This window comes from Uloborus diversus, chromosome 3 (assembly GCF_026930045.1).
Source record: "Uloborus diversus isolate 005 chromosome 3, Udiv.v.3.1, whole genome shotgun sequence".
NCBI lineage: Eukaryota > Metazoa > Arthropoda > Arachnida > Araneae > Uloboridae > Uloborus > Uloborus diversus.
Window position 1 is genome coordinate 164,189,877 of NC_072733.1, and position 118,640 is coordinate 164,308,516.

Here is a 118,640-nt window from a genome sequence, read left to right on the forward strand (position 1 = left end):
CATTGTTCACCAGGAATATTAAATCAAGTTATTGCAATGATGAAGGAGCAAGCTAAAAATCTTTCGCAACTGCAGAAATTAACTGTTCTTTCATTTGACGAAATGAATATCATGAGTGACATTTTTTACGATCATGCAGCGGACAAAATTTTAGGTCCCCATAAAAATGCCCAAGTTGTTTTAGCGCGTGGACTGACGCATAATTGGAAGCAGCCTATTTTTTATGACTTTGATGAAAAAATGACCGTTGATTGTTTGAATAACATAATATTGATGCTACATGAAGTAGGATACACCATCGTTGCAATTGTATCGGATTTAGGTGCTGGAAATCAAAGCTTGTGGAAACAAATGGGCATAAGTATGGAGAAAACATATTTTGAAAATCCTGCTGACAACAAAAGAAAAGTGGGTATTCGCTGATGTACTACACTTAATAAAACTACTGCGCAATCACTTTCTTGACCAAGGATTTTATTTAGAAAATACCTTTATCAGTAAGGGAATTATTGAAGACATTTTGAAAAAAGACAATAATGAATTTCGACTCTGCCCAAAGTTAAGTTCAAAGCATCTAGAAGTTAAAGGCTGTGAGAGACGAAGAGTATGTTATGCTGTGCAGTTATTTTCACACCATACAGCATGCGCAATTAAGACCATATGCTCCAATGAAAATGTTGCAGCAGACTTGTTTGAGACGGTTAATGACTCTTTTGATATTCTGAATTCTAGAACAAGAATAAATACAGTAAAAAACCGATCGGCTTTCAGAGGTGATGCAGAGCAATTATCCGTTCTAAACAAAATGGAAAACATGATTACTAATTTAAGAATTGGAAACGAAAAACATCTTCTTCCATTTCAAAAAGGCTACATTGTATCAATTCGGAGTCTTAAAGGACTTTATGATGATTTGTCAAAAGAAGGAGTATCCTACGTGATGACTAGTCGTCTAAATCAAGATGCACTAGAAAATCTTTTTTCACAAATTCGTGGATTAGGATTGTTTCACTTACATTTATCTCCTGTCGACTTTAAAAAACCGGTTGAAAATGCTCTTAATAGGGTCAAAACTTCCTTCTCCAGTAAATACAAATATCTCTGCGGAAGATGAAGATAAAATTTTAAGTGCTAAACTTTTTTTTGACCTGTCCCAAAATTTAGAAGAAAATAAGAAACAAAACGTTGATGATGACAGTGATATTCCTGACGAAAGTTGTTCTGCAGTAAATTTTGAAAATGAAGAATCTTTGGAAGCTGTACGCTACTTTGCTGGATATTTAGCAGCACGTTACAAACATTTAAATTTAGCAGAATCTAATTCTTCAACGTCAAGTGGCTGGATTGAAACACTTTCTAGAGGTGGATTGTTAGTTCCAACAAAGAACTAAGAAGAAATGATTAAACAGGTTTGAACTTTGCTTTGTCAACATTCACGGAAAAGAAAATATTTCAAAATCCAACCATGTAATTTTTAAACTTCAAAATATGCTAGAAGATAAATTTCCCTCCTTTGATAAGAAACTCCTTCGGACTTATTCCAGAGCTAGAACATTTTTTCGCATCAAATATTTAAATAAAAAGCGCAATGCAGAAAAGAAAAATTCAACTCATTCCCGGGAGCAAAAAAAGTTAAAGCAATTTTTGAAGGCCTAATCCGAAGTATAAAGGTAAGAATCTTTTCTTTCTCCCCTTTTTTTAAAAATAAATTAATGGTACGGGTTTTCATTTTACATCTGAGAGGATGTTTGCACTTTGTTCTGACAATAACTGATTTCTTGCTCCGCATAAATTGCATCAATTCTTCAGAAAACTAAAAAATACATGCCTAAGAGAGAAATTATCATGCTGGCTACGCAATCACTAAGCAATGAGCTGCCTGGTCCCAGTCAAAAGGGGACCAGTCTACGTCACAGCTTTTACCACACGGAGACCGCCCGCTGTTTGTTTACATTCTCTGACCTAGAGTCCCTATATGAAAACGTAGTTTTCAGAGTTGCGACAACAGCTACGCTCGGAAAGCGCAACCGGTTACAGGGGATGATAGGGTTGCCGCCGAGCTGCAAGACTGGCTCCTTGTTCGCTTTCGAGTTTCATTTAAAAAAATAGTCACAAGCGGGAGCGGGAAGAGCGGCTGAAACGGGTTCTGAAGGATGTAAGCACGCGCCCCGCGGATTCGAAAATGCATACTGTCAATAAATGAAACGCTCGATTTTGATTTAAACATTAAAAAAAGACAAAATGGGCCTGTGTCAGCAGAATTAAAAGCAGATTTTTTTCTTAAACCTTATTCTCTTTAATACGATTAATTTTAAACTAATCAAAAGATTCCGAGACAACGAAAATTATATTATAGTTTTAATTGATTCAAAATGAATAAAGAAATAAAAACTGATTAAGAATATGAAAAAAAATTAAATAAACAACAAATAACGAACATAAAAAATTGCTTGTTTTTGCTACATTGAATTAAGCTTTATAAAGATTTTTGAACATAGAAATATTTCTTGTATTGATATCAAAAGCATTACTTCTTTATTTTTATTTTTTATTAAAGGAAAAAAATACAATTTTCTGATTTAAATGGAACAAAGTCTAGCATTAGTTTAAAAATTCCGAAAGGAAATATATGCCTGGGATTCCCACCTACGGGGGGGGGGGCTGTTAGGAGTGTGGCACATATGTATATGTAAAGGAAAGTTTGAAAGAGTAATACTAGAAATATGTAGAAGCTTAAAACAAGGTATCCTATCCAGGCCCAGATCTACTGGGCTTCCCTGCAACAAAATCTGTATAACCCCTCCCCAGAGACCATCAGTGTATATTTGTAACGTTAAATAAGTCTTAGTGCTAGGTTTTTTTTTTCAATTTTTTTTCATAGGCCGTTGGACCCCTTAAGACGTGGGGCACCCCCACACTGCGGGGATCCTATCTCGCTCCCCCTTCCAAAAAAAGAGATTAAGAACCTCAGAATATTTCAATGGTTTAGTGGGTACACCTAGTTAATAGATTAATTTGTATAAAGATGAAAACTGAAATTATATTAATCAGAGGTCATTTTTATTTGAAACTAGATGCAGATAGAAATATACAGAAATAAATTGGGAAGTTAAGGGGGGGGGCGTGTATTTTGACACATTATATTTTTTCAACATTCGTATATGCATAAGAAACAGATGTCTCCATTGTTTTACATTTATTTCTTGAAAGTACACTATCTTTTATTTAAAAGTTTCAACATTTTTATACCAAAACAATACTAGAATGAAAGGAGTTAGGTAGTAGACATTTTTTTTAATGAAACAAAATTAAAGCATTTCAGAGCACAAAAAAAGGACTTGGTACTTTGAATTTTTATGGGAAAGCAAAAACTAAAAATTAAAAACTATTTAGCATGAGGAAAACTCATTTATTCGAAGATGAGCGTGCTAAGTTTTCAGTTCAATAGCATGATATTATTGTTGTAATCTTGTTGTTGTTGTAAACAACATAGATCTCTGCTGTTCAATTGTACTAGAGAGCGTTCTTCAATGGTGTTATCAGAAAAGGTTCAGAGGTTCCTTCTCCTTATTTTTTCGAAATTATAATCTCTAAAAAACGCGACTGCGGATGATATTTGTGTCCCTGATTTTGTGGGCCAAAGAACTACACATTATATTTTTTCTATGCATATTTTTTTCAGTAATTTGGGTCCCCTTAGGCCTGGCCAACATAATCAAGCCCTTGTTAAGGGCCGAGTCGTATATGCATAAGAAACAGATGTCTCCATTGTTTTATGGTGGAGAAACATTTATTTCTTGAAAGTACACTATCTTTTATTTAAAAGTTTCAACATTTTTATACCAAAACAATACTAGAATGAAAGGAGTTAGGTAGTAGACATTTTTTTTAATGATGAAACAAAATTAAAGCATTTCAGAGCACAAAAAAAGGACTTGTACGTACTTTGAATTTTTATGGGAAAGCAAAAACTAAAAATTAAAAACTATTTAGCATGAGGAAAACTCATTTATTTCGTGCTAAGTTTTCAGTTCAATAGCATGATATTATTGTTGTAATCTTGTTGTTGTTGTAAACAACATAGATCTCTGCTGTTCAATTTATTTTTTGGTGTTATTGTATCTATAAACTTTTTTTAAAACACAAAATTTCCAGCATTTTCATCCGAAAAAGAAAATATTAGTTTAATTAAAAACTTCAGTCACTAATATGCTAATTTTCAAAAAGTGCAACTTTGCTGTCACATACCTTTTATAGTTAAATCTAAGGAATAATTTATTATTTTTTAATTTCAGCAAAAATATATCCATTTAAATCTGCCAACAGTTTTTTTTTTTTTTTTTTTGTAACAATTTTTATTTTTTTTTTACTTTTTTGGTTCGCGGTATGTGAATTCTCACCTCCATGTATTAGAATTTAATTAATTCAAAATAAATGAAGTGATAAAAAAAGGGTAAGAAAATGAAAATAAATAAATGAACGACAGATAATGCACATTAGAAATTGCTTGTTTTTGTTTCGGAAAGGCAAGCATTATAAAGAGTTTTAAATCTAAAAATATTTCCTGTAACCATCTAAAAAGCAATATTACTAATAAAAATGGTTTGCTATTAAAAAAAACTGCATGTTTAAGTTTACCCTGTACAATTTTCTGATTTAATTGTGATTAAGTTAAACATTAAATTAAAATTTTGAAAGGTAAATATGCAAAGGAAAATTTGAAAGCATAATACTAGAAATAGGTAGATGGTTAAAACGAGGTAACCCCTCCCCCCTCCCCCCCAAAAAAAGAAAGAAAAAATACCAAGAACCTCTAAATATTTTAGTTGTTCAGTAGGTAATCATGGTTAAAATATTAATTTGAATAAAATTTAAAATTACTTTAATTTGATGTAGATAGAAATATTCAGAAATAAATTGAGGAGTTGAGGGTGTGTAATTTTAAACATTACTTATTTTCAACTCATATGAATAAGAAACAAATGTATCTATTGTTATTTATTTATTTCTCTGCATCATACATCTATTACTTAAATTTTGAACAATATTTTCACATCAAAACAATATTACAAAGAAAAAATCATTCACAGCACCAGTAGAGGACTTGTACTTATTTTCAATTTTCGTGGAAAAGCAATGTTTACATTTAATTTTGACAGATATTTTAAATACAACTTAGCATGAAGAAAACTCATTAATTCCATAATAAGTCTTCAGGTCATTACCACATAAAAATTACAACCAAAGTCTCTAATGTTCAATTTATTTTTTGGTGTTGTTACATCTGTAAACTTTATTTCAAACACAGAATTTCCAACATTTTTACACGAGGAAAAAAAAAAAGGAAACAAAGACATTTTTCTCAACTAGGCAATCAAACTCAAATTCAGGGTACCGAAACAGGATTTGTAGTTTTTATAGATTTTGGGACAAACTATTATTATCAATAACTGCTTAAGTAACAAAATAGGCAAAGATTAATCTTTGTTTTCTGAAATGCAACGTAACGTCAAAATATTTAGATGTTCAAAATGTAGTTGTTATTACCAAATTTTAAAAAATTCCTTACTCCAAAGTATTATTTTCTAAAATTAATAATTATGGACAAAACATTAGTTTAATCAAAATTTTCAGTCACTTATAAACATAAAGAAAATAAATTTTGTTATAGGCTTTATTCCCATGTACTCAATCAGGGAGTTTCGATTAGACAGGGCAAAATATACTGATGCTTGTAATTTATTTTCTCTTATACTATTCGTGAAGTGAATTTTTATGAAAAAAAACTCCCTTGATTGAAATAAATTGAATTTTTTGTTCAGATTTTTTCATATAGATTGTTATTCCATTCATCACCCCATATCATGGATGGATGAACACAACGTATGTTCTAATATCCTGAAAAATGCTTCCAGAACTCAGTCAGAAACAGAACAGGTACACTGACAGTCAGAAGTGGACTAAGATAACAGTTGCTACCAATCCCTTCCAAAATTGGAGCTATTTGCAGTTATTCAAATTCTGTCCTGTAGTTTAAGTGGGGAGAAAAATCTCTTTTTGAGAGGGGGGGGGGTTCTGGATAATTACAGGAACAGAATAAGCAGAAATGAACTGTTCATTTAATGCTGAAATAAGATATAACAATAAACAAACCTAAATACATTTTTCATGATTTTATGTATACCTAAATTTTTTAGCCTTGCCTTAAATACCAAAAAATGTATTATAAATCTGAATTGAAAACAATATTTTTACATGACAAACAAGCATAAACCTAAAGAAAGCACTTGATTTACAAAACAAATTCAAAACTCTAAATTTAGAGAATCAAAACAGAATTCCAGCTACTATTTCAAAATTTATGTTGCCAAAGTATTGTTTGTTTAATCTCTTTACATTTCAATATTATTATACAAATGAATGATAATAAATTTGATAATAAGCGTAACAAATCAGAAATACAGCATTGTCTGTATGAAGAAGATCAAAATTTCATTTAATTACACTATTTAGCATTTAAACACAAAATTTTCGTTAATTTGTATGTCGTAGTTGAAAGTGATTTCTGGACATCCTTGTAAACTTAATACTGGAGATCATTCTATTATACAATTTTTTAAGCAAACAGTACAATATTATCATGAGTTTTCTAGAACATCTGCATCAGGACTACAATTCAATTAGTAGTTGAGCTTTCTTTAAGTTGCAGAATATCTGGAAGAACCTTAAAAAACATTAAGGGCAAATAAATTTAAAAGCTGAAGTAAAACTCTTCAAATGTGCTAAATCATCAATACGGCTGATGTTTTGAATTGGCAGGAATGTTTTTTAAAGTAGTTCATAAAATTATAAATGGAAAATAAATAAACACACTTTAATTGAAATAGAGCTGTATTTCAACTACTTTGCATTAAGTGTGTTGTAAAGTTTAATTTCAAATAACAGGGTGTTCTAAAAACACATGAAAAAGTAAAACACATATTACAGGGAATATTTTAATTCATTAATCTCTTTTGACTAGCATAGATTGTGTTTTTCATTCATTTATGTACATAATATTATGTACATATTTTTTAGTGTGCATCATCTTTGCTCTTAAGAAGAGAAATCATCAGTTTATGATGACTAAAATAAGTAATGATTGTTCGTGATTCCAAATTTTATAGGAACCGTGAGAAAACTTGCTTGTTTTTCCTGCATTTCACTTAGGAATATCCACAGCAAAATTGTAAGGGTAGGAGGGGTATGTTGGACAGCGGGGCACGTTGTTCAAGTCCCAATTATTTTAATAATATTAATATTTTTTATTTTATTTTCTGACCAAGAAATAGCTCCTATGGTCCTACAAATCCTATCACGAAATCACATGGCACAGTTATATTGAACAAATTTTTTTCCAGAAAGTGTTATTTCAGCAGTCCTGAGTAATTTTCAGAAAACTATAAATTAATTTTTTTAATGGTTTTAGTCAAGATTGAGGAGAAAAAAAATTAAACTCCTGTCTTAAACTTTTACGTGAATGCTACTACCTCATCAAAGAGCTCACTTGTGCTTGTGATTGAAAAAATGTGAGTGCATACTGTAGAAACTATTTATAAACTGTTCTTGTTTGGCTTTAACATATAAATTTAAGTGAAGTAAAAATATAGAGAATGCAATATAACTGATGCTTAAATTTAGATTCTTTAAAATAAAGCCACATTTTTCAGTAAATTCATTTATCTATACCAGATATTTCAGCTGGCCACATGAATCAGTTTTGAAAGCCGTATGTTGGGCACCATTGTCTTAGAGCATTTGAATTCCCCTTTATTTCAATGTTCTATTTCCTGACAAAAGTATTGATTTTCTAAAGCCTTTAACAAATTAAGATAATCTCTGATAAATTGAATATTTGTTTATTTATACATTTATTTTTATGAGTGGTTCAAATGAACTCAGATGCAATTGAATTACCTTTTGAGTGGGTGAGGCAAAATCACGAACATGTAATAAATGAATATAAATAATGAAAGAAACATTACTTTTAAAGTGGATGCATTATAACAATAATAATATAAGAAAAATAAACAACTCTGATTTAAGGAAGCAGTTATTAAAGACTTTATTTTGCATTGATTGAAAACATCGGATAAATATCAAAATATCCAATATATATCAAAATATCGGATATTTTCGAACCCTGATCTTTACGGAAATCTCAAAAACCCATTATGACAGCCTTTATTTTAAAATGCCACACTAGTTAAAATTTAACTCCACATTAATCGAGATAGGATTATTTAAAAATCATTTTTCCACCAAATATCGAAATTTTTACGAAATTGATGTGCGGTGAGAGCTTCATGTACTTTATTTTTCTGCTGATCTAGAAGAGTAGAATTCTTCTAAAGTTTGATTCCAAGAAACGGGTTGTGTCATAATGACACATGATAGACGCAAAACATGTTAATTGTTCATCAAACACTTTTGAATAGATTGTATTTCTTATTCATTTTCTTACATAAAATTATATACATGTGTCCACTTATAATGATCATCTTCTTCCTTTTTAAGAAGAGAAATGATCTGTTTACAATAACTAAAGTAAGTAATTACAAATGTACATATTGATCTCCGCGCTGCCTAAACGTAGTACATGCAACCATACGAAATGAGAAAGAAAGCGAGAAGAGCGCAAGGTCTCACTTTCCTCCAATATCTGAAGGCAAGCAAGCCACTATTTTCCTTCTAACCGACATTGCTTATCCCCACCACTTTTCATCACACAAAAAGGTTGGATATAACTTCAAAGCCCTTGCATAAAAAGTTTCACTTAAAAAATCCTTGATTCAGCATTTTATTATAAAAGTATTGATATTTCAACCCGCAAAACTTTAAATGTACCTAATTTCTGACAAACAAGAGCTTTGTGGATGGGAGAACTTTTACAATCTCAAAAACCCATGATAACAGTCCTTACCTCAAAGGTAATTCAAAACTTGTTAAAACTTAACTATGTATCAATCATGGCATAATTATTTAAAAATTATTTTCTCAATAAAAATAGAAATTTTTACGAACCTGAAGTGGGGTGATAGCATGCACTTGGTTCTTCAGGTGATAAAGAAATAGCAGGTATAGGAAATAACAAGGCAACCTAAAAATTAGTAAACCCTAATTAGAGCATAATAAAATGTACCAATACACTATTTGAACCGAACTTAGAACACCTCAGTTTTCTGTTTATGATGGAACACACAGCGACTGGCATGCTTGTTGAATAAAAAGGAGTAAATTACCAAAATAACCAAAACTACCTACATTAAATTTTTCATAAAATAATACATTTTAAATTGTCTCGCTCAACCTAAAAAATCGATAAAAACTGTACTGTGTGTCAAGCAAGTGTTGTACTTCATATCCACCTCAAACGCTTTGGCAAATTCATGTGGTCACATTAATTTCATAATCGAACTGACATTTTTTTAAACAAATTTTAACTAATAAACATTTAGCAGAATATCATAACAAAACGTTTCCATAAATCAAAATGTTATTAAAAGATACTGCCAGCAAGCACTGAAAGTCCTATAATTTATAAGCATTTTATTTCCTCTGCATCTCCTTTCAAAAAACAAAAATTTGACACTGTAAATACTTACGTTGCATAAAGTGAAGATTGCTTGAAGGAACATGAAAAACGATACATTAGTCAATTTTTGTCTAAGAAATGATCAGGAAAAATAAAAACCTTAACATTAAAACATAAGTTAAAATGGGTTTTAATATCAAGTCACATTCATTTAAAATAAAAATTTCCGCAGCATAAAGCATTTATAATACAAATCACAAGTTACGATCTCTTCACATCACAAGTGTATGTTTTGTTTACTTCCACTCCTCGCCAAGCACGAAATTGATCGTGCCAAACCGAATACAGAGATCTATCGTTAAAAAAATTTAATTTACACAATTTAAACATTTGCATTGTCTTAAAGTGTTGTTTTTCAATAACGTTGTGATTGGAATCATCGATTTAACAGAAAAAATAACTATAAAAGACCCAAATACAGTATCAGGATGGAATTTTAGCACACCGGAACACATGTTCTTGATATAATTACGCAATAGTTAAAGAAATAGGAATGGACTCACTCAAGTAAAACTACACACGTATAATTTGAACATTGTAGAACATAAATATGAGCGTTAAAATCCTGGACTCACCTTTAATTTTTCAGATTCTGGGTTTTTCCACAGCACTGTCATACGCTCCATGTTAATCCTACGGGAGAAGAAGAAACCTTGCCTCAGGCGGTCTTCGACCAATAGGAAAATGATACCGCGTTGTCGCAACTCTGAAAACTACGTTTTCATATAGGGACTCTAGATTCCCCCGGCTAAGGGGAAGTGAGCTATCCAGAAATTCCAGTTCAGATCAGTGGGCGCACCGGGCAAATGCCCAAATGCCCACGTTGCCAGTCCAACACTGCCTCTACTTTAACTGTAGCATTTCATTAACAAAATAAGTATTACGAGGTGCTCTTAGAAGAGCGAGTGTAAAGAATAATTTTTTAGTCATATTAACATAAAATGATAAAATGGCTGAATTTGACATACAATTTATCATTTCCCTATCATTTACAAACGTTTCAATAAAATATGAACAAAAATAAGATATTGATAATTTTTACCTTTTTATTTTTCCGAATAATTACTCGAAAATTATCTTCATAAGCAGACATTAGTTTCTTTTTTTCTTTTTCAGCAAATATTAATTACTAGCAAGGTTATTCTTAAGACAGAATAAAATTTTTGACTTTAAAATTCTGCCATGAAAAATAACCTAGCTTGTTTGAAGGTTCAATTTTGCTTTGACCTGAAATAAGAATTTAAAAAGAAAAGAAAAAAAACATACGCATACACATTCAGTTAGTAAATCTTCATAAGAATTAAAATGACGTGGGTTAAACTTGAATATCATGAAAAGTACTTATTTTATTGTTTTGCCGAACTATTATTCTCTCCCATTTCATTCCAAAGTTCATGTTCATTGATTTTTTTTTTTTTTTTTCAATTCATTATTAGGGAAAGAATTTTAATGTATTTTATCCATCAAAGAGAAAAGTTCATTCAAAGACACAATTTTATTTCTATGGTAAATTGCACGTGTAATTTGTATGATTAGCAAACTATTTTTAAATATTGTGCGTTTAAAATTACCGAAGTTAAACAAAGGAACAACGCGAAATTTTGAAACGATTTCAAAAAGCATTCACAAAATTCTCTAGAAAACTAGTTAAAGCATCTATCAGGAAAAAAAATCAGTTGGAATGCGCAAAAATTTTAAGAATTTCGATTCATCGGAGACCGCCCCCCCCCCCCAAAAAAAGAGAAAATACCCCTAGAAACAACCTCCCCCTAAAAACCCCTGCCAAAACGAATTTGTAGAAAAAATTCAAGCAGTTTAAAACGAAAAAGTCTGGGCCTGCACAGTACACAGCCACAATTATTTGTCGTAGAGAAAAATAGTTGAAAAATGAATTGATTTACTTTGGAAGACTTTTGAGTACTTGCGAGGATTGAACACTCGCCGTGAGCAAGTACGACACGTGTGAATATGTATGTGACCCTGGAATGAAAAAGAAAATGGCTATGCCCCGGCACACTCCTCCCTCACCCCTTTCAAGTCCTGGGTCTCAACAAGACTGCAGAGACGGGGGAGGGGGAGGTTATGGGATGCATTACGCACGCTTCGCAGATCGCGCAAATCAGCAACGAGTTTGCAATAAACGGACGTAAATGTGAAACAGGTTTGAAGGTCAGAAATAAGTTGGGAATGCGTTTAGTCGGATATAGGTTGGTTTTAACCATCCTCCGATGCTTCGAATGATCGGATGAGCGTATGAAAAAAACTAATATCTAACGAAAACGTATTTCCAACCATTGCGATGCATTTTCAACCTTTCTCCAACGTAAATCCGATGGTTTGTGCTACCTGGGCTCTACACACAAACACACATACCCCCCACACACAAACACACACGCCTACATACACACACTCATGATTGCGAAAAACATAATTTGAATTCAAGATGTCAATATTCAAATTAATTTCTTTTTTTTATGAAAAAATATGTATGCCTATAAATATATGTAAAAAAAGATATACACCTGAAAAAGAAATATATTAGACGGTATGGAACTCGGAACCTCAGTAAACTTTGCGTAGGCAACTGCTGGAGGAGGCACTTAGGGTTTGGCCCAACCTTATATATTATCATCTGTTAAACAAGAACTTAGCAACGATATTGAGCAAAAATTACTGATAACGCGGTCGTTGCGGTTAAATTTAGCCGTGCTTCCTTCTCTGCGACGTCATCCGACGTAAATCTTTCCTATTTAGAAGTGGCAACATTTGTTAACTTTCCCAGAGAACGCTGTCGGCGAACGTACGTCGGGTTAATTTTGCGGACGTGGAAACACTTGCGCTCGGAAGTGGTGATACATACGGTTAGTACCTGTGGAGTTTTTCGGTCTAGTTACATCTCTTTATTACTTTATCTTTTATCTCCTTCTCAATGGTTTCTCCCCTATCGGAAGAGCGCATGACGTCACTTCCTATGCCATTTGACGTCACAAGAGCTTGAACTTTAAAAATTAATTAAAAAAAAGACTACTTATCGTATCGCAAAATTTTTTTCACCTATGATGTTCATACATGTTACTCTACCATATAAAAATGAAATTGAAAAATCGAAAACTTCCCTATTCGCAACTCCAGCGCTCGAATACGCTACCTTGCGGAGATTTACAAAACTGCCGACAAAACTAAAACATTGCGTTCCATGTGTTCATTTTGGGCAAAACAAATAGTTTGTTATGTGTATTTTTTTTTTATTTGCGTAATTCATCATTTGGAATCGTCATCCGCAACAGCGTAACATCAAAAATATCTGATATAAACTGTGAGTACACATTTTATTTATCTTGTTCTGAGTGAATTTGAATAAATATCAGTTTTTCAATTCGATGAAAAAAAAAACCTAACTTAACAACATTAACTGGACACTTTTCCTTAACCTAATTCCAAATAAATGATTTAAATAACCTTTGTTACTGCAGTATCCTACTGAAATAGACAGTATGCAAATAAATTTTCTTGAAAATATTTATCGCAGAACAGATTGAAAAATCCAGAAAGAACGTTAAGAATTTGAACAATAAAAAATAAAAGTTCGCCAAAAGTCTGTTTATAAGGTTATGGTTTTAAAATTGTGTGAAAGAATAATGTATCTTGATAAGATTTCGCATATCAGTTAAATCATTTCCATGACGAATGAATTAAATGCATGATGATTTCTTTTGATATCAATCATATATTCATAGAAATAAATTATCTAGTTTTAAACGTTACTCTTGACAGTCTGTCACGTATGTGCACTATGTGAAAAAAATGTCAACAAATGCCGGCAATGTCACGAAACTGAACTTAATATGTACTAATGTATAGAAAAAACGGTACAAAATGAAAATGCCGTTCGAAGCGAACCAAAAATTTATGAATTCCGAATTTAACATCGTGAAAATGGCTGCTTCAGAACAACTTACTGTGTGTTCTGCATAATTTTTTACTTTCGTAATACTTTTTGATTTCTAATCTCTTTCTACATGGGTCAGAATAACCAAAAGACTTTGAAAAATCTTTTCAAATGAATAAAGAACAAAAAATCATACATGCGAACAAAAATATCTATCATTTCCTAAGTTTAGAAGCAATTTATATGTTACAGCGTGCGTTTGTTTTAGTTTTTTCATCGGCCATTAGACAGTGGCTGCAGCGCCCTCTATAGTTTGTTGGAGTTCCGAATATCCGCAGTGTCGTAGCCTACGAGGATGCAACGCTTCTCTGTTTGAGGAGCCTGTCATTTTCTACCGATTTCCGAAGCTGAAAGGGGACCAGAAATATAGTTCAGTTTGAGCCGATAGATGGAGCTTTTAGCGTTGCCAACAAACCGCACGATTGCATGTGTTTGCGTGCTAAAAAGCGGTTTTGCTTTCGCTTTGAATAGCAAATAATTGATAAAATTGAAGATGAAAGGAAATATTATTGGATACTTTAAAGTTCAGTTTCTAAGGTACTTCAATGAAAGAAAGTCCCTCCGAATAATGTTCATAATAAGTTTTAAATAGTGCTTTTAAGGAAATGTTTTATCGGACCCAACCCCGTTTCACATTTTTAAATTAAGTAAAATAAAAAACATATTTTAAATCGAATTGCATTATTACTATGGACGTATCTAGAGGGCGGCAAGGGAGGGCAGCCGTCTCTTTAAATTGGGAAAACATATTTTAAAATAAAGCATGACATTTCAAAAAATTGATATTTAACATTTGTTTCAATTTCTCAATTTATTAATAATTTGGCTCTAGTGACCTGACTTTTAAAGTATAAATTTTTTCTTTGGGAGCTAAAGCGAATATAGATAATTTCAACTGCGTATTTTAGTCATATAAATTGTAATTGGCATTCGGGGTGGGGGGGGGGGTAATTATTTTTTATTTATTTATTACTCTATTTTATTTTTTTAATTTATTTTATTTTATTGTTTACATTTTATTTCATTTAACTTTTTAGTTTGCGTGTGTGTGCGGGTATATGGGGTATGTCATTGGCACTTTTAGAATAAAGTAATAATTATAATAATAATTAAAAATAAATAAGTAAGTAAATAAAAATATTCAAATAAATAAATCTTTACTAATAATAAAGTTGAAAGTTTCTGTTCGGAGGATGTCAGGATATCTGTAGGATGTCTGAATGTCTGGATCTCTGTGACGCGCATAGCGCCTAGACCGTTCGGCCGATTTTCATGAAATTTGTCACAAAGTTAGTTTGTAGCATGGGGGTGTGCACCTCGAAGCAATTTTTCGAAAATTCGATTTTGTTATATTTCTATTCCAATTTTAAGCACATTTTTCACAGAAATTTAATAAAATGGGAAAGAATTTGTTCTGAAAATTATCTTTCTTTATCTTTTTTTTCTTTACTTCTTTATCTTTATTCTTTTCTTTTCTTTTTAAATAACAAACCTGAAAGTCTCTCTGTATGGATGTTTGGATCTCTGTGACGCGCATAGCGCCTAGACTGTTCGGACGATTTTTATGAAATTTGGCCCAAAGTTAGTTTGTATCATGAGGGTGTGCACCTCGAAGCGATTTTTCGAAAATTCGATTCTGTTTTTTTTCTATTCCAATTTTAAGCCCATTTTTCACAGAAATTTAATAAAATGGGAAAGAATTTGTTCTAAAAATTATCTTTCTTTATCTTTCTTTTCTTTATTTCTTTATCTTTCTTCTTTTCTTTTCTTTTTAAATAAGAAACCTGAAAGTTTCTCTGTATGGATGTTTGGATCTCTGTGACGCGCATAGTGCCTAGACCGTTCGGCCGATTTTCATGAAATTTGGCACCAAGTTAGTTTGTAGCATGGGGGTGTTCACCTCGAAGCGATTTTTCGAAAATTCGATTTTGTTCTTTTTCTATTCCAATTTTAAGCCCATTTTTCACAGAAATTTAATAAAATAGTAAAGAATTTGTTCTGAAAATTATCTTTCTTTTCTTTACTTCTTTATCTTTCCTCTTTTCTTTTCTTTTTAAATAACAAACATGAAAGTCTCTCTGTATGTATGTTTGGATCTCTGTGACGCGCATAGCGCCTAAGACCGTTCGGCCGATTTTCATGAAATTTGGCACAAAGTTAGTTTGTAGCATGGGGGTGTGCACCTCGAAGCGATTTTTTGAAAATTCGTTTTTGTTCTTTTTCTGATCGAATTTTAAGAACAAAAATATCATAAGATGGACGAGTAAATTACGAAATTATCATAACGTGGAACCGTAACATGGGCACAAGCCAATTAGCGAGATGCGAAAATATCATAACGTGGAACCGTAACATGGGTACAAGCCAATTGGCGAGAAAATTCACCATACATTATTTGTAAATATACAGGCGAACCAAAAGACCTTTTAATTTTTCTATTACGGGCAAAGCCGCGTGCGGGTACCACTAGTAAATAAATAAACAGAAAAAAACATGAGCTACAAAAAAGGAACAGAGAGTTGAGATTTTTTTTCAGTAGTAAGGGGGGGGGGGCACCCCTGATTGGCTTGGATTCTCAGTAAAAAATGAAAATTTTTTGATTATCTAGATAGGTCCGCTGTTTCAGAGGGTAGGAGAAACTGAAAATCAACTATAAAATCTCTCTACTAAATTAGCTGAATTATCGTCCCCCTCCTGCTCCCCCCTTAAAATTTAATGTTTTTAAAGAGGTGCAAATATTTTTTATTTTAAATACATTTTAATTTTTGGAGCTTAAAGGAAAGCCTATGCCAAAGCATAAGATGTGATGTTATTTAGCAATTTTATTCAGGACATATACATGGCCACATGGCCTCCTTCAAAATTAGAATGGCGGAACTGGCACTATGAGTGCCCCTTCATAGGCACTTCTGACACAAAGAGACCGCACCGCTGTTTCTTTCTTTTTGGAGTGTGCGTGGGGGGAGGGGGAATATTAGAAGGTTTTCAATCTTATTTTATTGCTACTACAAAGCCCATCCGCCCTATACAGACCTCTCAACTGCTATGAAACACTCCCAAAGAACGAAGCTGTCCAAACCCTCTAAAATGACCCTCCTAAAGCAAGAGGGTTATTAACGCTGACTGCCTCATTGATCCTATTTTTTTCTCCGGAGGAGGGGATGTGGGTAATTTTTGAAGGCTTTTTATAGTGCAATCTCAGTTATGAGCCCCAGTAGGTTCAACTAACATATCCCACACTATATATATCCCGCACTATCCAAAAATTTTATCCTTTTTAAACAGTGCAAGATGAGCGGCTCTGATAAAAAGATGTATGACCTTGAGATAGTTCATTTCTGTGTGGAAAAAGATAGGAGTGCCATGATGGGGACTCCTGGCAGAAATTGCTCGGGAGGGGGGTGGTTAAATTTTTAAAAATCTCATTTTGGGGGGGGGGGCTTATTACCGGGTCGTGCTCCATAGCATTTGAGAGTCATCCTGGGGAAATACTTCTGATTTGGGTGCACACGGGGTACAAGTGCAGTCTTTTCCCCTGAAATTAACAGGGGGTAATTTGGGTAGTCTTGTCATTGGGGGCCGCTCCATAGCATTCGAATGGGCGATTCAATACATAGCGCATGATCTCAGTGGCGGATCCAGACGATCCTGTTGGAGGGGCGAATGAGTCATGGATTATAGAGGGGGGAATCGATTTACGAAAATAAAAATTTCCCAAACTTTATTAACTGAAGCATGACATGTTTTTTCTTTTTTTTTTATTTCAAAATATGTAATGATTCAAAGGGTTTGAAGAAAGTTGTAAGTGTTTCAAGCACGAAGAATAAAAAACTGAAAGAAGAAAAAAGGAAGATTTCTCCTACTAATATTCTAGATCCTGGTCTGGATCAGGATCCATTATCCAAATTAAACCTTTTAACTCTTAATTTGTTTGAGGACTCGTGAAGTATTTTCAGTAGCCATTTAGATCCTCAATCGTACTTTTTTCCTTATGAACGAAAGGTTGCAGTGTCAAGATGACTACTTTTTTACCAGTCTTCGTACCGAACACAATGAAATACAAATATTGCATTTGTAAATAAAATTTGAAGATAGTATTGGATTTTTTTGTTTGGAGCTGTTTAACATTCGCACATAAGTAGGAGAGTAGTAGAAGAGTTGTCGGGCATTCCCTGAAATATTTTGTTAGGAACGCATTTTTAGACTATTTGTTGGTTAATATGAAGATTATTTCAGTATAAATGTGAATATGTGTTTGACATCTCATTACGTCAGAATATATGTTGTTTTACTTTTCCTTCAGAAAATTTAACAACTTTCAAGCTTTTTTTTTTTGGTTTTGCTCATGCCCCTTTTAGAATTATCATGTTCCCGGAAGGAAGGACGCACCCCATATCTTATTGACTTTTTTTGCTCAAACGTTATTTACAGGCGTTTTGTTGAAGTTTACAAATCGAAAAAGGAGCTATTTTATAGTCCTCATTAATCACTGTTCTTATGGTTTTACTTTTACACTGTTTCGATTCATTAGGGTTCTTTGTGAAACATTTAGCGTAAACAAAAAATCTGAAAAGAAAACCTGAAATTTATTCAAAACTATTATACTTTTAAAAACATAGATAAATCCGCTGTATTACGAATAAATTAAAAAAAAAAAAAAAGATTACAAAAACTTTGTTTGAAACAAATTAAATTTTTGTTTTCGAATGCTTTGCTAATTCTAAAATTTATTCTGAATATTTATTTTTATTCTTCAATGAATTATGAAATCAGCATATTTTAAGTCCGAATAATACGTTTCCTGATAATTTCATTGCCGTATCGATAAGGGGGGGGGGGAGGGGGAGAGTGATCTGTAATTTACTTTATCAACCCTGTGTCTGCTTCTGATTTTCTGAATGATAATGTTAATGTTGCATTTAGCGCGAAAACAAAATGTTAATGAACTTACTGCATATCCTTCTTGCATAAAAAGTAGACTGTGAGAGCATTTTAATAAATAAAATTTAGAAAACAAACAACGAACATAATGATTAACAAAATTTCAAGTTGCAGTACATAAAGAAAGTTATGCTGCCCACTGCCAATAAATTTTGAGCATAGACAATGAGCAGCCCTGGGTGCACAGTGCCCGATTAAGTTATCTGGAACCTAGGTCAAACGCTCTTTCGAGGCCCTTTTGTATTTAAGTCTAAACCTCACAATTTTTGTCGTTGGCTGAAACAGTTTAAGGCATTTGGAGGCCCCTAAAAAGTGGGGCTCTATAGTTAGTCAGTCTATTCAGTAATCAGGCTCTGCGTGCGACCGGCATGCTAGCATGTGCCCTTTGGTATAGAAAGGTTGGGGACCGCTGGTATCGGAGCCCGATCATTCTGATATTGGACATAGGGCACATTTCTATTTCAGGGCCCCCTAGAGCCCGTCTAAGATTTTTGAAGACACTGGGCGTGAAAGTCATTTCGTGCCCCCTCTCCCTATTTCCGCTGATTCTGAAGCCACTAAATATTTCGATACTTGCGTATTAACACAACCATTCTAAATTTGGTGGTACCTCATATCACAACATTTAAAAAGTAGAAGAGATATAGTATACGATAATTCGACAAGATGTGTTAAACTTTGCCTGTTACAGTTTATCGTAAATATCAAAGTTATCTACGATATAACTTTTAATAGCAAATACAGATCAAGCTGGGAATGGTTTTGGGATTTGCAAAGAGATCAACATTTTAAGAGGAATTTTTATAAGATATTTTTTCTTTGTCTTGGCATTTGCAAAAATATCAATGATATTATTGCACTCTATAGATTCTGAGTGAAATCATTATTTATTTTTATTTAGCATAATAAATTAAGGGAATTTTAGGCCCCCTGAAATCTAAGAGGAGGGGCCTGTGCCCACATGCCCCTGCGGGAATCACGCTCTAGTTGGTATAGAATATGGTTAAAAATATCTGAAACTCAAAAATGCTACTTAAATTATGAATTATAGTGTATTCAACTGTTTTGTATGTCCTCGCAATCTTCGACCATAGAAAGCGATGAATGACTGTCGAAAGCCAAATTTAATACAATCGGATGTTTTTTTTTTAAATTTTATTAGATTTCTGAGCTGAATGGAGGATAAGGAAAATCAAACTGCTTTCTTGTATCCCTTCCAAATTGGGCAATCGAATACTCGGATAAAAGAAAAGTTGATAACAAGTGTCTTCCCCCCAACCTTCTTGTCGTTCATTGGGTGGTGTGTCATTGAAAAAATTTCCCCGAAAACCCCATTGGCAATCGCTTTGCACTCTACTAGGCGTTGTGTCTCTGCTATAACCTTCAGAAAGGAGAAAGGAAAACAAAAAGAGGTTTGCGTTTGCAGTTGGAGAAACATGTGTTGTCTTTTAACAACTGAAATGTCTTTGAAGATTGCAGCTCATGAGAGTTCGAATGTTTTTCGATATGTTTGGTTAGTTTTATTTAATCAGTACACAATTTTAAAATATCGATTAAAAATTACGTTACTTCATATTCACAAGTAATCCTTCAAAAGTGTGAATTACCGTTTGGAATAAAACTTTGCATATCCTTCGGTACAACATTTAAATATATTGAACACGTGTTTTTTTTTATCGGCAACAAACAGCTTTAACGGGATGAAATTACCCCTAAATATTGGATAATTGGGATAATAAAGGGTACAATATATTCTTTCACTTGTAATTTTGAATGCTAAAATTCAAATAATGATTGGCAGTTTGAAAAAAACTAAACAAACTAAAATTGACGTGTTTTTGGATTTTTCTTGTTGCCTATGAACAATTCCATGTCAGAAAAATCGCCTTCTTGACTAGTGGAGGATTTACAGGAGGGGCGGTGGGGGGCGACCGCCCCCTCCGTGACCGTCGTTTTCTAAAACTAATAATATAGAATTGAAGGAATTATTAGCAATCGCTGCTAATTTTTATCCAGTACGTTCTACAAATTTGCTTTAAATTAAAAGTAGACAGTTAGTGTAGTCGAGGATGAACAGCGTTACCCACTTTTTTTGTTTGAACCTAAGCTTGCCCCTCCCTCCTTTTTTTATTATATTTCTATTTCTTTTTATATTTCTATATGTGTCTTCCAACCAATTTTCAATCATGATTTGAATTTTTGTAGTTAAAATTTGAAAAAAAAAAAAAAAAAAGAATATATTGTACTCTCTAATATCCCAATTATTCAGTACTGTCGGCCCTGCTGTCGAATATCTTCGGTTCTAAGAATTTTATTCGATTAAGCGGGGCATTTATGATTAAGGGGGGAAATGTTCTTTACCTTTCTAAATTGATAACATTTGTCTTAAACATAACAATAATAAATCAATAGCTATATAAAGGGAATAATTTATGTTTTTGGTAAAACGTTTTTGAAATAAGATAAATAAAGGACAAAATAGTTTCATAATTAATCTCAAGTCCGTATGAGAAAAAAAAAGTAACTAACAACTTGGGTTATGAAAATTTTGGCATCTTTTCTCACTTCATTATTTTTTGAATTAAGTCCATAATAGTGGATAGCTTGTTCAAGATCTTTTGGGAACGCATTTTCTGACTCTTTTTCCCCTACTTGTCGTCTACCGTGCTTTGCATTTAATTTTCATTAATCTTAATTGTTGTTGAAAATGTGTATTTTTTTTTTTTTTTTTTTACTCACTTTAATTTTCGAATGCGCTTCTTTTTTTTTGTAATGACAAAGACAAAAGAAATTTGATAGAATAGTGGACATGTTTCGATGTAATATGCAAGTTGTTTTTCTCGCCCGTTTTGTCGGCGAAAACTATTGCTTCATATTTTTAAGTCAATAATTTTCCTTACTTAATTTATTTCTAATTTATTTTTAAAAAATGTCAGCAAGAATATTTTCGAAAGCTGATCAATATTATTCGATAATCCGGTGAAAATATTCGATTAAGCGGGGATCTTTAACATTGCGTCTATGGGGAAGTATTCGATTCCGGAAGGTTTTATTCGAAAAGCGGCGTATTCGTTTATCCGTTTCCCGATTAAGTGGAGCTGACAGCATTTAGAGATTAATTTCATCCCATTAAAAGTATTTATTGACGATAAAAAAGTACGTGTTTAATATTCCTAAGTGTTCTGTCGATGTGCAAAGTTTTAATTCAAATCGGCATGCGACGCTAGGTCAATGTTACTTGTCAGCTTATTTCGTCTTTCATAGAATCCCTCATTTCGGGGGCAGGAGCCTCTAACTGCGCCCTTATGTGTATGGGCCCCTTTAGTTACAATAAAAGAAATTAGTGAGGAAGATAACTGTGCCCACGACATTTCCTTTCTCTGGCATAGGCAGGATTCTGCTTCGGGAGGGCCCAAATGTTTGCATTAAAAGCACTACCAGATTATCCACTTTTCATTAAATATGTTGAGCTATGCCATGAACATTTAAACTTTTACCAAATCATCAATAAATTGAGAAATTAAAGCCAACGTCAATTAATCAATTTCTTTAAATTCCATACTTATTTTTTTTTCTTTTTAATATTTTCCAATTTAAGGGTGGGGGCAGCTGCTCTTCCTTGCTCCCTCCCCCCTCTTGGCATGCCCGTGGTAAAAATGCAGTTCGATTTAAAATTATGTTTTTTATTCTAAGTAATTTAAAATATGTCACATATGGTTGGATCCGTAAAACATTTCGTTTAAAACTTCTTTTATCTTCTCGGTGCATTTACCAAATGGCAATGGCATTGTTTTTGCTAAATGTATTTTTGAGCTGTTAAGAGGACTCATCCGACAGAAATTTTCTAGCTTTCGGGAAGAGAGAGAGAGAGAGAGAGATGCAGTGTTTTTCTACCCTCTCTAAGCGGATCTGCTGACAGGTTTTGGATGAATTCTTCCCCCTCTAAACGACTGTCTATCTACCCCCTCTAAGAGTAAGGGCACCCCCCCTAAATATCACAAAGATCCTTCCCCCCAAAAGCAAGAGCCCCTTCCCAAATGAGAAAAATATCTATCAGAGCACCCCCCGTAAAAATTTTAGTGGTGCAGTCTGCGCCTTGACCCCCCCTTTTCTAGGTGGGCACCCCTGGGGGTAAACTTTCTCAAATGCCTTTCGAAAAAATTCTTACATGTAAAATAAGTTTATACTAAATAATGAAAGCAAACTATACGAAGTCGTAGCAGGAAAATGAATTGCAGTTCAAAGTCAATATAAGTTTCGGAACTTCATTTTATTGGTCATCATGGACGCAGCTAGATGGGGTAAGGGCAAGGGAAGGGAGGGCAGCTGCCCCCCTCCCATCCAAAATAAAAATTGTTTAAGGCTACAATAGAGTTTTAAAATGAGAAAAATCGACCAAAATTTGGATTTTTCATTTTTTCCCTTACATTAATCTTTGAACTGTGGCAATAGCTCAGCCAGAAATACCTTCTAGAGGTTTTTTTTTTTTTTGATCAAAATACTTTCTGGAGGGTTTTTTTTTAAAAATGACTATCTGAAAAGGCATAAGCAAGTGCTTGTATTTTATGGCTCTGATAAAAAGACGCATGACCTTGAGAGAGTTCATTTCTGTGTGGAAAGAAAATAGGAGTCGTGGAGAATGGGGGCTCCTGGCAGAGACTGCGCCATCGGTATAAAAAGGGGGAGGGGATTTTAGGAGATTTTAAAATCGTATTTGGGGAGGGGGAGTCTCGTTAACGGGGCGTGCTTTTTGCATTTGAAGGTGTGTGCCTTCCTCCTAAGGGAGGGGGGATATTTCTCGTTTTTGTGCAAACGGGCGTAAAAGGGTAGTCTTTTTTACTTAAATTAATAGGGGGTAATTTTAGAGTTTTTTTAAATTTCATTTTGAGGAGTCTTGTCATTGGAGGGCGCTCCTTAGCGTCCAAAGGAGAGATACGTTGTCCATCTACCCAAGAACGATGATACACCTTTTCATTGCACAGAGCTCCCCCCCCCCCCAAAGGGGACTGCATGAAACAAGATCGAAAACCTTCTTCAATTACTCCCCCCTTTAAAATTTCAATGTTCTAGGTGCTACACCTACCCCCTTTCCTCACTAGGCACCCAGACGTAACTATCTGAAAAATTATAAGCAAAAGCTTGTATTTTATGGCTCTGATAAAAAGATGCATGACCTTGAGAGAATTCATTTCAGTGTGAAACAAAGCAGACAGCGTAACTCAAAGCGGGGCGGGATGAATCCGGGTTAAGACAGAATCATTAAATCATGTGCCATGAGGTCAAATAAAATTCTTAAACTACCTCCTAAAAATTTCAGCACTGTCTGCACCAGGACCCCACTCCCCCCCCCTCACCCGCCTGTTTCCTTCTACATTGAAATCAATTCTCTGAAAGGTCATACATATTTTTTATCACAGTCTTACAATTATGCTTCTTCGGATTGCTATATACGTCAGGAGTGACCACAGGGGGGGGGGGTCATAACGTAGCCTGTACCATCAACAATTTCTGGGGGGGGGGTAAAAAAGGTTTTTGATCTCATTTTGTTGAATCTCACAATTGTAAGAAAATGCCATCTAAATGGGGCCGGGGGGGAATCAAAAGTTTTAAAAGTTTTTTTTGTTTTAATTTATTTATTTTTGATTAAAAATTTTTTTTGAAAACTGTTTATACTTTTTTTTATTTAGTTAGTTTGTGTGTCTGTGTATGTCATTTGCGTAGCACAGAACTTTTCTAATAAAATAATAATAATAATTAAAAATAAATAATCATAAAATATTTTTTTAAAACAAATTTATTTAAAAAAAAGAGCAAAAATACGAAAGGAAAAAGGGTCGAGAAATTTTTTTTAGGGGAGGGGGTGATTTTTGTTAGTAAGCTTGGGGGGGGGGGACACCCCTGGATTTCATATGTTTAAAGAAAACTGCTTTCAGAAAGTTGGGTTTTAGCATCTAATGAAACAAAAAAAAAAAAAAAAAAAAGTATTAAAAGTAAAAAAATACATTTGGCAAAAACAAAATGTTATCTGGTAAATGCACCGAGAAGAGTAAAAGAAGTTTTTAACGAAAATTTACGAAAAACAAGGACATTCTTTGTGTTTGAAATTATTACTTTAATTCTCTGACCGGAATTTATCTCATTTTCGAGGCTTGTTTTCCTGGCGCTATTGTGACTCAAAGGATAATATTTTGCACTTCCAGGTGTTAAGGGAGAGTATCCTGGGTTGCCTTAGATGCTTGAAAGTTGAAAAAGTATGCATATTATAGCAAGATATCTAATAAGTTTCACAGTCCAAAACACATTGTGTTTGCATGTCAGAGAGCTTTGTTGGCCTCGCTATAGGCGCCATCTAGGGGCAAAATTCTCTGCCCCTGTCCCTCGCTTTCGAAGGGAAAATAACAGGCTCTTCAAGCAACAGCACAGATTCTCGTAGGCTACGGCAGTGTTCCATGGGAACACGAGGGACTACGTTCGGACAAGTTGGTTTCGTTTTTATCTGATTTATAGCGCCACCTATTATTTACTTCCCGTTCCCAATAGCAGACAAGGCTGATTTTAACAGTTCGTAAAATCCGTAATGTTGATGGTGCCTGTTGAAGCGTGTTGGTTATTGTCGCGTTGTTCCTTGGTGTTTTTCCGTCAATCTGAGTTATTTGTAAACGAAAGAAACATCTTGTAAGCATATATTCTTGAAACTTTTCATAGAAATATTTTCATTTCCTACAAAACTTTTTTTTTCTAGGATTATCATGTTGATCACAATGTACGTAGATAATTCTATTTGTTTTCTCTAAATTTCATTATGAACCTGAATGACTATCGATTTAATATGCTTATTAATGTTTTTTCTGCTTCAAAAATATGTTATTGTGAATTTTTTTCTCTTTATTTCTTTTATTCATTTTCATTTTTGGTATATTGTTTGGACACACTCATGCTTTTTATTTGATGATGCAATTTTAATTATTCTGGCCACGGTGTTACCAGAAAGAACGAGTTCTCAAGTATCCCAGACAGGAAATCCAGCTCATTTTTTCATTCTTTATCTGAAATAACACAATCGAAAATAAAACCTTAACGAAAAGAAAATGCAAGGTGACAAACAGGCTATTTTTAATGTGAAGGATTTCGATATCTAATTTTGATGACAATACCTCGTACAAAATTAACATTAATGTTTTGCAACTGTAGCACATTAGAAAAAAGTATTTTGCGGTTAGAAGTTTTATTCGCATTTTGCTATTGTTGATTGGTTGGATCTTAGATCATGAAATGGCACAATAGTCGAGAGAAGAAAATCTTCACTAAGCTGTAAAAAGTCTGAAATGTATTTCTCCTTCAGTTGAAAAACTGGCATTTATTGCATTTAAGTCTATTATAGCACTATTTTTGAACAGTGCACACATGCATAAATATAGGAAAATTTGGTTACTATTATTTCTAAAAAAATATTTAAACTCATGCATACAAATTGAAACTTTTAATGAAGAATTCAACTTCTATGTAACTAGACTAGCATCAGCTGCATAAAAGGGTTATATTTTTTTGATATACTTCTACACATTGAATAAATGTTCAATATAAAATATTACCTTGTTTCTTTTTATTTTGTTTTTGATATTTTCTTTCAAAATACAATTTCTCTAAGAAATATAGTTTTGGAAGGGTTGTAGTTTTGGGCGAACAAAAACGTTTTGGCCATGCCACAGGCAAAAACTGGATTTAACCACCATTCAGCTGGCAAAAACTATATTGTATAAAAGCACACTAATATGTGTACGCAAACCATTTATATGCATAATATTGCACATTTTAATGCATGATTAATAGAAATAGGATGTGTATTTATCATGATTGAAATAGTTTTAAAATCCGACTTATTGATTAAATGCATTTTTTCCTTAACACAAAAAAATATTCAGAACAGTGACAAAGGACACTCGTTTATTAGGAATACTAAACAACCTACAATATAAACAAATTGCTGTTTTTCACAAAACTTGTATCATGTTTTCAATGTATTTAAAATTAATAAAATTCTTTTGATTAAATTTAAAATTCATTTTGTGTGCTTAATTGAAATATATTTTTTAAAAAAATATCGTAATTTTCCTATGATCTCACTAATCTTTTGGAACATGCCACACATCGATTACTTGCCTAGGATGTAAAAGGAACTGTTTACTTAAATAATGAATTGTAACTGATTATGGAATTGATGTTTCAAATTTCTTTTAGTTGTGTACTCATTAATTTTGATTTTAAACTTTATTATTTTGTATATCCATGTCTAATGGCCAAAACTGATTCTATCCAAGCCGGTTTTATCCATGGTTAAAACCACCACTGGCCAAAATTCTAACAAACCTGTCAGGACACTTTCAGAGTTTTTGACAGAAGGGTAAAAACCATGGTTTTTACTATTGTTTTTACCATAGTGTCCAAAACCTTGCCCACTCATTTACTGGGGCTCTACCCCATGGAATTCTCCTCTTAACTCTCACCAACCCCTGAAGATTCTTGCACAATCTAGTTTTGTTATTAGGTAACCCTTTGAGGTCCTTTTTTTAAAAAAGTTTTTTCCTCCTGATAAATTCCTGGTAAAATATTTTATATGTCATACAAAGAAATTCTATATTCAGTCCTTTTATTTACTTAAACATTATTTTTTGTTTCGGACATGCCCCTTTTTGTTTTTAATTTTGCAGTCGAGAATATTTACAACTTTTGCCCTGTAGCATCTGTACCCTTTTCAAATCCCTTTTAGGGACTTGAAGCAATTTTGTCCTGTTTTGGATAGGTTAATCAGTAATGATTGCTAACATGGAAACACATCAAAGCTTTTGCTGGTAATCTTTCCCTCGTTCAGATGTAAATTGTTTGGACTGATTATAATGAACTGTAACTTCAAATTTCAGATTGGAATTGTCTGCTTTTTGAATTTATCATGCTCAAGTTGGTCTAAATGCCAAATTTAATTGCATTCTTACCGTTAGAAGAGACATTCGCAAGAGAGCCATCATCGTCTTAACTTCTTTGCTTGTGGAACAGTAAAAAAGAACATCAAGATGTTTTTTAAAAGAGTGGACAGATCATATTCATTATAATACGTAAGTTTTCAGTAAATTCTCATAAAAAAAATCTTTTGTTAAAATTATTAACTTTTAGCAAAGCTATAGAACTTTAAAAAAAGTTGTACAATTGTTATTAGTATTGTAGTGTCAAATTTTGAGGCACTAAAACTTACGATATTTTATGTTTTTTTAATTTTTTTTTTTGGAAATAATCTGTAGAATTGTTCTGAGAACTCTCCTGTTTCTGACTGCATGAAAATTTTAAATCATATCCAATTTTAGAACTTTCCCATTTAATTAAAATTTTTTGTTTAATTTAGTCGCTAAATAAAAAAAAAAATATGCAAAATGCAAGCATTATATGGATGTATTCATGTTATTGCTGCTTATTTTTTAATATCAATACTTAATTAGTGTCCGAAATTGTATAAAACGCTTGGTATATCAAAGGAAAATTAAGGTCATCATTTTTAGAAAACTTGGTACTTTTATTTTCAATGAACACTTAAGGCATTGGCTTTAAATTTAAATGTTTAATTGCAAATAATGTTTAAATGTATTAAAAATTAAAACTGATATTGGCATCGATAGGTTTATCGTATAATAATGAGGCCAAAGGATTATCCACTGAAAATCCAGATTATGTGCCAAAAACTCAGCAGATGTTTGCCATGTGGATTATAAATTAAATAATACCAGTGGAAAGGATATTCATCACACAGAAAAGAAAGTGACTGGATGTTATTTTTCTTTCTTCCCAGTTCTCTCTCTCTCTCTCTCTTTGAGCAATCACAAATTGCTTATTGTTTTCACTTTACCATTGAATGACATCTCTCCTTTGATTTTTGACCGGTGCCTCTGCAGCACCACACACCCTCATGATTGCAAAAAACAATTCGAATTCACGATGTCAAAAATTCAAATTTTAATTTCTTTCTTTTTTTTTTTTTATGCGCTTGCAGCATAGTGCTTGGGTGTAGAATATTTTTAAGTCTCTTAGGACGAATATTCTGGATGCTGCTACAAATCTCAATGTAACTAGAGAAGTAGCTACTGTTTCAAGGCATGAAAGTTTTGCCCCTTTTCTTTGAAATATACTTTTTTGTAGTTTTTCTGGGTATTTTTTAGATTGCTGTAAATCTGGAGAAAAGGGGCGGGGAGCTGCACTAGTTTTTAATTCTACAATTTTTTTTTTTTTTTTTTTTTTTTTGCAGTTTGCAACAATTTTACTGTATAATTTTAACTAGACGATCCTTATATTTTAAAAGCATAATATAAATATACATTTGTGTATGTATGTTTTATTTTTCCTGCAATATGTATTGAGTATGTATTCTGTACTCTTAAAATTTTTGAAATGAGATCTGCATCTGAGTAGGCTTTTGTTTCTCTATCTTCACCAGTCTACATTAATCAGGTTCACATACCTGCTAAATCTACTATTTTTGTGCCCCCCCCCCCACTTATTTTATCTGTCTTCTAATTTTACACTTGAGTATGATTTTCCTTCATTTTTAAACCAATTTAGTCAAAAATCATTTTAAAAACTGCTACAATCCTTCAAAATATCAAACTTGACAAAAAATGATAAAATTTGTAAAAATTACCCAAATCAGATGTTTTTTCTGCTATTTTTTCAATTAATTCATTGGTTTCAACAATGATGTTGGTAATTATTAAGATTGTTCACCATGGTCAGATTTAAATGCAATTCTGAAATTATTTGATTCATTAAAAAGTTATATTTTCTGCTTTGATTTTTCAAATGCAATCTGTATCGGGAAGATTTTTTTAAAAATCTTAATTATTGTTTAGATTTATTACAAGGCTAGTAAATGAAATTATTGTTTGTTTTCATTTAAACTTAGATTTGGAAATGTTTGAATTAAATTTTATCATTTGTTTGAGAGTTTTCAAGTTTCAGTTTGATAACTTCAAGTTAAATGCTGAATTGAAAGAGGGGGGATTTAATTAAAAGGGTGGGGGGGAACTGTCTTTTAAAATATTTTCAATATAAAATCTGCGGTACCCTCGCCCCCCTTGCACCTGTTTTTTGATGTAAAAATCAACTGGTCTTTGAAGTAAAATCTACTGTACTGTTTTGAAATAAAATCTATTATTTCTTTCAAAAATAACAGATCTGGGTTCATCATTCCTAACACTTTCAGGTCTGAGCTATTTCTATCGCATATCTCCCTCCAGACTGGGTTTTTCTTGGCGCTTTGCATGATTTTTTAAAACATACTTGGAAGATGTGTATTTTAGTAATTTTTATTGTATTACATACTTTTTAGGATGTTTTCTTTTGTAATAAAGAAACAATTTGAATGAAATAAAAATAAATTTTTAGTTAGAAATTGTCGAAAAAAGCATGTTTGAAACTAGAAAAAATGTTCTGCATAGGAAAACATAATTTTTAACCATAAAAGTTTACCCAGACTAAATTAAAGACAAATATCTGAAAATGGGTTTAATTTGAAATTTAACATTATTTAATGAAATTTGCAAACATTTCAAAGCACAAACTTGAATTTGTACCCCTATTCTATCACGATTCATGTTGTTATTTCTGCCTGGTGCTGCCATCTATGTGTATTTTTTTTTTGGAAAGTACAGTGAAACCTGTGTAAGTTGACTACTTGCGGAGCAGTACTTTAGTGGTCAACTTAAACAGGTGGTCAACTTAAAAAAAAAGGGTTTGCTATATGATTCTCAGCCAAATTTGGTGTATATTGGAAGTCACAACATAGACAGGTAATCAATTTACAGGAGTGGTCAACTTTACAGGTTTTACTGTAAAAGGTTCGTAGCTAGTATCTAAAAAGATTAGAAACCTATAAAACTCGTACTTTTATAGCTAAGCGAGTAAAAATTTGACCCCGAGATAATCTCAGGCTTAGTTCCCTTCACCGAAAATGGCAACCCGAGTGACGCTCTGGCGTAGACCTAAAAGTGTTAATTTTACATCAGAAAATCAGTCTCTAAGTCAGTAGACAGAAAGAATCGATACCAGAGATGCAGCTACTTTTTTTTTTTTTTAAGTGTGAAAATACTCCAGGACCTTATTACCTGCAAAAACTGAAGACCATAATGGTGATCAATTTCATACAAAAATAACTTTCTAAAGATGAAATGGAAAACAGAAAGGACAGAAGAGATGCATTTAGTTTTGATTTTTTATGTTTCAAATTCTTGCTCGACACTTTGTATTTAAAAAACAAAACAAAACAAAAGAACATTTAAACGAAATATTTTTTTAGATTCCAACTCCTTCTCCCAGCACCACGAATTTTTATTTACAATATGAAGCATGAAAATGCTCTTGAATGCATTTTGGAGGAGTATTCCTGATTTAAATGCACTTGTAGTGACGGTAAAATTATCCCTGATTGATGCTTATTTAAAAACCTTTTGTTTTCTGTTTTCTTTACTTATTAAACCATTCAGTAGTAAAACAAATTCACTCAGAAACTATTAATAAATAACTGGCAACTCTCCCCTACATTCTCTTGATTTTCAAGGCAATCTCTTGCAACATGGAGATCTCCTGATTTCCATTCTAAATTTTGCAGAGAAAAAAAAAGCATGATTCTCAAATCAGGCATTGTTAAGTTTTAAATGTATCAAGCCTTTGTACCAAGTCTTCGTTGTAGTGCCTTATACATTACTCTTGAAAAAATTATTTCATAAAGTTGATGTATTGTATATTTATATAATGTTTTTGGTCAGATGTTTGAGTGTTTCTCCAAAAGTGTTCTCATTTTTTGTTTTTAAAAAAGAAAAATGCTTATTCATGACATTTATTGATATTTAGGTGTGACAATCAGAAGAAAATTGAAAATGGCGTCATCAACGGTATGAATAAAAGTTTAGTTCTTGATTTACATTTACGGAATTGAATTTAATTACAGACATTGTAATGCCGGTGGTTTTCTTACTCTAGTATGTACTACTGACGTGGGCAGAAGAGCAGTAATTGAAAATTTTTTATTTAATTTTTTTTCATTTTAATCATCTATTGTATGTTAGCTTTAGTGTACAAGCTTGCTTAAGCCCTAGTTTCCTAGAAGCGAAAGCGCCGATTCTCGGTGTCGCTTCTCGTCGAGGGAAAAACTTGATTCTTCTGCGCATGCGCGCCCGAGCTACATTGCCGTTGTGAATTGCCACACCGGAATCAACTTGACTTTGATTTCAGCATCAAACGTGAGACCAACGCCATTTAAACTTTCTCTTTTATCGCATTAGAAAAAGTTAAAACATTATTAATGATTGATTTTTCACTTAGCATTCCACCCAAGTCGTTTATTATTTCCTTAATAAAAATTAAATAGAATGAATTTTTTAGCTGAAATAAAATATATGGAAAAATAACAAATAAAACTTTAAAAATATTTTACCTGTCTTAAAACTCATGAGTTCAGTTGTTTTATGTTTATTTTTAAAAGAGGAATATTTTAAGGGTGTTTCATTAAGTACATTGTAGTTATTTTAAAATTGAATAAAATGTCAGTTACCACATTAAGTCAGTCACCAAGAAATTTTCTGTGTTCCCAATGCAAATTTCAAACTCTACTCATTCAGTTTTTACATACTCTTAATGTAGGCAAAGAGTCTGAACTTTCTTAAGTGTCCACTAAAAATGTTCATGCACAGTAGAAAAAGTTGCTTTCTTATGGTTACTGACTGGCATTCATAAAATGAATTTAATACTGTGTCTAAACGGAGAATCATAAGAATATTTATAACAATTAGGTTGTAGTAAGAAACTTAATAATGTGCATTACAAAACACGTAACTTTTTTTTTTTGGGCTAGGAAATATTTAAAAAAAAACATTGATTACTGTGTAACAAATTATCAAACTAAATTCTCTAGAAAAGTCTGTCGAATCTGTTATGGCCTATTTTTAATAACACAGTTTCTAATATAAAATTAAAGTGATACAGTATTAAAATAGATAGTTTAAGCTTTCAAATAATATGTATTACTTTGTATTTTGATAACATTGAAATTTTGATGCTCAAGTTGATATTTTTGTGAAATTGCCCTGTACAGAAACAACAATTTGAATAAATAAATTTACAGTAAATAAATAACAATAATAAAAACATCAGTTTCATCTATTTAAGTGTATCTTGCCATGGCACTCTCCCATGTTTAATTAAAATAAGATGCAAATTTTTCCCTGATATTTGTAGGAGAAAACCTGCGGTGTCTCTGATTTGTAGATGCAATTGGAACCCATGCTGTCTTCTGGCATTTCTAATTTATCACCATCATTTATGACAGTGATATTATGAGTCCTTAGCATATTGTGCAGTATGCAGCATGCTACAACAAGAAGATTTACTGTTTCTTCTTTCAATGCTATGGGGCTCTACAAACCCAATAATTGAATGTTGCTTTTTTCTTATTCTTAGTGGCTAAATCAAGAGGGTAAGGTTTCATCATATTGCCTGCAAACTGTCTTATTCTTCAAAAAATTTGTCCGTAAAAAAGGATACATCAACGTAAATAACTCCCAAAATAGTGTTCATGTCTGTACTTGAGGGTGTCCATACGAGAGAGGTTTTTAATACATAAGACTTAATGCCTTGGAATTTGAAACTGTCCGTATAAAAGGGGTGTCGGTTAGGAGGGGTTTTACTACTGGCGGCCCTCCCCAGCCTTGTCAGGTTGAAAAATTATCCAGTTTAATTAAGGGCCACTAGCCTTTATATTGGTGGAGAATATGTCATACATGGTGGGGGGACAAAATACATATTCAAATAATTTAACTGCACTTAGTTTGTTAAGGCCGAAAAGGGGGAAGGGTGGTCAATCGCCCCTTTTGGAACCTGATTTAAGTGAAAAATTTGAAATTATGACAAAAAAGTGCTTCCTGAGGGTCACAGCAAGTTTTCACCTGGTGAAATGAGCTCCTTATTTCTGTTGTATGCAACTCTTTTAATTTCTGAAGCTATTTCATCTAAAACAAACTGAAACAGTTCTGGAGACAACCTAAAATATTCCCGAAATTTGGCACTGTTTTTGGAAAGGTGCCTATTAATAGGCTTGACAGATTTCTGAAATGTTCGACCGGGACACGGAAATGCCCCCCCCCCCCCCGGCCGAGTTTTAAGTATTAAAAAGGGTTACACACCTGTGGCTGATTTTTGGAGTGTAGGGCAGTTTATTCTCGATGCTATGAATAAATGGTAGCTAACTATGAACACAAAACAGATGTAATAAAAAATGACATAAGCAGATACAATTTGAACATTTCACTTCTTAGAAGAAAATATTTATAATTTATTTTAGTTAGAAAAAACACTTTGAATGAGGAAAAAAGTGTTACACTATTGAGAAATACTTTTCATTTTATCAGACTTTTTTAGACAGTCTTTTTTGGTTTAAATCTTATAAAATTCCACACAAACTAACCCGGTTTTAATTTTATAAGTCAGTGTTACAAATTATAAAGTAGTTACCCTAAATAATCCTTCACATTTGATTATTTTTGAGCCTTTTTGATCATTTGTAATCAAATTAATTTTTTTCCCGGACGTGGAGTAAACTGGCCTGGATGCTGGGATTTTTGTCTGAAAACCTGGATTGTCCCGGTCGAACCGGGACGTCTGACAAGCCTACCTATTAACCAAAATTTTATATTCTCCCTCTGTTCCACAATCTGCAAAAAGGAGACGGAAGTTTTTTCGAGGAAGTACCTCATTAAATGATATTAGTTCTTCATTTTCTTCCTCCTCCAGCAGCAATGCTGTATAATAAGATGGTTTTTAGTTGCAAAATCCATATCTCGTCTGCATCTGGATTTGTTTCAGTTTTGCAATGCAACTGCTCTCTCTGGAAAAAAACTCGTTAAGATTTCCCCCGCGTGATTGGGTTGCCTAGGGGGGGGGGGGGGATCCACTTTGGCGTAGTTGCTTGCTGCTCTTCAACTTGCCGCACGCTGAGTCGGCGATGGGTGCGTGTACGCCACCTATGAAACCAGTGCTTTACTTGGTTTCGGCTGAAAAAACCGCTGTCTGAATCCAACATTTCCCCATTAGTATTGAATCTAAAAGAATCAGCTTGTAAGCTTGTAAGAATCAGAATTCCGATTAATATTCATGCAATTTCAAAATATATGTATATATATATTTATATCTTGGCTTTTAGAATTTTACTGAATGGAGTAGAGAGGAGAAAGATGCTTTTGCTCGGAAGCGCATGCAAGAAATGAAATTGAAAAATGAAATGTTAATGCAAAGACATGCTGTAAGTTGAAAGGTTTCTATCTTCCTTGTCATTATAGTTGATTTATTCACTTCTTGTTTTTTAATTTCATGTGTTTAAACTCAGGGATAAACTTATGTTTTATCTATTTTTATGCATATTGCCCTTGTTATAAAGATAAGCAGAACTAATTATTTCATTAGGCTTATTATCTGTATATGAACCCTGAACTTTAGTTAGGTTGCTTCTGTCCTGTTTAATATGCACGTGACAAATGTAATATGATTCTTCTTTAATTAATGTGAATTTATACATTGAACTAATTGTTGTGCTAACTATACTAACCCATCTGATTTCAACCCCCTCACTCATTTTCTCAATAAGAACATTCATATAATAAATCAAAGGAAAGATGTTTATATTTTGCTAATATTTCTTCATTTATCCCTTGCCTTTAAAATATTCAAATGAACAACAATATAAATATTGTGTGTTGATCCTAAAAAATCATTTTAATGTTCCTTTAAGAAGAAAAAGAGTAATTAAGGTGCTTGTAAATAAGGATTAAAATAGTTGATGACATTTGTTGCATATTGTATTCATAATCTTGCATAAAAGTACCTTAAAGAAAATGTTTCATCTTAAAAAGTTTGCACATAAATTATTTATGTATCTGCAACTTGACAACTTCGTAGTAGCTTTCATGTTAAATCTTCAAACTCCCTTCCCCCCTCCCCACATTACAGAAACAAAGTGTTGATGCAAGAGGAGTAATTTAAATTTTGGGTCCTAAGCCCAAGAAAATATACATCCCAGTAAAATTGGATTTTGACCAGGAAGACTTCTAGCATAGCAATTATGAGATATTAAGGTAAGGCTGCATTAAATCCTTAAGTATGAACCAGAAAGATTTTACAAGCTGTGTGGCAAGTTTAACTTGCATTAGCCATGAACACTTAAGCTGTTGGTCTTCGAAAATGAAATGCTATATGAAGGTTCAAAAGGGGAAAAAAATTAAGGGGTTATCTTTTTTAGCATTGCAGTGGTCCTGGACCATGAGTAAGATCATCAATGCTCATCCCCCAAGATGCATGGTGCATGCCTTTGACATGCTGTGAAGTATCCCCCCAACCCTCAAATGAGAGCTCCCGGAAGATGAAAAGGACTCCTTTAACCACCCCCTAAACATTTCAGTGGTGCAGTCTGCACCATAGATCTCACCACCATAAGCACCCTTGGTATTCGGCTCCTATTTTGAACCTTTTCTAGCCATGAAATCCATTCTTGAATTTATTGGCAAAGAACTTTGTTTTTATTCCTGGTTCATTTTATAGTATTTGAATGTTTCAGAGTCTACATTTCACAAAGTTTGAAGATCAATATTTATTACCTAAAGACATAGAAATTAATTCTATTTTTGCTGGTCTAGAATCCCTACTAATACACAAACTAGAAACAAAATAAAGTGCTAGTTAAACAGCAAATTAAGTAGTTAAAGCTAAAAAAGTGTCATGTTACAAATTCTACACATAAAAGTTCGTTAAAAAAGTTGATCAAAATTGAGCTCCATTTCCTCTGAATCTATTTATCCCATATTATCAATGCTTTGTTCTTTTAGACACTGATACACTACATATATTAAAAATATAAAAAGTTAATTTTTAAAATGAAAATTCAAAAAATTAAATGAAAGAAACTTCACTTACACAGAGTGAAGTACTTAAAGTTGCAAACTCTACAAATTGTACCAACTGACTGTTTCCAGTGTTTTTTTTTTTTCAATTGTTTTACAAAAAAAGAATACTCAAAGATGTAGATTTACATTTGTTTTACAAGAAAAAACAAAAAATAAATGGCTTAGATATTTTTTTTTACAAGAAGTAGTAATTAAAGTCCGCCAATAAAGGAAGAAGTACTGTCTGCTATTTCTTTACTTTAAGCAAAAAATATCTCAGAATCAATAGGTACTAGATCCTCTGGAAGTTTCATTAAGTATCTTGTAGCAGGAATTGTTTCCTTTCCTGATTTTTTTTAATGGTTTGTATTTGTTATTACTTACTATCTTAAACACAAGTTTGATTTCAATAGATTTCTTTAAATCTGCATCAACTATTTCTCCTGCCCACTATTGGTCATTAAACAGGACAGCAATCCACTAACTTTTTGAAGAGACTGCTTGTTTCATGATAGAGTGTTTTTATCTTTATTAAGTTCCTTATTTAGTAGAAGACATATCAATTTGTTTTTAGTCAGCATATAAAGAGTCAACACTGCAAATCACTTTTTACTCATGAGTGCTAAAGTGGTGCATTTTTCTAGTTTGCGAAATGCTCTCGTGTATCCCTACTCTAAGTGACCCGAACTTGCAATTTCATCAATGCTTTCAGTGTTGACTTACAATATTGTTATTGACTTTGCTTCTCCTCTAGCAATATTTGAAAAACCATACAGCATCATTAGAACATCTTTTCCTTGCACAGTGCATGACAAATTGCTTCTCCTCTAGCAATATTTGAAAAACCATACAGCATCATTAGAACATCTTTTCCATGCACAGTGACCATACAAATTGCTTTACCTCTGCACCAATTTCATCCACTGGCTCCTTTCCATATGCTGTGGGAAAGAAATCCCAAAAAAACCTGTGATCTATTTGTATTTTTATATTCATTTTAAGATTAAATTTATTTTTAAACTGTCCCCAGCATTCAATAGTTAACATGTCATATTGAAGATATATAGTTTAGATTTTACATCTTCCAAACTTTTAGAGTCAAATGCAGAAGTGGACTTTTTATTGTGTAATAACATTGATTTTGTGATTTCTTAAAAGCACATTCTAATTTTTATTAAAGAGAAATAGAGCAGCTTAAACGCTAGTTTGAAAAGTGCAAGTGTCATCTACTATTATTTATAGCAGTTTTTCTTTTTTTTTTTTTTTTTGAGGGGGAGCTAAAACCCAAGAGATAGGAAAAATACGATTGTATCTCCACTCAATAGGCTTTGTTCTGTGTACAATTCGGGAAATCATCAGAAAAACGGCTCCCCAAAACTGTTGTAAAAGATTGTGTAAATGTAGGCGAAAAACAGCTAAAAATGACTTGAAATACTATGAAAAAGTTGTTACCTAAGCCATTGTTCATACAAATCATCTTTGCATTTTATTTTATAAGTAAACTATTTTAAACAGAAAAACAAGTTTTCTATTTAAAATGCAGATTTTGGTGAAACTTTCGATTTTTTTAAATATTGTTTTGTGACTGTGCAGATTTTCAAAGTTAGTTTTGTAAAGCTGCTGATTTTATTACTTGATTTCTGTGAAATTACCGAATTTAAAGTAAGATTTTTGTGAAGGTACACAAAAATGGTAGTAAAATTAGCCTGTATTGGGCCCTGATGTTTCAACTCATTGTCACTCTTAAAATATATTACGGCTGTATATGGGTGATTTTCAAATGCATTGACACATTAGGTTTGACACAATTTGAAAATTTTTGTTGTTAAAAACATTAAAACTTCCTAGGTATAAGTTCTTCACAATTTACAGCTTTGTAACCAGGTGATTATTTGTGGGTGAGTGCTTAGATTTTAGAAATTCCAAAAAAAACGTCTTGGCAAGTCACCCTTTTTCTAATGAGTGTTACCTGTATAAACCAATCTGTAATTTATATTCTGAAAATAAATAATCTAACAAATCTTGGTTAAACTATCTTAAATACTCAGTTTTAAGTCAAAATGGTATAAATATTTATTCGCTTAAGCAATTTTAAGTATTTGTAAAAATTGTATTGTTTTTTCTCATTAGTGTTACTTTATTTCCAAAATAAAGGGTAAAGTTTATGATAAAAACGTATTAAATTAAACATTAATTTACTCTTTAAATACCAAACGGACAACAAAACAAAACCATTTTGTTGCCAAAATTAAAATGCTTGAGATAAAACAAAACCTTCTGCTAAAAGAAACCACTATGTAAAATAAAGTAGAATACCTTTATAATGCGACCTATATAACATAATGCATAACTGCAGAACTTCTTCAGAAGTAAACAATAGGTTTTGCAGTTTAAAAAAAAGCCATCTGTTCTGCCTTGCAAGCATAAAAACTGTTAAGCAAATTAAATTTTGAAACAGTTTTCCATTTTTCCATCTTAAATCAAAGCTGTTAAATGAAAATTTGTATTCACTGTTAAAAAAAATTTCTCTTGAAAATGCAGCTGTTATGCAAGCCATAAAAAGCTAGCAGAAGTGAAGGGAAATTCACTTTTTTTAAATCATGATATTTATTTTTGAATGAATATAGTAATAATAATAAAAATCACACACACACACACACACACACATATATATATATATATATATGTATATATATGTTGTATTATAAATGTTTTAATACTCATTGCAGTAAAACTTATTCTGAAGTGCAAATATACAAATATATTCTGAATACTTGTTTCCCAAATTTGTGAAATAATCTATATAACGCCAAAACCTGTATGATGCAAAAGCTCTGATCCCAAGATGTGCATTATACGTCTTCTATTGTAAAAGCAAAAAGAAAGTTAAAACAAAAAGTAAAATGAATGAATAACTGAAGTCAAGTGTAGAGTTCAGCACGTTTTTTGTAGAGCCCAGCACACTTTTTGAATTGTTATAAATAAGAATATACTTAATTTATATGCAATGTTTTTGCATAACTTTGTTGAATGGTGTATAAAATTAGAAAAGGAACATATTTATTCTTGTGTGCTAATTTCAAGCCATAAAAGCAAAACTTTATTATGTTTTTTCGTGCTAGACTCCACAGGTACATATTTCTGAATTCAAAACGCAAACAAAATTTCATATTTTCTTCTGAAACTATCATCAAAACTTATTCTTGCGAAGTTGTTCCATGTTCAATGTGTTGTTGTCTGAAACTAACTTTTTTCACCAAGTGTTGTACGTATATATACATGTATATAATAGATACAAAAGTATTAATAAAGTAACGAAAAACCAAACCCAAAGCTTAAAGATGCAATAAAGCAGCTAACCAATTAAGCTAAGTAAATAGCATTTTAAGGAAACAAGCATTTTTTAATTGAACCAAAAATAGGATAGCAAAACAAAGTAAAATAGAAAACTAAAGTTGAAGTGATGGAGCTAGTAATCATCAGCAGTGGAAATTCCACCTTATGGTTGAAAAACCAAAAAATTTTAAAACTACAGACTAAAGAAGAATGTAAGTCCCGAGAATTCACCACCCTGGGCAAATGTACCAGCTGCTGCAATGCAAACGAGTAAACGGCTTATCCTAAAAATAAAGTTGGGGTTTCATCTTTGTCATTAGACGCCAAGAGGCTATCAATAATAACACTTCACTGGACCAATCCAGCACATGCAAATCATAGTCATTCGTTTGAATAGAAAAAGTGTTGCATCCATAAAAGTGATCCATGTGCGGGGTTTCTCGTGGTTATATCATAGTCTTGAACAGTTAAACGGTTGCAGAGAAGCATAATGTTTCCTAAAGGAGATATTTGATAAAATATTTTTGATGAAATTAACTAGAAAACTTTTAATGAGTTTGTTTTTAAGCAAAGAAATTTCTTGGTTGAATGCTGGGATTTTATTGCAAATTCTTTTATCTCTAACAGCTTGGGAGATAATAATACAATAAAAACCTTTTTACTTAGGCAAAAATCTTGAAGGCAGTTAACTTCAAATTGAAATTCACGTCTCATGTTCTAAATTGTAATTTCATATACAGAGCCAATTGTAATTTTAATATCCAAGAAATTAAAAATGTTGAGATTGATACTGGTTTTTTTCAAGTGCTAAGGAACTGATTAGGGATCATATGCTAGCCATAATTAGAATCTATACTAATAATATGAAGCTGAAGAGTTTGTTTGTTTAAACGCGCTAATCTCAGGAACTACTGGTTCGAATTGAAAAATTCTTTTTGTGTTGCATAGTCCATTTATTGAGAAAGACTTTAGGCTATATATTTTAAAAATCAGATTGACCAAAAAATTTTAACTGCAAATTAAATGTTTAATTAATTGTTTAGTTCAATGAATTCCTATGGATTTTTTTATTCAACCGACTTCCTTTACATTCTTCACACGGGCATCGCCGTGCATGTACTGCTAGTGTAAGTAAATACTGAGGTTTATATTTCAGGTATAAAAATAAATGCATTATTACCTTTATACTGATATGCAAGTAATGAGCTTCTATTATTATTAAAGGTGGAAATTAATATCATTCCCATGTTTGGATGATGTTTTTGCTTTCAGGTGGAGGAAGCTAAGGATTGGTATGAGGGTTGAACCCTTGGTATTTTAGCTGTACTGCCAATCTTTGTATATTAATACATATACATGTAAAAAACTGTTATGACCCTCGGAAAAGAAAATTTTCTTTAGTTATGAATACCCACTTCTCCCACACTGGAGGAAATTCTGTCTGCTCTAGTGTGTTCAGCCATTCAATATGAAGACTCTCACCAAATTAAGCAATTTTCTTGAATATACGCAGCAAAGTTCATAGTACACGAGTCTTCAGTAAATGTGATGTTGTCAACATCAGACAGATAAAACTGTCAAACCTACATATGGTCTGTCAATGTAAAACGATAATGAAGGAATTCTCTCTTATGTGAAATACAAGCACTTTAATGGCAAGCATCTTTTCTTATCTTCTTGGCGTACCTAACATCATTTTTCAGCAAAGTAACGTCATGGCATTCAATGCCATATTATTTTTTTGAATTTTTGAATAAAATTTGACTTAACACTAGAACCGCGGAAATTTCCGTATACCTAAAACCCCGGGCAGGGGTCAATTTGACTCAAAGCTTAAAATGGGTTCTTTGATGTTTAGAAAGAGGAAAAAAAATTTTTTTTGATGAACAAGAGTAATACTAAGATTATACAATATAATAGTAAGATATAAAATTCTCTCCCATTAACTTTAATCATTTATTCATTTCACTTTGTAGTGTAAATTTCCTCCCAGAAGTTGTTTTTCTGCTATTACATTTTCCAGAAAAATTAGATACGGTATCTTCATTCGAGGAAATATTTTCTTCATCTGGGGGCACATATTCATCATCGCTGACAACAACTTGTTGGCAAAAGCCATTTATTTTGGTTCTTGGAGAGATTCATAAAAAAACTAGAATGTATTTAAATTGTTTAAAACTTACTTGTACACTCAAACTATCCTAGAAATACATTCCTGTTTTAAATGTCGTTGAATACCCGGCGTGCGTAAACCCCGAGCGTGAGAAATCCCCAAGTGACTAAACACCCAACATGGCAATCACATGTTTCGCCCATCGGCGGACCTGACGTCAGGCCTCAAGAGTTGAGGATCTTTCTGCTGGTAGCAGTCAAAAAAAGATAATTTTAAATAGCAACAGTTAAAAGGATTAACTGTGAGTTGCTTTCAGATGCAACAGATGTAAATTTTGACGACGTCACGTCATTGCTAGGTGGTAACTGAGATGGTTTAAATAGAAAGTAAATCGATCAATCGTCCCTCTTATGATTTTGTTCTGTTCTTTAGACGGTGTGTTTTGATTTGAGCATGTGAGCTCAATAGATTGATTTATCCACGCAGAGGACGTGGAGGTTTTGAGATATGTAGTAACAAGATTCAATAGCCTGCTAAAAGTGCAGGATGTTCTAAAACAGCGCCCTACACGTAACGAAGGAGTTTTTTAAGAAATATAAATTTGAAGAGTTGATGTTTTTTTTAAGTATTAGGCCTAACAGGGCCGGAAGGTTCGTCTGGCATATTCTCGATTACGGAGCCCGCCGAACTGGATTGAATCCACTATATGGTGCCTCTGCTAGTGGAAGGTTCCTGTTTTGCTTGAAGCTGGTCAAATAATTTCCTGTGCTGCCTCTTCTGTGGCATGGGTGTGCCTGGAATTGATTGACCATGGATTTTGGTCTGCCGTCCACGAGTGGACGTTTTCAACTCGTCTGAACATTCGACAGATGGATGTTGCCTTCGTTGTTATGTGTGCCAAGTTTAAAGTATGGACTTCCAGTGGTATGATTATTTAAATAGTTTTCTGGACAGCTACCATCGTAGTGGCATGGCGTAGGGTAAATTTTTAAAAATATTAGGAACGTTTTAGAACTGTTGATAGTTTTTTTTAAGTAACTGAATCTTGTGATATTTCTCTGTGGTATTTGTTTGTTGGGGGGGGGGGGTATTATTATGTTTGAATTATTAATAGGGGATGTGCTTTTTTATAAATGTTTGATTGTTTTTGCCTATTTACATTTTACACATGTTTTGAATAAAATGTTATTTAAATTGAAATTCAGTTTCCATTGCTTCATTTCTCCCGAACTTGCCATTCCACATCGGTTGGTCTACCTGAAAGGCCAACACAACTTCTTCATCATTATCGTTTTTGAATTAATTTTCCGATAATTGTTGCATATAATAGGGGGCCTCGCAATTTGTAACAAAAGTTCCAGATTTTATTTCATCTGGATTTGAATTTGACAACTTTTTTCGTTTATGTACATATTGTCTTTTTCTCCCAGAAGTAGTTTTTCTGCTAGTACATTGTCCAGAAAAATTAGATACGGTATCTTCATCCGAGGAAATATTTTCCTCATCTGGGGGCACATATTCATCATCGCTGAAAACAATTTCTTCACCATTATTGTTTTCGGATTCATTTTCCGATAATTGTCGCATATATTCGAGGGCCTCGCTAACTGTTAATATACGCTTATTTTTTTCAGCCATTTTCACATCAGATCAATTTTATCTCCGTGTAAACAAGGCACCAAAAAATCGAACAGACTGGTACAATCAAACTATCCAAGGCAATGAGAACAACCAGTTGTGACGTCATAAAGAACCAGATGTGCACCAGTTCACCACTTTCCCTTCTAGGCTGAAACAAAAAGCATCAGAAAGAAAACATTCCTTGAATACACTAACCAGGCGCATTTTTCCCACAAGCAACAATAATGTTGGGGAGGGGGGGGGAGGTGTCTGCAACACTTGTTACTACTACTGCAGACACCCCCCTCCCCACCTCTTATACCTAAATGATCTAAGCCCCACCTGCACTTCTGTTATCAGTAACAATTTACTGACCTTGAAGTATTGTTCTGCCTTCATCTGGGAAATGGAGAGAGGACTGAAAAAGCTTTTCCTATTCTAGGAAACGTTGAACTGCAGCTTTAGTGCTTGTGATTATAATGGGGTCAAAATGACCCCTTCCGCGGTTTTAGGTATAAGTATCAAAAAAAAAAAAAGTGGTAAGTATTTAACGTATCGTAATTTCACAGATTATTATTGGTATAAAAATAGGAAAAGTCACGAATTTTTTTTCAATTTCGTTCGTAACTTTTTGAGGAAATCAGAAACAAAATTGCTTTTGGGTCAAAACGACCCCATCCGCGGTTCTAGTGTTAAGATGAGTTGTGTAGATGTTCTCTTAGCCAGTGACCTCTTGCATGAAAGGAAAATAAACTAGAATCTTTCCTAAAGGGTTTAGTCTAAGGAATCTCTAGACAAATTTTCAATTGTTATTGTTCCTTGTGTTAGTGCAACAATGTGTTAAAGAATTTATTACCTAAAGTTAAGTGTAACCTCTACTGTAACTTTTTTTTTTTTTTGAAACTGTTTTACTGTTGTATATCTTGGACATTAATTAAAATATAATTCGTTGAGTATAATTACATTTTTAATTGCAATTTTTCAGGAAGTTTTAGAAGATAAGCATAAAGCAGAGGGTCAGAATTCATCAATTAAGGTAAATATAAATTAGTATTCATGCTTAAAATAAAATAAATTGGAGTAGCTAATTAAATCTGTAAGAGCTTTTCTTAAATATTTCAATGATAAAAAACATTGGAATGAAGTTTTTAAGAAAAAATAATTTTTTGCTGAAAATTTTGAAACTTGCATGTGTATCATCATATTACAAATTCTGCCCTTCATATCAAGTACAGTGGTCGCTGCTTATTGGAATCACGTTTGTTCTAAACAGTTTTGATTCCATAAAGTGGCTGATTCAATGAAGGGGCTAATTCAATTAAGTCAGGTTTCATTGACATTGGAAGGGAAGAGGAAGAAATAAATATAAATATTTAAAAATAGACTTTGCACTTGTTAACCAGTCAAACGTGGTGGGTCGCCGTCTAAAATGCATCGCTTAGCGGGGAGAGAATAGCAGAGGAAAAGTTGTTTTTCCTGTATTGCTCTTTCTTTTCCCCCTGTCGGTACATAAAGGAATTCGCTGGCAGAATGCTCTTTTGAATACACAGCAGCCAGGTGACTAACGAGAAGACGTGGTAATGATCACCTTTGATGACCACTGAATGTTATCTCTTCAAAGATAAACTTTTTTTGCTTTCAGAATGTGTGAGTTTTGGCATTCATTTACACTTTATATTTTCATTTCTCTTCTTTTTTTCTTTTTGAAGTGCTCTTATTTCCTTTAAATATGCTTTATTAATTTATTAAATGAATTTAAAATTACAAACTATAGTTTCATTACATTAAACTCCTTGAAACAAATAAAATATTTTTGATTCTCACTTTTCTTTTAATAAATTAAATATTTCATAAAGTACTTTATAAATCTTAGTATTTTATTCAATTATTTAGGCCATTTTCCAGAAAGGTTGTTTCAATTGCCTTCTTGCACATTACTGCGTTATAATCCAAGAGAAAAAGTAAAAATGCAGAAAAAAAAACCAAAATCGTATAATGAAATAAATTATTCTAGTGATGAACTAAGCATATTACTGCGTTATACTTCCAAAAAAAAAGTAAAAAGCCAAAAAAAAAAAAAAGCAAAACCGTAGTCTGAAATATAATTGTTGTAGTGGATAAACTAAGTTCATCATTAAAATAGATTGAGATAAAGAGCGGAAAAATTGATCCCTCTGTTCGAAAGTACAGCCAAATTCGGATACATGTTCTTTCAAGTTTTAAGTAAAATTCTTGAGTCAAAAATATGCAAATACATGATTTTTTTCTAGTTCATGCAAACACAATTTAACTTTGTTTTTTATTTATTTATTTATTTTTGAAGAGGGTTTAGAATATGAAACATTTATACATTCTTTATTGCATATATATAGTCACCACGATGGTAGGTCACAGCGACCGCCCAGAAAATCCTTATTCAGCCAATTTTGTTTGATTCAGCAAATTTGGAGACGAAATTGCAATATCGGAATTTTTCAAATGCCCAAATATCTTTTCTCCTTAGATGTACTTGTGTTCATACTTGAATTTAATCTGCGGCAAAAATTGGAGTTCTATTTGATAATTTGAGAATTTCTAACTTCCTAAAAAATATCTTCGGAGTTCCCATGTGTATAGTTATTTTATGGTTATCATATTTTTGGTGAATAACTGAGGCACTCCCTTTCGACACGCAAATCAAACATATTCTAAGAGTAAAAAATATCTCACTTGAGTTATGTTTAACAGTAAAAATGACGAGCTTCGTAACGCCCCCCCCCCCCCCGCCTCCAGTAACAAATAGTTCAAGTTGTCTTTTATTTTAAAGTTTAGGTATGAAAGCAGACTGCTTCTGTAAATCCGAAATGTTTCTTTTTTTCTTTTTTTTAAGTTAGGACAAAATTAAAACACAAAATCAAAAGCCTAATTTTGAAATAAATGACAAAATCAGCGTTATAAACACGCAAATAGTAAAATATGTGTTTTGGGAAACAAGAGAACCCTTTTCTCTGCAAAAAGTTATGCCAAAAAGTTATCTTTGGCACGTAAAAAACTCGTAAACAAACATGATAAATGCACAATTAGAATGAAATTGTAAGCATTTGATCACATTGTAACTGATTTCTTATCTACCAAAGATCACAACTTTTTACATCGATAAAGTGAGTCCTAATTAACTTCCAAAGACGCATCTGAATTTTTTTTTTTTTTTTTTGATACTTGTGCATAAATTGCATCGAAGTTATCATTTTTGTCGTTGATCTTCATTTTATTGAAGTTATTTTATTGAACGATTTCTTGATAGATTTTACTCAGCTCACTAAGTAAATTCTAATTTACATTATTAAATATGCTAACTCATTTCCTTTCGAACACGAAACAATTTTCTTTAAAATTTTGAAGGCACAAGAAGCCATTTAAATTTGTTACATTTTCAGTGTTTTTTTTTTTTTTAACTTCGTCTTGTTTTTAACTATTGTTTAGTTTATTATCTGGTATTTATCTATGTATTATTATGCAGTTTCAATAACAGAAAACATGTCGTTGAGATGTACTTTACTTTTAAAATATTACTCTAAGGCACCATAGCATCCAATTAAAACACATTACTTTGATAAATAACATGGTTTTCGTGGCAAAGCTTGATAAAAATGTATTAAGGTTTTGAAATATATGCCTTTTTTTTTTGCTGATGGGGAGAAAATAAAAGATTTGCTAGTTAACCTGGTGTCGTTTTCAATTCATAAAGATTGTATGAATATATTTTTTGCAACAATATAATTTTAGTAGAATCTGTATGTGATATGTGACACGCCGTAAATGTTTCACCACATTTTTTTTTTCAACATCATACAAGGCAAAAATGAATTATCGTTATAATTACTGTCGTATTGCGTACTATAATTTTTGTACTATCTTTGAGTTATAAGTAGAATATTATTATTTTGTGCATACATTATCAACTTTATTAATTAATTAACTAATTTATTGAATTTTCTTTCTTTTTTTTTTTTTTGAACTTATTAATCTTGTTTTATTGTTCATTCTTTACTTGTGCAGAATTTTTATTCTAGACTGCACCTAGTATATGATAATAGAAAAAACATGGATGAATATATACGTATGTAGTTGAATTTCATTGAATGCCTTTTCTTTGCTTGAACAATTAAAGCATAGCCATGGAGATCCACGATTTTCAACGAAGCAAATAGAGGTATTTGACCTCTAGAACAACTGTTGAAGGACGAATGTTTACTATGTTAGGATAGGGCACGAAATGTTGAAAATCAAGTCCAAGCGCATGTATTTATGGGTAGACAATGTAAGATTTGTCCCCACCTGTATTCACTGGGGAATCAATTTCCACTCAAAGGCGTTTGCTTCCAATATAGAAAGGCTTCTTGCTAATGCCAGCTGCTTTACATGCATGATTGCTCCAGAGTTGCTCCATAAAAGTGAATTTTGAAAATCAACTTCTTTTAACTAGAGATTTTTTTGAAGGTTCATGCATAACGTTAAATTTTTGACACATTCGAATGAAAATTACATAATTTAAATGATGCTGCACAAATATATATAAGTACATGCAATAACTTTTACAAAACCCATTAGTAAAATGCGAATAAGTTTTCGTGGAGAAGAAAAGGAAATTCTATTATGAGGTTCCTCAATAAAATCTAAATCATGTATGCACTTCATGTAGTTACTTCGCAAATAAAGTAAGCTATAAAGTTGTGAACATAGTTCAGTCTTTACCAAATAAAATCATACAGATAAATTCACCTACTGTGTTGTGGGAGGTGGGGGGGGGACGTGTCTGTGCCCTAACTACCCCCTGCCTCTCTTTGCGAATAAAGAGACGTAGGGACGTTTTTCTGACAATACGGATAACAATGACAAAACTTCAACCCCTCCTCCCTTGTGAATTTCTGGTATCCCCTGTATAAACAACAGTACCAGAATCTACCGTGCTGTATGCTGCAAACACGAAGGTCAGCGAGAGCCACCTGTAAATATTATTTCTTTTACAAAATGGTTTTCGTCTTTGGTAAGGAAATTTTGCGAGAACTATTGATCGGTTGAGAGTGATCTGTAAAGTAATTTAAAGAAAAAAAAAAAAAGCTTAGTGTGTAAATGTGAAAATCAATAAAAAACTGAATTCAACATATATTGTGTTGGAAATGAAATGATTTCACAGAAAATCAATGTAGAAACCGCGTTCTGGCACCGATTCACACTTTGTACCTATGCATATAATATACATGTGTGTTACAGTACCCTACAGTGACTTTTGCAGAAACTAGGCAGATTCATGATTCCCCCCCCCCCCCCCAAACTCACACTGAATAGTGAAGTAACAAAATAGTTTGTTAGTTTGTTACTTATGCACAGGGGCTGACTAACCCGGGTGCCAGGTCGTCGCCCAGGCGTAGAAGTTTATGGCCCTCATTTATTTTCAAAATAATATTTTATGTAACGGAAAATAAATGAAGAACAAAATGCTACAAGAATATTATTGGTTTCATGTTTAAAGCTTATGTAAAATATGCCCTTTAAATGCAAAAACTGATAAGGTAAAGACGTTAAGTTGAACCACTTTATGGTTCATTGCCTTTTATTATTTTTATTATACACATTAAGTTCATTAGTCCATTCCTTGTTGCGTCGAAGTTTAATAAAATAACTAAGAAAATAGCAGACAATGTTTTTTTCATTTTCCTGTATTTTTCAGTCATTTGTGGTTTTAATTGCACATTTGTATAATGAACTATCTTGAAGCAAAAATTAAAATTGCATTTCAGAATTGTACGGAGCACTTTTTGTTGCATTCATACCGGATATCTTTACAACTTTTGCCATAGATTTTCTAATTGAAATTAGAGGTAGGAACACAAATTAAGTGAAAATCAAGGAAACAAAAATGAGTATAAACGTAAATGTGTATTTATAGGTTCTTATAATACATACCAAAATACAAGAACTGCTTAAAATATTGAAATGATGATTGGAACAATTGTGTGTTGTGTAGAGGAGGCAGGATCTGGCCTGCATGAACTCCGGGTCTTGGGCTTTACTATGGCTTAATCGAGCTCTGGTTTATCGCTTTCAATTATCCTTAATTAACATTGAAGCTCAGAAAACATGAGAATTCAGCTCAGAACTTGAGAAATTACAAAGAATAAGTACATTGGCCAAGAAATACCGGCAGATAACTTTATCATATAAATGTAATCAACAGAAACGTCAAAATGCAACTGAGTCATTCCACGTCAACTGACCTAATTTTTCAAATCGTCCAGACTCGACCATCTCCAATTTGGATAAAATTTTATAGAGGCGTAGAGAAGTCCTTGAAACTAATCTATGCAAATTTTCAGCCTCCTAGATCCAAATCCTGAAGATCTAGGATCTTCGAAAAATGTGATTCAAGATGGCGGATTAGCTTTTTGTGCCGAATTGCCATGTTTGCACCAAGTTTACAGGAAATTTTATTACACTGGAAGCCTGAAATTTTAGGCACTTAAAGTATGTTTGACCATTAGTATATTCAAGTATTTTTGTGAATTTGAGCTCATTAGATTTTGTGTAGCATGCGCGTGAACTTGTGAAAAAGCGCGATGGGAAAATTTTTTCCTGGATTTTAGGTTGTCATAAAATCTGAACAAAAATAATTCAAAAGCTCCTACTGCGTGATTAGATTGTAAAAATGCTTGTTTTTAATGGGTTACAGTTACAAAGCTTAAATATCTATTTTCTAAAAGATATTGTGATTCAAAGTGGTTATCAAAACCGTTCTAGTGAAAAATAGCCTATTTTCAAAGCGCTATACCTCAAGTTTGTCACCTCGCATCTTCTTTTCATTTATACCTTTAGAAAGAACGCATTTTTTCCTTTAAAAATAAGTTTTTTCTTCAATGGTGTTCTTTTGAATAAGGATAAAAAAAACGAGCTTGAAATTATATCTGTCGTAACGAATTGCCATGTTCAATCTCAGATTTTGAAACGTTTTATAAGGCTGGGAGCCTGAAATTTTAGGAGCTTAAAGTACTTTTGGTTGTCAATACATTCTAGTATTTTGATATTGAGTTCATTAACTTTTGTGTCGCAGGTATGCAAAATCTTGACAAAACGCAGCAGAGAAACTTTTTTCTGGATTTTTGAATGTCATAAATTCTGAACAAAAATTATTCAAATGCTTGAACTTTGTAATTCTATTGTCGATATGCATGTTTTTGATGGGTTATAGTTGCAGAGTGTAAATATTGATTTCCTAAAAGTCCCAAGTGGCTATCAAAATAGTTCACATGAAGATTAGCCTGTTTTAATGCCCTGTAACTCAAGTTTGTCACCTTGCATCTTGTTTTCATTGGCACCATGACAGAGAACATATTTTTTCCTATAAAAATATCTTTTCTTTCCCATGGTGTTCTTTCAGACAAGCTGGAAAAATGAGCCTGAAATACTATTTGTCGTTCCTCAATAAATAAAGAATGGTGAATGCCGTGACAACCGACTTATAGGGATTTTGCAACTGTTACTAGTCAGAAATAGTTTTTTATCGATCATTTAAAAAGTTCTTTTGCAGATTAAATATGTTAGAATCAGAAAAGTATTTTGTTCAGGAAGCAGACTGATACACTAGACAGAACAAGATATTATTTTTTATCATATTTCATTTGCGAAGTATCTTTTTAAATGATTAATAAAAAGCTATTTCTGACTTATAACAGTTGCATAATCCCTATAAGCCGGTTGTCACGGCATTCACCATTCTTTATTTATTGTAGAACGAGATTTTCTCGCTAATGACAAATAGTATTTCCGGCTCATTGTCTGAAAGAACACCATCGGGAAGAAAATTTATTTTTATAGGAAAAATATGTTCTTTCTCATGGTGCCAACGAAAAGAAGATGCAAGGTGACAAACTTGAGCTACAGGGCATTAAAAACAGGCTATTCTTCATGTGAACTATTTTGATAGCCACTTTGGATGCCAATATCTTTTAGAAAATCAATATTTACGCTCTGCAAGTATAACCCATTAAAAACATGCATATCGCCAATAGAATTACAAAGTTCGAGCAATTCAACTATTTTTGTTCAAAATTTGTGACATTCTAAAATCCAGAAAAAAAGTTTCTCTGTTGGGTTTTGTCAAGATTTTGCAAATTTCCTACATAAAAGTTAATAAACTGAAATTCACAAAAATACTAGAACGTATTGACCACCAAAAGTACTTTAAGCTCATAAAATTTCAGGCTTCCAGTGTTATAAAATGTCCCGTAATCTGAGACTGAACATGGCAATTTGTTACGACAGATATAATTTCAAGCTCGTTTTTTTATCCTTATTCGAAAGAACATTATCAAAGAAAAAACTTATTTTGAAAGGAAAAAATGTGTTCTTTTCTAATGGTATAAACGAAAAGAAGATGCGAGGTGACAAACTTGAGCTATAGCACTTTGAAAATAGGTTATTTTTCACTTGAACGGTTTTGATAGCCACTTTGAATCACAATATCTTTTTTAAAATAGATATTTAAGCTCTGTAACTGTAACCCATTAAAAACAAGCATTTTTACAAGGGAATCATGCAGTATGAGCTTTTGAATTATTTTTGTTCAGATTTTATGACAACCTAAAATCCAGGAAAAAAAATTTCCCATCATGCTTTTTCACAAGTTCACTCGCTTGCTACACAAAATCTAACGAGCTCAAATTCACAAAAATACTTGAATATACTAACGGTCAAATATACTTTAAGTGCCTAAAATTTCGGGCTTCCAGTGTAATAAAATTTCCTGTAAACTTGGTGTAAACATGGCAATTTGGCACAAAACGCTAATCCGCTATCTTGGATCACATTTTTCAGAGATCCTAGATCCTCTGGATTTGGATCTAGGAGGCTGAAAATTTACATACATTAGTTTCAAAGGCATCTCTACGCCTCTATAAAATTTCATCCAAATCGGAGATGGTCGAGTGAGGACCCCTAGGTCACTTGACATGGAATGACTCAACTGACTATTTTTCGTAACGACCATATTAGTATTAACAGGAACTAGTATTAGTTGCTTGATAAGGCAACTTTATGATGAACATCTTTTGTCGGATTTTGGAGCAGAAACAGACTCTTTCTACCGGCAAAGGCTATATTGTCATTGTATTATCCAGTTTATTCAATGATAATGGAAAGTTTTAGACTTGGGATTACAGAATAATATGGTAAAAATTAACGTGATTATGATACTGTACTTTTGTAGAACTCAAACTTTGTTTCTAGATGCATTTCTTATTTCAACGATTTTTTTTATCATATTCATATTCTACAGCATTTCTTTTTTTCCCCTGTAAGCGATCTTTTTCGCATCTAATTGATTTGGTTTTTTCTTTTCTTTTTTTTTTTTTGTGTTTTTCTCTTCGTCATGATATGTTATCTAAAAAACCGAATGTAAGTTCTACTAGAATGATAAATTTGTATCTTTTTTCTTATATTTTGAAAACAAGACGCCTTTTTTTTTTTTTTTTTTTTTTGTAGTAGGCAAAATATTATTAGGGAACAAATTAGTCAAAGCGATCTATTTACTTATTTGCTGTATGTTGAAACTATAAACTTAAATAATATTAAAATATTAAGACATATGATCTCAAAATAGACATAGATAATTGTACATTTCTCAGAAGGTGGAAAACAAGTGAAATACTGTAAGATAAAAAGCCACTGTTGTTCCTAGAAAATGCATTTCCTTCCTTTTCAGATCACAGAATACCGCTGAAGGGGTAACACTCCCAAATGATCCACCCTTTTGATACTAAACCCTTTTCATCCTGAACCGGCGAATTTCAAAGAGGGGTACGAACACTGCGAGCTCTGCAGTGAAGTCCTCTGCCCCTAGTCTAAGAGCTCGGGTTCCACGGTTTGGGCCACTGCTGCAGTTTCCAAGATATCTCGGGTTCCACGTTTTACTGGTTAAGGTAAAACGGGTGCATTTTTCTACTCTCCTGTTTGTGAAAATTGCAACATCATGAAGGACTTACGCGAGAATTGCAGGAAATGTAAAGTAGGGCATGATATGCAAATGATAAGAATTGCAAACTGGTAGGGCATGCATATGCTGAGCTGCCCCCTCTGAACGGCGGATCGAACTGAATATAAATAGACAGCTGTAGTGAGGCGTGTATGATTATCGGTGGTTATATGCTAGACTAAACATAAACTGAATCTTTACTATGCGTCTTCAGCAAAATTTGAGTGAATTTCGGAGTTTGAACAGGGCAGAATCGTCATCCTTCCTGAAGCTGGATTGTCTTATCATGCAGTAGCACTGTGTGCAGCACAATTGTGCGTGTTTGGAAGCAGTGGACGGACGAGGATCGGACAGCTTGGACACCCGGGAGTGGACCCCGAAATGTGATGTTAGCTCCCAATGACAGACACCTGGTGCGTATGGCGCTGACAGAATGCACCGCTTCTTTTAGACAATTGGCAGCACAGTGGTCAACAGCTACAGGTGTTTCATTGTGTGCTTCATCAATTCGGAGAGGTCTGCTGCAGCGTGGGCTGAGCGCAAGGATTCCTTTATACAGGATTCTTCTCACGCAAAACCATCGCCGCCTGCAGCTACAATGGGCCAATGTGCATAGGAGCTGGCGTGGTGACTGGTCTTTTCTGACAATTTGTTCAATTGTCAATCCTCAATTTGTGGCACCATAATGGCCGAATTCATGTCAGGCGCTATGCCCCTGAACGACACATTTCGGAGTGCATTATCGAACGTCACAGTGGACAAACACCCGGAGTTATGGTCTGGGGTGCCTTAGCATATCATGGACGATCACAAATGCTACGAATTGTGGGCAATTTGAACAGTACCTGATACATAAATGAAGTTTTACTGGACCAAACTATTCCTTTCCTGCAAGGATTGCCAGTTGCTGTATTCCAGCAGGATAATGCCCATCCATATGTCGCCAGGACTGTCAAATCCTACCTTACTTTGCAGCAAGTACAGCTTTTTCTTTGGCTGCATATTCCCCGGATATGTCACCGATTGAACATTTGTGGGATTTCGTTGGGCGGCGTCTCGCTCCTGATCCTCGTCCTGTTGCTTTGACAGACGAACTTTGGTTGCGCATACATACAAACAATATGGAATACTCTTCCGCAGGCAGATTTGTTTCACTCCATGCCGAGTCGTGTAGCAGTTCTTATTGTGGCATGTAGTGGCCACACAAAATACCAATTTCTATCTCTTTTTATTGTTTGTTTGGTTTGAAAATGTAATCATTTATTTGTACTATTACCACTCAACTGTGTATTAAATTTCATTCAACTATGATGCTTCCTTCATGGTGTTGCAATTTTCACAAACAGGAGTGTACATTCAGTAAGTCATATCCACAAAAAATAATGGAGGCCTAAAATTATGCTGATAATCAGAAGTTTACTGTATGTGTACTATATACAGTGAAACTTCTATAAGCGACCACCTCCATTAACAACTTTCTAAGGCACCGATTTTCCTTCGTATCTGCTCAATGTTGAAAATCCTCTGGGAGATAACATGAAATCCTCTAGTAGCGACGAGATAAATGGAGAACTCAGCAACAAAAAATAAAGGAATTTTTGGCAAGAGAAAACCAAAAGAGAAATAAGAAAAGAAAAGCAATAAAACAATTTAGCTTGGACATGCATGTCTTCTTCTGTTTATAGAAGTGGAAATAAACCAGAAAACAATAACAAAATCTTTTTTTTTTCGGCGTTTCGAATGGATTTCTTTTGTGACTCTCTGTTTAGAGCTCCAAAAATGTTACAAAAAGAAGGGCTAGTTTTTGGTACCCTTGAGAAGCTAAGGTGACACTTTTACTACCCAAATTCAAAATAATAGAATATCAGAACTGTTTGAACAAAACTTGTCCCTGATTCGGGAAAAATGAATGCATGCACAAATTAAAATGACTAAAACTCGTTATTCATGAATGAGTTAATTAATTTAAACAATTTTTCAGCTGTTATTTTAACATTTTATGAAATATTAACAGATTGGAAAAATATATAAATTTTTTATATGGGTCAAAAAATTAGAATAATCTATTCATTCAATGTGAATTTTAAAAAGTACCGAAAATATTTGCATACCTGTTACCCTATAGTTTGTCACAAGTATAGTGCTTTGCGCCCGGATAATTTCACGCTCTTTTAAACGCCTTTTATTGCTCAAAATGGATCGCCAAGGTGATAAATAGGAAAAAAATGAAGTTACATATTGTATCACTTCTTAAAGTTAGAAAAAAAAACTATCCAACTCAATTCAAATTAACGTTTTACAATCTATGGTATGTAAGGTTTTAAAGGCATATAGAAGGACTGGCCAACTAAAAAGTAACCGAAGTAAACAAGGTAGAAAAATTGTAACACCTGGCAGAGATGAACCCAGATTAAAGTAAATTTTCCAAAATAATCGTTGAAAAGTGCTTCTTACGTCCAAAAGTGTTGGACAGAATGTATAGTTATCTTATCCATGCCAACTACACTTGGACGGTTGCATAAACTGCAGTTTTAACTGCGGATCTACGAAGTAAGACCTAAGATAAACATGAAGCAGAAACGTGCTCCAATCTCCTGAAGCAAAGAGCTCAAACAGGGGCAACAAGGTTGGAAAAGCATTATATTTAGTGATGAATCTTTTTTTGAAATATCTGTGAGCAAAAAAAGGTGTTCGGGTTTGATGTTTGAAAAGAAAAGCATATGGGAAATCTTGCGTAAGACGTCTCACCACTTTGACACACCTTTCTTGGTTTGTTTCTGCATGAGGGTTGCTGGAATTGGGAAATTATATATAACCTAAAATAAAACTGCGTGACTTCCGCTGTTTATCAATAATACTGCATGATACTTTATCTGAGGCACAGTAGTTACACATTTCGTAACACATTTTATCTTTCAGTAAGATTCTACTCTGTGTTGCATCTCTAAATAGACTCGGACTTTAAACAGAAAGAGGATTTTTTGTATTAAACTGATCAAGAAACTCTACTAATCTCGATAGGATCAAGAATTTGTGGTACAGTCAAATCTAAGGAAAGCGTTTCAAGACCTGGTGCCTGCCAACAAAATTGAGCTCGTTGCCGCATTGAAGAGGGCTTGGAAACAGTGTCAGAAACGAATAATGTAAACAGGGGGTAGAATCCGTGTGCGAAAGGATTAAAGCATTGAATCCAGCAAAAAATGACGCATTCTAGAAGTGATATTTTTTTCTTTTTAAAGTGTTTGTTCCCTTTTTAATTTGAATATTCTAATTTTTTGACTCGATATAAATCTTTATCACTATAAACTTTTGGATTATTCTGTCTAAGATTTTTTTTAATTGAGTATATTTGAAATAAAACTCAACTTTAAGGTGTAAGAAATGCAGCACGTTCATTTAAATACCTAATTTGCACTTATATTTGGTTAGAATAAACTTGTTTCGAAAAGTGGGAAGTATTCTATTATTTTGAATTTTGGTTGTATTAGGGTGTTTCGATTTTAATTTTTTTTGAAATCGAAGACGCCTGTTGTGGGAAAAGTTGCGTATTCGCATCAAATGTTGGTGTAATTTTTTTTTGAAAATCAAACTATATTTAGACCTGCCAGCCACTTGAAAATTCACAAAATATGTAAAAATTGCCATTTTAAAAATTTTTGAAAATTTTTCTTATGTATAAAATTTTTAATCACCTGTGTTGGGAAAAGTTAGGTATTGACATCTAATATTCGTATAAAAAAGTTTTGGCAACCAAAACATATTAAGACCCCCCCCCCCTAGTCTTTCCTTTGAAAATTCACAAATATGAAAAAAACTACATTTATTTCCTATTTTTTAAAGTTCTTGTGCTTATTTTTTAAAAATCATCTAGGGTGAGAATGGTTGCCTAGTAAGATTCTTTGCTCATGAAAAAAAATATACTGATATTGTACGATCTTTAAGCGCTCCCCACTCGACCGGCCAAATTCGCAATATTTGCAGTTTTATTATTTTGATCTTTAAAGGTATAATTTTCATTATTATTATTATTTTAAAAATTAAAACCATTTTTTCTTTTTTCCCTATAATAACACTACATAATTCTTTTGAATTAAATCTGAAGTGTAAAAGATGAAAGCATCATGGGACCGTTGATGCCCCGCCTGTTTCGCTGTTTTACAGCAACCCTTTGCTTGTTTTCCTGAAATTAGGGAAAAATAACTTGGAATTCCTCTTGAGGAGGTGGCTGCAATCAAACTCTACCCTATCACTCTCTCAAGCTTTTAAATTTAGGCACAGTAGGGTTTTTTTGTGTGTGTAAATAGAAATTTTATTTTTTGTTCTGTTTTCGAATTTTGTCATTTATTTTAGAGAAGCCAATGTTGTGCTAAGTCATCACGACTTGTTGCTCCACAAACAGATAAAGATGCTTCTGCCCTCTTAGTAGTGGACAATTTCCCTAAGATACTGTGCACCGGCTATGCATGAAGACTCAGTTTGGTGCAAAACTAAACTTTTGCGCACACTTTTACAATGTATTCAACAATATCTGTATTTCATATGATTACTCTTTTGTACCAATATATAAACGAAGTACTCTGTTTGCTATTGTAAAGCTACCTTGTATGAGATAGCTTACCTGGTGGCTTGGTGGACAATGATTTTGGACAATTTCCAGAACATGTTCCTTGAATCTAGAACATATGGATTTCTATGCAGTTTATACTTCATTGGATAAATGTCAAAAACAGGCCGATTTGTGAGGGGGGGGTGTTGGAAATAGTTTCGTTATACCAAAGAATAAGAAAAACAAATATATTCTGCGCAATTGCACCATCTGTTATTGACAGTCAAAACTAAGCAGAAAGTAACGAGAATAATCACAAATTACGCATAATTCAAATTTTTGGCAGGAACTTTAAATATAATATGTGATAATTATTTTGTTCACAAAGAAAGGTTCTCACAATTCAACTATTTAAACCACAGGCGATTAAAAAAATAATGCATAAGAAATGAAAAAAAAAATCTATATTTTTTCTATATTTGACGAAAGTTTAAGAGACTGGTAGGGGATCTAAATATATTTTGATTGCCAAAAAAAATTTTTGCACGAAAATTTGATGCCAATACACAACTTTTCCCACCACAGCCATTTTCGATTTCAAAAAAAAAAGTTAAAATCGACCCACCGTAACTTTTATGTCCTGTGTCAGCATGTTTTCTGTTCCTTCTGGAGCTTGATAATGACAAGTAGTCATTATAAAAATAGATTCTGACCATAACAACGACCAAGGAACGATCCTGTTCTATTTGTAAGTAACATCTAATTTCCAAGAACAACCTTTTGAAAAACTGCTTGTCAACCTCTAACAATGACGGAAACTCACGTGACCAGCCCCAAAATGTGAAAATGTCACCTTAGCTTCCTAAGGGCGTGCCCTCCTTTTTGTTAAACTTTTGGAGCTCTAAACAGAGAGGAACAAAAGGAAAACATTTGAAACGCCTAGATCAATAGTTTTTACCTCTTATTCTGGTTTATTTCTACTTTCGTAAGCAAGAGAAAACAGATGTGTGCCCAGACTAAAATGTTTTATTGCTTTCTTTTTGGTATCTCTTTTCTGTTTTTTTCTTACAGAAAACTCCTATCTTTTTTGGTGCTAAATTTTGAAATTTGCTGGTCATCAGGAGAGGTTTCAATGGTCTCTTCCAGAGGTTTTTTATCATTGAGTAGATAGGGAGGAAAATCGGTACCTCAGAAAATTGGTTTTTAATGAGGGTTGTAGCTCAAAGAAGTTTTACTGTATATACGTAAAAGCATACTTTAAAAGTAAAATAGTAAAACGTGCAGAAAAATTAAAAAAGCCAAATACGAAAAGATGGTTGCTTTGAGATCAAACTCTTCAGCAATGGAAATCAAGCATTACTCAATGTGTATACACTATATGACTAAAAGTATTGGGACACTTTCAAATATTCACTTTTTTACGGATTTTTCGAGAAATAAAGGATCAATTGCTTTGTATTTTTTTTCACATAAAAGGTATATTTCAGCTGCCATTTTCCAACAAAAATTAAGTCTACTATTCATTTAGGGGACGAGCAGCAAATTGAGGAAACAAAAAAAAAAAAAAACGTTTTTGATCATTTTTCATTGTAAATAGCTAGGAATAAGCTGTAAATTTCAGAAATAAGTTAAAAACCTATTGAGAATTTATTTTTATATTTTCATGTAAGTATCTGTTATACCCACGGAGATATAAGCATTTCTTTCAAAAATGCATATTTTATTTGAAGGTTTTCGGCTCATATCAGGCAGAGTTTTCCGTCAAACGTTACTAAACTTTCAGAATATTTGACAGCATAATAGAGAATCATAATAATAAAAAATTTTAAGTTAAAATATTCAAAATTTAATGAAATATGAACGTTTAAAGCAATTAATTTTTCACTGCATAAGCGCGAAGGATAGCAATTCATAACTTTCATAATCCAAAGCTCAGAAATATCCTATAACTCATCAAAAAATGTCGCTTGTCTGGCTGAGGTACTCCACTCCATCCCCGTCTTCTTAGGACCACGCCAGTGGTCCTTATGTTGTTTTTTTCAGACTGTATCTCTCAGTAGTGATTACAGTGCACTATTTTGTTCAATTTAGCTGTTTTCATTTTGCAACTCTTGTAGGTTTCTGTTATGATATATGCCCGTGCAATGGACAGTTTGTCTCCTCCATTTCTATGAGTTGCTATTCCGCCACAAATTTGAGCCTTTGGATGGCAAGGCAATGGAGCTCAGTACCTTTAAATGACCAATTGGTCCTGGTGAAAAGTTAGCTGGCTGTCTGGAACATTACTTTCAAGCAATTCCCAATGCACATGCAGACTATTGAACATTGTGTAAAACTTTTCATGGTAGTCTCAGGAAAAGTCTGTAGAGCTGAATCTCGAGACGGATTTTTCGAACCACCCTCCTGTCCAGATCATCCATGCCTAGCTTCACCAGCTAATAGGTCTTCAAAGTTATGGGTTTGAGTCACTGTCGATGTGTGATTTGATTTCATGGTCATCACTGATTTTTGCCAACAAAGAATTCACAGCTCATCCAGTAGACCATTTCTGAGTATTCTCGCACATTGAAGTTGACTTTTGCTAGCGTGGATGTTCTGTTTTTCTTCTTGGATCTATGTGTCTTGCCTTCAGAATTCTTTGAACCCCGAACATTTATATATTTATTGTCATATTGAGCCATGGCTAACAGTAAGTTTTCTGGGTGGGCGAAACAACCATTCCGTTCGATCGCAGGGTTGACGACATAAAGCAAAGGTTTTGGCAAGTACCTGATATATTGTATTGCTTGGTAAGCAAGTTTTGGGCCATCTTAAGATGTTTTGATAGAAAACCACATTGGCATGTATGATTTCAATGTAAACAAAACTAATTTTTGAATTTCAGGTGTAAGGCTTTCTTCACTTATATACACAATCTGAGAGTTTTATTTTCCTTTGTCAACATCCATCTTGAATGTGATAAATGCCCAGGATTTTGTTACAGCCAACTCTTCTTTACAGGTTTCTGATTCAATTGCCTTTGAAATATCAAATAAATGTTGCTGATCTTTGCTGAACGCGTTTTGGTCAATCTCTGGGACCAGGCAATCAATACTCTGAAAGTTCACTACTGGAAGATCCTGGCAGTCAACTAACTATTCCCCAATCGACCCTTTAGAGGTACTAGGCCTTGTTCTTTTATCATCCAAGAGCTGAAACGTGGTAAAATGGCAACTCATTGAAATGGAAGAGGCAAACTGCTCATTGCACAGTCATATATCATGACAGAAAACTACAAGAGTTTCAGAACTAAAACAGTTAGATCAAACTGTATAATAGTGCACTGAGATCACTACTGACAGATGCAGACTGAAAAAACAATATAGGGAGACATGTGACCTGGTCCTAGGAAGGTGGGGATGGTGTGGATGGGAACACCCCAGCCAGGCGTTTCACGTTGTCCGGATTGCTGTTCGACATCTGCGCATGAGAGTTTCTAAGTCTTTGGGCGACCGGAAAACATTCACTGAACCTGTCAGTTTTTTTAAAATCTCACTTTTAGTTCAACTGAAAAAATAATTTTCGTCTTTTATTTAAATACTGATCATTAATCACCCATAAAAATAACTTTTTCGTTACAGTTAAACACCGTTTATACCTTTTTGAAGGGACTGCATGAAAAAGTGTACAAATGAAGAAATGTATAATAGGTATAGGTTAATGTGTTTTGGACTCTGCAGTGACCAATTCAAAAAAACGTATAAATGATAAAAACGTATAAAAGAGAAACATATAAACGGTGATTTGCTGTGTTTTCAAAAATTTTGGGGCTTATGCACCACCGAAAGATATTAGCTGATTGAAACCAAATTTAAACACAATGTTTTGAGGCCCTGTTTAAAGATGTTACAAACTATTACATTAAGAAAACATCTAATTAAAATAACAAAAAAAAATTGCAAAAATGATGTTTTTTTCAGTTTATCAAACAATAGGCTCCGTGTGCGAACGGAAGATGTCAATCAATTTCCATAATTCTTTTTTTGTCTTTATAATTCGCAACATTTCCGTGCTATTACAACTTCGGAATAAAAAGATTAGTTTTTTCGGCCCACCCTTGTGTACGTGTTCCCTCTGTAACTTATAAAATTTTACAGAATGTAAGTGAGAGAATGGTCGGTCTGGAAGTAATAGCATCTAATGAAGTTCAAAATTAAAACATAGGAATATTTTAACATAAAAATGTGAAAATCTGCAATTTTTTCTTCGGAACTCAAAAAAGGAGGCTGTGTTAAAATTCATGGATTGACTTAAAATGTTGCAAGGATCATTTCTTTGTATGAAGGAACAAATTGAGGGAGCATCGCATAAAATATCTACAACTTCATAAATAAGGAGCACCCTAATATATATAAAGTGAAGCTTAAAGTGTATAATGTGAAATCTTGTTGATTCAATGAGATATTGCTTGTTAAATCTTAAAGTCTCTCTCTGTTTAAAACTCAAATCCACTGTTTTCTTTTAATGAGTTGAACTAAATGCTTGGTTTTATAGTTTGCAGCTAAGAAAGAAAAGAACATTATAAATGAAGAAGTGGAGATAAAAAATGAGTATGAAAGAGAATGGGATCGTGGAAAAGTTGATTTAGAGTAAGTTAATTTTCGTTTTGCATTAAAATTTTATTTTGGAGACTTTATTTGTTCAATTCTCTAGATCATTGTCATATTTCAAGGAGCTAAAATTATTACCTGACATACATTACTTCATAGAGCTGCCAACTTGAAGACTTCTTCATCTAATGTGCAAATTTTATTTTTATCATATGATTGCACAGAAGATTCTCAAATTTTGTACGAATTTTAAATGCTTTATTTATTTTATGTTATTTGTTCATCTAACTTACAAAAAATTTTAAATTAGAAAATAGAATCAACTTTAAAACTGCAGTTGGAAATTGCTCTAAAAAGTAAAAATGATTTCATTCTTTAAACAGCATCTATACTACTTTTTAAATATGATTTTTGAAGTATGCGCAAAAATGATGTGTAAATGTTTTTAATTTACATTTTTCATAAAAACCAGTCAAAATTTGAACGAAACATTTAATTCAATACACAAATATGTTATCAATGTTATGCATGCGAATTCTCTTGAAAAACCTTGGTCCATAAACATTTACATTTGTGATTGAATTAGGGTTAATTACGATTTTATCTACTGTTTTTGCACCAACTTCAAAAATTATGTTTGAAAAGTAGTATAGATGCTGTTCAAAAAACGAAATTATTTTTAATTTTTAGAGCAATTTCCAGCTGCAGTTTTGAAGTTGGTTCTATTTTTTTAATTAAAAAATTTTATTTCATTCATTTTAGTGTAAATGTATTTCAAAAATAGTATGTTACCATCACAAAACTTCACCCTATTTTTCATATAAATCCTGAATATTAAAAAGTTGAAATGACTGGCACTAAAACTAATCTTAATCACAATTCCAGAGACTGAGAGCTCTGCACACGACTTACAGACAGGTCTAAAGCTCATTCATCTTGAGGTTTTTTTTTTTTTTTGTAATACCCGACTCAGCATCAAAAAGTCTGTGAACGAACATCAAATCACCCTCCTTTTCTCACCCTTAGAGTAAGATTTTTTTTTTCAATTTTGTTTGGGACCAACTTCAGGGTATACCCTTTCTAATAAGAAAAGAATAACCAAAATCGGATTATTCTGTAAAAAGCTAGGTGTGGTCAAAAATAAAAAAAAACAATCTGAGTGAACAACAAATCATCCCTATTTTCCCACCTCTAGGGTAGGAATTTTTTTTCCAAATTCATATAGGAGCAACTTCATGGTATAACCTTTCCAATAAAAATATATATATATATATATATATATCAAAATCAGACTGGTTATACTTGAGAACCTCTTTTGATTTTTCGTTGGTTTAAAATTCTAGATATTTGTTGACTTTTTTTTCTTTCTTGTTAATTTTGATTTTTAACTAGCGTACCACTAACACACATCCTTACCTGCCAACTTTTGTGCATCATTGCAAAAAATTGCACTTTTTGACCATTTTTCATCACTGCATAAGATTATTTTTTCACAAAATTTTTAGCAGTTGGTTAACCAGGACCCAACAGAGACAAGTTTACTACTGCTTACAGGGCTGCCAAATTCTATACATTTGGCATTCAAACTTAGCATTTATCTGACTTGCTATGCATCTCAAAGCAAAAACTATGCGTTTCTGTGTTGTTGGAAATTGCTTCCTGCGCTTAAAGTTTCAATCCGTTTTCATCTTATAAGTATTTTAATATGTTGGACTTTAATTGTTTGGAGGTTAATTTAATGCTTTTTAATGATGATAAGCTTATTTTAAATTTTATTGTTACAGTTATAAAATTAATTATTTTTGTAAAGATTGCAGCTCTAAAAACGTACTTCATGAAAAATTGCTTTCCGTGTTTGAGATTTCAATCCTTTTGCATCTTGTAAATTTTTCAATATTTTGGATAGTTGGAAGTTATTTTAACTTATGGTACCAAAAATTAGCATATTTTATTTTTTATTTCCATAACTATGAGATACAGTAGAATCTTAACTTTTGCGAGGGATTCATTCCACGACCCCTTGGGTAAGTCAAAATTTCCCATTGTGGAAAAGGGTATGTATAGGAGTTATTTTAGAAAAATGCCCAATTATTTTGGACATTTGAAAAGCCCCAAAACTGCTTTAACCCATTTCTTTGCTATATATTACCATTTTTACTTGAAGAACTGAATTTTTACTGTATTTCAAAGAAAAGCTGTGTTATTCACCATAAAATACTGTTATGATTCACAAAACCAATGGGAGAGAGAGGCATAAAATGAAACTACCACGAGCATGTCATGTTGTGGTAGTAAAATGTAGTACTGTAGTTGCACTGTGTGCAGTAGATACAGTCATTATATTGGATGCACTTTTTGGTTGTTCAAGCGTATTGGAAATCTTTTTTTTTCTGTAATTGTCTGAAGCTTTCTAAGTTTTTTCTTTTCACCATCATACTTTAGATAAAGAGCGTGCTTTGGTGGAATTATATTTCATCAACTTCATATTTAGAATTAAAAAAAATTAATAATGGTGCGGAGTGGAACAAAGCGATGTTTAGATTAGTATGGTGGGTGGAACTTCCGCTATCAGTGATGCTAAAAAAAAGAATCCATTCATGAAGCTAATATTTCATGGACAATAACCCAAGGCGATACTTAAGCCCTGCAATTCCTTTATGAAAAATTTTCTTAATTAATTTTAAAATTTTCTTAATTAAAAATTTTCTTAATTTTAAATTAGAGTTAGCTCTAAAATTCGTTTGTTATGAAAAACTGGCGTTATAGCCATTTCCCGCTAATCAAATCGCATTTTGGCGGGAGTCGACTGTAATTCTTTTTTGTAAACATTGATCCGTGTACATCACAGATTATTATTACTCGTTTTTAAAATTTTAATCCCTTTGCATCTTGACAACATTTTTATATTTTGGACTATTAGCGGTTATTTTAAAGCAAACTACTGAAGATGAGCTTATTTTATTCTTTCTTTTTAACCAACTTCAAAAAAGGAGGTTATTATTTCGGCTTGCAGCTTTTTTTATGTATGTTTTCATATTTCTCCAAGAATACTGGATCGATTTGAAAAATTCTTTTTTTTTTTTGTCTGGAAGGGTATACTTTTCAGATGGTCCCATGTTAATTTTGTCTGATTCTGATGAGGGGTCTCGGAGAAATCTAAGAAACTTTAAATTTTATACGTTGTGGCTACGTAGACCAGCTTTCTTCAGCTGCATGACACGTCATAGGTCATGTGGTTTTGTCTGGAACAGTGCATTTTTTCGACAGAGGTAACAATAGCGGTCTTGAACAATATTTAATTCTCATGCATCTGGATGTTTGATTTTCATGGGGCCACCTGTTAATTTTAATTATAGTCTTACTAATGTATTTATAACTCATGCTGCAAATCAGCAAATTAAATGCATTTTGCTACGAAAATAGTTGAATTAATTAATTTAATATAATTTCTTTTTGCTAATAAATAACTTCATTTAGTCATTAAAGTTTTTTTTTTTTCTAATATTTCAGTTTTGAAACATATTTAGTGTTTAACTCAAAGGGAATTCCCCCCCCCCCCCCCCGCTGACGATTAAATTTATATTCCTAATAAATATATCGTAACTGGTGTTCGATTTCTGAAGTTTGACAAGTATTCTAGATTAAATATTTCATGACTCCGTCAGTTTAATTTACAGTTATGGCAATACTAATTAACAGGCTTCATTGAAATTTTCTTATGTACTATGCTCCCAGATTATTAGAAGGTGCCTGGACCGATTAGGAAAATTCTTTTTCTGTTTAAAACGGTATACTTCTCCCGGTCGTCTAATGATCTTCAAGTCCAGGTATGAAGGATCCTGGAGAAATCGAGGGAACTCTTCAAATTTCTTACTCGCACTTTGTTGTTTGTAAGATTGTTCATAGCGTCTCACTTAGTGAAACAATTTTTATGTTTTTTTCATTTAATGGATAGGAGTGATCTAACTTAGGTCCCAAACCTTTGCTTCACCATATTTGTTGTTTAGAAAAAAGTTATGGGCAAAACACAATAAACTTCATTTAATTTCAATATTAAACGATTAAATATAAAATCAATTGTTAAAGAAAGTGCCATAAAACAAGGGTACTTTCTTTACTTAGTGTTAAAGGAAAGTACCATAAAACATTAATATTAATTAGGGGTGCTCTTTGGTGATGGGGGGGTTGAGGAATATTTTTCCTTTTTAGGGGGCTTTTGCTTTGGGGGAGTACCCCTCTCCCTAAATATTTCCCCTGTATTAATTGTTAGTAGTCTTACGCAAATTTTGAATAAGGACTCCTCTGAAGCAAACAGGAAATTCATTTAGTATCATTGCTTAGTCGTATTTTGGTCTTCATGAAAAAACATTACAGTAGATACTCTGTTTCTAGTGTTGATCTATAACGGGACCAAGTAAAGAGAAATGTGACTTTTTTCATGAGTTACGTGGTATGTATTATTGTGTGAACTATAAAATAGTTAGGGAAAACCATTGACATTTAAATGGTTCTAAACAAATTAGCGCACAAATAAATCCTGGAGAGGAACAAAAATCAGTTTTTAGTGCCAATCGTATAAAATGTTATGTGCATCAAGATTTTTTCTTTTTTTAACCAACTTCAAAAAAGACGTTCTCAACTTCTCGGAATCTTTTTATGTATGTCCCTTGTAAACTCAAACACACATAGACCAATTTGGAAAATTCTTTTTTTTTTCTCCTTTGAAATGGTACATACTTCCCAGGTGATCCCATGGTCATCATGTCATATCTGAAGATGAGATATTTGAAAAATAAAGAAAACTCTTCAAATTCTATGTTTAAAGTTAAATCGATTTCTGTTTTTTAGTGACTTGTGATATTTTTTCAGAAAGCGTACTTTTAAAAAGTCAAACTGATGAGGAAGACAATTTTCTTTGTAAATATATGCGCATTTGAAAAAGCCTTTCTTCACAGTTTTTGGAAGTCTCCAAGACACTGTGCTCTTTTTCTTTCTCTATTTTGTTCATCTTAGCTGTTTTCCTGTGCTAAGTGACCAAATTACACACTACTGAAGTTGATTGATAAAAAACTATAAAAGAGTTAGAAAAAACTTATCACTTTTCCCCCCTGTTCTACGATGGTCATTAAACTACACATCAGTCGAACTAGGTTAATAAAAAATTAGAGCACTTCATAACATTATAAGCTAAGAATTTTAAATGAGCATTGAGAACAGCTAAGATAGCAAAAAAAGCTCCGGCTTCCTCCAAGATAGGGAGAGTCACTTTTCAAACTAGAGGTGCTGAAGTAAACATTGGAACAAAAATCATCTGCCTTTTTCTGCCTATTTCGATAACCCCGCAAAGAAAGCAAAGTCTTAGAGTATGCATTTGTTTGTTGCACTATTTTGTTTACTCAATTGACTCAGACAAAACATTCCCCCACGTCAAAACACATTTAATTTGAGTTCACTCATGTTGCTAACTTTTGTCTTGTCATGAGCTCTATCAAAATTAAATACCATGATTTGTGTGAGTGCTTGTGGAGTGGAACAAACTACGACATATTTCTTTAACAAAATCACCCTGAACTTGATGAGGGAAACATTTCTTTGATGCTGGCAACTCTAAGTAAGAGTTTCTTGCCTCATTTTAATAAAAGAAAAAAGATAAGGTGAATCAAGACCGGGAAAGGTTCAAAAAATATTTAGTGAATAGATGGAAAATGAATACCTTGATGATTGTGGTGAACGAAGCAAAAGGAATAAAATACGCAACCTTCAAGTATCCTATCAATAAAGCTTGATTAACGCAGCTGCGTATCATGAAAGGCACGATAAACCCAAAGCTTTTTCAGACGATCAAGCATTAACAATATTTCTCCAGGCCAAACTGCCAAAATATTAGTAAGATGTGATTCTACAAGCACTAAAAGATCTTGGGTGCCATGTATTTCCAAGTTATAAAGAATTATTCTTCTCAAAAAAGCAGTGCTACCTTGAAAATGGTACTACATGCCATCCACGGTGCATAAGATTTTATTGCATGGTGAAATAGTGCAGAAGTCAAGTCTCCCAGTCAGAATATTGTCGGAAGAAGCACAAGAAAGTAGGAATGCGGATTACAAGACTTTCAGGATCACAAACTCGCGACAAACGGACTCTCGGAGACTTTGGATCCTTTTGTCACAAAAGGATCCTTTTTAACAAACTTACCTGATCGAAAAAGAAAAGCACCTGGACATAAGTGATGCAGCTAAGGAACTGTTAATCTAATTTCCTTGAACTGGAATTTATATGTATCTTTTCAATTTCAACAACCTTTGAATTTGAATCCCAAGTTTTATTATTTTCAAAATTCTCCAGTCTTTTAAGCTTCCTTAAATTTACAATTTTAATCACTATTTAATTTAAATATATGCTCAAAATACTTGTTGCAACTTGTTTTCACAATTACAACACATTTCCAAAATTTCAAAAAAATTTTATTTTTCCAATAGGTTTTAATTTTCCAATTAGTTTTTTAATTGTCTTCAAAATTTAAACAAAGCAGTTGAACTTTATGTATTTTTTTGTTTTGATTCGAATAAGACCAGCCTCAGGTTTCTATGTTAATTCGTTCTCGAGATATTGACTTTTTTCCGCTTTTTGGCCATTCGGCCCCACTGGGGCGTCAACCTGTCCAAACTGCCAATGTTCCTGGTATAAGACAAACCTTCAAAGACTGCTTATGTTTTTTCTTTCCCTGCAAAATTTGTTTCAAGAGAAATCTAGTGTATTTTTTATTTACAAAAAAGTGACCTTTAATTATTATTACTTTTTTTTATTCTCTGAAATTAACATGTTACAATGTGGAAAATGTCTATGTTAAACCTTCAGTAATTTTAAACAATCTAACATCTTAAGGCTGTACCTACCAGGGGTGCAGAAAATGTTTTTCCTTCTAACATTTCTCCCAATCCATATGAAAATTTCCTCAAAATTTTAAGATGCATATAAGCTTAAATAAAAATTCTATATCATTAAAGGTTTAAAAAATATGTGTCACAAGTGTTGCTCTAAGTACTTGGCATATATGTAGTAAGTCAGCAAATACAGAGTTGCCAGGAGAAAATTTTTTAACTGCTAAAAAATAATTTGAACATAAATTTATTGAATGCAATACTTTACTACTTCTTGACTCATTATATATGACAATATCCAACATTAGAAATTACTGAAAAATCTTACTAGGACAAGTGAGTTAATATAAACTGGTCAGCAGACATTATCACCGGTCCATGTTAAAATTAACGCTAACTCACCACATTTTTATAGTACTATACAAAAAAAAAAAAAAAAATTGATGGGTCCAGGGACCACTAATTATTTTTTTATGGTGGTCTAAGGCCAGTTCTTTAGAACTCCATGGTTCATCAAGTTGATTTTCAGCTGCGTTTATGGATCTTTTTGCATTACCATTATTTGTGAATAGCACTGATAGGCTAGTTTTTTTTCCCTAGACCGTTCAGTCTTATGTTTAGATAATGTATGAGAGGCAAGTTTATCGCGCCTGCCACGCCAATTACAAAAGGCACATTCAACTTCTGCTTTGCTCAAAAATGACGACATTTTTTTTTCTTTTGGAAATAAATAAATCATAGAATTGGAAAAAATTACTTGCATTGATGCGCAGTCATCCTTATCAAAGCTTTACCAAAAAAAAAAAAACACACAACAACAACATGCGGCGGTGGAGATCGTTACATCAAGCATTTACTCCGAGCACGTGGAGGGAAATCGCACAGGGTTACCACGATGGTGTTCTCCCACAGTGAAAGTTGGGAGCGACATAGGAAGAACCGAGGCGAAAACGAAAAGCGCCAAACATCGTGCCTGCATTTCTAACAAAGCAACGTAGTGAGCATCTGCTGGGGAAAAATACGTTCTGCGCATGCGTGACCAAAGGAGAAATTGCTTTACATAAGCATCACAGTAGCGATCAATGTTTACAAAATTGCGACTAGTTACACGGACTGAAAACAAATTGCTAATCAGTCTAAAAAGAACAAAAAATGATTTTTTTTATGGAAGTTTCCACATTTTCTTTTTATTTTATAGGAAATTTTTAAAATCTCGCTAAAAACTCTGACTTGAATCAGCAAAATTTCCCCAAACGAGTAAAATTTCCTCCGCTCTAGGATCGCCGGATCGGACAGATTCTGCACTCATGGTACCTACAAGCCAAACTGACGTAAGTCCCATAATCAATACTGTACAGTAAAAAGGGAAAACATTTGTGTGGCGCAGGCAAAGGATGGGATGCGAGCTCTTTAAACACTGGTAAAAAAAATTAAAGATTTTTTTTTTTTTTTAGAATAACATTCATATGATTTAATGCAGAATAGGATTCAACATATAATGCACTAATAAACAGAAAAGTTATTTTTGGACTTACGTTAGTCTGTCTCTGAAATACAGAAATAGTAATTAAATAGATCCTTCAAAAGTGATTACATTTTATTTCTTATCAAGTATATGAACAATATCTTGGTATAATAAAATTCAGCTATGTTTTTTAATTTTACTTTTCTGTTGAAACTATTTTTGTAAGCTTATTGCACATACTACACAAAAAATGTATTCCAGGTGCAAAATGTGCAGCAATTTATTATAATCTCTAAAATATGCTGCGATATTTACTAAATCTTAAGAGCTTGTGAGTCAGTGTCATTATTTGTATTTATATTTCTTTTTTTCTTTCTGTTATCAGATTGTTTAATTCTCCAGACTATTATGATTCTCAACGGAATAAAAAGGGTAAGTTATTTTAATTATTCATTATTTAATTTATTTTATTTTATTCATTCATTTATTTATTTTTTGTCAATGCTGGGAAAGTTTGAAATTATTTTCACATGCTTTTAAATTTTAAAAGAAGTTCATTATGTTTTCCCTTTTCCTTGTTTCTTTTTTTTTTGAAATGGAATTTTTGATCTAATTAAAAGGAACTCTGCTATTCATCATTTGTTTAGATTATCTTTTTCTATCTTGATATAAATGAAAAGTTTTTATATTTAACTTAGTTTTTGATAAAAGATATGCCGTCAGAACAAATTTAACTACATGACGTAAGATTTTTAGTAATAAGCTCACAAGTTTCTCATTTTATATGCCTCTTCTGTGAGGCTGCTCTATTTTATCTTGATGATGAAATGCTGGTTAATTTTCTTCGATGGGGAAAAAGAATAGGATTGGTTTGTGCTCTAGCAGATTACTTTTGAACCATGCATGGAAATCTTTCATGAATATTACTACTATATTTCAAATGTTGAATTTATCTAGGGGAATTCTAAAACTAAGGCAGTAAAAACTGGATGCAATGTTACTAAATAACTGGATAATTTGAAATATTTTTCGCAGTTACAACTAACTGTTCTGAAGCTTAAATTCAACCCATTAATTTTTTTAATTACTGACTGACTTTTATTTTTACTGTCGTTCAAGAGAAGCAAAGCATTTCAGAATAGTGAAATCTATGCTCAATTTATATCAATTTCAGTTAATTATTCTTCCAGTATTTTTATTGTGAGGTTGGGGAGGGAGGGATAAAAGTAATAAAAGAATAAATGCAGTCAACTCTCAATAACTTGAAGTCCCAAGGGACTGACTGAAATCTTTAAGTAATTGGTAGTTTGATTTAGCAGAAGTTCCATACCCAGCCTTCTCAAGAATTGTTTTTATTTTCATTTTCAGGAATAGCATGTCATGGATAGACTATAACACTTATTGTTTGTATAAAATAAATTTTTAGTACTGCCAAAAATATCTTTACTGAGAAAATGTTTTATTAAGTTACTTTGGAAAAAAAGTTACTTTTGACCCCTTTCGTTTTTTTTTAAATTTGTTATCATATCTAAAACCTCATTAAGATTGTAAACACTATTTGACTTATTTACACTTTTGGAGTTTTGAAGATACTGCATTAAAATTTTTGCAAACTCTGATACTTGCCCATTAGTTGGAGGTGATAAAGATTCGTCATCATTATCTTCATCAGAATCTGCACAAGCACTTTCTATGGGCAGCTTTTACAATAGCTTCGTAAAGCAAGGATTCACATGTAGTTACATTTTTCTTAATTTTCAAGTACTCTTTCATTTTTGCCCAATCCACATCAATAAATATTTCAAAATGATCCCATTTGTCGGTCACTTAAGATTCATTATCATTGCTGTTTTTGAAGCCACTGCTCATAAAGCAGTCTGAACTGCTGTAAGTACTTCTAATTGTAGGTAATTTCGGTCATAAAAGCACAATTATTTAAGTCAGGCAGAAAATAAAGGCTACTTTTGTCAAGTTTTGACAATCTTTTAAGATGCTCTAATACTAGCCAGCAATCACACTTTAGATCAACAGTACCCAACCTTTTTTCTCTTGCGAACCCCTTTCAAAATCCGAGGGAAGTTGAGGAACCCCTTATGCTATAAACAACAAGTAACAAGCAAAAAAAAGAAAAAAAAACATCTCGTGCAATATCATTTGGGAGCATTTTTTAGTTTAATGCTATTCTGTAGTTCATAACAATTATGAAAGCATAACCGCAAAATAAAAAAATACAAACAATGCTAGAAACTAAAATGATAGCTAGAAAATGAATACAAAACAAATTCAACTAAAAACAAACTCCGTGATTATTTTGTATTGGGCTTCAATCAAATTTGAAAAAAAAAAAAAAAAAAAATATTGGGATAATTGTGGAACAAAAAGAAATTCTCTCAAATATCTGCCAGTTTCATTCTTGCATTAAATTTAGCATTTAATTTGCTTCTGTATTTAACTCTGTATATATATTACTGAAAATCGTTTTTCTGATAGAGTTGTCCAAAAAAGTTAATAAAATTCAAACTGTCTGTTTTTGACAGAACAATGCATTTATTGGTAACACTAGAGCAGAAGTCAATTAAAGAATGATCTTTAAACATACCTTTTAAAAATCTGCCTCAAATTAACTAAATGATCTTTTTCTCCCAGTAAAATTAGAAAGGTTTCTAAATTTATATCATCTTGAAAAAGACTGAGTCTACATGGATAAAAGTCAGAAACAACATTTAAAAGCACAAATAAAAGATTGAAAAGTTTAAAATGCAAACATGTTTCAGAGGCAATAGCCTCCTTCCTCAGTGCAAATGGGATGGAACACGGTCATGGGAGAGTTTAAATACAAAAGGGGGGGGGGACTAATCAGATTTCAGCGAGTGCTGAGGCATGAGGAGCCGCCGTGATGGGATGGAACCGTGCTCCATCCCATTTGCTTATTTTGCACTGAGGAAGGAGGCTATTGCCTCTGAAACATATTTGCATTTTAAACCCCTTGCAGTTGGACACTCCCAGAATTACATGTAAAAATGGATGAGATATTTCGTTATAAACTACAAGGTGGTTAAACTTTTCAATCTTTTATTTGTGCTTTTAAACATTTCCGACTTTTATCTATTTTTTGCACAAAGCTCATGCTTTTTAATATGAGTGTACTTGTTTGATAGAGATATTTTGCATACATTAATAGTTTGAGTGCTGAATAATTTTCTCTTTTTTATACCAAACATGCAGAATAAAATGCCCAATTATTTATCTGATTAGTTTTTGACAAACAATAAAAATGCCTATAATTAAATCTAATGATTGTGTAATTTTACTATGAAAAAAGATAATGAATTCCTCTTTTAAAAAATAGATTGAATAAATAAAAGATTGAAAGTTTAAAATGCAAACATGTTTTTCACCCAGGAACTTTTTTTGAAAAGTAAAATGTCTCCTAAGGTATTTTTGGGTTGCGAACTATTCCTTCTCTTTTGCGTCAATAAAGTTTGAAGTACGTCATCCCATAATTTGTTTGTTGAATATGTACAAAAGGATGGTGTATTTGATTTAAACAATAAATAAAATAAAGTTCAAAGTACATTGTAATTTAAGTAATGTGAAAAATTTAGCAGCAAACAGTAGCAAAATCGCACTTCTACACGTTTTCAATACACCACAAGAGAAGAGCGACAGCTCTTTGTCACACTCAAATGGTAAAGAAACTAAATATTGAAAATTAATAAAAATGTTTCAGACATTTGCATATGCTCCATAAAAATTTCCACCAAATTTAATCCAGTTTTCTGATAAAAAGCTACAGAGAAACAGAAAGCATTGATATGCTTTCATGGTATTCAAAATTTGAACCTTTTCAAAATATCTTCAATTCTATCATATGCTTAATGAAAATGGTGAAAACTTTCTTCTGGTAATGACAGACTTAATTCTTGAAATTTACAAAATGTGTCAACAAGTATGCTAACATTAGCTTCCAATTGAATGTGTAAAAGAATAATGATGAACAAAAACGCTTGAACTTGAAATTTCATCTCAAACAATGAAGTTAAAATTCCACCATTACAATATTATTTTCTCGAATCCCCTTTATACCTTTTACGAACCCCTGGGGAGTTGCAAACCACCAGTTGGAAACCAATGTTCTAGATCATCAGCCACATCAAAAAAAAAAAAAAAAACGTGCCCTTTGTGTTATTTTTCATGCAATTTTGCAACATTGCACACTAAATAGCACCATTCTAAATAAAATATCCCCTCACACAAGCTGTAAGTATGGTGTTAAAGGGAAAAAACTTTTTTTCTTATTTTTACTGCATTTCTATGCATAAAATGAAAAAGAAATTTTCGTAAAAACTTTGATTTAAAGGGAGTACATTCAAAGTATAGAGTCAAACTTTGTATCCAAAATACTGAATTTTTTGGGTCCAAATGGATACTTCGAGAAAAAGGAATGTTCGAGTTATTGAGAATCATTTTTTAGGAAAATTTTAATGGGAATTTATTCATTTGAAAAGTCATCTCTCTGCACATGAATCTTATGTTTTCACTTTTTGACAAATTTACCTGTAAGGTTTCAGTTTTTTAAAGCAAATTTTGATATTTTGACTATAATTAATACTTATTAAATGTTTTGATTTATTATGTGTCTTTAAAAATGTCAGTCATAAAATTTAAAAATTACCAACATCAATTGATACATCCCCCCAAAGCTCAAAATTCACTTTAATTGTAATACATATTTCCTAAAAGGTAAACTCTTTATTTTCTGAAAATGTGGCTTTTTTTTTGTGCATGTGTGTGTTCAGAATTCAAATTTTTTATGCGCTACTTTAAGCATAAAATTTTACGGTTTTTTAAGCTGTTGTAAATTTTAACAATTCTTGAAAAGAGTTTTTATAAGAAGCATTTTTATTGAAAGATGTATTTTACTGTTTGTTTAGCTTGTATTATTTATTATAATATATATTAGTATAAATTTTTTTATTGTTTTATCATATTTTCAATCCTGTATGTGCTTGTGAATTTTTTGATCCTTTCTGATGCTACAAACATGTTTTCGGCATTTAATATCAGTACATTAGAAGGTGAACAATCCAAGTGCACTCCCATGAAGTTTTGATAAACTGCTCGACAATTATTTAGGAACAGATACATTTCGTGAAATAAATGATTGCATGAAATGGTTCAGGAAATGAAACTTCCATGTAATAGAACTGGAGCATTATATTTACCATGCAAAATACTGTATAACTGTTTATCACTGAGTATATACTGTACTGTAAATATTTTTTGTTTTTATTTATTGTTCATCAATAAGAGTTAATGTTTGTTGAAGAATGTAACTACTTAAGGTAGCATTATGTACTATATTGTATTTTATGTACATACATATTGTATAACCTACTAATTTTATTTTAGGGCCTATTTTATTAAAAGGTATTTTCTTGATTATTTTTGAAAACTTGATCAATTTGACTATCCAAACTACTTGAGAGGTTCAGAATCAGTTCAAATTTTTGCCTTTCTACTATATTTTGTTTTATATTTAATCGGTGCTTATTTGTTTAACAGCCCAGAATGAAATGAAATTGTTTGTTTCAGTTAATGCACCAGTCCCTCTTTTTTTTGTGAAGTTATTTTACATAATTTCAAATAGTTTAATTTACATTTAAACTAAAAATTAGCTTAATATGTGTCTATTTTTCAGCATCTAACTGGAGAACTGACAGAAGAGAGGATACTTGGACAAATTCTACTTACACCCAATCAAAAAGTAAGAAACAGTTCTTTTTGGTCAAGTTAACTGCTATGACAAAGGAGTTAGAAGTTATAGCAATCCATATATATGTGAGAATAGAGTTGCAACAAAAAATTGAATTATATAAGTGGAATGTCATAAGATGGACATTGAGGCATGTTCACTTTCAATAGTTCCAATAGATATATTTATTTCAGGAAAGTTCAAAAAAGAATTTGATGAGCACTCAAGTTTTAATTTTAGTGTTTATTGGTAGTTTTTATTCTTAAAGTAAGAGAAATAACTGCAAGAATGCATCAAACGAGAGTTGAAGATGTCAGAAGCTTGTTTAATTCATATCAAAATGGAACTTTTTTGTTTTCAAATGGGAAAATTTTAACTGCATAAAATTTCTTTTGTGTAATTCTTCCTTCCCTAAAATGCAGCAAATTTAAAAAACATTTTTGGGGATATAACAAATACAAAATATTTTGTAAAATTGATAGTGCCCAGGTCAAGTATTTATAAACCATTCTGCATTTAGTAGTTTAGCCATGCTGCATCCATTTTTTTACATTGCAGGGGTAAGTTGATTTACTCTTTGTGGACAACCATGCAAAAAAAGAAGGAAACTAAATTTACAAAAATCATGAATCCATACATTTAAATACAGTGTTTTAACTTTTTAAAAAGAACCAAAAAAATATGGACAAAGTACTTTTACAGGCAGTTTATATAAGATGCAATTTGTCTTCTGTTTTTCTTATGTTATGGTTTGATTTTTGTAACAAATACACTTGCAAAAGTATTTACTATTTCTTCAAAACACTTTTCTGATCTTGTAAGTAAATGGTGCGCATCGGAATATCCATATTTAATACACATTCAAACTTGAATTTATGTGAAACACAAAGTGAAATCGTATTACAACCTTGGAAATCCTAACCAGGAATTCAAAATATCTTTGGTATGGTTTTGCAGATTTTAAAGCGGCTACTAAACAAAGTTTTTACTAAAATTACTTCAAAAAGCACCATGGGCGGATTTATAGGGGGTCAGAGGGGGGCAATTGCCCCCCAGTTTTGGAAGGACTTTATATAGTAACAACACATCTTCCAAAAATTAAAAAAAAAAATCAGTATTTTTTCGTTTTTGAATAGTTCAGAAGAGAATGGGTGGATTTATAGGGGGGGGAGGGGACAATGCCCCCAGTTTTGGGAGGAGTTTATAAAGTAACAACTTATCTTCCAAAATCTTAATAACAAAAAAAAATCATGATTTTTTTCTTTTTTGAATAGGAAATTAAAGTTTATTTTTTCTTTTAAACTTAAAACAGCCGTTTCTTACAAAGTTTGAACAATACTGTACAAGTGCATAATCTACTACTCAAGTGCAAATTATTGATAGGTTCTAAAATCCCAGAAAAGAATTGGCGTAGTATAGCCTACAAGGGCTCTTGAACCAAAAAACCAATCTAACCAACCAAACCTTGAAAATAATTAGACAAGTCTTTGAAACTCCTAAGCAAAGTGTGCTTCAATTTTATTTCTTATCAAGTGTATAAATTAAGAATTGTTCAGATTTGTAGTATGTACTCTCTTGATACCTATTCTCTAAATCTGTGCACCATTTCTTTTAAAGTATTAACTTGCATCACAAAGCACTTTTAAAGCGTAAAACTTAAAAAAAAAATTATTTGCCTATTATTTCCAATTAACCCTTATAAGACTTCAAAATGCAGAATTTTATATCCATTTTAGATAATTTCCTCTGGGGGAGTAACCCCCGGGCCCCCTAAAATTGGAGATATTCTATATCCCACTTAAAAGGGAGCACTGTGTTACTCTCTTAATACCAGTTCCCTCTCTTTTAAGGTCAATTTAAAAAGGACAGCATGATTACACACAGTAATGAAAATGACACATAAAGAAGTAAAGAATGGCCTTACGCATCACAGAAAACAGACAAAAACATAGGAGGGGGGGGGGGCAATTAAAAATGTTGCTCCAAAAAAAAAATCCTGCCCCCCCAGGAACTCAGTCTTAAATCCGCCTATGAAAAGCACTTATTATTAGGTAATGCAAAAACCTATTTAGCTATGAAAATAATATAAAATTTACCAAAAAGAATGGAGTACTACAGTAAATGCTCAACTACTCAAAAAATGTTAAATGTGATTTGGGTCCACCTATTTGCTGGATAGACGAGTGCTTGGAAATTCAAGCTCATTTTTCAAGTATTGAATGTAAATATGGTTGCAAATAGTTAAAAAGCAAAATTTTAAAAGTTATTGTTTCAGAATAGAAGCTGCAATAGGCGAAAACCTCTATTACAAAAACGAACAATTTACAAAAATTGCAATGGCAAAAAAGGAGCATTCTTGCAAATCAGTGCCAGTGGCAGATCTAGACTATGAGTTTGGTTGGAGAGCTTTTTAGAAACTGAGTTTTGGGTGGGATATGCGAAATTACAGTAGAACCTCATCTCCTCGACCCTAGTTCTTCCAGATCTTTGGATAACTAGATGAAGTTTGTTGACATAAAATGATTTATCTTTATGTAAATAACAGTTTTGAATGATGATAGTAAGAATGTTGTAACTATATATAGGCCAAACTTTTGCCTTTTATTTTGTTTAATGTACAGCTCCTGTACAACACGCAAACTTTCTTGCATTAAACTGGTTCCAAATCACTTTCGCCACTTGAAGATATTACTTCACACTCTTTTTATAGATAACTTCATCAGTTATGTCCCAATTCGATTGAAATGTTAATATACCGCACAAAAAAAAACTCTCATAAAAAACGCACAAAAAAGCTGCATAAAAGCAGATTTGAGTGAGCTTCAGAAGAAGCCATTGAAATATTAATTACCATGTTTATCTTACTACTATTATATATGCAAAAGTTTGTAAGGATGTTTGTTACTCTTTCATGCAAAAACTACTAAATTGATTTTAATGAAACTTTACAATAGTATAGTTTACACTTCAGAATTAAAGTAGTTTCCTTCCCGTTATGGGGGAAAATATCCCCTAGGGGGAAACATTAGAACACAATTTTCCCATTAATTCTCTAAAATGGGGGTGAAAATGTTGGATGGGAAGGTATGATTGAAACTAACTCTTGCCCAAACAACGTAATATATTTAGCAGAGTGAAATTGGAGTTCGTGAAACAGTATAATTGAAGACGAATAGCTCATTAAACATCAATTAATTTATTAAAAGATAAAAAACAAAGTATATGGCTTTGACAAAAAGTAAATAAGGATAAGTATATCATTATTGCAAATACCCCGTTGACCTAGACTAATAAGTATTATCAATTGACCCGACTATCGTTCATGAGGAACAAAGTCTTCAATGGACAAACATCATACTACTTCAATTAAACAAAAAAAAGGCTAACAGCCTAAGCTTGCTGAACAGACAGCAAATTGGCTTGCCTGACATGAGCCAACGCGTCTAGGCTGTGCAAGAAGTGAGAGAGAGATCAACTGATAACAGCTTTGCTTATATTCAGAATCTCATTAGCATATCTTCACTTCAATGCTACCTGATCGTGATCTTCAGTGGCCAAGCCCGAAGCGTGTGTACGTGACGTCACATGTTCAAGAAGAATCGACGTTAAATTAGTCACGTCATGGGCAACGCCCACTACACGTGCCGTTCTCTATTCCAAGACTAGTTACGTCACGGATTATAGCGTTCGTTAAGGAACAATGATATGAAAACTGCAAAGATGTAAAATGTTATCTAACATACAAAATGATAATAAACCTTCACTTAGATTGACATACTATGTCTATCAAGGCCTCCCCATTATCATTTTGATAATCTAAAAAATTTGAAAACTGTATAATATTAAACAATCTTTAAAAATTTAGCCATATCCTTTTACAAAACACAATAACAATGTTAATAGAACAACAATTATTAGAACACTTATTTCAACATTAACAAAAAGGAATTCCGGAGATCCGTAACGTCCGAGAAACACAACATCAAAAAAACAGTTCATGTTCGAGGAAAGTTCATCTTGTTAAATCAATTTAAATTTCTTCTCAATTGAAAATTCCTTGTACACATTTGTCTGAAAAATATGAAAAAAAATACACAAGTAACTGTTCAAATCAGCATACGTAATACATTATAAAAAAAAAAAACTCTAGGATTTCTAATATTGATCAATGATAAAATTCACTTTTTGAAAAAAAAAATTGATATACTATGTTTGAGTTCTATTTTAAACTTCTCATAAAGCATTCTGCATCGCTAAGAGAAATTCAAACATTTTTTTTTTTTTTTTGAATTTATCATAAACTTTTGGTCCTTTAAAAATTTGACCCTTAAAGTTGTGACCATTTAAATTCCAGTTTTAATATTTTTATACTTGTTAGGTAAAAAAAAAATTAAATATTTCAAAAAAGTAATTTTAACAATTTTACAATTTTTCCCGTTCAAAAATTAATTAACCCTAATCACTTCATCAATTACCCCACTGGAAAACGATCTAGGGGCTTTTACTTGACTTTTAATGAAGATAACAATCAATCAAATTGTTCACCTTGTAAGAGATTTAACATGAAAAATATCATATGATGTAAGTGCAAATACGAATAGTCAAGAGTTAAAAAAAACATTCTCAAAATTTGGGGGAAAAAAATTTCTTAAAAACAATGTTATTTTTGTTCACAATAAATATTTTCAATAAATGTTTGCAATTCAAAACGGGTTTGAGATTTCGTGAAAATATCTGCCAAATTTTCCTTACTTCGAATATATTTAATGTCAAAAACATTTTTACAAACTAGATCTCTAATAAAAAATAGTTTCACATCTATGTGTTTGCTTCTATGGTTTTCAATAGGTGAATTTACAAAATCAATTGATGTTTGATTGTCAACAAAAAGAATAGATTTAAATTTAGATCTTTTGATTACTTTATTTTCGATGCATTCATCTAATACCCTATCAAACCACATCAATTCCTTAGCGGATTCTGTCATTGCAACAAATTCAGCCTCCATAGTGGATAAGCTTACACTTTTCTGTTTAAATGTACGCCATTCAATCGGCGATTTGTCTAGAAAAACAATTTGTCCGCCTAAGGATGTGCGATTGTCTCGATTTGACGCGAAGTCAGAATCCGAGAAAGTAATCAATTGAATTTTGCTGCATTGTAACTTTAGTTTTAAATCTCTCGTTTTCCAAACATATCCGAGTAATTTGACAAGGCCATTCCAATGAATTATACCAGGATTTGATTGGAATTGACTAAAAATATTTACTGCATATGCAATGTCTGAACGAGTTCTATTTGCTACAAATGCTAAGCAACCTACTAAATTTCTATACGGATATTTTGTCATTTCTTTTACTTCATCATCAGTTTTAGGACAATCAACATTTGAATAAATGACTCCTTTGCTAATGGGTAAAGATGCTACAGGAATGTTAAAATTTTCGAAACGTTCATAAATTTCCTGAATATATTCCAATTGACTTAAACACAAATCATTTTCTTCGTTTAAGAAATCTACCCCTAGCAATTTGCGTGTTTTTCCTAATACTTTTAGATCTAAGTATTCATTCAACATGTTGATTGCGCTATTTATATAACATTCATTTTTACCAAATAAAACAATGTCGTCGACATAAAGAAGTAAAATTACATATTCATTGAAATAAACACAATTACAACTTGAAAATTTAGAAAAACCAATGTTACACAAAACTTTTTCCATTTCATAATACCATAAACGGCCACTTTGATGTAAGCCGTATATAGCCCTTTTGAGTTTACAGTATAAATGTTCTTTACCTTTAATTTCAAAACCTGGAGGTTGTGTCATAAATATGGTTTCCTCTAAAGGTGCATACAAATACGCGCATTTAATATCACATTGAACATGCATCCATTTTTCACATACTACCAATAGTGCGAAAAAAAATCTAATTATGCCGAATTGGACCACCGGAGAGTAGGTCTCCCAAAAATTCAGGCCCCTGATCTGAGTATGACCTTGAGCACATAATCTACTTTTGAAACGTACTACCTGGCCTTCCTCATTTTTCTTTACCGAATAAACCCATCTCGATCCTATTGGTACCGTATTTTCAGGCAATTCAGACAATTTCCACACCTCGCGATTTAACATCACGTCATATTCCTCTTTCATTGATGCCTTCCATTGATCCCATTCTTTTGATTTTAATGCCTGTTTGTAAGTACTCGGAACTTTAATATTCTCCGCTAGTCATGAAGAATTCAAATCTACCTTTGGTCTATTAGCGGAAATTTCACCTTCAAATAGGTCCTTACCTACGAAACTAAACATATTTGGATCATACGCGATATTATGTTTATTGCAATATTTGTGAACATCATGCATGGATCTTAATCTGGTATTTTTCCCTTTCTCAAAAAAATAAATATCATTCCTAGAACTATCCGTCCTGGGTCTAACTTTTCTAACCCAAGTTACACTTTTTAAAGGTTTACTTTTCCCGTCAACTTCGCTTTCTGATTCTGATTGTAATTCGCTTTGACTAGTTCCCCCCTCCTCACTGAAAACAGATTCTTCTGCCGTCTCGTCAAGGTCAGAACTTTCGACTTGAGTGAGAGGCCAATTTGGGGTGACTTTTTCTTTCTCTTTTACGTTCGCGAATTCATCTTTGTAGAAAGTGTTTTCTTTGAAGGACACGTCTATGGATTCTATAATTTTATTGAGTTCAGGAACAAAAATACGATATCCTTTTCGTTTAAAAGCATAACCGACCAACACTCCTTTTTGAGCTTTTGCATCGAGTTTATTTCTTAAATTCTTTTGTATAGCTACGAATACAACTGTGCCAAATGCTCTTAAATGACGAGCCGAAGGTTTTCTACCTCCGTACAGTTCAAAAGGTGTCTTTTTCTGGTTTTTGTGGCAGACGCGATTCCACGTATAGACAAAATATAACATGACTTCAGGCCAGAAATTTTGTGGTAATCCGCTTTCTTGAAGTATTACGCGAGTTGCGTTAGCTACCACCCTGTTAAAGACTTCCGCTACTCCATTTTGCATCGGAGTAAATGGTACAGTTAATTCGTGCTTTATGCCCTTTTCTTTACAAAAATCATCAAACTCATTGTTTACAAACTCAGACCCATTATCTGTTCTTACAAATTTTACTTTTTTACCAATAAAGTTTTCTGCTCTTAAAATATGATACTTCAAAATTTCAGGAACTAGGCTTTTATTACAAATTGGATAAAGTGAACATCTCCGAGAAAAATCATCGATTATGGATAAATAATATCTTTCTCCATTCCTTCCCTTGACACTATATGGTCCCCAAACGTCAGCGTGAAGGAGTTCAATCGGTCGTTTCGACCGAATATTATCTATAGACTTAAAACTAACGCGTTTGAACTTTCCGATTTTACAATTGTCACAATTTAGTTTTATACTTTTAAATTTGGGTAAACCATTAACGGATTTTAAATCACCGGTTTGTCTGATAGAATCTACGTTCACATGAGCAAATCGCTTATGCCAAGTTTCCAAATCTACTGAATTATTTTCAGGAATGGGATTCTTATCTACATGATTATTCTCAGAGATTTCATTATCCACAGTTTCAACAATATACATGCCATTTTCAAGTTTTGCTTTAAAAATTGGACCCTTTTGGCTAGATACCTCCACGAAACCTCCTCCCCCTACAAATTTTGCACCTCCCTGGTCAAATTTAGTACCAGATAAAATATTACGACGTAATTGGGGAGAGTACAATACATTTTGTAAAATTACAGTTTTTTCACCAAAATTAACTTTAACATCTCCTTTTCCGACAATTGGAAAGGTTTTTTCCTTTACTGCTACCCGCCATACGAACATCCCGAACTTTCTCAAAATTCACGAACCAGTCCTTTCTAAAGGAAAAATGATGAGAGGCGGCTGTATCAAAGGTAAATAGGTTCCTAGATCGCCCTGTGCCTGAATGACTTAAATTAGCTTCAGAGACAAAATGTAATTCGTACTCACGTCTGTCGTTGGAAAATGACCGTCTCCATCCTTTGGAATTCCATCGGCGACCTCGACTTCGGTTTCTACTTCGGTTCCATCTATTGGGTCTGTCACTCCTCTGCTGGGGTGAGACTTCTCGGGGATAACCTCGTTGAGTCGTTTGGTGGTTCCGTGGTGGATGACACTTTTTCCGGCTTGGGCATACACGCTTAATGTGGCCCTGTTCGCCGCACGAGTGGCAGATAATCTTTGTCATATAAGCATATGAATTGGCTTCTTTCTCCATATTAAGGTTCTGGCGACCCTCTTCTACTATCAGATCAATGACAACCTTATCGAATCTAAACTCAGGTGCAGGACGTGTGAGAATGTTCTGGACAATATTGTCATATGATCTAGGTAAATTTTGGAGAAGGTGAAACGTCAGGTAATCCTCGGGAAACTCTGGATAAGCTAATTTTATGTTATCAAAAATTCGTTGAAGGCGAGCGGCGAATAAATTTAATTTTTCGCCCTTTTCAAGATGGCACTGATTTAATTGATTAAAATTTTGCATTTGAACACATCGATTATTAGGGAAGAAATGATCCTTTAATTTCTTCCATGACTCCGCAGGATCTTCTATATTTTCAATGATTTTCTTTAAACTTTGGTTGATATTTAAAAAATTAATTGACAGCGCGGCTCTTCTTCGTATTTCGTAATCGCGAACATCTCTAGCGGTGATTTCGGCTTCCTTGCTGATAACGGGCACTTTTTCCGATCCATCTACAATGGACCACGCATTCCTGTCCATAAGAAGGAATTTTGCATTTATTGCCCATTCCGTATAATTTTCATTCGTAAGTGGCTCTATGGTAACCCCAGAAGTAGCCATTATAAATCTTGACTTTTAAATTCGCATGCGCGATAAAAAGAGTCTTGGATGAAAAAATCCTACAGTTCCATTAGGTAGAAAAAGAGTTCACTTCCAAAAAATTTCCGCTTCAAATATCAACTAGTGTAACTTTTCCACAAACATCCGAGATCTCTATGAAATTTTGTAATTTGACTGAAGAACATCGGTAAAGGAAACGACTAACACCATTTTCTTACACATCGCTTGTTACGGCCTCCCCGAATAAAACTTTCTTGCACAACGGTATTTGCTCGAGAAAAAAAATAAAATTTTATTCTCAAAAAAAATTTACAACTGATTGATTCACTTTCAAAGAACTCTACAGGGGAAAGGCAATCTGGGCCCATAACCCCTTGTTGGATGGGAAGGTATGATTGAAACTAACTCTTGCCCAAACAACGTAATATATTTAGCAGAGTGAAATTGGAGTTCGTGAAACAGTATAATTGAAGACGAATAGCTCATTAAACATCAATTAATTTATTAAAAGATAAAAAACAAAGTATATGGCTTTGACAAAAAGTAAATAAGGATAAGTATATCATTATTGCAAATACCCCGTTGACCTAGACTAATAAGTATTATCAATTGACCCGACTATCGTTCATGAGGAATAATAAATTCTTCAATGGACAAACATCATACTACTTCAATTAAACAAAAAAAAGGCTAACAGCCTAAGCTTGCTGAACAGACAGCAAATTGGCTTGCCTGACATGAGCCAACGCGTCTAGGCTGTGCAAGAAGTGAGAGAGAGATCAACTGATAACAGCTTTGCTTATATTCAGAATCTCATTAGCATATCTTCACTTCAATGCTACCTGATCGTGATCTTCAGTGGCCAAGCCCGAAGCGTGTGTACGTGACGTCACATGTTCAAGAAGAATCGACGTTAAATTAGTCACGTCATGGGCAACGCCCTCTACACGTGCCGTTCTCTATTCCAAGACTAGTTACGTCACAGATTCTAGCGTTCGTTAAGGAACAATGATATGAAAACTGCAAATATGTAAAATGTTATCTAACATACAAAATGATAATAAACCTTCACTTAGATTGACATACTATGTCTATCAGAAAAAATACTTGCGCATATTAACATACGTCAATCAAAATCTGATTTTTCTGCTGAAGATGGCATCCGTTAGAAATTTCTAAGTAGAAAAAAAAACAAGTTATGAGCTTTTTAGTTCCATGTTCGAAGGCTTTCATCAACCCAATTCGGTATTTAGTGTATCATCATAACTCTGTCGATAACTAGAATTGTTGCATTGTTGAATATTTTTGCTTTTCATCTAACTGTTCAAAACTTTTCTCAAGTCAAATCTTAAAGTAATGTTTTCTCACAAGATTGACAAATAATAAATGGTTGGTTGGGGTAAGTGGGGCCCCTTTTAAGAACAGTTCATTTTCAAAAACTTATACAAATATTTTGAAGCAAAAAAAAAATTTAAACTTATTGTCTTATTTTATCTTAGACATTATTAATAAACAAAAGTTCATCATCATTTTCTAAACTAATGCTTTAAATATTCTTTACAATTGTAGTTTAAAAAAAGCCAGATGGGTGTCTCACTTGCCCCATAATAAGGGGTAAGTGGGTCATCCCCCTTTTATTTAAATTTAAATCAAGCATATCTAAAAAAGGGGTTATAGGGTTTTACTCGATAAAGTGTGTAAACTTTTAGTATGAATTATTTTTTTGTAAGCGCATTTATTTATGAGATATTTACTGTCTTTTTTAATCTGTATCAGGGAAAATTTTAAAGCAATTTCATTTGTGAAATGTATTGAAAACCCATAGGTATATATTTTACTTTGAGATATAAAGGTGTGTTGAATGAACGTAGTACAGTTGATTTAAGATCAATTTTGGTAAATAGCCAAAACTATAAGCTGGAAAATAAATAGGAAACACTGAAAAGGCTGTGTGTATTTAAAGTTGACTAAGGAAGAACAACTATCATACCCAACTTCATCCTCAGTTATAATTCCAATATCATCTGCACCAGGCCAGTAAAAAGCCACTATTTCCATTCGTTCTTGCAAATTCAGCAGTATTTTTTTTTTTTTTAAATTTGTATCATTAATTTCCAACATTAGACCTACAAATACTCTATGGTTTACTTTGATGTATGTTTCACAAATTCATAATCACCAGCTTTAGCAGTTTTTGTAGCTAAACTATCAATTTCTACTAGGTCATCATAGTTTTCTTGTATTTCACTAATACAAATATTTAATTACAGTTGGTTTTAATTTTAAAATCTTCACTATTATATGGGTACCCTTTTTTACCCCATATAGCGAAAATTTACAAGGTAAGTGGGACTCCTCCTCTTAAACACTTATTAATAACATTTTATGCAAAAATTCTTGTTACAGCATGCACTTTAAAGTAAACTATACTTGAAAAATTAATGATCACAAAAAAAATAATAGTAACTAACCTGGAAACACTTCTTTGAAAATTGTTGCTTGAATTTGCAAAAAAACATTTTTTAGAATTTTTTTTAATTAATTGCTATGGGGTCATTCCATGTCAAGTGTGATCCAAAATTTCAGACATTTTTTCCCTCACCTTTTTGTATTTCTTTGTAATGTGGCTCATCGATTGCACCCTTCGAGGTAATCAAAAGTTCAAGTTTTTAGATTTTTATCTTTTTTTTTTTAAATTTTTATTTATGAGACTCTGATTTTTAGAAAAACCCTCTTTTTTTCATGAGTGCTTGAACATAAAATGCATGATAACTCAGCATCAAATACAGATAGAAAGATTTGGTGAAAAGCATTCAAGTATATTAGTTGCTACAGGGTCCATTATGAAAGTAATGAGCATTTACTGGCAAAATATATTTATTGATCGTAATTTGTACAAAGGTTCAATATTCGTCAAAATACATTCCTCCTGCATCAATACACTTGCGGAGACGTGTTTGCTACGCCTGAAAGGCACCCTGAAACTCTTCCAAGGGAATGCCTCTCAGGAACGTTGTAACATGGTGTTGGATGTTTCCCAAGGTTCCCCAATGTTTTCCTTTCTTCTCTCTCTCTCTCTGTCTTTAGTCGCGGAAACAAAAAGAAGTCACATGAAGCTAAGTAGGGACTGTAAGGTGGTGAGGGATCACCGGGGGGAGGGGGACATCCATAACGGGGTTCGTCGGCGACCTCCTCCTGGCTCTCTTTGAATGCCTTGTGCCACTTCCCAGACTGTGATCTTGAAATGCAATCGTCCTTGAAGGCTTCTTGCAGCATCTGGAATGTTTCGGTTGCATTTTTTCCAAACCTCACGCAAAACTTTATGGCGTATCATTGTTCAAGCGAACGCTCCATTGCGTTATGTTACAAAAGTTGAAAACATACTTCAAGCGGAGGCACTTATCTCCGCTCACACTGCTCGAAAGCAACTGACGACTGGATGCATTGAAAGGGCATATCCCGCACCACATTTCCCAGCCGGTTTTACCGTGCTGCCATCTATCGTCGCGTCAAAAAAAATATTAAGCTCATTACTTTCATAATGGACCCTGTATTTTATATGATATGCAACATAACTGATTTTATAAATATTTTCCTTTTTAAAAAAATTAATTTAAAATTTAAATAATGAATTTTTTATAAAAAAATTCTCAAAACTTTGTGTGTATTTTATCTTTGTTTGTGCAAAATTTCAAGTTGGGATCAAAATGGGATCATGTTTCTATGAATTTTTGAATAAAATTTGACTTAAGAAATAATGATATTTTTAAGATTCTGATTAGTTAAATATGCGGTTATCTTACTAGTGATGGTCTAGTGAGTTGTAAGTAAACATGGTTATGCTTGAAATGAGTTGGCACAAACTTGTAGATCGGTAAGCATCCCCCCCCCCCCCACACACTACTTTTAATCTTTTTTTTTTTTTTTTTCAAAACTGTTTTCAAAATGCAAGAAAAAAAATAAATAAACAAGCAAATAAAATAAAACAAAATGAAGAGTAAACGTATAAAAAGTGGATAACTGTTCTTCTTTAAAACAAGACGAAGTACATTCCCCCCCTCTCACCCAAACATACGATTAACACTATATTAGTATCATGCTTCACCCGGGGATTGAATTAAGGATTTTTTTGCCCCATATGTTTTTTTTTCAGACAAAGTTTTTTTTTTTTTTTTATCGATCTTAACTTCACAAAGTGTACTTTACTAATTTAATATCTGATAAGGAAAGTTATGATTCATTTCATCACTCACACCTGCACCAACCTTCACTTTTAGAGGGAGGAAAGAAATAGTTTGCCCCAAGATCCTAGCAAAATAGTAGTGTTTCCCCCCATGTTGTTTCAGTGTTTTTCCATTCTTTTCTTGCTAAACTAAAAATAAATCAAAGTATCAGATCATATGTATGTCCACATAACTGTCTTTCTTCAACATCTGGAAGGCAGCTGTTTTTTTCCTTTCTTTACTGCTAGTTTTCCTTTTAATTTCTGTTGTAAATGAGAGTAATGCAACGAGATATATTTATACATATATTAAAAGCAGTTATAGATCAAACAAATTTTGAGCTAGTTTGAGCATAACCTTCTATGTTGTTAAGCTTCATTCCAGATTGCCTCCCCCCCCCCCCTCATCTTCGCCCTACGGTCCTACTTTCCAAAGAAAAAAAAATCTGCAAATGAGTGTGGTTCTTTTTGTCTGTTAAAGTTTTCCTGACTTTTAGTTTTATGACCCCCCCCCCCCCCCATTTATAAGCCTTAGTCACTACTGATGTTTGGCAGCATCTCAGTTTGTTATGATTATTACTTTTTTTATACAGCCAGCTTTTTTATTTATTTATTTATTTTTTGAATACAGTTTTGAAAAAAAAAAAAAAGATGGTGGTGTGGCGGGGGCAGGGGAGGGGGGATTAACAATCTACACATTTATGTCAGCTTATTTCAAGCATAGTCATGATTAATTACTAGTACTTACTAGACCATCACAAGTAAGAGAACCCCATATTTAACTAAATAGAATCTGAAAAAATTCATCTTTCTTAACACTAGAACCGCGGATGGGGTCATTTTGACCCAAAAGCAATTTTGTTTCCGATTTCTTCAAAAAGTTACGAACGAAATTGAAAAAAAAGTTGTGACTTTTTCTATTTTTATACCAATAATAATCTGTGAAATTATGATACGTTAAATACTTACCACTTTTCTGTTTTTAATACTTATACCTAAAACTGCAGAATGGGTCATTTTGATCCCATTATAATCACAAGCACTAAAGTTGCAGTTCAACGTTTCCTAGAATAGGAAATGCATTTTCAGTCCTCTCTCCATTTCCCAGATGAAAGCAGAACAATACTTCAAGGTCAGTAAATTGTTACTGATAACAGAAGTGCAGGAGGGGGGGGCATCTGCAATAGTAGTAACAAGTGTTGCATACGCCCCCCCCCCCTCCCCTAACATTATCCTTCCTTGTGGGAATAATGCGTCTGGTTAGTGTACTCAAGGAATGTTTTCTTTCTGATGTTTTTTGTTTCGGCCTAGAAGGGAAAGTGGTGAACTGGTGCACATCCAGTTCTTTATAACTTCACAACTGGTTGTTTGCATTGCTTTGGATAGTTTGATTGTACCAGTCTGTTCGATTTTTTTGGGCCTTGTTTACACAGAGATAAAATTGATCTGAAGTGAAAATGGCTGGAAGAAATAGGCGTAAATTAACAGTTAACGATGCCCTCGAATATATGCGACAATTATCGAAAAATGAATCCGAAAACGATAATGATGAAGAAATTGTTTTCAACGATGCTGAATATCTGCCCCCAGATGAGGAAAATATTTCCTCGGATGTAGATACCGTATCTAATTTTTCTGGACAATGTACTAGCAGAAAAACTACTTATGGGTGGAAAAGGCAATATGTACGTAAACGAAAAAGTTGTCGAATTCAAATCCAGATGAAATAAAATCTGGAACTTTTGTTACAAATGGCAAGGCCCTCGAATATATGCAACAATTATCGGAAAATGAATCCGAAAACGATAATGATGAAGAATTTGTTTTCAGCGATGATGAATATGTGCCCGCAGATGAAGAAAATATTTCCTCGAATGAAGATACCGTATCTAATTTTTTTGGACAATGTAATAGCAGAAAAACTACGGGAGGAAATTTACACTACAAAGTGAAATGAATAAATGATTACAGTTAATGGGAGAGAATTTTATATCTTACTATTATATTGTATAATCTTAGTATTACTCTTGTTCATCAAAAATATTTTTTTACCTCCTTCTAAACATCAAAGAACCCATTTTAAGCTTTGGGTCAAATTGACCCCTGCCTGCGGTTTTAGGTATACGGAAATTTCCGCGGTTCTAGTGTTAAATCAAATTTTATTCAAAAATTCAAAAAAAAAAATATGGCATTGAGATCCCAACTTGAAATTTTGTACAAACAAAGATAAAATACACACAAATTTTTGAGATTTTTTTTTGAAAAAAATTTGTTATCTGTTTTCCGAGAAATTTGAATTTTAAATTTATTTTTTTAAAAACGAAACTGTTTATGAAATGTCATGTTGCATATCATATTAAACAGTAACTAATGTACTTTAAAATGCTTTTTACCAAATCTTTCTATCTGTAGTTGAAGCTGAGTTATCATTCATTTTATGTTTCAGCATCCATGAAAAAAAGAGGGTTTTTCTAAAAATTGAAGTCTCATAAATAAAAAAATAAAAGAGATAAAAATCTAAAAATTTGGACTTTTGATTACCTCAAAGGATACAATGTATGAGCCAAATTTCAAAGAAATAGAAGGAGGTAAGGGAAAAAACTTTGGATCACTTGACATGACCAAGAAAAAAAACCCACCAAACCCAAATAAATGCAAAACCAATTCACGGTGATGAAATATTACTCGATCATTGTGAAAAAGTTTTAAAACTTTATCCAAATTTCAGTTTGGGGGGGGGGAGTGACCCGCTTTCCCCAGTGACCCACTTCCCCCAACCAACCCTACCACAAATTTGGTAACGTTTTAAATCGTACGAAGAACCTACAATAATTGAAAATTCCCAGGATAACTAAAGCAAGTATAAGGGGATTATGTGCGGCTACATTTTTTTAAACATTTACTTCAATAGCCGTATAGAGATGGTTTGACATTCTATATTCCGAAAAATTAATAATAAATAAATAAATCAACTGATAATTCTTTTTAAACAATTGAAAGTTTAATTTTATATTTTGGAAGTTCTTCAAATTTGTTTGTGCTTAAACGTCGTGCTTTCGTTTCTAAATGAATACTATATTGTGCTTATACTATTTTGTTTATACTTATTGCTATTTTACTTTTATGGATAGGGAAGAAGCTCTATTTTTAATAACTTCAAAGCTTTGTGTTTTTAGTTCTTTCAGTTAAAACAGTTAACAAATTAAACTAGCAATTGTTTCTCATAATTATTACTGATCCAGGCAATGCTGGAAATTTTTGATAGTATAGTAGAATCTCGAAAATCCGAGGTAATTCGGGCTCAAGCCACCTCAGAAAACTGAAAACTCGGATTATGCGGAAAATTCTTAGATTTTAAAATTTGACACTATTCGAACAGTGTAGGTTCCTGCACCTTTTGCTTCCTAGTACAATAAAAAGCATGTGGTGCCTCTGCAAAGATTTTCTCTCACCTTTTTTTGATTCCCTCTAAACGAATTTTGATAAGTTTTTCTAATGATGTCTAAAAGTATTTTTGTGTGTGAATTTGTATTCAACCAAAAAAATACATTTTGGCTGTCCTTGAATTCATTTTGATATTTTTTGTCATGACATTTGAATGTGTGTGGGCATGTGTATGTACATCGTATAACTCAAAAGCAGTAAGTCGTAGAAGATTAAAATTTCGTTTATTCAACTCACATGACATCAAATTGCGTATGTGATGTGTTGTCTGTTGATTGAAATCGAACATTTGAAAAGCGCTACTTCTTTGTTCTTTGTGGAAGAGCAAAATTAATTTTAAGTCCTTTTTTGTATCAAGTTAGTTGATTTGAGGCATCTGGGATAGGAAATTAACCCATCTATAGTAATTAATGAATATTTATTAGCAATTGCATTGTTGATACATACCTCTCAACATCTTTATTTTGCAGTTTATAACGCTTTGCAATAGTGAAAAGATACTGATATTCAGATTTTATTGCAAATAATCTTTTAGCTGTTAAAAAAAAGTGTGGGGGAGAAGGGAGCTATTGTGGACATCTGGAATATTTCTGTTGTTTGTTGTTCAAAATTTCTCTGTTAATTAATGCATAATGACAACACCAACATGCACTTCCATGTGTAGTTTCATGACAGCACACTTGATACTTCAATAGCAAATTACAAAAGAAAGTTTTCATAGTGGAAAAGTAAATTTTGGATTTTCTTTTAATTGTTAAATTAAACTTTTTTAATTTATTATTTCAAGTAAAAAGAGATAATATATCATAAATAAATGTATTAAATATATATTTTGATATTCAGTTCTGCCTTGCATAGTTTTAATTAATAATTAAAAGGTTTAATCAAAAAAATTTGCCCCATAGGGTTAGAGTGGACACTCGGTGATGGGGCTATTGTGGATACATGGTAATGAAGTTTCTGTGGACTTATGTCCACACTAATCCCTTGCAGCTTTGAGTGAGAAAAAAATAAGGAATAAAATATAATATATTTTATGTTATTTGCCTGACAAGTATGCATTCAATTACAAAGGATTTTATGTCCCACTTTTTCCTATTTTAGGTTTCATTTACAAAATAAGATAGATTTTCGTAAAGTGATGAGTTCTTTTACGAATGATTTTATCTAGTTCTTCATCATATTAAATTTTGGGATTTTATTTTTTACCAATTGCTTCATGAAATGATTAATTGGAAATGATAAAATAATGACATTTAGAAAGGATTCTGTGTGTTTTTGCACCTTTTTAAGCTTTTTTTTTTACTAAATGAGTTTGCTTATTGAAAGATGATAAATCAATTTACCAAGGAATTCTGTCATTTTCACACATTTTTTATTATTATTTGTTTATAATTCAAATTACCAATGACATAAGCCTTAATGACTTTGTGTTGGTCAACTTTATGGAAAAAAATTAGCATTTTACACTATGTTGGACAAGTGGAGGCCGTATACAAATCAACTGATTTCATTATGCATTTTTTCTGAGGAAAAGTTGAACAAAATAGTTCTTTGAAGTACAGAAAATTATTCTTTTTCCACGTTGGAAAATATATGTCCCAAGTATCGTGAAATGAAATTGTAGGGAAACTACCAGCGCAAGAATCAATGCTAGTAGCACACTGTAAAAAAAATCCGAAGCGTTATTGATTATTTACGTTGAAAGTTGCATGATTTCACGGGTTTCTACCCATTTCCCCATAAAATCAATTATCTTTGGAAAATAGTTTTCTGAATTGCTTCAATGTGCATGAATGTAGACTCCCCAATGGTGTGAAAAATATTTTTAGCTACCAGTTTAAAGATTTACTGAATATTTATTAAATGTATCGTCTCACACCCGATTACGGCCCATCCAGGTTCACTAAGCTCTCAATGAGAGATCTCCCATTTCTTCGGAAAGATCAAAGGCTAGTTTCACAAAGGTTAATGATTTTTAGCAGAAAACGTTCCTGGGTTTTGCAAGTAATGTTATTGACAGAAATTGGGCATATGGAAGAGCTGCCTATTAATTTCCAGGAACATTTCTAAATTATTTTTACGGTGCATTTTCTCCTCTGCATTTCACATTTAACATTTAATGTTGATATCTTCAATAATAGTGTAAAGTAAAAAAAAATTCTATTCTGCAATAAAATAGATTTTTTTTATCTAACTAAAAGGGAATAGTAACTTTCAAACACTTGAATTTGTCTATAAAATAATTTCTTTATTTTTAGACAATTTATAGTTACGAATAATATCTTAAACTTTTGTTATTAAAAAAAATAAGCTTTGTTAAGGTTAACATTAGCTAAGGAATCTGCTATTTAGATTAACACTTATTTATTTATGTTTTTGAATCCACTGTTTACATTGCTTAATTAGCATTCTAGCTTGTCCACGCGAGCCCCTTAGCTTGACCACACTAAGCAACCTTTTTTGAAATTTTTTTTATTAAATAACTGTTTGGCCAAATGTTTTAATATATCAATTAAAATAAGTGCAAATTATTGTTATAAAAAATCAAACTTATTTAAAACTGTACTTAGTATACTTTTTTTTCAGAAAAATTCAAAATTTGTCCACACTAGCCCCCTTCTCCCCTACCCAAAATACAAATAAATCACCTCCAATTAAACGGAATCTCGGATTTTCGAGACTCTACTGTAACTGTATTAAATTTTACATTTGTACATAACTTTTTATACACAGCATGTATGAAGCATGAGATTTCATTCATTTTAAATCAATGTTGTTGGAGCTTTTGCTAATGAACAGTGTTTTTATAAATCAGTTTCCACCACTACTAGAGTAGAAGTTACTAATTACATGATGATCCAAGCTTATTTTAGTAGTATAAATATTTGTTGTCAGTTAATGCTGATTTTTTTAATGAAATATTTGTTACATAAAAATGTGTATCATATATACCTGCATATAAATCAAGCACTGTAATAGGAAAAACCAGGTTCATAGTTGATGGTTTTGATTTATAAATTGGGGAAGTATTTCCAAAAGTTTTTTCCTAACAATACTTAGTAAATATATTCACAAAACCCAGGAAATTTTCAAGCTTTTAATCCAACCAAAGAAATAATAAACTGGGACATTTATTCATTCAGTTTTATATGGATGCCTCACTTGCCAAATCGATTAACTCCATAAAACAAAAAGTCGAGAAAAGTTAGAAAGAAGATACCCTCGTCTTACATTATCTGCCATCACATGATCAGAAATGTACTGAGCAAAAACTTTAATATAAATTCACATGCTAAGCATTGATTAAGCATTATTTGAGCAGAAATGATTTTTTTTTAAAGTGGAGTTAATCGATTTGGCAATTGAAGCATCCATATGTCCTTATTGTTAATTACAGACTGATTACAATTAAGGCTCAGCTAAACAAAAATATGAGGTACACCACAGTTTGGATTTACAAATTTTCTTGATAATTACATTAATATTAGAGCTTGTTTTATGAAAAAAAAAGTAATGTGACTACAAGAAATCTAAAAGGTCATGTTGTTGACTTTAATTCAGAATAAAATCAGAAGTTAACAAAAATTGCGATCATGAAAATAACCCTCAAATTACGAATTAGGATTGCAAAACCATTCATGTATGAATAAGAAAATCGAGCATTTCTAATCATAACCATGTTTATTACATTCCATTTAAGCTCATTTTAATACCATGCATGTGGTTTTTAAGAGAAATACAGTAATTTAACAAAAAAAAAAAAAAAAACTCTATGATAGTAAAAATAACTTTACTTTTTTGCTTAGCATGCTTTATAGTCTCCACTTTTTAGAAAAAAAAATAATATGTAAAACCCAAATAGCAGATGTTTAAAGATTGCTACTCAGTTTCAGAAACACTAAAATAATGTAAGCTACTTTTTCACATACAAGCGAAGAAATGCATGTACTGCTTTCAGCGTGCAATTGTTTTGCATCCTGCCCAAGAATCGTACTTTTTTTAGGGAATAATATAGTATGAAATAAATAAATTAAGGTTCTTTGTATATTTATTAAAATTTTAATTTTAAAATATAGATGTGCTTTATGTCTTATAAAAAGTTAACAAATCATTTAAGCAATCAGTAACAAAAATATACCAAGATGAACCAGTTCCTTTTAAGTAATTAATATGCTAAAAAACTGACACTTTTAAAACGTGTTTGTTTCCATTGAATTGAAAATTTTTAAGACTATGAGAATTTTCCACTACTGAAGGGAATTTCAGAATTTTCAGTCTTTCACTCATTTCCGCAAAATACTTTCAACTTTTTTGGTTTTGAGAAGTCACATGTATGTAATACATTTGTCCGTCCCCCCTCCCAAAAAATAGGGGGGAGACATTTTCTCTCAATAGGAAAGAACTTTACTAAATTTTTGCTATTTTTGTGCTATATGCTCATGTTAAATTTTTAAAACTTGTTATCTGTATGATTTCCAGGATCTGATTGGAGAACTGATAAAAGAGAGGATAACTGGACAAATTCTACTTACACACAGTCAAAAAATACACAGCATAAATATGATGACTACGGCCAAAACAGCTTTTGTAACAAAAAATTTGGGACTGGTAATAATCCGTTTCGATCATCGGAAAATCGTGGTGTGACCGGATCTAATTATGAAAGGCAAAATGTGAGAGGAAACTCGTGGAGACCCAGGGGAAGGGGTTCAGCAGCATTTAATTCCAATGAAAGAAATAGATCCAATTATTCAAGAGATGCCGAAAAGAAAAATAGTCGAGCGGCAAATTCAAGTTCAAGTGATCCTGATACACGCAATCTTGATAATCGCAAAAGTCCACATGCTGGTGAGACTTGGACAGATGATGAACTTGCAGAAAATCAGCATAAGCAGAGTAGGGTGGAAAATTGGGTAAATTCTATTAATAGTTCTGATTCTTGGGAACAGGGAAATGACTCAAAAAATGCATGCAAAGAGAAAAGTAACAACACTAGAGGTTTGTCTAGCTCACATAAAAAGTTTCAACATTCTTATGATGACACATGGGAGAATGTAAAACCTGCCAGTCATCTGACAAAAAATCAATCTGTAGACAAAGGGTCAAAACTCAAACAAACTCATCAACAAAACTCATACTCTGCTCATACCACTTATAAAAATAGTGATAGTATTCCTTCTGACATTCGTAACTATGACAAATCACATTTACAAAGACAAGATGATAATAGAAGGAGTTTTGAGAAAAATAAAAAATATGTTGTGCAATCATCAAAATCAAATGCTGAGTGTCATGGGCAAAGATTTTCTGCTCAATCCAATTCTAAAAGCATGCATGTTCATCAAAAACGAGAGTCATCCCACAAGTCTAAATATGTTGAAGAAAGTGATACTTGGGGAGATGTTAAAATTGATCATTCAAAATCAAATGATGGATGGTTGGAGTCAACAGAAAATGATTCCTCAAACAACTGGAAAAAACATCATCACACTCAAAATAACAGTGCTAAATCAAATGATGGATGGATGGATTCATCACAAAAGGAATATAAAAACAATACTCGTATAACTCATGCCGCAAAAAATGTAAATGAGAACCATGAATGGGGTGATATTGATCAGTCACATGTTTTTGGAAACACAAACACTGGAAGAAAGAATGTGGAAAAAAGCTCGAATTTTGATGCACCAAAAAATGAATCTGCAAACAGTTGGAAACAGCGTTCACAGGATAACAATGCTAGAACTAATAAAGAATGTGAGTATTCAGCTGAAAAGAAGTATAAAAATAATGCACATGGGATTATTTCCCCCAAAAATGTAAATCAGGATGAAGGTGAATGGGTAGATATTAATCCATCAGAATCATTTAGGAAAACAAATCCTCGAAGAAAAAGTGTTGAAAAGGGCTCTCATTTTGCTTCAACAGAGAATAAATATACTAAGAAAAAAATATTTTCTTCACGAAATAACAATGATAAGTATGATGAAGGATGGCTGGATTCAACAGAACAGGATTATAATACAAAGTCTGGGACTTTTTCCTCAAAAGATGTAGCTCATGATGTTGATGAATGGGCAGATATTGATCAATCGGATGTTTTTAAGAAAACACATTTTCAAGAAAACAACATGGTTGAAAATGATGTTTATTTAGCAAAACCTGAACCCACAAACAATTGGGAACAACCTGATTGTGTTCAAAATAGTTACAGTAAATCAGATGAAGGATGGTTGGAATCAAAAGAAACAGAGCATATGAACAGAGCAAGCATGGCTGGTGCTTTAAAAAATGTAGCATGTCATGTAGATGAATGTGTGGATAAAGATCAATCAGAATTATTTCCTGAAGAAATTTCTTCAGTAAAGAATAATGAAGGCTCTCATTTCAATCATAGTGGCAGTGATGATGAGTCAAATGTCTTGGAGGAAGAAAATAGTAAATTATATGAATGTGCTTTAAAACAGATGAATTACTCCGATGATTACATAGATGATGGAGATTCAAAATTTTTTGAAGGCAAAGAGGTGAAACTGAATGATAACAATACAATTCATGTAGTAGTTCATTTTGATAATACATCTAAAACTCAACCTGTAAATGATGAAGAGAATGTTGATGATTGTGCTAACACTAATGTTAAAACTGATTGCGAAACTTCTTCACATCTTGAGACCAGTTATACTCCTCATGATTCATGTGATAAAGTAAATGCTTCTTCTGATATGCAAGTACATAATTCAGAAATGTCTAGTGTCAGTCAAAATGTGATGGTGGAGTCTGATTCTCTGAACTCTTATACTCCTGAACAATTTGATGCAATAAGGGGTACAAACACCAAAGGTCATACAATGCTTCCAGAATTTCAAAATGTAAATCTTCCATGTGATACGGAAAAAAATTCAAAATGTGAGAAGCATTTTGAAGATAATAAGGAAATTCTTTCTTTATTGTCTCATGACGACACTGTTTGTGGAGAGAAAATTAACATAGCTCAGGAGGGTGATAATTCTACTTCTGAAACTTCTGCTTGTGATGGAAAAAGTGAATTTACTGAAAAAAATGAAGAAAATCCTGAAAAAACTGATTACATGCATATTGACGAACATATTTCTAAAACTTCTGAAACTGTTGCTACTGATGAAAATACTGTACTGGTGGGGGGAAATGAAAAAAATTGCAAAACGTGTAACATACCTGATGAAGATCTTGCTTTTACTTCAGAAACTTTTGCTACCAACAAAAAAAGTGATGGGATTCCTGAAAAAACTGACTTTAAAAATGAGGTAGTTCTTCCAGACATGCTGAAATCAAATCCAAAGTCAAATGCACAAGTAGTTCTACCAGATATGTTGCAAGCAAATCAAAATGCCTATGTGCAAGATACTAATTTTACTAGTGTGGATAAAAATGATGCAAAAACATGCTCTAGCAATCCACATATAGGAATGCAGAATTGTAATTCAGTATGCCCCAAGCAACTGCCTAAAGTATGTACTGAGAATTCTTCTCAACCTCTCACGACAAGTGTAAAATTTCCTGATTTAGTCCCTATTTTTGATACTGGATTTTCTGTTGATGGTGCCCATGGCACTGATAAATCATTTTTAAAGCAAGAACATATTCAGTCTAGTCAAAGTGACTATGAGAAACAGTGTGATGCTATTAAAGAGGAGAATAATATAAATCCTGCCAAAAGAATAGAATCTCATCCTTTGCAATTAAGTGAAAACTTACAAGATGACAACGAAAATGCAAGTGCCTTAAATCAGTCAGATGATGGTGGCTGGTCAACAGTGAGTGAGGAAGCAGATAGTAATGCTGAAAACAGTGATGATTTAATTCATATTACCGAAAATATTAAAGATCATGAATCAGACACAATAAACAGTTAATTCTTTGTTTTGAAGTGCTGCTCAATACTTAAATTCAGTGCTGATGTAAATTTTACTTCTTATGTTGTTAATGACCTTTCAGTGTTCTCACAAACTTCTACAGTCAAAAAAGGTAAAAAATTGTTAGAGGTCAGGGATATGTTTTCTTAAGTTGTTTATGTCAGAGAATTTGACTAAATTTGTATTAAATTGACTCTACTTAGCAAGTCAACCATAAGTTCCTATAAGCTGTTATATTTTCTTTTATTGTATAGGATAGACTGACTAGTTAATGAACGCACATGCAGAACTCATATTTTCAAAAACTCGTATCATTGATTAAAACTAGCATTTTGCACATGACTGTAAAAGCAATGTACATAATTATTATTTTTCAATTGTGAGAAGTTTTTTGGTTCTGTGTCATGTGTGTTTTTTTCTTTGGAGGAGTGGGGCGGAAAAAGGTACAGTAGACAACTAAATAAACATATGTAACCAGTGAAAAAACACAACTTTTTCTAGTTGTTTTCTTTTTGAAATTGTATAGAAAGAAGTTACTGCTTCTAGTTCATCTTTGAGAAAAGTTTTAAACCTTTTTTTATGTAATTAAAAGCTATATTCATCTACATGTGTTCATTCACTGGTTAGATTACCCTACTTATTAAAACCTATCTTGAAATTGCTGAACAAAGCTAGGTGAAAGAGATTCAAAAAAAAAAAAGTTCAGAAGCATAAATTATAGCATGAAAAAAAAGGTAAACATAATCAGAAGAGGGTAGGGGGGGGGGAGTTAGAGCGTTGAATAGCATTTGGGAAAATTATATGCATATAAAATTTTACTCAGTCAAAACATACTTTAGCTGTGTTTTACTTAGTGCTTTATGAATTCCAACATGAATAATGCACAAATTTGCATACACTATGTATTTGCATACATAATTGCAGACATATTATGACTGCAGTTGACTGAAATATAATTATGCAAATTATCTGCATTGAAATGGTAAAAAATTCAGTTGTGGTTTTGTTTATTAGTGGTGTTTGGATAGTATTGTGCCAAGGAAAAAATCTTTGCCGTTTTAACAATAATCGTAAAAACCCAATATAAACTTTTGTTGTATTGAGTTGGGCAAATTGGAGCTATATATTTGTCAAATGCACTTAATAGATTGAGCATTTACATCTGTATTTACTTAGTTACAATTACACCATTTTTTATATGTTTACAAAACTGCTAAAAACAAAACTATTACAAAGGAAAGATGGAAACTTATAATTATATTTAAAAATATATATTGATAAAATTGCATCATAATGGGATCAGTGACAGTTTGTGAATGTCTGGGAAATTAATTTTGCAGTTTGTGGGAACCCTGACTTTGTTTTTCATTCAATATCCATAATTTTGTGTCTTCTGGTGCTTCATTGGTTACTCATACGTATGAATGTTTTACTTCTATGATTTATTCTTCACACATATTTTTGAAAAATATGGTAATTTTTTGTTATGTTTTGTATTTGTTAAGTTTCTTGTTCAATGTTTAGATATTTTAACCAATGCTACTTCATGTGTGAAACAGTTGAGCTGTGGTTTTATTTAGTGGATCAAGTGGTTACTTACTCTTCTGAAACTCATTGCCTATATGTTTAAATACTCATTTTGTACAAAATGATGCTTTTTAAGTTTTTGAATTAATTATGTGTCTTTGTCTTTATCATAGATGGTAATTAAATTTGTTAGGCTCATTCCTGGAAAGTTATAACTGATGGCTAAATGATAAATCGGATGTAGTACAGTTGTAAAAGATATCCATGTATATTTTATTTTTTAGCTTATTTAATAACCTTAAATATAAGGCTAATTAATTCATTGACAAGGTGATAAAATTCTTAAATTTGTTTTCAACTAATTTTTTCAAAGAAATTTGCTATCATATAACAAGTACAGTTGAACTCTCTTAATACAAACACAATTAATACGAAATCACAGCTAGAACAAACATTTTATTCGTTAAGTTTGCTTTGGACTTTAATTACATTCAAAATTTCATGCATAATGTGTACATTGAATCGAGAGTCTCTGTTAATACAAACAAAATTTCCTGATATTTTTACTTAAAATGTTCGTGGTTAAATTCTTCAATTTTCTTTTTTAGAAAATTATTCATCATTTTGTTAGGTAGCATAAGTTCCATTGTGTATCTAGAAGAAAACATTAAATATTTTGCATAGAAAATAAAGCTTGTTCATTTGTTTACTTGTGGACATTTTAATTTACTTGGAGATAAAACTTCATCTTCCATTGTAGTTTACAACCTCTTTCCTGATTCTCTGTTATCTTCCTTTTTCAATATTTTCCAAACATATCCTTTTCTGAGAAATTAGTGATTTTTTTTCTGAATGTACCAATAGTTAGATTACAATGTGTATTAGTAGTAATATTTTTCTAATATAAGTAAGCATTTCTTTATTAACTCATTTACGGTTGACACGAATAATAGCTAATATGAACAAACTCGTGGATTGTTGACATTTCATATTAACAGAGTTCAACTGTATTTGAAATTGAATAATAAAGTAAGTTATCTCAACTTAATGTAGCCCTAGTGTATGAGATCAGAGATTCTTTGTTGCTTGGTGTGGACTGGCTAAATTATTTGCTGCTTTATTTTTTGCGAACTGAGCTGATCTTTCTTTTATTGCCATCAAAATTGATTATAATTAAAAGCAGTAATTATTTAAACAATATTTTACAACTCATTTAAATATTGTGAAGTATTTTATGTAAATAAATTGTTCTATGTACATATTTTGATACATTCTATATAAAATTTTCATATTTTGTATCGGAAAATTACTTGTGGCTAATTTTTGTTGAGCTAAATTTCCTGTAATGTAAAAAGAATACTTTTGCTTTTGTGCTTGTAGCTATTAGGCTTAGACAATAAAATTCTGTTGATTATTTTTCCTTTCATTTTGATGATTCTTATTCTGATCTCTGCTCTATTGATACAAACCAGACTGATTCTGCGATTATACTTGCACAAAGTAGCATTCTCTTAATATTAACTCATTCTTTGGAGGAATTCATGTTCATCTAGAAAATTTCCCACAATACCTTCCCTGCAAAAAATAAAAGTAGTGGGTCTATTTTTTTCTTTGGATGATTATCAACAATTATTTAATTAGTAACTAGCTGCCCGTCCCGAACTTGTTCGGGTTTTAAATAAACTGTCTATCTTAAAAAAATTATTGTGCTATAAATTTTTTCTTTAAAATTTAACACAGGGTTGCTACGCCACAGGGAAACCTGAAGAAACAGGGAAAATACAGGTAATTAAAAAAAAAAAAGAAACAGGGAAAATGCAGGGAATTTTTAATATTTCCTCTAAAACCTGGAAAATACATGGAATTTTCGAATTTTAATTACAAAATCAGTGCCCAAATGTATAAACTACCAAAATAAATAATAATAAAAATAATATTAATAAAGTTCATTCGTAAAATTAAATAAACGAGCTGATGTGTACATCACATGTCTTCCTTATACACCAATTTAATGTTATTTCCCCTTTATTGGCAATTTTAATGTGATTCAATAGTTTTCTCTCTAAATATCACCAACAGTGGCCAAATTGAAACCTTTTATTTTTTAGAAAATAAGTTTTAGATTCATGATTTGTTTATAAAATAAAATATTTATTTTTAAAAAGCCAAAAGAAATAAAATCATGTTCAAATGTTTCTCTGTTCACAAGTAGTTTTACATCATTATTGCTGGATGTTTTAAGCTTCTTTTATTTTGCAAAATCATTTTGCAATTAAATCTTTTTTTCATTTGTTAGTGATTGAAAAATTATTGTGTATCATATAAGATTTTTCAGAGAAAACATAATAAATTTGTTTTATATAAATTTTTACCTATGTAAAAATTTTGCATGATTTATTTGAATTGAAAAAAATATTTTCAAAAATTTTAGATTTATAAATATATGTTTTTGGTAGCAAAATAATTTAGTTAAAACTAATTATTTCATGTTTATAGCTAATCATTGATGCATAAATTGGTTTTTAGTCATAATAGTTGCTGGAGCTAGTGACAATTCGCTTTAATTTGAATTTTTAGAAACATATATCCCAAGCATGGGTGCAAGACCTTCCGTCTCAGGACGGATTTCCGTCTTCGACAAAATTTCCGAGACAGAGGTTAGGACGGAAAGAAATTCGATGACTTTCTTTCAGTTTTTACTAAAAAAAGAGAAATTGAGTGTTTGAAAAATATGCTTTTAATATTACTGAACCGTTCGATAACAACGAATTTGCATCGACATTCTCTCGATTTTCCGCCATGGGCTTGTTTTCTATGCAACGTGCTTTTGGAGGAGTGACTTTTAGACTCACGCCCCTTGACTTTTTTTTAGGTTTCTCTGTTATTTCCAACTCCTTGCATTGTAGACCACGAAGTTGCTCACAATTCTCGCTAATTTTCGAATTTCATCGCTTTTCGTCTTTATTTTTCACTTGCTATATTTGATCATCCTTTCGTTTTTTTCTCATTCGCATTTTTTTTTTTGCAAACTTTACATGCATAAATGAAAATTATGTGCACTGTTAAATTGTCTTAGAGTTGAATCTGAATCACCGGTTGAGTGTGATAGCTGACGGGATGAAATGTTTACGCCACATCAAATGGCGTTCACCATGTCCGGTAAAATGGGAACTATCAGAGATTTTGAAGATTTTAATGAGAATATGAACTATCAAAATAGACTATCATGGCGTTTTTTGGACTTCAATTAAAAAAAATATCTGGGGGAGAGACCCCAGACCCCCCATTAATTGGCAGTTTTTTGGTTTTTGGGTATCAAAACACTTCAATATTACAGTTTAAACTAGGTCCATGTTGTTAGAAAAGTCAAAAGTGGAAAATTAAAGTAAACACAGATTCTAAAACTGCCATAGTCAAACTCTACAACATTATTGCTGATACATTTTTCATTAAGCTCGCATGTGAGAGGGTGGGGGTGGCTGCTCAAAATATTTTCCGTCTTGAACACATCACCAAACTTGCACCCATGATCCCAAGCATAGATCAGATTGTTGCAATTTAATTTTCACAAAACACTAATTTACATATTCTTGTGAAAAATTAATTTTTTTTTCTGGAAAAATTGCACCCCATTAGTCGTGCAAAGTTACGAGCAGAAATCATGGAAAGTTATGGATTTCAAAACTCGAAATGTAGCAGATACCCTGTATTTAGCTTCAAACTTGCAACAATCAGTCTTTTTACCAAATGAAGAAGATCGGTTGATTTGCACATTTCCAGAGCATAGTTTTCGATTTATAACATTGACCATAATAAGGGGTCACATGTAACAGTTTTTGCGAGCCACATTAGTTGATTCAGGCGTCAGGCGGCCTTGGTCGGGTGTCAGCTGTCGAGCTTGCGAAGAAGAACTATGGTGCTTTATTTTCTCTTAAGTTTTCAAAACACAGCTGGCAGCGAATTTAGAGGGTTGTGATATACTGTTCGATATTTTAACGCGAAACCTTACTCGAATTTGCGAATGCGTCAGGTCTCTTCTGATTTTCATCAAAACAGGGGTGATAGCAAGAAGGAAGTAAACGAGCGAGCAAAAACTGAATGCATCTGGAAGTGCGCTTTCTTAAGCCATCACCCCTTCTTCATTATGACTCTTGAAAGAACTCTCCTTATTGTGGTCAAAGCATTTCTGCCTGGTCTTTTTTCTCATTTATGCTTTCGTTATTTCCAAGCAATTGAATACATTTTTAAAAACAGTTTTCGTGAGTAAGAAATAAAAAATGAAATGAAAATATTAATTTTCAATTATTTACTTGCTGCAATTACAAATACAATGGGATTTTTTTTCTTTGAATTCGAGATTTATTTTACTTGGTAGTTTTAAATAGCTTTCGTTTCTTACATAATGAGCCCAAACTTCAAGAAAATTATTGTGAAAAAATGAAAGAAACCCGAATTTTGTTTGAATGTAACGAATACTTGTTGTGTACAAATCCTTGCTACGGCAAAAGTCGTTTTTTCTTCTTTTCTTTTTTGGATCATTTGAAAAGTTTATGGAGGAAAAAAATATAATGCTCTTACACACGTATGTACAGATTCACTATTACAAATTTACACCGATGAACTGCTGGATGAAGAAGTTTTACTTTTTCACTTTAAATTTGAAACATACACATCTCCCTTGAAATACGAAATTAATTCGCCCCACCCTCCCCAGATTTAGAACCCCTGCCTTAAATTAATTTTTTATATTAAGTAAATTTACTCACTCCCAAAATATACCTATAAAGTAGGCTACATTAACTACGCTAAGGGTTAGTAAAATAATTTTTAATAAACTGAGTTTCGGGGTTAATCATATACTTTCACAGTCACGCAAAATTGAGAGCCATAACTTTTCTATTTGCACAAACCTCGATGCATTTTCGTTTATTATTTTTAACTTTTTTCATAAATAAGTTGAGCTTAAAATCGACCTTTTTTTTTTTTTTTTTGAAAAATTCAAAATTAATATCTTCTCTGAGCTCTGAAATGCAGTAATAGCTAATTGTTCCCATGAAGTTTCTAAATTTTTTATTTGAATAAATTTTTTTAGAAAGGGCAATCTTTTTTTTTTTTTTTCGAAAACTGGTTATTTAATCTTGGATCTTCACCGTTATTACTAGAGTATAAAAGGAAAACGCGTGTACAGAGTTGAAGTATGTTATTTTAGATAATAAAACAACGCTGAGTTACACAAATTTGCCGAGAATTGCAGACAGGTGTTTCGGGGTTTCAAGGAACACCCAGTTTTAATGCAGAAAAGTGAACACGATCTTTTTTTTTTTTTCTCGATGAAAAATGGGATCCTTGAAACCTCAAAACAGGTGTCTAACGAATTATCATTGTTACATTTTCTTTTACTTTTCTGCACAATGGTACTTCTTTGATTTATATACATATGTATAAAAAGACACAATGGCACCTTTTCCGAATTCCGAAGAAATGGTTGGCATTGGCACAGTCGGATTTTTAAATCAGAGGGATTATGGAAAATAATCTATAAACATTAAGAGTTCCTTTTTTGTTGCAAAGATTTAAACGAACTTAGGATGCATTTCTCAACTCCAGAGAGCAAGTCGAGAGCATGTGAAAAATTAAAGAGAAGTTATTCAAAACAGAGGTAAAGAATATGGGGGGTAACAAAGGTTGCAGATTATTTCAAATATGCAATCAATTTTGTCCCGAAAGCTAAGTTTTATTTTTAAATGGCAATTTCAGTTTAATTTAGTCATTTTTTCTGAAAGCACAAGTTGTAAAGAAGCTATAAATTTATATATACATAAGATATGGATAAGAGGAGGCACATATGGAATACCATTTCCATGTCAGAGGCAAGGTAAAAGATCCACTTCTTAACAAACTAATAAAATTGCAGGCAAGGACTGAAAATTAACATTTTTTTTTTTTTTTTTTCGCTAAAGGCTTGTTGATGAACAGCCTTTAGCGAATTCTGAGGATCTGCAATAGAAAAACGAAGATGCGCTTTGGAGAACATGCATGATAGTTTTTCATTTGTTATACTTCTGAAAAGAACGCGGTTCTTTTCTATGCCTTTGGTACCCATTATTACTATGGATAAATGTTCACAGCTGTGTGCTAACGTTCTCCTTACATATATCAACTTCGGTCGTCTTATTTTTCCTTTTGAAATAGATGATATATACATACTGGATGGTCCGTATTTTGACGAGAGGGCACATGCTTTTTATCAGCGAACGAAGAAATCACCAGAGACAGAGTATGCGTCTTTCAGAGCATATTCTCTTCTTTTAGTTATTACTTTTTATTTGTTTTCCTGCTAATTTTTTAATCATTCAGAATTATTTGTTAATTACTTTGTGACCGATAGCTCTCCGCCGCTGTAAAATGAAATCCAATTCACAGCCTTGCATTTGTGATAAAAATATGATGAAATATATTTGAGACAAATGTAATTTCTTTGAAAACTTCAAGGATAGTTGTTTCGTTCTTGGTATTTTATATTTTATTTTTCCCTCGCCAAATTCGGCAAGTCGCGCCGCTGACTGGCACGCGCCCTACGCAGAGTAACCTCGTTTCCTTGACAACGGCTGCAATTCGGCTCGCCTAGCTTTCCCTTCAGTGCCAACTTACTGTGAAACGAAGTATAGTCGCGGAGCTCGAGCACAGACAGTAGCAACTTACTTTTAAAAGATTGAATTTGACTTGTTTGGACAGTGTTGATTTTTTGTTGTTTTGTGTTGAATATTTTGTAATTATGTCAATTTTATTTATTAGTTTCTGGCAGAATAAAGGGATGAGGGAAATCATTTTCCATCTTTTTTTTTTTTAATTTAATTCAACCATCCCTCAGCTTTTAATTTCTTTGTCTTTTTAATTTTAGCAGTTTAAATGTTTGCATCTGTAAGCTTTCAGAACATTTTGCCTTCTGATAAATTGTTATCTTTAGGAATCGTTAAAGAAGCGGAATTAAAAATAATAATAAAAAAAACATTGCATTAAATTGGCCCATTGATCAGCCCCCACTCTTGAAATATTTCTGGTCACTGGGGGGGGGGGAGGTCGATTTGTGTCACATAGTAGTGTTCATTGTACTGCCCCTTGAAGTAAATATTTTATTAAAAAATTTCCTTTTTTGTTGTCAAAACTGAGATGATACGATGGATGAATAGGAAAATGAATTCTGCTAACTTCAAGCTGAGAACTTAAAAATTACAAAAGAAAGAAGGAATGAGCAAGTTTGCAGGCTTTGTTCTATTCATTACGTCAAAGGAAAAATAAAATTTAGAAAAATATCTGAAACTCTGTAGGCTATCCTGCTCTCTACTGAGAGTGGCTCCTCTTGCCAAACAGAATGGAACATTTTCTCGTTCATATGTCTAAAGAAAGATGGGAAAATATACTGATTATCAAGTAGGGGAGACCGGGGCAAGATGACGAAAGTCTTATTTTTTCCGTTTCCCCCCCAGTTAACAGCATCTACTGCATACTATAAGGTCTCCTATCCGCTGTTTGTTCAGCAATAGTATAGAGACGCTGAAATCGCCGTATTAGTGTTAGTTCTGAAGCTCTGATTGTTCACCGTTGCCACGATCTAACTTTTATGCATTTGTAAATAAACTCTGCTACAGATACAGATAAGTTATATGGTGTCTCTTTAGTATTTATGAGTAACTTAGTTTAAATACTACCTGTTACCATGAATAATTGTCAATTAATCGCCTTCTCTTATGGCAATGGAGAAGAATCCGTTCAAACAAGCAATCTGGGGCAAGATGACGGGCAGCAACGAGGGGCAAGATGACGAGCTCGTCATCTTGCCCCGTGTTTCGGAAATTATTAAACTAACTATGTTGTCCATTTCATTAAATCGTGTAAATGCTTATTTGTCTGTGTTTTTGTTCACGCAACCTTGCGCTTCTATCACCTCTGAGGTTAAAGGACGCATTGAATCAATGGAGGTCTCGTTCGAAAGCCGGTGACTAGAGGCTATTTATAAACTAGTTGACCAAATGACTAGTTGGCTGAATTAAACCAAGTAAAGAATCTCCTGCTCTGTTGATTATTGACAATCATAAATCTCGCATAACTTTGCAGGCTATCTTATATTGCAGTGAAAAAACATTGTCATGCGGTTGCCAACCCACACATCGCATCATCTCTAGTTCCTGATGCGACATTTTTCTGCTACGTAATAACCTAATATAATCAAGCATGTGACAACTTTATGGTCATTCATCTAGGACAAACTATCACAGACAAAAAAAAATGGTGGGCTTTTGAGCATCGCTTGCTTCAAACCAGCTACAGTTGGAAATGCCGATAAAGGGTTTAAAGAATGAGGGATCAAGATTCATTATCTCTTGTTTTTAGCGGACTATGATGTTGTTGGCGATTAAACTGAGAATAATAGTGCTAATCCTCAGACCTTGGGAGTGGAAATGCAAAAAAAAAAAAAAAAAAACCTCCAGACGAAGCAGAAGTTATGGCAAATGCTGATTCCGATGCACCAAAGAAGCCTGTTAGTGTTTCTGATTTCAATGCATTGTCTAAAGCAACACAATGTGAGAAAAAAAAAAGCAGAAAGCTTTTTTTTTTCTCACATTTTTCTCAAACATTCTTACAAGCACACCCATCAAAGAAATGTCAGAACAAGGAGCAAAGCGGATGGACAAAAAGGATTATTTTTAAAAAAGCAGGGAAAGTAAGCTCGTAAAGCCAAAAAGGGAGTTAAAAAACTCCAACTAAGTTCCTTTAGGTCCAAGTCTATTAGGTCCAAGTCCAATTCATGCCAAGCAATTCAGTCAGTGACGGATCCAGCCGATTGTTTTGGGAGGGGCCATCCGAAATTTTTGAACAAACTCCCCAGGACTGAATTTAGTTCCATGCCGTCCCTAGGCAAATTTGAAATCTGCCCCCCCCCCTCCCCTAAAAGAAGCAAAATATCCTTGACTCAAAAAAACGTAAAAAAGTGTTCCCCAGATTCAAACTGTCAAACTTATGAAGAAATGATGGCGTTTCACATTCTGAGGCGCCCCGATCACAGTGATCTCCCACAAAAATTTTTATTCGGAAAATTTTGCTGACGATTCGACAAATACCATGATTGAAAAACATTTGAATTTCATAAGATGTGTGAAAGTAATCATTATTAAATTACCAGAAAAAATGGTCTCTGTGGAAAATGAAAGAATGTTAATATTTTACGTTCAAGAATAACAATTTAATTCAAAAAATGTGTCTTATAATAGCAAATTTGCCGCCCCTGAAAAGTTTGCCACCCTAGGCAGCTGCCTACTCTGCCTATTGGGAAATTGGGCCCTGATAACTCCCCAGAAATGTTATTAAAATGAAGTTTTAAAAACTCAATTTTCGGGGTATCGAGACATTATTAGACGAGGGGGTGGATTTAGGAATCTCCCTCGAAAATGTTTCAAAATTTAAATTTTCGAGTAATTTTTGAAAATTAGGAAACTAAAAACGCATTTTGTCTATTTTTGATGATGTACGGAGAAAGGCCAGGTTTCGGCCGCTGGACCCAAAATACTTTTTGAAAATAAAGCTTAGAAACCAAAATATTCTGTCATTATATATTGAGAAGTTAGAAGAGGAGGGGTGCTCTTTTAGCTCTTCAGCTGTCCAGCCTAAAAATGCACCTTTAGGTAATGTTTGCTTACATTAAAGGAAGTGTGAAGGTGCTTAGAATCCTTCCTTCCTGGAATATTTTGCCTTTGAGGCTCTAAAAATTCGATTTTTAACTATATTTATACATATTTTAGAAAGGGATGGAAGATTCGTGAGCTCCTCCGAAAAATCTCCTTTTAAAGCTAGCATCACGATATAAACTAGGGAAGGAGGAGGTCCTATCAAAACTCGTTTGTAATTGAAATCCAAAAAAAATTCATTTAAGTTGCTTTTAAGCAAGTTAAGTGATAAGGGCTGGATAAGCTAGTTTCCGTTGACACTTTTTCCAAATAAAAGACTTAAAATGCAGTTTTTTGCTACATATCAAGGCATTCGTGAAAGGGCATGGGAAAAGGGGGTTCTCCTCCTAGTTTCGAAATTAAAGCCATAAAAACGAAAATTTAGGCTCTCTTTGGTCTTGTGAAAAAAAGGTATACTCTGAGAACCGCAGCATTTAGAGATCGTCCAAGTGTCTGTAGTTGGAATCAAGAAATGATGTAAAAGATGGAGAAAAATTTGGGGGAAAAAAAAGTTTCGTTTTGAGAATAGGGATATAATTTCTCTCCCAATTGAAGCCTAAACTTCTTTTTCAGAAAAATACAAGTGTTAAATTTTGTTATCTTCTCATAATATTTTTTTCTTTGTTTTCTTTAAAAAATTCATACAATCACAAGGTTTTGGGGGGGGGGGGCATGGCCCCCATGGCCCCCTCTAGATCCGCCCCTGAATTCAGTTGCATCAACTTCAAAAAATGGTGTTATAAGATGCCCTGCTTGTAAAGAGGAATATTGTGACCCTCCAACAGAAGAACGCACCCAGTGCTATAAAAGTCAAGAGTGGTGGCATGAGGCATGTTCCAGTTATGAAAATGGCATTTTTACTTGTGTCTATTGTTCGCTGCACAACTTAACACTTCAACATTACGCTCCAATGGGTTGCGCCTAATTTGATACTTTGTTAGATGTAAAAACACAGCTATCATTTTTAAAACTAGGTAACATATTCAAAACATAAAATATGCTCAACCTTTTCCAACGTTGTCATCTTACCCCAAGGTCAAAGTCATCTTGCCCCAGTACTGGGGCAAGATGGTCATGAAAAAAATATAAATATCCTTCGTTATTTTTATTTGAAAAATTAAATGGTAATATATTTAATACCACAAAGGACTGCTCTAACAGCTCATGTGAAATTAATTTTACTATCATTAAAAATAAATTAATAAACAACAAAAATTGTTAACATAGTCATCTTGCCCCGGTCTCCCGTATACAAAAAGAAAAAAGTCATGAAGTCATTTTTTTGAAAAAATGCAAAAAATGTAACTGCTGCGTCTTTGAACAAGAAATCAATGTGAGATTTGTTTTGTAAACAGCTATTTATTAACATTATTTTGCGTTAAATGATATAATGGTGTCAGGTTTCATAATGGATGATCAAAGCTGTAGATTTATCAGGTTTTAATTATTGTGTAGTAAAAGTTGTTTTTTTTTTTTTTTTTTTTGTAATAACTTCTCAATTTATAATATTCATGTGTTTTGTAATGAAAACGTCAAAATAATTGTAAATAATTAGGGAAACATGGGGCAAAGTGAAATAGCGGGTCAAAGTGAAATAGTGAAATATTTACTCTGCTTTTAGCTCCACCTATCTGGTGGAGCTAAAAGCCTAGTAGACTACATACAGTGGCGGATTGGTTGAAAAAATCGGCCCTGGCATTAGTAGATGTATAGCGGCCCCTTATCTCTTATAGGTATTAAATTTTACCTAACGATTGGGATATCACTTAAATATCAAGAAATTATTCATAACAACTAAATATGTTTTATTTAAACAAAATTCAACAGATAGGAACACTTCTGCGCTTTAATGGTGAACAAATTGATACAGTATTAGCTAAACTTTATTTTGGGGGAAAATTGTGATTGTAATTGTCCATTTAAGTATTTTTATGATGCCCCGAACTTGATTGAATATTTCCGTAATGATAACACTGTTTGGTTAGTATGTCCTTTTCTGCAGTCATAACAAGTAACTTAATTGCCCTGTTATATGAAACTGATCTAGCGATGTTCATGGGTGAAAGACTAGGGCCGTCTTAGAACGTGATGGGTCCCTCGACACAAACATACATTACTGGGCTCTGTCATTAACATTTCCTTTTTTATACTGCCATACCCTGACGACCCCCGAACTCGATGCGAGGTCAAAAATCTTGTGGGAGGAGTCAGGTACGAGTTTGGCAGCCCCCCCCCCCCTTTTTTTTTTCAAACGCATGTATCAATGCAAAGAGAGAGAGTGTGAACTCAGTTTTCTGGCTCCTGGGAGTCATTAAAGTACTAGCAATATAAAGTTAATGGAAAGATTAACCTTAAGCCTGAAATAGGGGGGTCCAGGGGGCCTCTCCCCCGGAAAATTTTCGAAATTATAGCCTTAAAAACTCAATTTTAGACAATATTTGGTGATGTTAGGGGAGCGTAGGTTCAGGGTTTCTCCTGCTGCAATTTTTCAGAAGTGAAAATCTAAAAACAGAATTTTAAATTATCTTCGAGTATATGCTATGAAGAGCGATTCCGGGGACTCTCCTCTGAAATTTAAAAAAAAAAAAAAATAGCTCTGAAAACGCAGTTTTAGAAGAACTTTGGTGATTTTAAATCGAGATAGATTCCGAGGCCATCCACCAGAAAATTTTCAAATTGAAGTCTTAAAAGTGTTTTTTTTTTTTTTTTTTTTTTGGTAAAGACAAGGGCACCCGGCAGTTACTCGAAAGTTAAGTTCTAAAAACGGAATTTTTGGTGACCTTCAGTGATGTTAGGAAAATGAGTTTTCAGGAGGCTCACCCCGGAAAATTTTCGAAATTAAAGCACTAAAAACGAGATTTAAAACGTTCTTCATTGATGATGCCGAGAGAGAGGAGGAGACGGCACACTTTCCCAGAAAAATTTTGATACTATTAATTCAAAAACACAGTTTTAGACCATCTTTGGGAATGTTTAAAAAATGGGAGAGGTTCGAGTGCTTTCCTCCAGCAAATTTTCAAAACTGGAATTCCATGTTATGGCGGGAATGGATTCGGCTGTTCTCTTATGAAGTTATTCAAAATTAAAGCCCAAAAATTTAAAGTTTATACGATCTTCGATGATATTAGGAGGGGGGGGGAGGGTCTAGGGACCACCGGAATTCTTTCGACATTGGTTTTTATCAACTTACTTTCTTTTTAAACTGAGAGGCCCGAAATCGTGAGTTTGTACAGCATACAGAATACTTTATGTTTCGTCAAAAAATGTTTGAAACTCACATTTCGTCAGAATTTGGCATCTGATTTGATAATCTTAATAATGTAGAGTCGTTCATGCTCCTCAAGGGTATTTTAAAATTGCTTTTTTTACAATAATTTTACGTAAAAAAAAATATTTTGTTGCTTTTATTCCAATAGTTATAAACAGGATCGCCGATAGCAAAAGGGAAAAAAATGACATAGGTCATTTTTTTTCACAGGCCCCCTTCTACACCTTTCACCATTAGGATATTTTATCCTCTGCACGAGTTCGATTCCAAGCCGGGCCCCTATTCTCCAACTAAGCTGACATGACCTCACGTCGGCCCCTGTTATAAGTTGCATTTTAGAGCAATTGTGAATTGTGACTTATAAATAAAAGCGTCAAAGAAACCAAGTCTTATAACATTTTACCCTGTGTTTTTTTTTTTTTTTTGAAATTTATTTTTTTATTGCACCACTAAAAATATATTGGAAGCCTCAGGGCCCGACTAACTTAAAGTGAGGCTCTAGGCCCACATTAATTTGGAGGCCCCCTGAAGACTATGCAGTATTTTATTTACATTTTTAAAGCACGAGTGCACTTATGGAGGCCTTTTTGTCTAATCACACAACTATGTATAAATCACTTATGTACATTTATGAATCCCCTTTGGGAACCCTCATAAGCATGGCCAAGGAAATTCGTTACTGGCAGAATGATTAAAAATTCCCCTTTAAAGAAGTTTTTTTCTAATTAATAAGCCACAATTAAAAAAAAAAATACATGTATTTTTCATATCGTTGCTATGCATAATTCTTTGAAAAAATAGGGGCCCCTTAGGAACATGGGGTCCCAGGCCTAGGCAGCCTGTGTGGTAATCAGGCCCTGGGTAGCCCCCATTTCAGAAATTCCCCCTCCCACCGCCTCTTGGTGATGGTTCTGCCTTTCTCCACCCGCAAGCTTTAGCAAGCTTAAAGAGGAGCTGAAGCTATGTTTTGCGAATTTGCGTTATTCTAAACACATGAGCACAAAATTTACATTTTATGCTAATAGACGGGCCCGAAATACTTTGCTGTTATTTGATCGGCCCGAAGCATGACCGGCCCACCGGACAAATGCCCGGTTGCCCGCCGGCTGTATTCGCCACTGACTACATATAGTACTATATCCTAACATATAGTACTATATGTAGTCTATTCCAGTCTGGAAAAAAATACCGCCGAAGCAATTTTTAAAAAACGATACTCATATTGTAATATTTTGCTGTAAGTCAAAAAATATTTTTGTTACTATAAAATGATAAAGTTATTGTTATTAACATTTTAAATATTAATTGAGTCCTCCTAATATTCAAAGCGGTATTAATTTAGCTAATATTAAGCTCATTTGTATTTTAAATGAATTTTAAAATTAGTCCAGTACATACGGGGCAAAATGAATGGGGCAAAGTGAAATAATTTGTTTCATTTACTCACTCAATCATTAAATTTTAATCACTTACGTTTTCATTTATTAATTAATTAATTTACATTCCTTCATTTAGTAATTCACTTATTTTTCATTTATTCACTTATTTTCTTAATCATTCTTTCTTTTACTCGCTCATTTATTTTTCTTCATATATAAATTGATTTATTCATTTAATTGTTCGTTTATTCTTTCATTATCTTTTCATTTATTCATTCAACCTTTTATTTACTGATTATTTTTATCAAAAATATGTTTCATAATCAAATAGAAAATATTTCATTAGAAAAATATTTTATTTTTCACTTTGCCCCATGAAAAAAAAAAAGGGAAAAATTTCCGCTTTTTTTCAAAGACTCAAATTTACTGCCAAAAATTAAAAAATACTGTTTCAATGCAAGTTTTATTTTAAATACAATGTTCTTCCTTTATATTATGCACTGCAATTTTCAAAACAAATTTCCGATTTGTTCATTTTGAAAAAACTCAGTCATCTTAACTATTTCACTTTGCCCCACATTCCTCTATTTTGAACATATAAAATAATTTGAATTGTAAAATTTTCCACGTTTTAAAGTATTTCTCATACAATTTTTTAAGTTAATCTTCTGCATCTTACAAAGTAGTGAGTTGGCAGGTCTGTAATTGCTTAACCCTTTCACCATCCTCGTCTGTACACAAAAATTTATAAACAATGCATTAGGCGGGTTACAGGCGACAAAGAGGTTAAATATGTTTGTATGTGGTACAAAAAAGAACTGAACATAGTTTTCTTGAGATTATTATTTATTTATAACATACAAAAAATAAGTTATATATATATATGTACAAAACATACCCTTTTCTTTCCACAGGACATAAATGTCTATCACCCACAAAAAATGCACAGCATCACAGCATAGTGTAAAAGTCATACAGGGTGGTAACACATCCTGGAAATCTGGGAATTATCAGGGAAATTTTAATTTCTGCAATATATCAGGGGATCTTAAAAATTTCTCCTAATATCAGGGCAAATTTTCGTTTGCAGTCTTTAAATCAGCTAATCTTGGTAGTTGTCTTCACTGGAATTTTCTTTCATTGGATAAAATGAAGGAAATATGTATATTTTTTTTCCAAACAAAACATCATTAAGGGAAACCAAAATTGAGAAAAATAGCATTGTATTTTTGTATAATCTGCTTTGTACTGTCAAATGTTCTTGAAATAGTAAGCTGTATGAGAAACCAATAACAAATGTTGTAAGATTGCCACTCAATTATAGGATGAAAAATCATTAAAGTGCAGTACAAAACTTGCAAAAGAAGAAGAAAAAAAATGTGAACACGTGTTTCTGGATTAGAAGGATTTACTCTTTTTATATGTGAAGAAGGAAGTTTCTGGATAAAATACACCAGATCATTTAAACTTCGTTTGTTGCCCTTAGTCAAATGTTTTTTATCCATTTCTTCT

General features: G+C 32.7%; 1 protein-coding gene across 1 annotated transcript; it reads left to right on the forward strand.

The window, feature by feature from the left end:
• Nucleotides 1–25,084: 25,084 nt before the first annotated feature.
• On the forward strand, nt 25,085–104,257 carry LOC129219249 (homeobox protein 2-like). Its single transcript, XM_054853575.1, has 9 exons — nt 25,085–25,199; nt 27,443–27,634; nt 31,413–31,453; nt 34,756–34,854; nt 44,542–44,592; nt 62,642–62,736; nt 71,429–71,475; nt 76,745–76,810; nt 97,817–104,257. Exons 3-9 carry the CDS (start codon nt 31,439–31,441, stop codon nt 101,230–101,232), a joined length of 3,789 nt encoding a protein of 1,262 aa, XP_054709550.1. The 5' UTR covers nt 25,085–25,199; nt 27,443–27,634; nt 31,413–31,438; the 3' UTR covers nt 101,233–104,257.
• Nucleotides 104,258–118,640: the final 14,383 nt, after the last annotated feature.

Bases quoted from the DNA above. Each gene is read 5' to 3' on its own strand.
- LOC129219249 (XM_054853575.1), top strand. The intron at 34,855-44,541 runs GTAAGTTGAAAG...GCAATTTTTCAG, and splicing joins TGTTAATGCAAAGACATGCT to GAAGTTTTAGAAGATAAGCA. The intron at 71,476-76,744 runs GTAAGTTATTTT...TCTATTTTTCAG, and splicing joins TTCTCAACGGAATAAAAAGG to CATCTAACTGGAGAACTGAC.